At 35.4% G+C, this 144179-nt stretch overlaps 1 protein-coding gene, 1 long non-coding RNA gene, 2 other non-coding genes and 2 pseudogenes across 5 annotated transcripts; 2 read left to right on the forward strand and 4 right to left on the reverse strand.

Moving 5' to 3' along the window:
* Nucleotides 1–13775: 13775 nt before the first annotated feature.
* Nucleotides 13776–56217, reverse strand: ITPRID2 (ITPR interacting domain containing 2). Of its 2 annotated transcripts, XM_049773558.1 has the most exons (18): nucleotides 55933–56217; nucleotides 55543–55588; nucleotides 51872–51921; nucleotides 51026–51082; nucleotides 49009–49048; nucleotides 48826–48924; nucleotides 47072–47280; nucleotides 45309–46012; nucleotides 36460–36532; nucleotides 32048–32136; nucleotides 29197–30387; nucleotides 26911–26988; nucleotides 26703–26830; nucleotides 25658–25805; nucleotides 23483–23548; nucleotides 21827–22288; nucleotides 15595–15729; nucleotides 13776–14864 (listed from the first exon to the last, which is right to left on the reverse strand). In XM_049773558.1, the coding sequence occupies exons 1-17, from the start codon at nucleotides 56177–56179 to the stop codon at nucleotides 15625–15627; spliced, it is 3792 nt and encodes a 1263-aa protein (XP_049629515.1). In that variant the 5' UTR covers nucleotides 56180–56217; the 3' UTR covers nucleotides 13776–14864; nucleotides 15595–15624. The 2 variants fall into 2 exon arrangements, with proteins under 2 accessions (XP_049629515.1, XP_049629516.1); XM_049773559.1 differs by lacking the exon at nucleotides 15595–15729 and having other exon boundaries at nucleotides 13776–14858; nucleotides 21796–22288.
* Nucleotides 39495–39553, forward strand: LOC126009928 (U7 small nuclear RNA). The gene has a single exon (XR_007496091.1). It is a non-coding gene; the product is annotated as a U7 small nuclear RNA (small nuclear RNA).
* A 634-nt stretch (nucleotides 56218–56851) lies between the features above and the next one.
* On the reverse strand, nucleotides 56852–114331 carry LOC126009197 (uncharacterized). Its single transcript, XR_007495891.1, has 3 exons — nucleotides 114254–114331; nucleotides 76742–76806; nucleotides 56852–56879 (listed from the first exon to the last, which is right to left on the reverse strand). It is a non-coding gene; the product is annotated as an uncharacterized LOC126009197 (long non-coding RNA).
* Nucleotides 65095–65193, reverse strand: LOC126010657 (uncharacterized; annotated as a pseudogene).
* On the reverse strand, nucleotides 112124–112226 carry LOC126010590 (U6 spliceosomal RNA). The gene has a single exon (XR_007496611.1). It is a non-coding gene; the product is annotated as a U6 spliceosomal RNA (small nuclear RNA).
* Nucleotides 114332–129252: 14921 nt separating the features above from the next.
* Nucleotides 129253–131975, forward strand: LOC126008618 (T-complex protein 1 subunit zeta-like; annotated as a pseudogene).
* Nucleotides 131976–144179: the final 12204 nt, after the last annotated feature.

A 144179-nucleotide genomic window follows, 5' to 3' on the forward strand; every position in this document is an offset into this window, starting at 1 on the left:
GGCTTTGGCAGAGTAGATACTTGGTCTGTCTCTCCTCCTGAAACTGCCAGCTTTCACTGCATGGCCTGTGCATTCATAATTTTTAACAGCTTGGTTTATAAATCTCTTTCAAGAGTAAATTGAATCTATGGAGCTGGCAAGATATAGACATGGCAACTACATTCACGGGAGAGAGGGGGCATGTTTTCAGCTGCCAGGGCCTTCTGGAAATAGGAGACAGTATGGTGTGGTAGGGTGTGTGTGTATGTAGGGGAAGGGAGGGTGACACACTCTCCCAAAAAAGTCCTGATGATGTCAGCCTAATTACTGGCATACTTGGAGTTTTGGTCAGATTGGTGTCTCTATCATAGATGAGTGGTAAAGCTGGACCATTTTACTTTGTGATATAAAAAATTAACTCAATATTTGTAAAGATCTAAATGTAGAAAAATTATTTGAAGAGTCAAAAGTGAATACCTTCACCATCTTGAATTAGGCAAAGGTTTCATATGACATTCAAAAGCAAGAAACAAAAGAAAAATAGATAAATTTGGAAAAATTCAAACTTTTGCAATTGTGGAGAATATTAAGAAAGAAAAAACTTAGCATACAAAACAGTTATAAAAATTATATCAATGATGAAGGAATCATGTTTAGAATATAAGGACTCATACAACTTAATATAGAAAGACAAAAATCTCAATGCTATGGAGGAAGCAAATGAAGTTAGTGGTTGAGAGCCTGAGGCAATCTCTGAATTGAAGGCAGCCACATCCATATGGCAATGCTTCCAGGTCACCAGGAGGGACAATGTAGTACAAGAGATCAAACACAAGACTTCAAGACATGAAAGGCATGCACCTCAATAATTTTAAATGTCTCCCAAACCTTAAACAACTCAAGTTTTATATGATCAAATATTTGAAGAGATACTTTTCCTAGAAGATAATACAAACGCTCAACCAGCAACTGAAAAAATCTTTAATATTTTCCAAAGAAGTAACCTTCAAGTATCATGACAAGACACTATGGTACATCTATAAAAAGGGTAAATTTTTAAAAAGTTAGTTATAAATTTGTCTAATTGTGGAAATTTCCCTAATAGACAGCTGGTAAGGATATTAAATAGCTCATATAGTAATTATTTCATCTATGGTAACTTTTGAATCAGTTACCTTGGAAAACCATCTAACAAATCTTCAGAAGTTGAACATGTTAACTACCAACTACCCTCAAAATTCTACTTCTTGACAACTGCCCAAGATAAATAAAAATAGATATGCATATGAAAAATTGTACTTGAAAGTTGTACTTAAAGTTAGATGTACTTCAGCAGCATTATTCATAATAGAAAAAAATTTAAATGTAAATATCCATCAAATGAATGGAATTATAAACTTTATGTTAATTTAATGAAGCATCATTTAGTAATAAAAATAGTGATATGAGCTACAACATTGACAAACATTGAAAATATTACATTAAGTCAAAGAAGTCACACAACCTTCTTTTGTTGTTGTTGTTGTTGTTTTTGGTTTTGGGGCCATACCTAGTGGCGCTCAGGGGGTACTTTTGGCTTTGTGCTCAGAAATTGCTCCTGGTATGGGGCCGGAGCGGTGGCGCAAGCGGTAAGGCAGACGTCTTCCGGCGCTAGCCTAGGACGAACCTTGGTTTGCTCCCCGGCATCCCATATGGTCTCCGAAACACTACCAGGAATGAACCCTGATCATAGCCAGATGTGGCTTAAAAATTGAAAGAGATATCGAACAGAAGAGAGGAATATAAACTAAATACATCTTCACTAATAGAAGAGCCTGAATGAGAGAGAAAGAGAGAGAAAGATAGAGCACATCAATTCAGACAACAAAGCTAAGACAAAATACTATAGAGAAATCGTTGGATATTAGAAAATAAAGTTTTTAGGAGTTGGTGTAAGTATGGAGAATAAATAAATAAATATATTTATTCCCTAGAACCTAATGAAACTTTCATACAACTATTTTCAGGGGAAAGAATATAAAAAACCTGAAATAGCTAGTTTAAATCACAATTTATGTTGATATTACCTTGCAAGGAAAACACATGTCTATAAATGTATTTCTTTTGGTTTTTGGGTCACACCTGGATGTGTGACCATTCTCAGGGCGTGGTTCTAGTGCTGTCCCCAGGCATCACTCCTGATGTACTCAGGGACCATATGAGATGCCAGAGACAGAAACTGTATCTGGGGCCAGAAAGATAGTATAATGGTAGGGCGTTTGCCTTGCATGTGGCCAACCTGGGAGGGACACAGTTTGGTTCCCAGCATCCCAAATGGTTCCCCACCTTGCCAGGGCAATTTCTGAGTGCAGAAACCAGGAGTGACCCTGAGCGCCCCTAAACCAACCAATCAACCAACCAACCAATCAATCAATAAAGTTAAAAACAAAGTATATAAAAAAAAGAAACTTGTGACTGTTGTCAGCTATTTCTTTCTGTACTATTTCACTGGACCCCTATAAATGTATTTCCATATGCTTAGAATTTGTAAAGGTGGATTCAAACATAATAATCAGTTTACTCCTTCTTTAAGAAGCCCCAAATTATATTTTAATAACTATATAACCACCAAAACAAATTCTTGCTAAGGTCATCATAAAATTATTTATATAGCTGTGTCATCATCATTAACAAAAAGTCCTTAATTTTAAGAGAAACAGCTACAATAGTTTTGCCCTAATAACCACAAAAATAGAATATATGGGAAGAAGCACCAGATGAATATTTTTTTCAACTTTGTGCCAGAATATTTGAGAGGTGTGTAATTGTTTTTTATTTGAATAATAAACCAGGAAGCTGGAAGTGACTAGCACATTTCAAAAATGGCTTGTCTTTCCCTTTCTTGTCTGCAGTAAGATGCCAAGGTCATGAAAGCCTGCTTTCCATACTTCCCTGATTCTTAAAACATATCAGATACAAGTCATGGTCAAGTATCACTCCATTATGCACCTTTAGCAATATTTATGACCAGAGTTGTGAATTCTATACTTCAGAGAGAAGGTGCTGATTGAAGGCATTCAAATGCCTTCAAATATACAGTCAAAATTACTTGCAATTTTTACAATTTGATTATAAATTCACCTATGCAATGTATTTCTTTCAGAATCATACTAACTTGGAAAATCACTTAATTGTTATGTAACAATTAAAATTCCAATATTCTGAATGGTAGAAAGGAAGTGGAATGCACTATGTTGAGAGTAGATTTTATTTGTAATATTTCTTTTATTTCTTTTTTTGTTTGTTTTTGTTTTTTGGGCCACACCGTTTGATGCTCAGGGGTTACTCCTGGCTAAGCACTCAGAAATGTCCCCTGGCTTGGGGGGACCATATGGGACGCCGGGATTGAACTGTGGTCCTTCCTTGGCTAGCGCTTGCAAGTCTGACACCTTACCTCTAGCGCCACCTCACAGGCCCCTATTTGCAATATTTCTATTTTGGTACTGAAATAATTGATATATATCTTTTCATCTTTCTTCAATCCAATTTTTAGTTAGAGAGATTTGGAAATAATTTGCTGTTTTTATTTTGTATTTCAGAGAAATATTTTTCAAATATAAAATCATAAAACTGAAGTAAAAGCCCATAAAAATGTACACAATCAAATATATACAAAAATATGTTCGTGAACACAATTTATATTTTGTTTTTTTGGGGGGGTTTGGGCCACACCCAGTGACACTCAGGGGTTACTCCTGGCTATGTGCTCAGAAATTGCTCCTGGCTTTGGGGGCCATATGGGACGCCAGGGTATCGAACTGTGGTCCGTCCTAGGCTAGCACAGGCAAGGCAGACGACTTACCGCTTTGCACCACCGCTCCGGCCCCATAATTTATATTTTAAGATATAAACTTGCCCTAGTAAGTAATGCTATGCTGAGGGCTTTTTTTTTTTTTTACATATAAAGATGTTATTTATTGAGATCTATATGTGCAAATTCATTACAAAACACAACTTAATTTAGAGTAGCTTTCTGCCATAGTTTTTTTTTTTTCAGTTACTGGATATTAAATTTGTAAGTAAGTAACTTGGATTTATTGTATGTGACTGAGGAGTCATCGCTATTCATACTTTCACCTATGTAACCCATATATTTCCAGAACACCTCTCTAGCTTTTTATTTCCTTACTCAGTTCCTGTCACTAAAGGAATTCTCCTACATTTTAAAACTTCACCATTAATTACAAAGCTAGTTATGACTGAGTTTCAAGAACACAATATTTACACACCAATCCACTCACCAGTATCTACTTCCCTCTACCAGTGCCCTCCACTCCCCCACTTAATCTCCCATCTACTCACCCACCTCACCAGAGGACTTTTTAAAACATAACTTTGTATACTGATTTACAATATTGTTGCCAATGGGATTTCATACATAACACTTTTCTTCTCTCTTCCTCCAAGTTGAATACTTCCCTCCTCCATTGTCTCAGTGTTTGTTCCCTTTCCTGTCCACTTTGCACCTCACCCCAAGTGGTGTGCTACTTTCTGAAGACCAGTTCTCATGCTCCTCATATTTGTTACCTTTGGGCATCATTGTATAATCCATTTAAGGAAGATCATTCTGTGTCATTCTCTCCATCTGACTAGCTTAATCAGCATGAGAGTCTCCATACCTTTCCATGTACATAGCAAATTGTGTGATTTTAGTGATTTTTTAATTTAAATATTTATTTTTTATTTAAGCAGGATAGTTACTATGGCTGTTCATAATAGCTTTTTCAAAGATAAAATTGTTCATGATTGAGTTAGTCACACAATGTACAACCACTTCACCAGTGCACATTTTATGCCAACAGTGCCAACAGCTTCCTTCTCACCCTCCCTAATACCCTCTTCTCTCCCACCCACCTACCCACCTGCGTTTGGGGCAGGCATTTTACTTCACTCACTTTTTCCATCTTTTCACTCTCTCTCTCTCTCTCTCTCTCTCTCTCTCTCTCTCTCTCTCTCTCTCTCTCTCTCACCCTCCCCACTGTGATTTGTACTACTGTTAATGAAGGGTGCCATGCATGTCACTCTATCCCCCCTTTTAACACCCAGTTCTTGTCCAGAGTGGTCAGTTCCAACTGTCATTTTCATATTAGACCCTTCTCCACTCTTACTGTATTCTCCATTCTTTATGGCAAGCTTCCTGCCATAAACTGGTCCTCCTAATCTCTAAGATGGCTCTTGAAAGTTGAATTCAGTTTGTTGACTCTTGTAAATATAAGGATTATGTTAACTGAAAATCATGTTAAATTCTTATTTAAAATAAAAATGACTATTAAGGGTTAAAAAAGGCAAAAGAAGTGTATAGCTTGATAACAACATTTACTGAGCTATTATATGCTCAGCAATACAGTAAGCATCCCAGTGTTATTATGGTATCAATATTTGCTAATAGCCAATTATTATGTGCTACTAGCCTGTCTACTTCTACTTTGGTGCTTACGTAAAATTACATTCTTCCACTCCCTTTGCTGTTTTTTCTTTTTTTTCTATTTTTGATTTTTTGGCCACTCCCAGTGACACTCAGGGATTACTCCCAGCTATGTGCTAAGAAATCACTCCTGGCTTGGAGGACCATATGGGATGCTGGGGTCAGTCCTAGGCTAGCACTGGCAAGACAGGTGCCTTACTGCTCCACGCCACTGCTCCGGTCCTCTTTTAAAAAATTTTTTTTAGCAATATTTACTTGTTAAAAAAAAGTGAACATACATACAACCTTTTGTTTTTAGCAAACTTAGTTCACACCAAATAGATTTGACCACACAAAGAACTAAATGGTTTAACAAGACCTAAAGTATCAAATTCAATACTCAGATGAGACACCATAAGAGACATTTATTGGCAAAATGTGATGATTTATTAATCTAGCCCAACAGGTATACTTAAGGAGATTTGAGGGAAAAACAATATTCTCTTCGCAGAAGCCTTCAAGAAATTCTCCTGTAAGGAAATAATTCTTAGGTCTTAAAGGAAAATAAGTAAAAAGAAAAGGTGGGCCAGGGACTGGAGCTATATTAGTATAGCCAGTAGGGTATTCTCTTTGCACCAAGTTTAATCCCTGAAAACCCATATTATCTCCCAAACTACACCAGGGTAATACCTGAACATTAGAATCAGAGAGCCAGGGATAATCCCTGAAAACAGATGGAAGGAAATGGAAAGAAAAAGAGGACAGGGAAAATGGAAAGAGAGGAGCTGGAGAGGAGAGAGAAGGGAAAGCGGGAAAGTGGGAAAATGGGGAGGGAAGGGAAAGGGAAGGAAGAAAAGATAGGAATAAAAAAGAAATGCTGATGCAAGACAAATGCCTTACCACTGTGCTATCTCTCCTGAAAATGTTTTTAATGGAAATAAAGTTGAGAAAATAAAATTCAATCAGTAAAAAAAAAAAAAAAGAAAAGAAAAAAAGAAATGCTGAAATTGAAAGCACACAATAAGAAATTGTGGCAAAAATCTTTCCACTATATAATTATTTATTAGTCAATATACATTCAAGCTGTTACTGATTCCTTCATCCTTCTGTTTACTTAATTTTGGAATTAATCAAAAAGTATAAAGTGCTTTAGAAATATGCACTTTGGGGGCCGGAGAGATAAAACAGCATTAGGGCGTTTGCCTTGCATGCAACCGACCCAGGAGGGACCTGATTCAATTCCTGGCATCCTATATGGCCCCCAGCCTGCCAGAGGTGATTTCTGAGTAGAGAAACCAGGAGTGACTCCTGAGTGCAGCTGGATGTGGCCCCAAACCCAACCAATCAATCTATAAATAAAGTTTTAAAAAAACTTCACTTTGCTATCATTTAGCTACACTACAAACCATAATATTACTAACTTTGTGTGGCACTGTGAATGGGACTGCCTTTTTTTTTGGGGGGGGGGTGATTTTTTAATGTCCATTTCTTCTCTATCATTTGTGTATAAGAAGGCCATTGAATTTTGCATGTTAATTTTGTAGCCTGCCACTTTGCTATATGAATCTATTGTTTCTAGAAGTTTCTTTTTTGTAGAATCTTTAAGGTTTTCTTTTTTTTTTAATTTTTAATTTTTAATTATGAGAACAAAGATGCAAAGAAAGAGGACAAGGTAAAGTTACAGTGGAAGGACAATCACCCACCCATAAACAGAATTCTCAGAAGTCCCCTTGCTGATATCTTAATTTTGAACTTTCAGCCAAAGAACATTAAGAAAAATAAAGCAGAACCCATGCACAATTACTTTGTCCCTCAAGTTCCCAGATTATAATATATAATATTTCTTAGCAGCACACAAAGCAATCTAAAGCCATAAAACTTATGTAACTCCTTATGTAACATTGAAGGCATAGTACTTTTTTACATTTCCATGCACATGCATATTAGTTTAAGTTAATCTCAAAAGTTGAAGTGGGTTGTTTTCCTTAAGAATCAGAGTCAAAGGAGCACAGTAAAACCGGTGTTAGAGTGGCAATATTGTTTGCATAAGCCCAGCAAAATATGAGGGACATGGAAAGGAAAAGCCTTGGTCTAAATACAAGGAGACCCTACCCTTGAAGTTTCCTGGCATAAGACCAACTCAAGGCTCCAGGCAAACTAGTTACTGTATTTTCCAGCGTATAAGACGACCCCCTAATTTTGCAGTTAAAACATAGGTTTAGGCCTATATTCGCTGTATCAGACAGAACCTTCCTGTGCTGCAACTGTATATACCACAGTGAGCCAATCACAACAAGCAAATGTTCAAAGGTTATACTGTAATAGACTTTCTCTCTGACTCTGGCCAATCTGAGCAGGCTTTTTACAGTGTAGGTTCGGGTCCAGAATATTGTCTAATTTGCATGCATAAAAAGCCTGCTTGGATTAGTTGAGTTAGAGAGGTGGTCCGAGCAGCCTTGCAGTGATTGGTGCAGGATCAAGTTGGAAAACTCGTTCTGTGGCAGTATTCAGACAATTTTCATTTAGTGGCATATTGAAACATTTTTCGGAATATACTCGGCATATAAGACGACCCCCTATTTTCGGTTGACTTTTTTTGTTTCAAAAGTCGTCTTATACGCCGGAAAATACGGCAGTCCAATCCAAGTCATAGTCTGTAGTGCCAATAGAATCTTTATGGTTTTCTAAATATAGCATCATGTCATCTGCAAACAGTGAGAGTCTGATTCTTCCTTTCCTATTTAAATGCCCTTGACAAAATTTTTTCTTGCCCAATTACTATTGCAATTGGTACTTCCAGTACCAATTCTAGTACTTCCAGTACCATGTTGAATAGGAGTGATGAGAGGGGGCAATCTTGTCATGTACCATATTTTAGAGAAAAGGCTTTTAGTTAATCTCCATTGACAATAATATTTGCCATTGGCTTGTGGTGGATGGCAAATCTGGAATTAGCCCAGCTGCCCAACAATGGCTAAAAAAACTATGGTACATATTCACAATGCATAAAATTTTCCTATACATGGATAAACATGGAAACTATTATATTGAGTGAAATAAGTCAGAGGGAGAGAGATAGACACAAAATAGTCTCACTCTTCTATGGAATTTAAGAAAAAAAAGACATTATTATAATAACACCCAGAGAAAATAAAGATGAGGGCTAGAAGGACTGGCCACAATATGAACTTACCACTAAGAGTGGTGAGGGCAGTTAGATAGATAACTACACTAACAACTATCATGAAAATGGTAGTGAGAGTAGTATGTCTGTCTGAAATACAGGCGGGGGAGGAGGAGGGAGATGAGGGACATTGGTGCTGGGAAGGTTGCACTGGTGAAGGAGGGGTGTTCTTTTCTTATAATTGAAACCCAACTACAAATATGTTTGTAATCATGGTGCTTAAATAAAGATATTACTAAAAATATTAGACTGATCATTTTTATTAATATTCCAGTGTTTTTATATAAAGCTAAGTATTCTGCCACTTGATTTGTTTTGAAAAATGAAATAAAATCTATCAAGAGGTAGGCATAAATCTAAATCTCTAGTCAGTTAAGCTTATTTTGTAAAAGTTTCTCTGAAATAATGAGGCAATTATTCAATATTCTATAACCCATAAATTTCTGACAAGGGATGCTTTTCTTTACTACTTATTGTGCATCTCCAAATACAGAAAAGGCATCTGACAGAGGGATGGGTCTGGGGAGCACTTTGCCTCTCAGCAGAAAAAAATAACCTGAAACTTGTAGAAAAGAACTGCTATGTATGTATGATATGTAAAAAATTCTTGGGGATCCTTAATCTATATTATTACAATTTGGGAAAGTTATGCCTCAGAAGATAATGGAAAAAGATTTTAGAAGCAGTAGTACAGTGGGTAGGGTGCTTGCCTTAAATATGGCTAAGCATCCCATATGGCTCCCCATAGCAAACTTATTAAAAATAAAACAAACAAAACCCCAAAACTAGAGCTTACAACAGTGTTGTTGATTCTTATGGTTTTGATATAGACACATCGTTTTAAGGGTACATCATCTATTCTGAGTGAGACTTGGGTAAAGGATATTTTTCAAGTCCATGAAGCTGTAAAGATTAGAATACAGTTTAAAGAGCCCCGATAGTAATAAACAGTAATTTTAAATTGTATAGGACAGAAACTTTTATAGAACAAGTTTCTAAATGGTAAAGGACAGATCTATCTGTACATAGTTTAGAATAGTCATAATCATGCTAATTAAACATGTCTATTCATCAATTATTCTGATGCTGGTGAGAATATCTAGGTAAGTTAATGTGAAGTGTCCTCACTATCTCCATCTCTGGCAGCCCAGGAACAGATGTGGAAATCTAAGATGTGAGAAGAAAGGAGGGGAAAGGAGAAAAGAGGAGGTAATTGGATGGGAGAAGGAGAGGAAAGGAAGGGGAAGAGTGGGGAGGGGAGGAGAGGAGATGGAAGGAAAAATGAAGGGAGAACAGAAGGGAGGAGAGGAGAGGAGAGCAGAGGAAAAGATAAGGGAGGAGAGGAGAGAAGGGTGGAGGGGAGAAGGGAAGAGAAGAGAGAAGAGGGGAGGAGAGAAGGGAAGAGAAGAGAGAAGAGGGGAGGGGAGGAAAAGAGAGGGGAGGGGAGGGGAGGGGAGGAAAAGAGGGGAGGGGAGGAGAGAAGAGAAAGGAGATGAGGAGAGGAGAAGAGAGGAAAAGCAAAAGGAGAGGAGAGAGGAAGAAGGGGAGGAGAGGGGAGAGGGGAGGAGAGAAGAGGAGGGGAGGAAAAGAGAGGGGAGGAAAGAAGAGGGGAAGAGAAGGTAGATGAGGACAGGGGAGGAGAGATGAGAAGAGGGGAGGGGAAGAGAGGGGAGGAGAGGGGAAGAGTGGGAGGAGAGGAGAGGGGAAGGCAGGGAAGGGGAGAAGAGGAGATAGGAGCAGGAGGGGAGGGGAGGGGAAGAGAAGAGAGGAAAGAAGGAAGAGAGAGGTGAAAGAGAGAAGGGAGGGAAGGAGGAGAGGGGAGGGGAGAAGTGAAGGGAAGAGAGAAAGGAAGGAAGGGGAGGAGAGGGGAGAAGAGTGAGAAGAGAGAAGGGGAGGGACTGGAGGAGGAGAGAAGAGGGGAGAAGAGGAAAGGATGGGAGGAGAGGAGAGGGGAGATTAGATGGAGAGGGGAGGGGGAGAGGAAAGGAAGAGGGGAGGGGAGGGGAGGGGAGGAGAAGAGAGAGGGGAGGAGAGGGGAGGGGAGGAGAAGAAAAGGGAGGGGAGGAGAGAGGAGGGGAGGAGAGGAAAGGAGAAAAGAGAGGAGGGGAGGGGAGAGGAGGGGAAGAGAGATAGGAGGGGAGGGGAAGCACCTGGCACCCAGGAAACACATGTATACAGGGAACATATATGCTATGTCAGTACTTACATATGCTTCTTTGTTCATCAAAATTTGCTTTTGTAGGTTTTCTTTCTGATCTGCCTGCCTGAGGCTTTTGCCTAGGAAAGTCCATCTCTAGGGTGTTTCCAAGGGAGCAGTGGTTGTTTTCCTTTGACTTTCCTGGCTTTTGTTCTAGCTAGAATTTATCTTGGGGGGATGGGGGGGGGGGGTTCTGCATTCTCTAGGACTGTTAAGGTACCAACTAAAAGTCTTATTGGGCTGTAGTTCCTGTGTCCACAAAATTGGACCTGGCAACTTCTGGGCTTTTTGGTTTTTTTAGTTCCCAAGAATTTACTGCCCTGTGCAGTCCTACTCTTTATCTGCCCGCCTGCTTAGATTCTAATAGTCACATATACTATGAAACTTGATTCTGTTTTAATTATTCAAATGATTCTTCACATCTCTAAGAACTGCTATACAATTTCAGGCATATATAAGTCAAAATTTTCAGTTTTCTCTATCCACTAGGACTATTCTCCTATTTGGACAGGTGAAGAACATAAAACACAGAATCTCTTCAGAAATCCTCCATGCATTTTCTTTATATTTTACACACTCCTGTGTATTATTTTCCTATAAAACTATGAAGTATGTTATAAACTTAACTGATATATATATATATATATATTTTTTGTTGTTGTTGTTGTTGTTTTTGGGTCACACCTGGCAGCACTTAGGGGTTACTCCTGGCAGGCTCAGGGGACCATATGGGATGCGGGATTCGAAACACTGTCCTTACCAAACGCCTTACCTCCATGCTATCTCTCTGGCCCCTATAAATTATTTTTAAGATAAAGCTGAAAAGTTGATGACCAACTGATGTGATAAATCTTTAAGCATTCCAAAAATTCAACTGAACACTCTTAGAGAAACAAGTCTGAGTACTCTCCTTTTCCATGAATGCAGATTTTTGTATTTCTATCATCTATCACTAAACCCAATTTCCAAATCATTATTTCTATCTTTTTCTATATTTTAATTTAGACTCAAAGAATATGTGGAAACAAAATAATCTTTAAAAAGATCTTAAAAACTTTCATTTTGAATGGCTGAAATATCATGGGTAGGGTACTTGATTTGTATGTGGCCAACTAAGTTTCAACACCCTGCACTCCATTTGGTGCTCGGAGGACCTCCAGAGTTAAGAGTAATCCCTGAGCACCATTGTATATGCCTTAAAAGCAAACAAAGAAAAATTTCCTTTTGGTTGGAGATATAGTACAGGGTCATTAAGGTGTTTGCCTTTAACATGACCATACTGGTTCATACCCAGCACTGAATCTGGGTCTCCAACCACCACCATGAGTGACTTCTGAGTGCAAAGCAGGAGCAGAGTGAGCCCTGAGCACTGCCAGGTGTGGTGCCAAAATGAAAATCCCAAAACCATGCCTTTCACAGTCAAGTATCTTAGGGAGTGGTCTTTGATCATCTGGAATTGCTAATAGGTGCCTCTCTCCAATCACTTTCATCACACACATAATTCAAGCCTAACTGATAATCTATCATAATCATTCTGAATAATTTTGGCAACTACTTTTTATTTGCTGTTTTTTGGGTCACACACCTGGTAGTGTTTGGGGAATGATTACCAAGTGACAAGATTGAACCCAGATTAGCCACATACAAGGCAAACCGCACTACCTGCTATGTTATCTCTCCAGGCCCTTGCTGAGTACTCAGACTACTAATCCTATGCCACTTACTTGCCATTTTGACATTACCCAAAATACATTTCCCTAGTTAATACTTCTTTGCTCAGCCCAGTTTCACCAGTCTCTGAATATAAAATTTTTTCTTTCTTTCTTTCTTTTTTTTTTTTTTTGGTGGGCTGTGACCGGAGATTTTCAGAGCTCAACTCCTTAAACGGCCTGGGTGACCTTAGAGGGTACAGTTAACTGCATGAAAGGCAGGTCTACTACTCACTTTATTTTCTTTATAGTCCCCCTCAGCTTAATTTTCTATTGCTAAACTTAATTAGAAACAAAAAGATTTCTTGTTATATCAGTTGTTTGTAGAAACTTTCATTTCTACATAATACGGTAGTTTGTCAACAGTAGCTTTCAGATGTTCAAATAAAGAAAGATTTTAAATAAGAAGGTTAAAATTGAAACTTTAGTAATGATGAAGTACATTTTAGTTGTGTTCTATTTAAGTAATCCATTCATTGTTTTAACCTATTTAGGTTAAAACTTATTTTGATTATCAAATTAACCTATTTAGGTGATCCAACTCTGGGTACATTATATTTTCAGAAATAAATTTAAAAGATGTAGGAAAAAAGTAGTTAAACATATGCAGGCTAATATTACTATTAACTATACCAATTACCATTATCCATGGTAGATACCATCTATCCATGGTAGAATAACTATTTTTTTTTTTTTTTGGTTTTTGGGCCACACCCGGTAACACTCAGGGGTTACTCCTGGCTATGTGCTCAGAAGTTGCTCCTGGCTTGGGGGACCATATGGGACACCGGGGGATCGAACTGCGGTCTATCCAAGGCTAGCGCAGGCAAGGCAGGCACCTTACCTTTAGTGCCACCGCCCGGCCCAGAATAACTATTTTCCATGTATGAATAACTATTATTAGATTCAACTAGTAAAACTGCCAAATGGTTTTACTGAAGAGTTAGATAATATTTTAAGGTTTGTTCTGTATAGCTTAAATGTATACTTTAAAGAAGTTTTACTTAGACTCAAATGGTAACCATTAGGAGCACAGAACTGATATGCTTCTCCAAAGTGGTCTAATCTCAATTGTATTCTTGAAAGTATCATAAAACAGTCTTTTCATATAAAGAGAATAAATAAAAAGAAAATAAAGAGTCCTTCATAAAAAGGAACTTTTAGGTTTTAAGTTCCAATTCTTTTGGATCTTATTTGCTTCTCATCAAATCTAACTTAAGTTCTTCAAGTTATAGTTTAAGAAAATAAATCACTAAAAACATATTAGGCAAAATAAATACTTTATTGTTTTTATTATTCTTTTAGAAATCAGCCCTTGTGTGATAATTTAAGCATTTATAAACCTTTTGCATATTCTTTCAAAGAATATTACTGACATTGCATCTACTTTTCATTAAAATTTCACACAAAGAAATAAGAATTGAAGATTATAAATGCTAAAAAGTATAATTCCAATAAAATTTAGTTGTTACTTTATGCATTTATTTAACATGTTTACATTGGAAACATCTTTCTTTTATAAAAACATTGTTACTGGTTGGAATTAGATTAAAACCATCTCTTAAGAGGAAAACAAATCTAAGTTACTTCCATTTTGTAAAAATTAAACCAATTTAAATTTGCATCCATTCAAGTCAAAGGCCCATTGTATTGGCAAATTCAACTATAGAGTCTGAAGGACAAAAGAAACATTTCCTTATTATGGAAGAAATCTAGAATATGCATAAAGTACATAGTGTTTAAATATAAGCAAAGGCATGTTTCCAAAAGAAAAATACTATATAAGCTATAATAAAATTACATTTATCTTGGGTAAAGTAACAATGCTTACAGTGTAAGAACATAAAGTAGTTGGAAATAACCTCATATAATTCTATCCTACTGTTATTAGTAACCTCCACAAGAATTAAGAGCGATTTTTACAACATTACAATTTTCTTCTTGGAAGTGACACTAATCAACAGCAGTGGAGGGAAAATCATTGGTTGTTTCAAGCTCAAAAAAAGGTATCAGTTATTGCACAGTAAATACCTCATAGAGGTCAGTGTTTTAAGAAGCTAGTTAAAAGAAAAGCTATTTATAAAGTTGGTTATGTTTGGAAGGTTTCAAGTTTGACAATTAATTTTCTACAGAGGAAATCAATAGGAAAATACAAATAAATATTAGGTATCTCAAACCACTATAATCTCAAAAACTTAGAAAAGAAAGTCGGCAAGATGCCTAATTTTTATGTTCTTCTAAGATATGCATAAAATAAACATTGTACACTGTACAGTAGCCCAGCTCAGCAGCAAATATCTTCTGAAGCACAAATACCTCCACCAGTGTATATCATTGTAAGTTGATTATCATGTCAACAAGAGCATCCATGGCAACCTTACAAAAGGAAGAGAAGTATATATTAAAATTGTTCAAATATCACATTAAAAATTCTGTAAAATGAGAATAAAAATGTTCTTTAAATATGTTTATATGCATGCAGTAGGTATATGTCATACTTTTCAAGTTATATTTTTCTCATTTGTTGAATATGATTTTTAATACTATTAAAAGTATTATTCTATTTAAGTCTTACTCCTTTTGTCCAACCAAATATCATTAATATCTATTTTATAAAATGAAACTAAAGCTATGAGATAAAATTCAATTCACTCAAATAAAACACTTAAAATGGGTCTTTATCAGTAAGATAATTAGATATTTGAAGACAAAATATTAAGATACTAAGAGTCTGCGATTAATTCTTAAAATTGTAGTTTCATAAATTATTTAATGGAAAGACCGTTCTAACTAATGCTTCCTAATGACAGGTTTGAAGGTTCTGATCTCTCCAAATCTAGAATTTATTTATTGTAACATATCATGAGGAAAAAAAACACAACACAGATAATCCCTTTGAGGGTAGGATTATATCTGACATATTTACATTTCAAATAGAGTAATGTTTTTGATGTATATTATATATTCAAGAATTTAGTAATTAGCTACAGAAGCATATCTGTCTACTAGAAAAGCATAAAAATTTAATTAAAAAAATAAAATGAAATAAAATAAATTTAATTTATACCTATTTAAGCAAAAGAATTCAGAAAAAATTACCAATTAATTCTAATTAATGACTATCTTGCTTTGAATTAGATGCTTTGTTTGAAGATACTGCTGCCCAAAGTCCACTTAAAATTTCCCGCCTAATTTCACCAACAATGGACTCTTTAATCTAAAAAAAAGAAGAAGAAACAATAAGAATTAACAATAAATACTTTACATTTTATTCTAGCTTCTTACAACTGGGGACTGAACCTGGGTTGGTTATGTGCATTACAAGCGCCTTACCTGCTGTACTAGAGCTTGGGTGCTATGTTTATTATTAATATGTTGGGAATACTGCACCCAGTGTAACTAAAGATTTACTTCTGGAAGTGGGGTGGGTGTGGGTGTGCAGAACCCTATGTAAGGCTGGAGTCAGCTTCATGTACCGACACGTCGCACTGCCACTCCAGCCCCTTGTTCTCTTCCTACTACTAGCAAAATAATATCCAGGTATAGTTCCTCTCAATATCAAATAAATCCAAGAAGGATACATATTATTATAACCACACAAAGTACAAGATTAAATCATTTACTACATTTAATTTTGTTTTGGAGCTATACTCTGCAGTGCTCAGGGCTCTATGCTTAAAGGTGACTTTTAACAGTGCACAGGGGAATCCTAAATAGTGCAGTGACTGAACAGGGGTTGACCATAAGCAGAGTATGCTTACTTTTTGTTCTTTCTCTCCCTACCCCTACTATTTGTTTTAAAATATGTGAAACATCCTCTTAACAACTATGAACTCTAATAACTTGTTCTTTAGTTGTCTGATATATCAGCTATGTATCTGAAATTCCTGTATATGTTTCATTTTTGGAAAAGATAAACAGATTTCTGAACTTTAGCAATAGTAATGATTCTCTTCTCCAGATGCCTGAGCTCATGTCTAGCCACACCTCCAAATAGCCTTTTGTGATGGCTTTAAATGTGTATTTCCTAAAATAAACTGATAATGCCTTCCCAAATTAGCACAAGACACTCTCAACCAGCTTTTAAAAAAACTCTACATTTCCAGAGTTTCCTGTCAGCCTAATCTATTTCCTAAAATGGCCTTAAGTACATCCTGAACACATCGCAGCTGAAGTCTTCCCAAAAAGATCATGTATTAATCTGCCATGCAAAATTGGTACAAAGTACATAAACACATAAATAGAAGCATTTGTTTCAGATGGTGGAAACATCATCTGAAACCAAACCCAAGAATTTTAATTAAAAAAACCCTCTAAACACGAAACAATATAAATGTCATCACCTATCTAACTTCCCCCACGACATCCAACAGTGAGACTGCCTAGAGGAGGGCCGTGTCTATGCACCAGTCCTCCTTCCAGTTCCAGGGACACCCAGATGAATGGTACTATCATGAAGGGCAACTGGCAACACCCAAACAGAGCAATTTACTATTTACTACACTGTGCTCACGATGACAAAGGCATCAAGAAGCTGTTCTAGAAGCTGAGGCTGGAAACCTACCTAAAGCTTTCCATCCCCCAAAGAAATGTCAATGTTTACTTTTGAAGCTTATTTCTGATGAAATTGTTTTCATGAGCACATATTCTCATTCATTCTGTTTGGCCAATATTTTTATTTACATTTTTCTTTTTGGTTTTTGGGTCACACCTGGTGACACACAGAGGTTACTCCTGGCTATGCACTCAGAAATCACTCCTGGCTTGGGGGGAGCATATGAAATACCGGGGGATCTAACCATGGTCTATCCTAGGCTAGTGCATGTGCAAGAGTGACGTCTTATCGCTTCTGACACAGCTCCGGCCCCTTTATTTACCTTTTTTAAAAAAGTAAGTATAAATATTTTCGGACAACTGATTATCTGCGCACAGGTCATTGAGAAAATTCCAAGAGCTTATACCTTTCCCAACCCTAACATACACAATCTGCACAGAAAAGGGGTATCTTTAATCTGAAATGATTTTTGTTACTGAGTTTATTAAACATCTGTCTGAAAGAACTTGCTCTTGCCTTCAAAAGAATTCTACCGTATTAGCACATTACAAATAATGAAAACATTCTTTTGAAAAACTTAACATATGGTGAAATGACAGAAACAAAAGCCTTACAGATATCCCAATATCCGAGCATCCACGACTACAAGAAGCAAACTTCCCTCAAGAGTGTTTGCCAAACACGCTTAATCTTCCCTAGAAAACTGTGGAACCCAAGATTGAATCTTGCCATCCTGAATAGTGGCTTTGTTAAGAGGGGCTAGGTTCTACAATTTATTGGAAAGATAGAATCTAATTTTCTTGGTAGTTGACACAATAAGCTTTAAGAAAAAAGAAGCACTATGGTGTTAAGAAGATTGTGAAATGGAGATAAATAAAATCCAGGTTAATGTGAATTTTAAGTATTTCATCAATTTTAATAGATCAACACTGTAATTAAGGAGTTAAGATACTAACACTTAAAATAAAAAATATACAAATTGGGCCCGGAGAGATAGCACAGCGGCGTTTGCCTTGAAAGCAGCCGATCCAGGACCAAAGGTGGTTGGTTCGAATCCCGGTGTCCCATATGGTCCCCCGTGCCTGCCAGGAGCTATTTCTGAGCAGACAGCCAGGAGTAACCCCTGAGCACTGCTGGGTGTGACCCCCCCCCAAAAAAAACAAAAACAAACAAAAAAAATATACAAATTAACTTCTACACTAGCCCAGCTGATGAAAAATTCACTGGGAGTGGACCCCTGAACTCTGAGTAAACTCAAAAGACTTCTCCACCAAAAAATTAAAACTAGTATGGTATAATTTTTCTATTAATATATGTTTCTAGGCATCAGAGTAAGAGTACAGCAGAAAGGACTATTTGCTATGCACATGGATAACCGAGGTTCAAACTCCAACACTCCATATGGTTCCCAAGACACAATAGTAATGATCCCTGAGTACAGAGCCAGAAGTAAGCCCTAAACACCACTGGTGTGACACAAAAAAATTATATTTTATATATATATTCATATATATATATATACACACACACACATATATATTAAAGTAATGCAGAATAATTTAACTTTTAAAAGTGCAACAATATTCTTCTTTTACTTTAATTATATAAATTGAATTTGGGTGAAAATTCCTCTTTGTTAGTAATTCCTCTTTGATAGAAAAATAAAGAATTTGAAGGACAAGTGCCTTCAAACTATTACAGATTCTAAAATAGGAAGCTCCTAATTAATGTGTTTAACAAATTCTGGAAAGATTGGATTTATATTCTGATTTAAATATCTTCAAATTCTTATTTTGCTACTGAATGAGTATTTATTATAAATGTTTTAAGTAATTCTCCAGGATTAACAGAATATAATAGGAATAATTACTTCAATGGCTATATTCTACCAGCCAAGCTATTAAACAGCCTAGTCAAGAAATGTTTTATCCTTAAGAAATTTTATATATAATACATATAATAATATATAAACATGTATATAAATATAAATAGTAAATATACAGTCACTAACAACATTGAAAATGAACACTCAAGTATTCATTAGGGAAATCCTTGTGCCAGATAAACAGCTACACATTTAAAATTTCCAGAAAAACAATAAAACCAAAGAAAGTGAAAAGGAACAAAAATATGGCATGGTGGGAGGGGGAGGGGTGCACCTACTTCTTCAGTGAAATATAGCAAGAAGAAAATCATGTAATTTCAAATAAAACTGGTCTTTGATCAAAAAAATAAAAAAGGATTATAATCACAGTCATACCAAAAAGCACAAAATAAAGGCACATGGGTTTGATAAATGCTGACCATCCCTATCAATTTATAAAATAATTACCTCTATAGGGAAAGAATTAAGCCTTTTAAAATTACATCTAAGATATGGCCTATAAATCAGTGATCTAAGAGTCCTGACGTGGAGGAGGGGACATTGGGAAATGATGAAGTGAGTGAGGCATTCTTGTGGGGGGAATGATGGAGCAGCATCACAAGTATAAAATTTCCTACTACTGTATTATTGTAAAACATATGTAGTAAAATTAAACAAATTAAAAATCAAACTAGCAACTCATATATTTTGTCAAGAAATGACATGCATTCAATTTCTTATCCTAAATGTGTTTCCAATGTGTGGAAAGGTATTTCTCCATATGATAGAATATTAGCAAACAACCTGAATATAAATTCTGGATTTTCTTATGTACAATTTCATCTGCAAGAAACAGTAGGTGAAAGCAGATAATTGCTTTAGAAACTTTTGAACTCAGGAACACAGTAAAAAAAAAAAGTACAGGCATTCAATATTGGCCAACTTTCTCAGCTCAGGTGTTATGAACCACACCTGACACTTAGGTCAGTAGTACTGAACCGTCAGACAATGGCCTGATATGTGGGACAAGTGCTGACAGTATAAAATAAAGGCTGAGGAAAGCTACTGTATGGAGTATTCTGCTGGGTTTCAAATCACTCTCCATGACCACCTCACAGTAACTCATGATTTCATGCAGTCTTCCAAAGATCAATTCCCAATTCTACAAGTAAATGTTAGGATTTTTTCAAGGTCTAATTGATTAAATATTTAGGTATTAACCACTTCTATAAAAAGTATAACACTATAATTATTTTAAGTTTGGAGTGTTACACTTTTAATCCTATCCATAAACTAGTGGTTTTTATCATACAACCTGGTGATTGGTTAGGAAAACACAGCTTACTGTAGTAAAATTAACTTTGTATGTTCTATTAATTATAAATGAATTCTAAGAATTATAATTCATTCATTACGGGTTCACACTACTAAATTTACTGAAAACACTAGATTAAACACAAGGGGTCACTGATGATAACTCTATTTGGACATTTCCTACTTCTAAATACTTATTTCTTAATGCTTTTCTGTGTGATTTAAAATCTATTCTGAGCTACTTTTCTTTACCTTCTTACAATACTTTAAATAAGTTTTATTTTCTTTTGTGGTCATACTCCTGAAGAGGATTTGTGGACCAGATGGGGTACAGTGATTAAACCTGGGTCAGCTGTGTGCAAGTCAAATGTTCTAACCTTCATACAGTATCTTCAGCACTAAACATACAATGTTTTATCTTGTATATACATTTTTAATCTTTATGGATAAGATATTAACTAAAACTTAAAGAAAAAGATGTCTTTCTTTCATGTAGAGGAAACTCCTCTTTATATAAGGAGTCTAAAAAAAACTATAGGTTTTGGTATCTCAGTTGAAAGACAGTAAATAATTGTGGTTCTTCATCATAATTTCCTTTAAGAATTCTTAGGGAAGGTCCAAGGAGGTAGTGCAGAGTTTATTCTTGCACATGGTCAACCTGGGCTTGATACTAAGCACCACATATGATCCCTAGACCACCACATGTGATGTCCTTCCAGGAGTTATCTCTGAGCACTGTCAGGTATGGCTCCAATACAAAATAAAAACCAGAGAAAATTATTGAACTTGAGATAATGTTGAATTAAAAAGGAGAGGAAAAAGGACCACAAAAATCTTTTTTTTTTGAGGAGGGGAAAAAAAAAATCTTTTTTTTTTTGGTTTTCGGGCCATACCTGGTGGCACTCAGGGTTACTTCTGGCTCAGAAATGACTCCTGACAGGTTCAGGGGACCATATGGGATGCCAGGAATCGAACTGGGGTCTATCCTGGGTGAGCACATGCAAGGCACATGCCCTACCACTGTGCTATCACTCCAGCCCCTCTAAAATTTTTCTTAAAAAAAAAATTCCTTCTCATAACATGATCTTAAAACTAAAAACAAATATCATACCAATTTCCTCAAATAATCTAGACCTCTTACCACTATAGCTGTCTTAAACTTTGCAGCATTTGATAACATAACTAAAGTTACTGCTTCAGATTTACACACTGCTCTCATTCAAAATAAAATTCTGTACTTCATTTTAAATAACTCCTATGATTTCCACATTTCTAGAAATCCAAATTACTCCATCATTTCTCAAATGTGAAAACAAAGTTAAAGAGTTGTTACCTGATCATCTATTTTGAACCTTACTTATAGAAAGTACTAATTATTTCACATTAAAAAATAAAATTTACAGAAATGCCACCACAAATGTATCTAACAGACTGGAGCTTGGACTGGAACTTGATTTAAAATCTTTTAAGGCTGTTTAACATATTTTAAAAATCTGACAAAGCTCAAATATAAATCTCATCAAACATTAACACACTGCCACATAAAATACATAAAATACATAAAATACAAAAAATACTCACCTCCCGTATGACTTGTTGCAATTCTTCTTGTTCTACATTTTTAGGCATTTCCTCAGCATCTGGCACTAATGGGGTTTTTCCATACTCTTCATCCACTTCAGACTTTCGTCCTCTAGTTTCTGTGGCTTCTTCAGCTGCTCCAGCTTCTTCAGAACTTTCCACATTTGGAGGTGTCTGTATAGAGCCTGTTCTAGAAGGAGCAGTTGGTGTGAGGGCCACTGATGCTCGGAATACCTTCTTCCGTGGTACCAGGCAGGTCTTAGATTTGACAAGAGAGTCAGAAGGTATTCCAGTTCTTCTATTAGCACGAGAAGGACTAGAACAGACAGAAGATGACTCAGATGTAGCTTGTGAGAAAACAGATTCTGAGCTTTCTCCAGGAGGAATGTCAAATCCCATTTCTCCGAGTCCTAAGCCCAATTCAGACTTCAAATATGATTGTTCTCGCATCAATTCAGTGACCTAGATGGAGAGAAAAAAGATATTTTTTCTATCTTTTGAAATTAAGACCAATAAATAAAAAGATTAAAATCCTAGTTATTACTTTTGCCCAAGTAATACAATTTATAGTAGTATTATTCTAATTTATTCATTTAGTAACTACTCAGCTTTATTCCAAAAACAGCAATGAGAATTTAAATTCGTAGAGAGGCATAAAATTTTAACTAGAGCACATAATTAGATAAACTATATATCCTAGTATAATTACTACCACAGGGGCAACCAAATTACTTTAAGAGTAAATACTGAAAAACTACCTATTCATAATGCTTTTACCCCAAATAAATTAACTTGTCTAAATTACAATAAAGTGTGGCCTGAAAAAAAAAACCATACTTTTGAAAGTCACCTTATATATTCAACTAATAAAGAATCTGGACCTGACTGTGAAATTACATTTATCCTTATCTAGAGATTAAATACTTTTTAAGAAGCACTATTTCTTTCCAGGACAAAAATAAATCATACTGCTATAATGCAGCTGGATTCCTGGTTGTATAAGACTTTCAGAAGTACCACAAATTACTTTTAATCAATTCAACTCAGTGAATTCTGCATTTAAATTTTTTTTTTCAATTTCACTACAAAATTTGTGTTTACAACATGTTTTCCTAAAGTATTCCTCTTACATGCAGTTTTGCTTTCTGTGGTTTTAGTTATTCAGTCAGTCATGGCATGAAAAATTAATTACAGTAAGATAATTTGAGACATCAGGCACATAATTTTTAATATAGTACATATTGTTATAATTATTCAACTTTATTAGTTATTTTTCTTAGTTACTTATAATCCCTAATATTTTGTTTGTTTTTGGCCCACACACGGTGATGCTCAAGGGTTACTCCTGGCTGTGCGCTCAGAAATGACTCCTGGTTAGGGGACCATATAGAAAGCCAGGGATCGAACTCAGGCTTGTCCTGGGTCAGCTGCATGCAAGGCAAATGCCCTATCGCTCTGGCCCCTATAATCCCTAATTTTATGAATTTTTTCATAGGTCTGTATATACAGGAAAAAAATGGTACATATAAAGTTTTTCCATGAGAAACAGTACATGTAGGCTTTTCCATTCAGTGTCTTGGACTATATTATTAATTAATAAGAGGGCATTATTGTGTATCACTCCCTTCCCCATGATTTAAAAGGAGAGACACTTACTGGTTCCATTACATTCAATGGAGAAGGGCATGACAAGTTATCAGCACTTCTACTGCCACACATTCCCTGAAAAAGAACAATATACAACATAAGTGTATGTATATATGTTTATAATTTATGTCACTGAGGTACCAAGCAACTAGTCTGACTCTCAACTGTCATGAACACACATTTTCCAAGAGGAATCAAAACATTTGGAGAGTTAGATTTTGAAACCCAACCAGTGATGTTCAGGGTTTACTCCTGGCTCTCTGCTTAGGGATCACTCCTGGTGGTGCGTAAGGGACCTTATGTGGTGTTGGGGATCAAATGGGAGTTAGCCACCAATAGGACAAATGCCTTAATCCCTCCCTGCACTCTTTCCAGCCTGATGAATCAAAACTTTAATAGAAAAATATTCAGAAATGATACAGAACTTTTTATTCTATCCTATATATGTTCACACATATCAATGATTCTACTACTACATATATGCATACAGAAATGTGTTTGTATTCACTCATGTTGAACAAAATCAAGATTCAAGTAACAGAAAAAAGTTCACTATTTCAACATTTAAAAAACTTATCAAGGGTCCAAAGTGAAAGCACAGTGGTAGGGCGTTTGCCTTGCACGTGGCTGACCCGAAATGTTCCCGGGATTGATCCCTGGGATTCCATATGGTTGTGCAAGCCTGCAAGGAGCGATTTCTGAGCTCAGAGCCAGGAGTAACCCCTGAGTGCCGCTGGGTATGGCCCCAAAACAAAAAACAAACAAGAAATTATTGGTTCCATCACTAGTATCACCTATAGTCCCCTGAGTACCACCAGGAGTGATCTCTGAGTGATCTTAGGAGTCAATCTTGAGATACTTGAGTGTGACCCCCCGAAATAGCAAAAAGTTGTTTTGAAATCAACCTACTTAGTAAATTATATGCATAGGGGGGTCTCAGGTCACACATGGCAATGCTAGGCCTGGCAGGTGAATGTGGTGATCTGGTCAAGGAAACATGAATGTCACACCCAACAGAGCTCAGAGGACCATTAAGAGCAGCCAGGATCTGAATTCAGGGCTCTGAATATGCTAAGCATGTGCTCTATTATTCGCAACATTTTAAAATAATATACTATACAATTCAAACATTGGCATAAGGATATACATTTAAAATTCATGGAAAGGAATATGTTAGGTATAAAAGATAATACAAAATGAAAGTGATTTTTTTCATTCTCTTTATACATTTGGTTTTCTTAAAGATCTCATAGAATACTTAAAAAACATTACTAAGAGAATGCAAAATAAGGAAACATTTAAAGGAAAATTATTCACAATTAAAAAGGGGGGATAAAGTAAATAAAAGATATATTTATGTTCTTGCAATCACAAGTTATTATATGCAGTGACATATCTAAATTAGTCTTGTTAACCCATTATCACTTGTCCCATTATATGGTTCCTTATTCTCTACTCAAAATTATGATTAAGAAGCTGGAGGATAGTAAAGCAGTAGGGTGCTTGCCTTTAAGAAGCTGTTAGGGTTCAATATTCCATATCCCATATGGTCCTCCAAGAACCACTGGGAGTAATTCCTGAATGCAGACCTAGGAGTAACCCCTGAGCTAGGCTGGGTGTGGTCCAGAAACCATAAAAATTTAAAATTAGATTTGGGCCAAGGATGTGGTTCGGGAATTGGAGCACAGCCCTGAATGTGCAAAGACCTAGGTTCCAAATTTAAGCCCATGTGGAAGCCCACTGCATCCTAGGAAGATCCTAAGGCCCCTGAATACCAGTAAGAGTAGTCCACACAACAATTTAAAGAACTATAACTTAAAAATATCACTTCATTTATAAGTATAGTAAACATTTCCTTACATAGTCCATTAACGTGGGGAGGTTTAACATTCTGCATATCTATATTAAAGTTTCTTTTTGTTTGTTTTTGTTTTTGGGTCACACCAGCAGCGCTCAGGGGTTACTTCTGGCTCTATACTCAGAAATCGCTCCTGGCAGGCTTAGGGGACCATATGGGATGCCAATATTCGAATCACCAATCTTCTGCATGAAAGGCAAACGCCTTACCTCCGTGCTATCTCTCTAGCCCCTAAAGTTTCTTTTTTAATTAAAGCTTATGTCCTGAATTATGTGGAATACTGAAAGTCTTTAATGAAAACAGCTGACAACCCTCTAGGACCATACCATGATGGTCGAGGACTGGAAAGGAGAAGGCGTGCGCACCCGCAGCTGCTCCTCCAGCCCCATCAGGCGCTCTTCCAGCTGCAGCTCCAGCTCCTGAAGCTCCATTCGAACTGAATTTCTCAGACTCTGGAGCTGATCAACTTCATACCTAGGTAGGGGACAACTCAGTGTTTGAAACCAAAGGTAAACAGTTTGGGAATCCTTATTCCTAACTCTCTTGTTATTAAAGCTAACATTCCCAGTTCTATAAATGAGCCCCAACAGCAGCTGAAAAACCCACAAGGATTTCTTCCTCTACCCTCTCTCACAAAGATACCATCCATTAAAAAAGATTTCAAGCACCATTTTCCTTAATACAATAAAGAAAAAACTTACTCAGAAAAATACTCACTACATCTCAAGGTATTTTTTATTGTTTATTTGTTTCTAATTAGGGGCTCTCCTGGCTCTGCTCTCAGGGATCGATTCTGGTAGGTCATGGAGCCAGGAGGCAAACCCAGATGAGCTACATGCAAAGCATGAAAAGTATCCACTATACCACTGCCCTGCCCCACCGTTTTAAAGTAATCGAAACTAGATTGAGTAGACACTCAGTTTCACAGATACAAGATACACAGCAGTTGGAGTACAACCTAGTTTAAATGAAAGCTGGCTACGCTTTTAAGGATGAAAATGACTGACTGAGACTGACCCAAGACCAAATGGACTTTTACCTTTCCTCACTACATCTCAAGGTATTTTTTATTGTTTATTTGTTTCTAATTAGGGGCTCTCCTGGCTCTGCTCTCAGGGATCGATTCTGGTAGGTCATGGAGCCAGGAGGCAAACCCAGATGAGCTACATGCAAAGCATGAAAAGTATCCACTATACCACTGCCCTGCCCCACCGTTTTAAAGTAATCGAAACTAGATTGAGTAGACACTCAGTTTCACAGATACAAGATACACAGCAGTTGGAGTACAACCTAGTTTAAATGAAAGCTGGCTACGCTTTTAAGGATGAAAATGACTGACTGAGACTGACCCAAGACCAAATGGACTTTTACCTTTCCTCTTCAGTCATATGATGATAGACCATTGTTTGCTGTCGCAGCATTGCTAACTCTAAATCCATCATCTGTGTCCTAAATAAGTTTAGGCTTCGCCTCATTACCTGAAGCTCCTGAAAAGTATTCTAAAACAGAGTAAAATAAAATTAGGCTTCTACTTCATAGGAATGTTCCTTGAACTTGGTAGTTTTAAATCAGAACTTACTTCATACAGAGGTAGAACAGATGATTTCTGAGTACTATAAGAAGCAGCAGCAAGATCAGCTCCTCTCATCATAGGGTACTTCAAAAGAACACAAGTACAATTAAAAATTAATATTTAAGTAACTATATCTCAAATTCTCTATGTTATTAAAATGTATATTGGGACCTACATCTTTTTAAAAAAAAAATAAAACACTTTATAATGCAAACAGGAATCAAAGAAATCATTAATTCCTTCATTAGTCCTATTTGTTCTAAATATAACCAAAAAAGCCACACATATAGAGTTTCAGGAAAGCAGGAAAACAAAAGTCACATTAAAATCTATACAAGTAATAGCAAAGAGTATTCTAAGACAACACAACTACTCACTTGGATGAAGAGAATAGCAAATAATCATTACACTCAGTTTTAAATATCTACTACAGGCAATTAAAAAAAAAGTAAAAACTACTACAAACTTTTATTTTTTTTCTCACCATGTATGAAAAAGGAAAAAAAAAGGAAAAAATGTTGGAAGGCAAGTGGAGAAAGCTATAAATACTAAAATTCCTGATTAGATGAGCCAGTGTTCTCAACACTGACACTTTAGTTGAGCTTTAACAGTAAACAGGACTTGGTATGGCAAAGACAAAAAGTGAGCATTCAAAGTTTAAAAACAAAAACGTGTCATTTGTAAAAGAGTTTGGAATGCTCAACTATTTAAAAGCCTATATGTTCAAAAGAACTAAACACAAAGAAGGAATAAGACTAGAGATATGCAGAGAGCAGATCATGGAAACATGCTGTGTGCTGGGGTTGTATGATGGTGGGGAAATTAATTTGCTGCTTCACTGATAGAACATGTAAGAGAAGGCTACATCTAGAACAAGAAAAACTGAAAAGAGAAGAAAGGGAACAGGAAAGGGAAAGGGAGTTTGCAGTAGACGAGGGGAAGGATAGGCTGGGAGAGAAAAGAGGAGGGAGACAAAGAGGAGAAGGGAGGCAATAAAAGGCTATAAGTGAAAAGGGCCCTGGGAGTTCCACCTTCATGTTAATTATGGCTGAAAGGTTAAATACCTGACTCATAGAAGTAAACTTTGTAAGGAGGAAGATACACCACATTCCAGTTAAACTGAAATCATTAAAAGACAACTAACATGAGACTCAGTTATGTATTTTGATTTTTAATATATAACTTAAAAAGGTACAACTTTGATTTTCACTGTCAACGTAGACTCTAGTCCACTATTTCATAGGGTAAGAAATCTATTATAAGGGCTGGAGTAATAGTGCAGTGGGTAGGGTGTTTGCCTTGCACATAGCCTACCAGAGTTTGATACCTGGTATTCTATTTGGTTCCTTGAGCCTTCCAGAAATAATTGTTGAGTGCAAAGCCAGGAATAACCCTAAGCACCAGATGGTGTGACACTCAAACCAAAACCCGAAAAGCAAAAACCAAATCTATTATATATAGTCTAGGCCTCTTGACTCCTAACTGAACATTCTGATCATCATACTACATTGTCATTTTTTCATTTTCTCTGTTGCCTAAAATATAAGAATTTCAAGAAAAAAATCTGCAAAGAAATTATGCAATTTGAAAGTCAAATCTATGAACAGCTTGTTTGTTTTCATTATTTTGGGGAAAATATTTAGAATAATATATTATTTCTAAAAATCTTAGTGTGTTGACTATAAGAAATGAAATGTATAAACTAATTTTTTTTTCAAATTGACACTTTACCTGATCTCTGGTTCTGCTCTGGAGTTGTCCAGTCTTTGAACCCAGTGTTAGCAGATTTTTTTCTGTGCCAGGAAACCAGCAACAAGAGCCAGTGCATGAAGGGAAAGCTTTGTCAGAAGTGCAACAGGAGTAGAATCAGGAAAATATGGTGCCACAGAAGCCAAAGAGAGGAAACTTAGAAAACAAATGGTAAGCACTGTCAAAGAGCAGAGAAAAGCAAAGAGTTAGTACATTAAGATGATTTGTAACAAAGACAACTTGGCTAAGATAAATGAGGAGAAACTAAAGGAAGAGTATTCAATGGCCTATATTTCTTTGAAGGAAGGGAGATGATAAGCATTAATTAATAAAGACTATGAGCAGAAATTAATTGTTTGGGACAAGTGACAATGTTACCCTTAAGAAAGAAGACAGATAGAAATAAGTTTCTAGGCATGTACAAAACAAACAAACAAAAAACTGAAATGATTCATGACCAATAGGTCTCAGTTTATCTGTAAAATCAAAGATGTACTCGACTTGTGAAATGAAGTTAATAAAGACCCTTTTTTTCTCTCATACCTGTGACAGATTCTGCAGTGAGTTTCTAATATCATGCAATACTCTTCGCAGCTGCATCTCAATGGCAGAAGGAGGGTTGGCAGGGCAGGGTCGGTAGGGAGCATGGCGATGAGAGTAAGGGCATCCAAAAGGGGAAAAGGCATTACAGGTGGAGCCTGATATGTTGGGGACACTGTGAGTGCTCAGAGTTCTTGTGTGCTCACAGAAGGGCCTTTCCTGCCACTCCGAGTGGAGAGAGTGAAGGGAGCAGGTGGACTGAGAGATAGGTGCTGGAGTATAGAGGGAGCATGTAGGAGTCCTTGAGTGACGGCATTCCTCCATCTGGCGGGCCTCACTCTGAGAGACTTCTTTCCTCACAGATGATGATGAAGAGATAAAAATTGAGGATTTAACTACAGGTTGACCATCATGCTCTGTCACTTCCTGTGCCAGTTGCTGTTCCTCTTCCGGCGTGTACTTGTAAGTGAAGGAAGGTGGACTACATCGGGTCTCCTTTCCAGGGGACAACCGAACATTGACTGCAGACACGACCCTCACTGGGCTCAATAAGGTGGTTGGTAAAGACTGAGACCTTCTTAGAGGATACCCAGCTTTTGCTAAGTACCTGCGTTTTAACAAATCTTTTGATTTTATGAGGCTACGCCCTACTCTTTGATTAGACAGACTGCAAACCTTCATTTGAGCTCTTTGCAAAGCTGTGTTAACTCTGTCCACGGAAGAAGGAACGCCAGTGCTAGTTTTAAAGCTCTTCTCACTGCACTCAATAGAAGCCAACGATGTAAGAATATGGTGTGTGGTGTACTGAGCAAATTCACATTCGCTGCCCTTATCCATGTCACTTTCAGCACTAGCTTCTCTCTGCAGCTCCTCAGGCTGTGGTGGAGATAAAGGCTCTTTTGTTTCAGTGACTTCAGTAACGTGATCCTCTGCACTACAGGTGGACTGTTTATTTCCTGTATTCTCAACAGTTTCGCACTGGGAGATATCCTGGCTATGTGACCTTTTGTCAGTAACTTTGGCTGCCTTCTCTCTTCCTTTCTGAAAAGGGGTAGGAGATTCTTCCTCTGACTCATTAAAGTAAGGCTGTTCTTGGACTGTTGGTGTGACAAGGTCTTGACCGAATGAGGTGACTGTTGTCTCACTGTCACAACTATCAGCACTACTACCCATGGCTTGCAAGGACTCATGAACCTGTGGAAGAGACACAGGGAGAATTTAAATCGTCCAAGAAACAGGAGCAGATACCAAAATTTTTAAAACACCTCTTTATTCTTCTGATCTCCCACCTGTTTTGACCCTGGCTAGTCAAAACTGCTTTTAATAATCGACAGGAATCCCTCCGCTTTCTCACAAAGTAGAAAATGAGATTTCTAAACCATGTACTATTTTCTTGACATCTTTTTTGTGGGGGAGGGGTCACACCCAGCAGTGCTCAGAGGTTACTCCTGGCTCCATGCTCAGAAATCGCTCCTGGCAGGCTCAGGGGACCTTATGGAATGCCGGGATTTGAACCAATGACCTTCTGCATGAAAGGCAAACACTTTACATCCATGCTATCTCTCTGGCCGTTTCTTGACATCTTTTACCATTACCCATATCCTCCTTCCTGAACAAGATTCATGGGCATAGGGCCGGAGAGATAGCACAGCAGTAGGGCATTTGCTTTCCACACAGCCGACCCAGGACGAACCTGGGTTCGATTCCCAGCATCCCATATGGTTCCCCGATCCTGCCAGGAATGATTTCTGAGTGCAGAGCCAGGAGTAACCTAAGTGCCACTGGGTGTGGCCCAAAAACCAAATAATAATAATAATAATAAAGATTCACAAGTAAACACAAAAACTGCATTTCTTTTTTTCCCCCAACAAGAAGCTTTATCTCTCTCCCAATATTGCCCTACTGAAATAGTGTCCTTTTGGTCAAAAATAATTTCTTCAACCTGAACAACCAATCACATTCTCTCCATATTAGAGTAAGTATACCTCCAATTCTAACCCAGATATTTCCACATCAAATACTCCTCTTAGACAAACAATACTACCCATTTATGTCCATATAAAAAAAGAAAAGATTTGTCACCCTATGCAATAATCTGTATTTAAAAACAGGTTTTGTTTCATTTTTAAACTACAGTCCAGCCTCACTGCACATGTACATGTCTCACTGTACATGAGAACCACTCAAGCAATCATTTCCAAATAACCAAATTCTCATCCTTTCATTGATAGCTAGTTTTGCAATTGAAAGTCTCTCTTCCATATCCCACTCTGTTCTATGTGCAGGATTTGTGTTTATAAGTCTTCTCAGAAACTTTTTCTGTCCTAAATAATATTTGAGAGGCTCTTTTGTGGGAGTGATCTGATCTTCTCTTCCAACTTTCTTTAAAATTTACTTATATATTCATTTAAACTTTCTCATGAACATTCTATACACTCCACACATAACTAGTAGCCTCTTAAAGATAAAGATATAACTATCCCTTGAATAAACTAATACCCTATCATTGAATTAGTATAAATATTCAGCAGCTATATCCACATTTAATGCTAATTATCAAACAAAAGTTAGTGTCAGATAATAAAAAGGGTAAAATAAAAAGGGTGAAAATAAAGAAAAAATCAGACTAGGTTATTAATGAATATGTTTTACTATTTGTTTACTAGTGGCTAACAAATGAAGAAAGCGTGTTTTGCTTTATTTATGAAATCTAAAAATTTGTGGTGATATTTATGTAACATTTCATCCATAAAATTTTGAAAAAAAGTTTATACAGATTTCGTCTCAAAGCATAGGTACTGAAAAACCACCTAGATATGAGGTATATCATGTTTACTACAGTAGAAAATGTTACCTGCAGATGATTGAGGGAGAGACAGTCTGTTGAATCTTCTGCAAAACCACTGCTATCAGAATGCTGACTTGCTGTACGTAACAAATGATCTACCAAAAGAAATGTAGTTTTATAAACATGCGCAGTATAGCTCCAATGAGTACAATATTACTACAGATATGATTCCCAACAGTTACATGATCAGCAAAATTGACTCCTTCTTAGAAAAATATGCATTACTTAACATAAAATAGAGTTTCAAAATACAGGAGTAAAATGAATTCTGCAAAAAAACTGAATCACATATTAGAAAAACTGTAGCTAATTAATTAAATCTGTTGCTAATTTTGCAATTAGAAAATCTTTGTTGTTAATTTAGTTCTAATTATATGGATTAGATGAATCCAATTCATGTCTTGGAGGACAATTGGCTAAACAAAAAAAGCTCATAAAAATCAAAGCCCCAAAGTAAAATCATTTCGATTATGAAAATATATAAGGGTACTTTAGTATGAAAAATAAAATTAAAATAGAAAGTAAAAAAACACATTATTTTTCTAGTAAGAATACAATTAAAACCAACAGTAGATAATTTGTATGCAGGTTACTTAAGATCTCTAATGTTTAAAAATGATGCCAACAAAATTATAAGACAATTATTTCTTAAAAATGACAAGAAATTCCAACAGGTTCAACTAACAAGATAAATGTACATAAATTCTACATTTTCTGCTTCCAAACTTTTAATTCCTAATTAATGTAACTTTTTTATAAGTATAAAGCCAAGTCAAGGGCCAAGGCAATCATGCAAATTTGTTTGCCTTGCACAGATAACCCAGTTTCTATCCTTGATACCCCATACTGTCTCTCATTTAGCCAGGAGTGAGTTTTAAGCACAGATCCAAAAATAAGCCCTCAGAACCACTGAGCCTGGCCAAGAAAAAAGCCAATTCTGACAAGCATATCTACATGACTAAGAGGGAAGATTTTGTAACTATTACAGTTACTAAAAAGAGGCTCCATGAAAAATCAAATTCTGCAGAACACTAAAATTCCACATTCCTTTAAGCTTTTGATGAAATATAGATCTTATTACGTTTGAAAACCAAGTATCAATTAAAGCCTGCCTGAATTTGAAACATGGTCCACTACAATCTCAACTTAGAGAAATATAGAATATAATACTGTTTTCTCATTAAGTTTATAATAATTCTGTAATTATCCTGTAACATTTTAAGTTAAAGTTATGTACAACGAAATATAAGGAATTATTCTATATTCTTTTGTAACTTTATGTATGCCAAAATAACAGAATTGCAATTGAAACAACTGAAAAAAAATTTGCCATTGTATCAATTAAACATTATACACACTGAGAGAAATAGAATGCCTGTGTCAAAGACAGGCAGGGGGTTGGGGAGGAGAGAGATGGGGGGCAATGGTGGTGGGAAGGTTGCACTGATGAAGGAGGTTGCACTTTTTATGACTGAACACAACTACAAACATGTTTGTAATCATGGTGCTTAAATAAAGATATTATAAAATAAAACACCATTATACACACTGAGAAAATGATTAATATCTTATCCCATAGCAATTATCACCATAATTACAGGATTTGCAGGTTTTAAAAACAAAGAATCAATTATGAGTCTCCTGAAAGCAGAGGATCTTATTTATTCTTCTTTGTTTCCATTACGTAGAACAAGCTAACAATTAAAAAAATGTTTGCAGAATGAATCAAGTATAATTATTCTCTTAAGGCAACAAAAGTAAGTGCTCATTAAAAGGATGAAATGACAATGCCTTTATGGTTGGGCAAAGGGCAGTTTAGTTGTCAGAGCACAGGAAAGCCAGAGTGTCCAGCCCCACTCAGCTTCTCTCTGTTAAGAACAACAACATCTGTAGTGGGATCCATCTTTCCATGGTCAGCCCAGTCTCAGTTCACTCAGATCAGGTAACAGTAAACTGAGTGAGGAGTCCACCAGAAGAGAACAGGGAGGTCTAGGTTCAAGATTTGGCTTCAGCACTAGAAGCAATAATTTTACTCCACAAAAATGAATATTCCTATCTTACAGGAACTAAGTAGAATGAAGGTGTGACTATTCTTTGAATGATAAAACTGTTTAAATTTATAGAGATATTTCAATCTCACCAAAGCATATAAACATCCACATAAAATATTGAATAAATATTAGATCTCAATATAACTGAGAAGTTAAACATTATTTCTAATAACCACACAAGAAAAAACATATATAAGAAGTTAACATTAAGTGAGAACTAAGTAAAATATGAAAATTTTATATGTCCTATATTGCTAAAATAAAATAAAATTTAAAAATAAGGTGCTCTTTCTCTGTTAAACATTTTTCTATGTACAGAAAAAAAATTGCACAAAATCATGTTGAATTAATCTCAACATGAGATGCCAAATGTTACTATGTGACACAAGTTGAGACACCTTTTTGGTTTTCATATGTCAATCCAATATTAAAACCTATTATAGATTTTTTGTGAAGTATTTTTTAGAAAATGCACTAAATGCATTTTTACTAAACTAGTGAAAGAAATACAATCCAAGTGATTCCAATCTTGCAACTATAAGTACTAACATACTTGCATATCACATTATCAAAATTTGTAAATATTGTGAATATTTCAAAAATACCAAAAAAATAAGCTATTCTTTCTTATGTACACAAAATTATTCATTTTTAATAAAAGTAATTCATAAAATGTTAACATCTTTACTTATGCCTTATAAAATAATGGACAAGATATGATTAGCCCCCACCCGAATACATACACTTCAAGATCTTCAAGTGATATTGCTTTTACCTCTTTGGACACAGAACAAGGTTTTTTCTCAATATCTCCCTTATTTGTTTATCTATAGCAAACAGTCCTTCATGACTATTAACTTTACCTTATAGTTCAAAAACACATGCAAGTATTTATAAATACTAACAGGAAAGTTAAATAAGAAAGTTCATTTTATGGGCCCGGAGAGATAGCACAGCGGCGTTTGCCTTGCAAGCAGCCGATCCAGGACCAAAGGTGGTTGGTTCGAATCCAGGTGTCCCATATGGTCCCCCGTGCCTGCCAGGAGCTATTTCTGAGCATACAGCCAGGAGTAACCCTTGAGCACCGCTGGGTGTGGCCCAAAAACCAAAAAAAAAAGAAAGTTCATTTTATGTCCTAGTAAGAGTATCTCTTGTTTGTAAGTGCCATATTGCAATAAAGGAAGCACTATATGCAAGTAACTTCACATTAAGTCAGAGACAGAAGATAAAATATAACTTCCTACTCTAAAATATATGTATGTGAACATTTTGTTTAAAAAACATGCTGGGGCCGGAACAGTGGTGCAACTGGTAGGGTTTGCCTTGCAAGCGCTAACTGAGCACAGACCCCAGTTCGATCGCCTGGTGTCCCATATGGTCCCCCAAGCCAAGAGCAATTTCTGAGCACATAGCCAGGAGTAATCCCCGAGCATTACCGGGTGTGGCTCAAAAAGCCAAAAACAAACAAACAAACAAAAAAACAAAACAGAAACAAAAACAAAACCAGGAACAAAAACAAAAACAGCTGTGTGGTTTAGAATGTGTAAAGTTTTAAAAATAAGTTAAAGGCCTACCTTGAATGATTTGAACTTCTTTCTCATTATATTTCAAGCATTTTGTGAAATTAAGAAAGACCAGACATGTTTTTCTCATTACAAGTTACAAGTGAAAGAAATGGATTCAAAGGTTCTTGGTCAATAATTAATAATTCAAGACTAGGATATTATGTTCAACCACTCACCTTTGAGCCATAGTTTGAGTTTAACTAGTTTTAACTATTGCTAAGACATTTGTAATTTCTTGCATTTTTGTATATTATAATTAGGAGCATATTTAATAAAAAATCAGAGGTGAGGGGCCGGCGAGGTGGAGCTAGAGGTAAGGTGTCTGCCTTGCAAGCGCTAGCCAAGGATCGCGAACGCAGTTCAATACCCCCGCATCCCATATGGTTCCCCCAAGCCAGGGGCAATTTCTGAGCGCTTAGCCAGGAGTAACCCCTGAGCATCAAACAGGTGTGGCCCAAAAAAAAAATTCAGAGGTGAATGAATAACAAGTATAAATTTCAATCTTAATAGTTAAAAATAAGCACTATGCTGTTCTTCCTATGACTTCTTACCTAGGCCTTAAGTAGGATATGCAGGGCTGTATGAAAAGGTCTTTAGAGAATAATCAAGTTATTATTTTATGACACAGAAGCCTTCAAGCAAATACCAACCTATAATCAACCATAAACAAGTATGCATACCCTCCTTACACTTACACATGCATGTACTAAAAGTACTGACAGATTATCCCCCTTTTCAAAATCAACTGAACACACTTTAAGCAATAATTTGCTCAGGAACTAGAGGATACTGATGTGCTTACCTCTCTTGGATTTGTTAAGACCTAGCTGATAAGTGGCTGGAACATGAGGAACTTCTCCCTCTGTACTTTGAACCTAGAAAAGAATTTAAATGAGTTAAAAGAATCAATAATAAAGAATAATAGCACTTGACAATCATTTACTAAATACATATAAAAGTCTACCAAAGCTTTACATTTAAAAAAGAAAAGTGAGATATCTCAACTAATGTCCCCTTTGTAAATCTTGAGTTGTCAGGAGTTGAATGCATGAAGTGGAGCAGAGAAACCGTCTTCCACAAATGGTGCTGTGAAAACTGAGCAGTACATGCAAAAAACTAAAACCATTAATTTCAAGTGGATTAAAAAACTTGAAATTTGACCAGAATCCATAAAATAGACCCAAGAAACATAGGATATGGTCCTCCATGTTGTCGTCAATGATTTTACTCCACTGATAATTATGAAAAATAAAAAATAAACAAATGAAACTACCTTAAAAGGTTTTGGCAAAAGAAACAGGTTAAAATTTAAAAAAAAATCAGTAATAAATGAGGGGGAAAAGTCACACTATACATCAGTTAAAGGGTTAATATCCAAAATAAAGCCCACATAAAGGTCACAACAAAATTAAATAAGGGCTGGAGCTAAAGCACTTAATTGCCTTGTATGTACCTGACCAGAACTCGATCCTTGGTACCACATATGGTTTTCTGACACCCACAAGGAGTAACCCCTGAGCATAGCTAGGAGTAAGCCCTTTGTCCTGCAAGCTATGATCCAAAAATGAAAACAACAAGTAAATTAAAAATGTGAAATAAACAATAATCTCATCAGAAAAAGGTGATACTGCCTGAAAAAGGACATAGGAAAGGATAGTGAGCAAATGAAAAAGTATTTGTTATTATCAGTGTAATGCAAATCAAAAAGTCAATTAGGTATCATCTCATACCCTTGAGTATGGCATATATCAGAAAGACTGGAAATAATCAGTGTTGACAGGGATGTGGTGAAAAAGGAACCCTCCTCATTAACTGATGGGAATGTCTGGTTCAGTCTTTGTGAAAACAGTGTACAGAGTTCTCAGAAGTAAAAATAGAGCTTTCATATGAACATGCAGTAATATTCCTTGGCATCTACTCCAGACAAAAAATTAAATCAACAATAGATGTACACTTATATTCATTACAGTATAAATACAGACACTGGAGTATTATGCCGCTTTAAGAAAAAATTTAATCTTGCATTTTGCAGCAAGTTGAAAGAAACTAAAGGTTATCATATTAAGCAAAATAAATCAAAGAAGGACAAATACATGATTTCACTTATTTGTATTAGGGAACAGATAGTATAGAAAAGTTATTAAACCCTTGTCCTTGGATTATACAGTTTGGATTACCAAGTAATGATGGAGAAGAGATTGGAGGGGAGGTAACAAAGGGACAGTAGTGGAAGGTCCTGGGCACTTTGGTGGTGATAAGGTATTGTTAAGTACATCAAACTATAAGTATTAACACTATAGTAACCTAAAGCATGTTATTTAAATAAAGCATGATAATAAAGAATATTTTTAAAGTTGTCATTAACTGAATCTACAGCTAAAAAATAATTCTCTAGATAGAAAATTTGTAAGGTCATTCCCAGGAGAACTATTAATTTATTTACCACAAATATGACATACAGGTCAGATAATTACAAGTCATATTTTTGAAAAATGTCACATCATGTCTCCATTATAAAATTTATAAAATACAACCAGTTTTCAGCCACCAGAAACCAGTCATGTGTAGAACAGTGATACTCATAGGAGTAGTACATAGATAAGCAGAGTTCATTATAGAACTAAAATGTTTGAAGATCTTAACCTTACATTCTCTCCTAAATCTGTTTTAAGATAGTATACACAAAACTCTCTTGTGTCCTTTTTCCCTATCTGCACACACTACATGATCTAGGAAACTTCAGATTCTTTATTTCACATCTAGCCTTCAAAACTAAATATTCTCTTTTTTTCTTTTGGGGCACAGGCCCTGTTGTGCTTAAAAATTATTCCTTGCTCTGCCTTAGGGATCATTCTTGGGTGGTATCATATGGTGTGTCTGGGATCAAATGAGGAAAGACCCTGTGTAAGACAAACACCCTGCCCACTGTACTAGCCATAGGTCCCATTACTCTATCTGTTCCAACATCTAAAATAAGATTAAGCTTTTGGGCAGGGATATTGTTAATTCCCACATTTATCCTTCAATAATGATTGGTAACATCCTGCTTATGTAGTCAAAGGAAGATCTTTAACCTTGAACAAATCAAAAAAGAAATGAGCTTTAGATAGATTTCTGATAGTTTAGAGCTACGAGTTCAATCAAGAACAGGAAAACATTTACAGAAATGAAAATGAAATGACCAAAAAGTTCAAAGGATAAAAGCATATATTGCAATTCAAGTAAAAAAATTGATTCAATTTGTGATCACTTTGTTCTAAACAGTTCCATGAATTCAGGTTTAAGCATCTTTTGCAAACTCAAAGCACCTATAAATCATATGTAGAATAATTTTTATATTCAATATTAATACCTAACATCATAATATAGTATTTAAAACTGGAAAAACAAGTTCAACAGGAAAACCATTGTTTTGTATATAAAGAAACAAAATGCATTTTCTTTTTATATTCAACAAAAGACTATTATTAGACTATTATTAACTCAGCCTAGTTTGTTTCAAAGACTTCGTCAAGTAATTATCAAACAGATCAAAACATATAATAAAAAGCTAAGTGTCAGGGCCGGAGAGATAGCATGGAGGTAATGTGTTTGCCTTGCATGAAGAAGGTCAGTGGTTCAAATCCTGGCATCCCATATGGTCCCCCAAGCCTGCCAGGTGTGATTTCTGAGCCTAGAGCCAGGATTAACCCAAGCGTTGCCGCGTGTTACCCAAAAACAAACAAAAAATAAAAAATAAAATCTAAGTGTCTCTTCAATTATAGTCTATAAATCTCAGCTTTGACATAGCAACATAGTAAACAAATTATTAATCCCTAATTAAAAATAAGAATTATATAGTGTTACAGCTCTTTTAGAATTTGTTCAGCAGGCCTGGTCTCCACCGGAAGGCCCCCCAAAAAAGAATTATATATTCTATTCTTCAAATTTATAAAATCAGTAACAAAATAGCATAATTTTATTGACTATTCTCAATACCTTCAAGAGGTATGTCAAAAATAAAACAAAGTCAATATGAACTGCAATAAATTTAAAGTAGAGGGTACTTAAGGGAAACGAAAAAGAAATGTTGACATATTGACATATCTTACTAAAACTACTAAACTCAGAATTCATCTTCCTACTTAGCAAAATCATCAATCATCAGTTGAAAACAGAAACATCTGCCAGTGATAAGTGGTTGGATTTCTTAGCTTACTATATTTTATTCTTACAGTTGTACAAAGGAAGTAATTCAAATTCAAGATGGAGTATACCACAGAAAATTATAAAACAAACACAGGATTAAGAATTTTTTTAGCATGATTTCCCTATTCATTGGTTTCAAATTCTCATTGAGAACTCTGGTCATTTGCTAGAAAGTATCTTCTTTAACAGTAAATAAAAAATTAATAATTGAAGGGAGTGGGGATAAAAAAATAATCGAAAACAACAGCTAGTTATCCTATTTTCTCTAATCTTTGGCTAAGATTAAAACTTTTCAAAATAAAAATGATTATAAAAAAGCTCCAGTACACCTAAACAACAAAACTCCTTGGTCTTGTGTTTGTAAAGATAACACTTTATGAAAACATTAATCTATACATTGGAGTTATATCAGTTAAGCCTTAATAAAGACCATATGTTTTAAAATTAGTGATCTGTGGTAGGGCAGGCAGCAATAGTTTTTAACTATTTTAACACTTATTCTACTAAAATAAAAATCTAGATACAATACTGTGTCCTACCAGCAGCAATGTGTGCCATGGCTTCAATGTTTGGTTAACGTGCGTTAATATTCTCTGCAGCTTAAAAATATTCTCTTTTTTAAAAAAGAAAAACCAAAGTAAGAGTCATTTCAGTAAGTCTAACTTAAAAAACTCAAGGAAAAAAACATTAAAATAATCGTATAAGGCTATCTATGTATCGATTTGAATTTGTGTTCAATGCATGGCTCTCTGACCTTCGGCAAGTACAGTATAGTCAAAAGTAGGTTTGAACCAGGAATGTGGCTTATGGTAGAATACTTGAATAGTATGTGTGAGGTCCTGGGTTCAATTCCTGACAAAACCCTGAGCAAGCCTTAGCCAGTGAGTTAATAGTAACCCTTGATGCATCTAGATGTGTCTCCAAAACAAAACAAAACAAAGACAAAAAACATTTAAGGTTTGTATAAAGACCTGAATATAATAAGTCTTATTAGTCTAAAGGTATTATCTGAATTATTGTAATAATTATCTTTTCTAAACTGCAGATAATGATTTAAAGTCCTATCTCTCGTTTCTTTAGTAAGATAAAATATGATTTTATGTACTTAAAGTTGTAAAGAGTTACCATACATTTTTCTCTGACATCCTAAACTCCCTACACTAACATCCATCCACTATGCTGACAACCCCCCATCCCTCTCCCAAACGAGGTACTACATCAGAGTACATTAAAGTTCTCAAAAAGATTGCTTCAGGGCAGCAAGTTTCTTGCTCATCATAAAGAAAGAAAACTGATAATGATTTCGAAGTTCTTTTTCTGTGCTAGTTTATGATTCTATTAATATAATTATAAAATCCAGTTAGAAAAACTCAAATTTCAAGATTTTTCTCTTACACATACACACGGCTTCCTTTTCACGCCAGGTAAACAATTTTTTAAAAGGTAAACTTTAATGATTTTTAATTAATAACAATAACAAAACAGTAATAAATTGGGTTGTGGAGTAACTAGCTTAGTCGCATCAGAATTCATATTCTACTACAGACATAATACTTGCCAATGTCCAAAAGCATACATTTAAATTTGAAAGAATAAAGTAGGCACTTCACTATGAAATATCATAGATTTGGGATTATTTTAACTCTTACTCAAGGGAATAAATAAAAGAGAATCCTGGAACTTAATAACTAAAAACTACAAGTTACATTAGTTATATCAATAATCATTATGAAGACAGGCTTAGAAAGTGTCAGCCATAGAGGTAAGCTGGGGACACGGTGGAAGGGTAACTGGGAAAATAAGTTGTGGAAATGAATAATGACTGGTGAAGGGATTGGAATATTGTATGACTGAAACTCAATAATCAACTTTTTAACTCTAGCTCACTGCGATTTAATAATTTGTTAAAGTTACTTAAAAGACCAGTAATTTAAAGAAATCAGGTACACATTCAATAAAGTCTATAACTAAGTATAAATTTAGAGTAAGAAGACATAGAACAGACTATGTAAATATACAAAAAAGTTCTTTGAACATTTAAGTATAAAAAGGATTTCCCAAAACCTATGAGATGGATAACTGCTTACTTATGGGAATACAGGTTGACCTGTGAATTACTCAGACTACTAATCTATGGATTCAGAGATTTACCATGGCATATGCATTCCAAATAAATTGTTTTAAGAAAATAAAATATCAACCAGGTAAGTCAAATATAGTTTCTCCCCCAAAATTAGACCTATTAAAACAATCTACATTTTTATAGAGCAAAGTTTAAAATAATTTTGATATGGTTTAGTATTCCTATTTTTGCTTTAAGCATACAACATTTCTGTACCACATCCATCACCAGTAGTACTGCTGCCCCTTTAACAAAAAATCATAAATGATAGATTCGTTGATCTTTAATATTCTTTCTCCTCTATTTCTCTCCTCTCTTTCTCTTCTTTCTTTGTTCCTCCTCCTCCCCTCCCCTTCCTCCTTCCCTTCCCTCCTCCTCCTTCTCCTCTTTCTCTCCTCTCCCCATCCCCTCTTCTTCTCTCTCTCTCTCTCTCTCTCTCTCTCTCTCTCTCTCTCTCTCTCTCTCTCTCTCTCTCTCTCTCTCCCTCCCCCAAGATCTAGATCAGTCTGTCATTTGATTAACTCTCAATTTATTTCACTGCTTCACCACTATGCTCTTCTGCTCACTATCATATCTTACCTCCTGCCTTGGAGGAATCAAGCAGCAGCATCCACAAAGTCACCTCTGCAGCATTTTCCCAATTAGTTACCCAAAGCAGCTGGCTATCAGATCACCTACTTAAGAACTGGCTTACTGAAAGCATGTGTGAGCACAATCATATTTCTTTGCTATTTTTATACAAAGAAAGGTCCTGTCAGGAATGAAACCTCAAGGGAGAGGTGTGCAAAGAGAAACAGCAACAATCTTAAGTTTGCTCCAATAAGATTGTTCTCTTAGTATGTCAATATGATTCAAATCATGCTTCAGAGAAGAGGAAATTAAAGAAACACACAATTTCCCTTCTTTATCCATTGTTCTACATGTTCTCCTTAAAGTTCCCAAAGGAATAAAAACACCATTGAAAAATGGTTTATATTCATGTTTTAAGTATATTTGAAAAACAGTAACTTATTATACTTAAAATTCCTCATAATTAACTATGTAACTACAGTTAGCCATATAATCTATTTTAAAAACAAAAGTCTTCCACTACTTTTCGACCATTGAAGCATGTACTCTTGCAGCTGAAAAAAGGTAACTTGAATGCATCAATATGGCCTTACTTTAACAGCTACTGCCAGTAGAGGGAGCAAGAAAAGGAGCAGTTTTGTCAGTTTACTAAGTTGCCAGAGGTATTCTATCTAGCCCTGTAACATTTTGAACTATTGTTAAATTAAAGAATTCTAGGGGCCCAAGAGATAGCATGGAGGTAAGGCGTTTGCCTTGCATGCAGAAGGACAGTGGTTCGAATCCCCAGCATCCCATATGGTTCCCTTGAGCCTGCCAGGGGCTGATTTCTGAGCCTAGAGCCAGGAGTAATCCCTGAGCACTACCGGGTGTGAACTAAAAAAAAAAAAAAAAAAAAAAAAAAAATTCAAGCAACTAAAAGGAACATTTAAGAGTTTCTTCTCATTGGTCACTGACATCAGATTTGCCAAACATATACAAACATAATTTTAGACTTTTTTTTTATACTTTTACTGTACTCAAACAAGTAAACTTGAGCCAGAGATGTGCCTCAATGGGCTGGAGAGCATGCTATCCACCTGGGAGCCCCAACTTCAATAACAGCACCACAAGGTTATTCCTCCTTGGAGCACTGGCCCAAAACTAGATTCACCAATATTCTAGCACTGACCTGTGTTGCCCAAATATTAAAAAAAGAAAAAGAAAACTGGAGGTCAGAGATATATTGCTGTTATAATAGACACGCATATGGTCAACTGAGGTTCCCAGCATTCCTGAGCACCAAGTTAGGAGTAAGCTCTGAGAATGTCCAGATATGTGCCCTTACCCCTGCCAAGGGCAAGAAAGGTAACTCTTATCTGACTGGAATTAGAGAGGAACCCTAATTAAAGTCAAGGACTTATACCTTCATTATGAATTGTGAAATGTTTAAAAGAAAACAAAATTAAAAGGAAATAAAAGTGAAATGGAATCAAATGGAAAATAGTTATATTAATCTCTGAATTCATTATGAAATAAATTATACTAAGAATTAAAGGAAAACCTTAAAAATATGAAATATTTCAAAAGGCTACTCCTACTATACTTTTAGCCAACCTTTTTTTTTTTTTTTTTTTTTTGATTTTTGGCCACACCCAGTGGTGCTCAGAGTAACTCTTGGCTCTGTGCTCAGAAATCAATCTGGCAGGCTTGGGGAACTATATGAGATGGTGTAGATTGAACCCAGGTTGGCTGCATTGCAAAATAGTCAACCCTAACCACTGTGCTATCTTTTAAAATTAAAGTTTAAGTCTCACATACCAACAAACTTTACAATAAACTAAAAACACATACTCATATAAGATACTTAAAGGTATAAACAGAAGTATTTTCTTCTCAATTCACTAAAATAATGGCATGTAATTCTGAAGCTATTCTACAAACTTCCAAGAACCTGCTCATTTAACATTTATAGTCCCAACACTTTATCAAGTCAATAGAAGTACCTAGCAATCCAGTAGCAGAGACAGATAGAACATTAAACCCATTTGATTTCAGAGTCTGTATTTTTAAGTATTATGGAATACTATTCTGAATTTGAGTATGTTCTCTCAGGGTTTTCTCAGGACATCAAAACCATCCACTGAGAAAAAAGAAGAGGGACAGATCTTTGGAGGACCTAATAAACCACAGACTGCACTTGGCATGATACAGTCCTATGGTCACTTTTTGGATTATGAAGCACGAAATAAAAAAATCTGAAGGTTCTAAACTACAACGGCATTTCTTTTTTTTGTTTGTTTTTTTCGGTCACACCTGTTTGATGCTCAGGGGTTACTCCTGGTAAACACTCAGAAATTGCCCCTGGCTTGGGGGGGACCATATGGGAACCTGGGGGATCAAATCGTGATCCTTCCTTGGCTAGCACTTGCAAAGCAAACACCTTACCTCTAGCGCCACCTCACCGGCCCCAACGGCATTTCTTAATACAAATCTGTTAATCACTTTTCTTTTTCATAAACATTTTTTTGGTTGGTTTTTTTTTTGTTTGTTTGTTTTTTGTTTGTTTTTGGGGGGGTCATACCTGGTGGTGCTCAGGGGTTACTCCTGGCTCTAGGCTCAGAAATCTCTCCTGGCAGGCTCAGGGACCATATGGGATGCTGGGATTCAAACGACTGTCCTTCTACATGCAAGGCAAACACACCTTACCTCCATGCCATCTTCCCAGCTTCCATAAACCTTTTTAATCACTTTTCCCAACTCATTATTTGCAACATGGTGAGAAATTGACCTACCTCTTCCATTTCAAAGGAGTCCTTCTGCTGTACCATTATATTTCTTATGGATGGGTTAGTCAGTGGTCCACAGGGTTCTTTTTCAAGCATAGATATATGAACCATTTTCAAGTCACTGCCATTTCCCAGCTCATTGTGACTGGATATCTTGAAACCTCTGCCTAGGTCAGATTCTATAATAGCAGATTCCTCCTCCAGTTTATTTTTATGACTTTGAGTTGCTTTACTTTGTTCACTTTCAGTTCCTTGATTCAAATTACTATTTGCTTCATCAGAAACTATATTAATGTCAACATTGTCCATAACAGATGCTGAGCTACCTGATACTTCTTCTGTAACTGTAGCCAATACAGAGGCTGAGTCTTTCTTCTTCATAATTTTTTGAGTCTTTGGATCATTTTTATTGCCACTGTCTTCAATCACTGACACATTCACAATCTTTCCTTTCTCAGCTGCTGGGGAAGGGCTAGTAGTATCTCCTTTCTCTATTTTATCAACACATAAATTTAGTTTTGATAATGTTTTCATTAACCGATTTGCCGTGTTACTTCGGGTTAAAGGTGGAGGAGATTCTGTTGTCTCCTTAGTGGAGGTCACTGAGGACACGCTTCCAATTCTCTGCAAAGGAGTCCCAGAGACTTGGGAATATAAAGAAGAAAAGGCATTGGCCACAGTAGTGAGTACTTCAATTTGGCGAAAACGACCTACAGAAAGAAAAGGAAAATCATTTATATATTTACAAATATACATATTTAATCATTACTACAAAATACCAGTAAGATAAATATGAACACACATATATATACTTGCTCATTTACTGTTGTTAATAATTCCAAATCATAAAAATTATAAAACCAGATATTTTCCCCTTATCTAACATTTAAAACTTCTTTCCACAGTGAAGATTTTTCACTCTCATTAAGAGAATTCATGTTTTAAAAAATCAGAAGGGTGGGGCCTGAAAGATAGCACAGTGGTAAGACATTTGTCTTGCATGCAGCTGATCTAGGACAGTGGTTCAAATCCTGGCATCCCATATGGTCCCCTGAGCCTGCCAGGGGCAATTTCTGAGCACAGAGCCAGAGTAACCCCTGAGCACCACTGGGTGTGACCCAAATAAAACAGAAAAATCAGAAGGGACAAACTACAACGATGACACTGAACTCAAACTATAAAATTAAATTATTTTCAGGCCTTAGACTTCAAAGACTTCCAAATACTCCTACGTACATATTATTCAAATAAAGTATACATAAGTAGATATATTGTACCAAATTGAGAGGGATCTAGGGTTTATATATGTTTAATATATATATATATACATATATACATACATATATAAATTTCTATATGTAAATCGATTAAAACTAATGATACCACTTTTAAAACTTCTGCTCAACAGTGAAATATAACTAAAGATATAAAAAGAGGTATAGTTATTCATGCTATTTTAGATTTATAGAAAAGCACTAAAATTGACTGATTTTATTTAATCCTAACAAGATTATTCCTATTCCTTTTAAGCAATTTAGAAAAGCATAAGTTTCTATAAGTATATGATGGTAACACATAAAGCCATGAACTGGAGAGGAAAGAAAGTGTATGCAAGTTAACTTCTATCAAGTAAACAACTCAGAATAAGTAAATGTTTTGGTATTAGCCTCAGTAGTTAAATTTCCAACACCAATTCTAGAAATTAAAATAAGACCATGTTCATATAGTTATAATTTTTAAAATCATGTGCTGATATTTTAGAACCTTACTTGTTAAAGCATAATTTGGATTCTCTACTTCCATTCGTTGCATTTGAGCACTTAAAAATACTTTAATATCTATCCCTCTGGCAAATGAGGATGAATTAAAAAATCTGGAAGGAATTTTAGAAGCAATATCTGGCTCATCTCGTCCAAATCCAAGATTATAAAGAATTTCTTCAGGATCTTCCTCATAAAGTTCCAATAATTCTGAAACACTACAAAAAAAATACATCAAGATATAAAATAAGTTCATCATGCATGATATCAATATAAATTCATGTTCTTTTTTTCCTATGATAACCATGATTTATTTAAGATGCTACAAAAAGTGATAAACAATCCTTAAAAGAAATATCCAGACTCTCAAACTGTGTATATTGGAGTTAATCCCTAACTACATACTCAATAAAAGTTCTAATTTCTCACCTTATTTTTTTTTATCATTTTTAAAAGATTCTCAAGAAGCACCTTAATAAACAAACATATTTGAAAAAAAATAGGAAGCTGACAGAAATTTGTTACTCAGGTATATTCTGTGATCTTGAACTTTTCTTTTGGCTACCCTGATAATAACCTAATCTGTCAAGTGAGGAGTTTATTTCTTTCTAACTCCCTAAACTCTTCTAATCAAGAGGGAGGAGTAAGGTGAAGAAGGTCAAAGAAAGGCAAAAGCTGGTCTTAATCCTACAGAGAATTAAACATACATTAGTTTGTCTTTCTCATATAAGTGATAATCCTTGCTTCCTAAAATGAATTGAGGAAAATAAGAATGTTAAAGATAAAATTTGAATAGAGATAAATGTCTACTTAAAAGAATGTGATCAGATCCCATATTAATTTGGATCACAGTTTTAGTCTGCTTCACAGTTAGAAGACTTTGCTTATTTAATTTATATTTTACAGATCTTGGCTTAATACAGGGGTCTCAAACTCATGGCTCGCAGGCCGTTTGCGGTCCTCCGTACAACATTTTGTGGCCCATGGCACATCGCAGTTTTTGCAATTATTCGCTTACCGAATAATCGCAATAAAAATCACATTAGTAAGAAAAAAATCGCATTAAACATCCGCATTATGCGATTTTATTTTTTACTAATTCGATTTTTTATTGCGAATATTCGGTAAGTGAAATCACTTATGTGGCCCTGCCTCACCCTGACTTTGCCTCCTGCGGCCCCCAGGTAAATTGAGTTTGAGACCCCTGGCTTAATAGGTTAAAATGAATCTGAATGAAGTACTCAGTTTATTGATTTTATTGCTTTAAGTGCTAAAATATCAAGCCTTAAACTAGAAATGTTTATTCTTATTTTTATGTCACAGTAAAAGAATGGAGAATTTGGGGGCTGAAGCAGTGGTACAGGGCATAAGGCATCTGCCTTGTGCAGGCTAGCCTAGGACAGACCACGGTTCGTTCAATCCTCCGGCATCTCCCAAGCCAGGGGCAATTTCTGAGTGTATAGCCAGGAGTAACCCCTAAGCATCACTGGGTATGGCCCAAAATAAAAAAAAAAGAATGGAGAATTTTGAAAGCAGAACTTACTGTTCTATAGAGTCACCCTTTTCAAGTTGCTGATTGTGCTCAAAATACTCATTGAGTCCAGCAACATTACAAAATATTTGTTAATTTCAACCTTCTTTTTTTAAAAAGTTCATAAAATGTTTGACTTATACTTGCTGCTAAATCCATGATTGCAAATGTGACCTGAATTGATCACCCAAAGCACAAGGTAAACTACACCACAAATTTCAAGATCTGTTACCTTGAGACTGTACCACTACTTTTCCCAGATCCAGTGGAATTCATACTTCTCCCTTTCTGATGAAACTGTAGTCTTCTTTCTTTGGCCAAGATATTACTGCTGTACACAAAATATGAATTATATTAAAATCTTGTCATGTATGTTCATTTTTAAAAAATAATGAGAGCAAGCATAGCTACATACCAGTTCTCAATTCGAGCATCAGATTCATGGAGTTGATTGGCTACAAGAAGAATAAATGCACATCACAACCGTTACTAAGACGATAACTACTATGATATAATTATCAAGTAGCAAATTAGTCATAGTATTCTATAGATAATTGCTTAATTCGCTAAACGCTAATCTTGGTTCATTAAATTTGCATAGTTAAAATTAATATACTACATACAATTGATAAGAACAAAATCAATGGGCTTTGTAGTATTTTTCTTTCTTTGAAAGATAATACTAGTTACTTTACCTGAATAAAATAAAAAGACATAACTACTCAATAAAATGTCTTTGTATCTTAAAAATATGCAGAGGAAATTGCATATAATAATATACATTATTATTAAATTTAAAACTGCTATAAAATATTTCAAAAGTGAATCAATTTGGAATTACTCAAGAGTAAGTATGTTTTGGCATCAATTTCTAACTTTTTAAAACTGAACAGATACAATATTTTCTTATATGCATATTTTGAAAATTTCTACTCACTACAAGTTCTCTCTTTAAAATTGCCTCCCAGTTTTATTCTAGGCTGATTACATTCTAAACTGATACAGCTAATGTTATTAATGCACATTTTTTACTACAATTAATCTTCATAGACAAATAAATTACATTTATTCTAGCCCACCCAACTGTTTTACTTATAATTTGATATATAGAACTCTATACAATCTTACTCAGGAAAATAAAATGGAAAGAATTCTTTCAGTGGAAAGAATTTAACAACTTTGCTCTTTACCGTATTCTTTTAGGTTCTGAACCATAAACTTGTTTGATATGAATATACATTAATTATGTTAAAATCAATAAATAAATACTGAGCAGTTAAAACAGACCATAACATAATGATGGATGCATGACTCAAAATCCACAGAAAGCACAAGTTCTAGAACAAAATACAGCTCCACTATGAACTTTGGGTGCTTATGATGCCTTAATGTAGGCTTATCAGTTTTAATTTATGCTCCATTCCAATAATTTGATAATAGAGGGCTGTGATATAGTGGAAGACTATGGGAAATCTCTATCTCTATCCTCCCATTTTTCTTTAATCTATATGTGCTATTAAAAAGTCTAAAACAATTCAGTACTATAAATCTACTAGGCAAACACAAAAAATACTATTCACAGCAATTGAGGTACATTTAAATTACCTGACATTCTGAACTCTGCAAACTTTAGTTTTGAAAAGTACATGAATAGAAATAATAAAAACTATGAAAGTCATACTAATTTTAGCATGTTCAATGTTACTAGGTTCTAAGTAATTTTGTCATACAAAAAAACAAAACCAACAAAACATAAAACAACTAAACAGCAATGATAGTGTAAAAATTCACCAACAATTTTAAAAGGCTTAATATTTAAAATACTAATTAGATAACAGATCTTATTTTTACATTGTTAAAGCTTTATTATGAGTCACTACCAAAGGTTATATAAGCCATGAAAATTTAAATAGCTTAAAACATTCTTAAAATGCTAATGCAATGCATTAATCATTAGATTAAGGCATCAGCATGACTGCTAATTAACTTCCTATAAATTTATCTTAGTCTTCTGGAAATCTAATGAAAGAAGAAAAAAAGACAGAAAACACGTGAATAAAAAGAGAAAGATAAGTTGCAGCTGTGATTCTGACATAAAGCTACCTCACACTAAAAATAAGCTTCAATTTAGTTTTCTCATGTATAAATATTTAAACTTCCTTCCTTCTGCAGGACAATTCTTCCCTCAATTTTATCATCATCGTTTGCCCTCAAACATATCCCTTAAGCATTTAAGTCTAGGAAAGACATGAGCATTTCACAATGGTTTCTGAGAGCAATTCCTACAAATAATCTACAAGTTATATAACTCAATTATCAACCTATAAAAGGTTCTATATAATATGTTGAGACATTCTCAAGACCTTTAAATTTAGCTATGAGACTTTTTTGATCCTATATAAAAATGCCTTTCATTAAAACAAAGCATATACCTTCAGCTCCCAATGACAGATCATCTTCAAAACTTCCTCCATTTCTCACAAGCACACCTGAAAGAAACATTAAAGATTGATCCTGTAAATGTTCTGTTCTTACTGGTTCCCATATAAAATCATAGTTCTAGTTAAAACAACAACCTGACCATACAAAATATTAATATTTTATTCAGCTATTATTTTGTTTATTTAATGTAAGCAAGTATAAGTTCTTACTTGACATAAAAAATACATGATTTGCAACAAACTAAAACTGTTAGAAACAAATCTACAGGCTATTTCATACTTATGCTTTTGAAAATATTCTTTTATAAGCCAAATCCTAACTAAAAAGATTTATGAAAAACAAGATCCTGGAGCAGTATTAATTGCTCTTACCCCTTCCTATTAAGTCGGGAGAACAAACGAGATTTTCCAGATACTGCAAATGTTTTTTATATGCATTGCCACTACCTGCACATTCTTGTTGTACTTTGAACTTTAGAATTCTGTCTTGCACAAGTGGCAAAATTTCAGGTGTGGCAATTTTCATTGAATGTTAAGTAGAAAACTGCTACAAGAAAGTTAACCTAGTTTGCTCAATATATATGTTTCTATGTTTACATATGATATCTCTATAGTCAATCACTCTAATAACCAGTTGGATGACAAATACATAAATTTCACATTGAAGAAAGGTTTGCTAATTTACTCAAACTTATCCATTTATGAGTTTCTCCCTCTTACCTTCTATCTCTGAATACATTTTATAAAGGTGAGCATCACTTTATAATTGATAGACATATGTTTTTTTTTAAAAGAGCCTTCATAAAGAAGAGATTTAGAAAGTCGAGTTTCTCTTACCCTTGAGAGTACTACCACTCTGCTCATCCAGCGAGGCTCCCAAAGGGGTACTGAAACCACATAAACATACAGACTTTAGTCTCGAAAAGCTGTCTGGAGCATTGTCACGCAGAGCCTTCCATTTAAAGAGTTACAGAAGAGCAAGCTTCTAATCATAGTTTAACTCTTCTCCCAAAACACACAAGGAATGCAAGTGGATTACATAAGCAATATCCGACTAACTAAGCAAATACCTATTGTCAAGCCAGTTCCCCAGGAATGATTTAATCACAATTCTGCTCTCCAGCAAAGAGGACCAAGAATGGCAATATTGTAAATCACACACACACACACACACACACACACACACACACACACACACACACACACACACACACGTTTATCTTAGTTATATTAAAAAGTCATTGTCTAAGGAAATAAGGCTAAAAATTAAACCTGATTTCTAAAACTTACCACTAGTATTTTAAGGTACCACTCAGTTTCCCCTAATCCCAATTAAAGCACTTTTTTATATGTAAAATAAAATTTGAGATTTACTTCATGCTTGTAAACTGAAAATTGATGTACAAATCTGATAAATTTTACCGTAAAATCAGCTTGAGAACTAATACTAAGAATTAACTCTTGCTAAAACTCTTCCTTTAAGCTCATCAGAGATATTTTTAAATATAAAATGTTTTCCATTTCCTTCTCCTAAGTGACCTACAATGTTTTATTTTAAAAATTCTATTTTGTACCATAAATCCTGTCAGTAGAAACTTAAATCTGTTAAAAATTCACATCAATCTCAGGTCAATCATAAAAAATATTAGTTTCAAATAACTGCTGAACTAAATATTAAAATTGTCTTCAAGTAAAATAGAAGCAAATGGAAATTCTTTAAAAATTTGCATTTTAGAAATGTAGAATAATCAAAAGTACCATAGCAAAAAAGTAAGCTAAATTTCTATATAAAACTTCAATAAAACTGTAATGCCTTGATATTTTTTTTCATCCCTGGTGGTTACCCTTTTTGGATAAAACATTATATTATTACTTCTTCATTCTAACAAAAAACAGTAAAAACCACAGAATGTAACTGTCTATCACAAAGTTTCTCATATCATAACTGCTCTTTTACAAATTCTATCAAACTATCTCTTCTTGAGATGCTAATTCATATTTGTTTCCAATTAGCAAAAAAATAAAAAGACATCATTAAAACTAAAATTCCTTCTGAGGAAAGACAACATGGATATTATTTTTTAATTAAAAGCTATAAGAAAAGAACATTTCAAAACTTGAGGTAAAATATGTTGTGTTCAGATTATTTGCACAAAATAAAGGAAAATAATAGATACCCAAAATTTGAAAAGTAATCTAAACTGCAGAAAATACAGATATGTCAATCATGGCAGCCAAGTATGTGATAAGAGCATCAACATTAAAGACTATTTGTTCTAGCTTTCCCTGGTACTAATGAATAGCTCTTTTGTACAGAATAAGTCCAAGTATAGGGAACAGGGAGGAAACGTATGAAGGAAGCTGTACAGAGGACAGACTATGCCTGCATAAACCAAGATTAGCCACTATATATCAGGAATTTTCATAGATGATGTGCCCTGATGAATGCTAACAAGTCTCTTGAATTTGTCTTTAAAGATGCACTTATCATTTCATTGATATTTTCTTTTACATAATATTCATTCTTATACATCATAAAATAAACATGTGATTCTCCATTTTTTAAAACATTTTTGAATTCTCCAAAACATGCATGTGGATTTAGACAATAATATACTACAAATCTGTCTTGAATGGTAAAACTTTTTGAAGATGCTTAAGCCAATCAATATTCTACTTAGTAGAGCCAAGCACCAGGAAGACAAACTTTTAAAAGACCTAGGTTGGACAGGAGAGATGGATCTTTGGATTGAGCACAGTTTTGCCAGCAGAAGACCTAAATTTGATCTTTAGCTCCAACTCAGTGGGCCAGCTACATACCAAGCAGGCCTCCCCCACACTTCACATCCAAGCACAGGGCAAGGAGTAGCCCTCAGCACTACTGGGTGTGGCCCTCCAAATAAATAAAAAACCTGGGTAAAAGTAACAAAGTCTTCTTCTGACATTTTTTTAAAGGAAAGATAAAAGATAACTGATCATACGAGCTCTCTAAAAGGTCCTAGATATTCTTACTTGAAATTTTTATTAACAAGGGAGAACACAGAAGGTAGGGCACTTGCCCTGCATGAGGCCAACCCAGGCTTGATACCTGGCACCCAATAAGGTCCCTTATGTCCACCAGGAGTGATCCCTGTTCTAAGTACTGTCTAGCACCGCCTACCCCCCCCAAAAAAATAAAAAACAAAATAAAATGTCTATTAATCTTTACAACCATTTTAGTATGTAACAATTAAATAAAGAAAAAGTACACCATAGTGATTTCTTAAACTCAGTTCTTGAAGGAAGCCACCTAAGAACTAAGATCATAAAGGTCTCTAATCAGAAAATCAGAACTTGTTTGTATTAGCTAAATGGTTAATCTGCAGTTCAAAGACTTCAAGTGGTCTATTTGTTTCTGTGCCTTTTTGACTTCTTTTTTTGAGACAATTTCTACGTATTTTGTCAAGTCTCCAAAGGCTCTCTTATGCTCTTATGCTCCTCACCACCCCCCAAGAAGGTTAAAGAGCTTGTAGTGAAGAGTGTTGAGTAAAGTTCATAAAAACAGGCCATAAACAGTAGTACTCAATATCGCCTTTTTAAGGAAGACTATATAAATTGGCATATATTGAGAATCACATACGCCTGCTCCCCACAAAAAAGGAATTCTGAACTCTGACAGTAAACAAGAGATTATGAAAAGCCTAAAATGAAAAGGAAAAATATACGTGCAGAAAAACCATCACAAAAGTTAAAATGCAACATTCCTCATAGATTTTACAAGTAGCAAATAAGTTAAAAAAAAATAGAAACAAGCACCTCTTACTGTAAAAAACGATCTATGTGCAATATGATTCACTGCCTCTGTACTTTATCAAACATTTTTGTGCCAGTTGCCAAAAAGAAAAAAAAAAAAAAAGAGGTAATCAGATTTAGGCTGACTGAATACCTCCAAAGTTCTATTCCGAAAGTCGTTAAATTCCAGTGCCACTTGACGAATAAAAGTCAGGAGACCAAGTTAGCTAGTTTTAGCAGTTCTCCAATGAAAAGGGCACAGGCATGAAGAAACTAAAGATCCGTTAGTAAAAGTAAGTCAAAAACTCTTGCAACGAAAGGGGAAACGAGCAGATACCAGACGCACAGCTGTCGAGAAAGCAAAGCAAAACCGAGCACTCGATTTGGGTCAAGAGGGAAAAATCCTTTCGATTAAAACAAAAAAGGTAAGCAAAGAAAGTACCACCAGGGCATGCTTTTTGTGGGCTTCAGACTCGGACCCTTGGATGCCAGCATCCTTGACCAGGATCTTAAGTGCTAACAACTGCCAAGTCCACAAGACCACCAAGAAACCATGATCGCTGTCCTTGCAACTTGCACAGCTAGCTGCTGCCAGAAGCAGCCATCCCCGGGGGGCCACTGGCTGGGCTTGGGGCTTCCAAAGGCAAAGGCCCCGGGGGAGCCACAAGGCCAGGACGGCGGCCAGGGTCACACTCTGCTCCCTGGGGGCCCCGAGCGAGCGAGCGAGGACGACTCACCGACAGTCCTTGAGCCATGTCGCGATCTTCTCATTGGGCACGTTTCCTGCCAAGGCAAAAGGCAAGGGGACAGACAGACAGACAGACAGACAGACAGACAGACAGACAGACAGACAGACAGACAGGACAGGTCGTTAGCCACCGGCCAGTCGCCCTCGCCCGGTCGGGTCGGTGTGGCAACCTCGGGCGAAAGCGGCAAGCCCGACTGGGGGCGGGGGGGGGGGGAACCCCGAGGCAGCCGGTGCAGCAGGTCCCAGCGTCCCTCGGGCCGCGCGCCCAGATGGCACCCGAGCGCGCGATTTAAAGGTCGGTCTCAAGCGCCCGGGACCCCAGTCCGCCCGCCCGCCCGCCCGCCCGCCCGGGGCCCCGCGGGCTGCCCGTCAGACGGACCTCGCTCGGCGGCGGCCGGCGGCGGCAGCTTGGCGTCGGGGAGGCCCTCGGGGGCGCGGCGGGGGTCGAGGTCGTCGTCGTCGTCCTCGTCCTCGTCCTGCGTGGTGGCCTCGGTGGACAGGTCCTCGGCCTCCGACGCCTGCCAGGACCCGCGGCTCTGGGCCCAGGCCTTCCTCCGGCGGCTGGCCGCCACTTGCCACTCGAGTTCCTCCTCCGCCTCCGCCGAGCTCGTCAGGGGCCGCTCCATGGCCAGCCCGGTGGCGCCGCGGGCCCAGCCGCAGCAGCCTGCACGGGAGCCGGCGGCGCGGCGGCGCGGGGACCCCCGAGCCCAGCTGTCAGCGCCCGGCCGGGCAGGGGGCCCCGGGGGAGGAGGAGGAGGAGGAGGAGGAGGAGAGGGAGGAGGGGGCGGGAGGAGGGAGGGGGAGGGAGGGGCGGCCGGCCGAGCCTCACATGGAGCCGGCCCGGGCGCGCGTGGCGGCGGCGCGGGAGCGCGAGTGGCCCGAGCTCGAGCCGCGGGGAGACGGACGCCCCCCGACCCCGCTCCGCGTCCCGCCTCCCGCCTCCCGCCTCCTCACGACGCGCCCGGGCCCGGCCCGCCGCCCTGAAACTGCGCGCGGCTTCCCGGGCGGCGACACGCCCACTTCCGGCCAGGGCGCGGGGGGGCGGGGCAAGGGGCAAGGGGCGTGGCCACGGGCCCGGGACGCTTGGAGGGGCGGGGCTAGTCCGCCTTCCTTCCCCGGGCCTCTGGGATTGGATGGGGATGGGTTTGTTTGCTTGCTTGTTTGTTTGTTTCAATTTGCTTTCTGCCTTCCCTCCCGCCTCCCCGTTTCTCCCGCACCCCAGTGGACAGGCCGAAACTCACTCATCATTGGGTGCGCTCCCGGCGTCCAACCCACTGGCAGCTTTGGCCCCGACTTCCCGAAACTTTCTTTCTTGGCGCTGTCTTCCTGCATGGAGGGTATTTAGTTATAATCAAAGGATCGTGGAGAAAGATGCAGAGAGAGAGAGAAAAAGAGAAATGCAAGATTTAGATTTCTTTTTTTCTTGTCCACAAGCAATCGATCCGAATTGCAGATCCAGCGTTCGTGTAGTGAGTGGCATGGAATGTTTGAGAAGTTACTGTTTTTGTGATGGTGTTTTCTAAAGATAGATTCTGGAGAGAGGGCTGCAAATTTGGGGGAGGGGGGTTCATCTGGAACTTCCAAGCTGCATTTGGGGCATGGGCAAAGGATAATCTGAGAAATAGCTGGGAAAAGATAGAAATATTTGCTTGGGTCTAAGTGTTGCAAAATGCTACTAAAACAGGATCAAGGTTCACAATTATTTTAAAATTCTTGTTAGATTTTCAAATCTCATCCACAGAAAGAGAATCAAATCCTATTCTGACACATTTACCAATAGCCTGAAAGTCATATCTTAATCCTGACTTTTCTAGTTGTTGACATAATATGACTCTGAGTCATATATGCCTTGAATCTACTAGCTTAAAAACTGGAGCAATTAGACTAATCTGTTAGCTTCACCCTTCATTCTAAATCTTAAAGAACGCCTATCCTTCTGAAGCCTATAGCAAAATATAGGTGTTTAATGGTCCTAAGAAATAGGCCAATGTCTAATTAGCAATTGGAAAAATGAACTAGGTGGATTGATCAAAAGTATGGAGAATGAATCTTCACAGTTTATTCTGGGCCCTGCTATATCCCTTCCTAAAGATCTGTTCTTCCCAGATTCAATTCTGTCATCTCTAAGTGCTAGTGCTGACTCCACATGCCTTGGCCCTCAGTCTTTCTTTCCAATTCTTTTGTGATCTTCATGAAAGAAGCCCAACCAGTATTTTTCCTGGAGTACACCTTTCCATTATCTTTTCTGGTTTTATCTTCCCCGTAATTTCTTGATATAACTCAACATTTAAGTAATCATGTATTTGAACACAGTTCAGTAAATAACATGACTGGCCTTTTTTTGGGTATATTTATCTACCCAGCCAGACTGTAAATTTTGGGTTGCAAAGAATATTTCTAAAGGTGCAGAAATAGCACGGGGAATAAGGTGCTTGCCTTGTGCCCAGCTAACCAGTTAATCTTTGTGTCGCTCTTTTTGTTTCTTTGTGTGGGGGCCACACTCAGTGTTGCTCCTGATAGGCTTAAGGGACTAGATGGTATTCACACAGATCCACAGAAATTAGGTTGGCCATGTCTAAAGCAAGTGCCCTACCCACTGTACTATCTTAAATTTGAGACTTAAGAGCCTGCCATAGAATCTGATGGCCCCAAGAATCACAATGGGTGGCCCTTGAGCACACCAGGTGTGCATCACCAATAACATTAAAGCAATATGTCTTGATAATATTTTTCTACAGACACAACTTTTTAGAACAGAGGGAATCCTAGAAGGAACAAGGAGTTTTCTTGAAGCAAATTTTCTATTCTTTTGTTGTTCAGAGTGCTAAGTAAAAATATTTGCTCCGAGTCACTTTAAGGCCTTTATATTTTATTTAATTTGCTGTTTAAATACACTTTAAGACAGCAAAGGATTTTTCAAAAGGCAATACTTGAACCATGTTTTATATTTAAGAGCTTAAAATTATGAAACTATTAGAATCAAAAATATAAAAATGCCAAACTACAAGAAAATAATGGAGACAAGGGAAGTATCAGCAGTAACTTTAGAACAGAGTATGGCAATAGTTAAATCTCGAAGAGCAGGGTCATATGAGTTCTTTTTTATTATAATTTTATGTGCAATATGAAGAGTCCAGAAACTAGAGAAGGAAATCCTTGAAACAATGGGCCATTGCCTTGAAAATTATAAGTATTTAAATTGTATTTCCAACAAAAATTTTTCTAAAATGTGCATGCTGTTTCACTTAATCTTATAATGACTACCATACCTTAATAAGAGGACAACTTGTTTGGTTCTTCAAGATATTTTCCCCAAACAAGTTCTTTGTAATAAACCAATTGCAAATTCATTTGAACAATACTTTCTGAGTCACTGATACAAGGTACAAAATGAAACAAATTTAGATAGATTTAGATACTCTGTAATATACTATATATTATATTAATATATATTATATAATATATTACTCTGTAATATAAAGAGTAGTTTGGTGTTAGGCTGAAGTTTGAATTCTTTACCTTCATCTTTTTAATTTTTATGTTGCATGAACAAGACAGTTAATTTTTCTTACCTTTACCGTCTTCATTTATGAAATATTTACCCTCTGGAAGTGATGTGAGAATTGAATGGCAGCAGGTGCTTGTAATGGTGTAATAGTGTAATAGGTGCTTGTAATAGCTGAAATTATTATATATTATAGAAGATAAAAATAATTAATTTTTGTGGGAAATTATTCTTATGCTAGCAAAGTATTTTCTACATGCTAAACTGTAGTTTAATGACAAAAATTCAAATTAGGCTTGAGAAATTAACTGAACTGAGCTACTTAAAAGGAAGGCTAATATCAAAAGTGAAACACTCTAAATTATTTTAGTTTTATTTTTTATTTGCTTTGACAGACTTCAACACATGCCTCAAAATTGCAAAACTGGGTTTACTATTGAGCAAGCTAAGGTATTTTGGTTTCAATTATGGCAGTATTTCTTTTGTAATATTTATATAATCAAAAATTTTATGCATCAAAAATGACAATAATAGTTGAAAATGATCATTCTGGACAAGAACTTGGTGTTGAAAGGAGGTAAAGTGATATGCATAACACCCTTTTAGTAACAGTCGTGCAAACCACAGGGTTTAAAAGGCAAAAAAGGGGAAGAGAGAGAAGAAATAGTGTATGCCATATAGCAGGCTGGGGATAGATAGGTTGGAGGGAAACTGGGGACATTGTGGCACTGGTGAACATTGTATGACTGAAACACAGCCATCAACAACTTTATAACTGTATATTTCACAGTGATTAAATTAATTTTATAATAAATAATAAAAACATTCACAAAGCTCTTGATTGTAACACATAAAAACTATAATTCAAAAGCTTACAAAATGGTAGAAATTCAGTTTTAAATTTGACCCATTATTAAAAAAGGGGAGATGTGAGTTAAGATAAAACATATAATAACAGTTTAATTTCAGATTGAATAAAGCAGAGCTATATTTCAGTAGAATTCTATATTCCAGCAGAATTACTAGAGAAGAATTCTATATAAAACAGATTATGTGTCATATATCTTGCTCTCTCCCCATCACAAAGACTATTATATGCCTAAGTTCTCCAGATTTATTTAAAAAATATACATATGTCTATATAAACCATTGAACTTTATTTAACACAGTATTCTAAAGTTAATGAATCTTTTGGGCCTTATCAATAAATTTATTTATAAATTTATCTTAAGATTTGTAAATTATCGATTTATATACATTCTAGATTTTTGCATGTTGAAGACTTGCCATTTTATCATTTATTTAATTATGCTTAAATTACAGTTTGTCACAAGATACTCAATATCCCCTCTCCATGGCAAAACCTTGTAAACTGTTTTTTTTCCAGTGCCACATTTCTCTGGTGTTTCTGAGCAACAGGTAAGAATGGCTCATCTATTCCTCAAGGGACCAGATGGGGTGCCGAGGATCAAATCTGGGTCAGCTATGTACAAGGCAAACACCCTACCCACTGAACTCTTGCTATGGCCCTATAATTCTTTCAACCGGGCAGTAGTCACATATGGGAATGTCAGTATGTGTTTGATCTGAGAAGCCTTAATATTCAAGTTTGCATTCTTTTTATTTATTTTCAGTAGAACTCTACCATATTGCTTTGAAAGATATCTGACATTTTGAATTTTATAAGCTTTTAAAGAAACATATCTATTATAGCAAATGCTCCCTCTGTGCCATTTGCTATCCAACTTTTTTCTACTATCAATGCTCAAAAGGAGGATATCATTGCCTTTCCCAATTTTTGAAAATAATTTTATTGAGACCAATGTGAATCAGAAGTCTTTCACAGTTGTATTTCAGTCACAGTCACAGTGAATTAGGGCCATTCCCACCACCAATGTTCTCCCTCCACAATAGTTCCCAGCATGCATCCAATACTTCCACCCTTTGTCCCTGTGGACTGCTAGTATAACCTGTCCATTTTGTGTATAGATTGTTATAGTTTAGGTCTCTTCACTCTATTGTCGTTGACATTTGCTTTGTTATTATTATGTGACTTATTTATTGATCAATAAATCATTCATTCCATCAGGTTTCACTTCTAGTTTTTAGGTATATAATTTTTCATTTTAAGATGTTTAGAATTTTAAAACCATACATCATTTCACTATTCACATACCTGGAATAGGTAATTACTTATAAATAACCCCTTCCACATTAAATAAGGGTTAGGGAAAAGATTGGTAAATAGATAACCCTTGTATTTGATACTTATGTTTCCTTAAAAAAATATTTAAAAGCTCATAAACACACACACACACACACACACACACACACAGAGTCTTCTTTTTAAAAGTAATTCTAGTGTGTGTGCCTGAGCCTGAATAAATACAAACTACACTGGCCTCTCCCACTACACTTCCCTTCTCTAATCTCCCTTCTGCAGCTCCTTCATGCCCATCTCAGAACAAACACAATCTGCATTCATAGCAGGCCCTTAACAAGTTGAATGGAGTTATTTTGGGTGAGTCATTGAAAACGCAGCACAAAACCTTTTCTCACTCACTAGAAATGCCTTTTTAAAATAAAGCCATAAGGAGCAAAATTTGGCAAGTTTGAGAGTAGACAAAATGGGGAGAACACCAGGTTTCTGCCAGACTCAATATTCTAATGAACCAATTTTGGCTAATTCTTTACATTAAATCACAAACTTCCCTTACAATCACTAGTCAAGTTATTGAGATTGAACAGGTAAGATAAGATTAAAATAAGGACAAAACAAGAACATTACATTTCAATTAGCACCATGAAGGTGAACTATAAAAAGTTAGCAAACATTTAAATTCTATTTGGTACTATTGAATATAGAAGCATTGAGAATATATGTGTTTATACATAAAAATCTTTATTACTAAGTTCATTTTGAAGAGTTAATGATAAATATAGTCAATATTTTAAAAATGACAGTTGAGGCCCATGTATTACCTAGGTAACTGGTTCTCAGCTATACATTGCCTGACTATATCTCTCTCTGGAGATGTATGTTTTTATGTTTTAATGCTGGATTGTGTGGTGTGCCTGGGCAGGCTCGCCTTTGGAGAAGTCTATGCTCTCTTTCTTATTCTCTCCCTCCCCTTCTCAGCACCTCCAAATAAAACCTGGTTTTTACTTAAAAAAATTATGTTTCATTTTAGTATGTAGTCATTTAAAATTGCCTTTAAGATAACTGAAGTCTCATAGCATGCAAGATAAAACATTAAAGGAAATAGTGCATCTAGGAAATACTAAATACCTTCTAAGAAACTTACATTTATAAAATTTTATGTAATGACTGTAAATTATGGTTACTTAACATGCCAGAAATACAAGATTTGTGAATCAGCATATATTTATCTTTAACAAATCACATTAGTCATCTTCTATCCTGGAGTAAACTTTACAAAAGAAATACAAGGAATTATTATCTTCTATAACTTTCTACAGATCACTTGAGCCCCATATCTCATAAGAAACTGTATCAAAAAGGAGACTTCTTAAATACATAATGATAACTCAGAACTCTTTGAAAGTCACAAAATTTGATAGTACCCCCCCCAAAAATATTTTTTGTCACACCCGGTGGTGCTCAGGAGTTACTCCTGGCTCTGTGTTCAGGTGTGTGTGGTGTGTGTGTGTGGGGGGGGAACACCATATGGGATGCCAGGATTCAAACACCATCTGTCCTGGGTCAGTTGCATGCAAGGCAAACACCGGACCGCTGTGCTATCTCTCTGCCCCCGCCAAAATCATTTTTTCCCAAATCATGTTTTTTTTTTTTTTTGGTTTTTGGGCCACACCCGTTTGACGCTCAGGGGTTACTCCTGGCTATGTGCTCAGAAATCGCCCCTGGCTTGGGGGGACCATATGGGACGCCGGGGGATCGAACCGCGGTCCTTCCTTGGCTAGCGCTTGCAAGGCAGACACCTTACTTCCAGCGCCACCTACCCGGCCCCCCAAATCATGTTTTAACACAGCTTTACAGAACATTTTGTTCTTTGCTTAATAACATAGGCAATATGGTGCCCTTCACTTAAAGTGTTGGCTGTTCACAAAAGGGTCTATCCCCAAGCAGTGGGTCAGTCTAACACGATTTCAAGTAATTCTACAAATATTCATCTTGGACTCCCTGTGAATCAGATTTCCATAAGGCAGGGTGACAATTGTTGCTTAGAGAGAATGAAAACTGTGCTTGAAAGTTAATCTGGCTATGGAAGCAGCAGGGTCATAATAAACAAACACATATTTCCTGCTGTAGTTAAGAAAAAAGCAAATCTGGTTTCCCAGATTTGAGGGAACTTTCTTCCTTCTCTCTAATGATTAAGTATTGTTTTCAAGTTATAAAATAAGTGCTTATATAGCATTCAAATCTTACCTCACCCCTCAAAGATTTTATCTCAGTGAGTCTTACTTAAATATAATCTACATATGACCAAATGTAAATTAAATATGTATTCAGATAAATCCCAAACTACGAACTTTCCCACAATCTTGTTTTAATATAAACAGAAAAGTGAAACAAACCTCCATTATAATCTTTAGGGCAAGAAAGTTTAGTACAGTTACTCTGTAATGTTTCTGGCCAGGGTTACATTAGCACTAATTAAATCAGCTTAAATTATGTTTATTAATAGATTTTTATTAAATAAAAGAGCTACAGGGTAAACGTTAGCACTCAGGTTGTTTTTCTTAATTTTTTAAAATCCCCTGAGCTCATGTACTTCCAGTATTTTTTTTTTGCTAAAAAAACAAATCAGCTCAGTGCTTTCAACCCTTTAGATAGTGTAATTATAATAATGCTGATATTTCAAGAAAAGTGCTAGAAGACTAATTATGTCAGTAAACTCAAAGAAATAACTTTTAAAATGTATGTATTATTTTAAATTTTTGTACTTGGTTTTTCTATTTAATAATATATCATGACCACTTTCTCAGGTCTTAAGTCATCCTTTATGAATATGATTTTTTTTTTGGTTTTTGGTTTTTCGGGCCACACCTGTTTGATGCTCAGGGGTTACTCCTGGCTAAGCACTCAGAAATTGCCCCTGGCTTGGGGGAGCATATGGGACGCCGGGGGATAGAACTGCGGTCCTTCCCTGGCTAGCGCTTACAAGGCAGATACCTTACCTCTAGCGCCACCTCGCTGGCCCCATGAATATGATTTTTTACTTTTGTTTTGAGTCACACCCAGCAGAGCTCAGGGGTTACTCCTGGCTCTGTGCTCAGGAATCATTCCTGGCAATGCTCAGGACACCATATAGAATGTCCGGGATCGAACCTGGGTTGGCCGTATAGAAGGCAAACGGCTCATCTTTTGTGCTATCACTCAGGCCCCATGAATGTTATTTTTTAAAAATAGTTTACTATAAAATAGTTTGTAAAATAGTTTACTATAGGAATATACCATAATTCATTTAAGCCAATTTTCTGTTATTGAATATTGAGATTGTTTCCAATTATTCATGATTAAAAATAACATTATAATAAATATTTTGGATCATAAATTTTAGTACCTGCTTCTGGTTAATTCTGTAAGATAAGTTTTGTTAAGTGCAATAGGCATTTTAAATAACATTTTTAAGTGTTTCCTTTTTTAATTTAAACACCATGTTTACAAGGTTGTTCATACTACAGGTTTTATTCTGCAGATACTGAAGTTGTTCATGATTAAATTACAGTCATACAATGTACAACAACCTTCACCTGTGTGCATTTCCCATCACAATGTCAATAGTTTCCTTCTCACCCTCCCTGATGCCCTCTTCCCTTCTACCTACCCTCCCTCGCCTGCTTCTAGGGTAGATAAAAATGGATACTTTTGATTAAGTACTTGCTTTGTGCCAGACAGTATTTTGGACTAAATTTACAGCTTATTTCGTACAATAACACTGTTATTTTCACTTTATGAATAGAAAAACAAAGCTTTAAAAGTTAATAATTTAACCAGGCTACAGAATAGTAGAACAGAACCAGTACTTTTAACTAACTTTTAACTTTTAAAAAAAAAATATGGAACGCTTCACGAATTTGCATGTCATCCTTGCGCAGGGGCCATGCTAATCTTCTCTGTATCCAATTTTAGTATATGTGCTGCCAAAGCAAGCATGTAAGCCCATATTTTTTAACTAAGATATGTGATTGGCCCATAGTAATCAAGTTGGCTGTTTTAGAAATATTAACAGATATTGGGGCTGGAGCGATAGCACAGCGGTAGGGAATTTGCCTTGCACGCAGCTGACTCAAAACGAACCTGGGTTTTGTCTCCCAGCATCCCATATAGCCCTCTGAGCCAGGGCTATTGGCTCGAAGTAACCCCGAGCATCACTGAGTGTGGTCCAAAAACAAAAACAAAAACAAAAAAAAAAAAACAACCATATATATTAACAGATACTTACTCATCAAACTAAGGAATGTTTCAATAATAATTAATAGCAACTTTGACCCCCAAATGGAAGGTGTCTTAAGGAGGTTATTACCAATTACAACTCCATTATTTTCCAAGGAAGAAAAACTAAAGGATATCTCTTTAGTGACCGAATTTATTAGGATAAGATCCTAGCTCAGTAGTCTGACAAACACTAATCAAAGCAAATGTTGAAAGCTTTGTTCTTATGTGACTTTCTGAAAAATTCAGAAAATGTGTGATTAAAAGAAAAAAATTTATATCCAGGCTTATCATCACTCCTGACCTAAAATTATAGCTTCACCTTCTGTTTCTATAGAAGGCGAATCAATATTGAAGAGAGAATTTTGCGAACTTTAGTAGGTTATTCTACTTGTGTTTGAGTTCTGGGATTACATCTCAGTCTATCATTGATAGAAAACCTTACGACTATAACATCTATGGTTACAACTCATTCAATAATTGATATAAAAGCTTAAGATTATAACATCTATGCCATAGCCATTTTCTTGTATTCATAGGATTTCTCAAGGCAAACTATGTTTCTGAAAAAAGTTTTTGTATTTTTGCCCCTCAATCTAAATTCTAGTTTTTTATGCAAACTGAAGTGCTCAACATAAGATCAAAGATTTTAAGATTTCATCCCTCAAGACTCTAAAACTCTAACTTGAGAGAAACAATCTTAAACAGTTTTTATAAAGAATAAAAATTCAACAACTACTGTGACGATTTAATCTCTATATGCATTACAACATATTAATATTTATTCACAATTGTAAGGAAAATGGTCAATGAGTAGGCTTCTTGATAGTAGTCAATGATTTTTAAATACTGTAATTTGTGTAAAAGTATCTTCCTATATTGATTCTCAGTATTAGCAATGACATGAAATGAGATGTGACATTTCTAGTCAGAAATGTTCTCAAGGTTGCTCAAATATTGCTCTGTGTGGAACATATCAGAAAAAATATATATCTTTTTAACATATTTGTTACCAGAAAAGTTGAAGTAACCATGACATTTTAAACAAATCTCTTGTGTCCTGGGATTTGAATAATTAATAATGTTTTTAATCTACATACCAGTTATTAGAAAATTGAGAACCAGATATTGGATTTACAAGGTAACTGACTAATCTTCATGGAATACTTATTAAATGCTACTTATAGTTATGATTCTTTGTCTTGATCCTGGTTTTCTTTATATTAGTCCTTTTTTTATTTCTTTAAAAGTGATATTTTTGTCATCTTATTAAAAAGTCCTTTTCAGTAGCATGGCAAGGGAATATCAAAAAAATTAGAAAATTATGCAAAGTTATATATGTTCTGTACTATTAAATCTGTTTATAAAGAAACATTGGGAAAGAAATAAAGATCTTTATAAAAGTGAAATTATTAGGAGTTATTTTCTTTTCAAACTTTTGGAAATTATAACCAGTATTTAGAGAGCAAAGATATTTAAATTTTAAAATCTCTATTTGAGATATAGATGTATAAATAAGATTTCACATTATATACTACATTTTAGTTATGTTAAGGCAAATGAAAAACTTTAATGGACGGAGATTTAACTAGTAGCTAAGAATTAAGTTTTAAAGACCTTGATAACCTATTCTGTGGGGTTGCACCATTACTAGTGGAAGTTGAAAGCAACTTTCACTTTATAACTAAAATGCTTTACTGAAACTATGTAGTTGGCAAAGTGGGACATAGAAAGTCCTCAGGCAAGGTTTATGAATATCCTGAGTTGGTATGGAAGATTGATAAATTCCAAGATAAAGCAGTCCAAAGTAGCTGCAGTGAGATTTGACATACTAAAAATGGGTAGCAAAGAAAAAAAATTAGAATCATTTCCACAGTTTGTTTTCTACTTTAGTAAATAAGTAGGTAATGGTATCATTCAGTATGATAGAAAGTTTAAGAGAGGGGCCTGAGAGATAGCATGGAGGTAAGGCATTTGCCTTGCATGCAGAAGATTGGTAGTTTGAATCCCAGCATCCCATATGGTTCCCAAGCCTGCCAGGAGCAATTTCTGAGCATAGAGCCAGGAGTAACCCCTGAGCGCTGCCGTGTGTGACCCCCCCCCTAAGAAAAAAAGCTAAGAGAATTGGCTACTTAAGAAAAAAATAAATAAGTGAATTCATTATTGAATATTATATAAGTATATAGTGATATAATTCATGGTAGAGAAATATCTTCAGGGCCAGCATAAAGGGAGGGTACTTGCCTTGTACATTGGCAAGTACTGGAAACAGAGCCAGAAATAAACCCTATATGTTACTGGGTATGTCTAAGAAAAAGGAGATTTAGTTTCAAGCATTCAAAAATGCATTAAGCATACCCAAGTGTAAGCACTGAGCTCTGGTAGGTGTGACCTAAAAAACAATAATAAAGATTTATTAGATATTTAAGTGGATGGCATTTGCATGTAAAACTAAATAATTCAGAGAAACAGTACAGACAAAAGTATACATTGAGGAGTAACCAGCATGGAGATAGTATCTAAAGTAATTAAACTAGTTAGTATCATCAAGGGAAAGTGAAGAAGAACAAAGAAAGATCACAGAGTGTTCTAGAATAAATACACTGGAAACACAGCATAGAAGATGGAAAACAATCAACTAGTAAGGTAAGAAAAGAACTGAGAAAGACAATGGTGCCCAGGTGCAGAAAGCAACAGATAGAAAGGTTTTAAAGAGAAGACAATGGGAGCCATTCTGGGGAGATACCTAGAGGGGTGTCATGTATGAGTCTTTCCCTTGTGCTGGGTCATTGCTTAGTCTCAAGCAGCAGAATGTCACAGAACCACAAGGCTCAAACCTACTACAAAATATCACTAAGTGAGGTCCTAAAGCCTAGAACTCTGCTAGAAAGGGCCCTAAAACAAGTGAAAATAAAGAGGAGTAAATGGTTAACTCCACAGACTTTCTGGAAAGTAGTTTAAGATAGAATGAGTATTGATTTCTTTATTTGGCATTATAAATGTTATTGTTAATGTTATGTTATTGACCATAGTAATTGATGAAAAGAAGAATCAAGATAGCTGTTCAAACTAGCTGAAAAGGGAAAATGGACTTCAAAAATTTTTAGTTATGGAGAGATGAATAGGAATGAAAGTTGATATAATGATAAAGAGATAAGGAGAAGAAAAGTAAATTACACACTAAATAGTTTAGGTAATGTAAATAATATGATCTTGAGAAAAGATAATTTTTTCAGAGGTCATTTCTGTCTCTTAGAGGGAATAGAGATCAATAGTGTTGTCTTCAAGGAGATATAATTTAAAGGAGTTCAAACCTAATATCATGTACCTACTCTATAAACTAGGTCAAACTATCCACTATAGTGATAATATCTGAATGGTTTGAATACTTAAGTAAATAAGTATTTGTAATAGGATAAAAATGGGGAAAATAGCACAAGAGCAATGAATAATAATTGTCATTACAATTTTAATATAATAATGAAAAAATATATACCCTGTTAAATCATTTAAATAAATACCTCATTTACTTATAATAGTATAACTGTAATATAGTTTGACCTTCTATTATTGTTTCTCTTTGTTTCAGCTAAATAAATTAGACACACTGTAGTCAAACTATTTTCTTCCACCCAGCTAGTGAAGGGTCCAGGAAATGAACTTCAGCAATCTGACTAAAGAGTTCATTCCTTTAAACCCTGCACAATCCCAAAGCAATAATGTGACTTTATTGGCTTAGTATATCAAAAGACAAGCTTTTAGATTCATTCAGGAGAGGGGATTGACTCATGGAATTTTGAGAGATCTAGAAAGAAGAGGTAATAGTTGATGAGATTAACCCATAGATTTTTTTATAATAGAAAAGGTATGGCAGGAAAAAGAAAATGAAAGCTTGTAAAGGGGTGAATCTTTATTATTTTCTTAAAGTTTTAGATGCATATGAAGTCAGAGTTAGAAAGAAGTAAAGATAGTTAGTTGAGTGGAGTAGGATTCCATGTTAAGACACTCTGAATTTGAAGTGCAATTATGACAGGTGAGAAGTTGCTGGAATGACTAGGTAGCCCTGGGGTGTGGCACTGGTAGTATATCACCAAAGACCAAAGGAATTAAAGGCCTATATACCAGAAGTGGTCATGGAATTATGAGTCTAGAGTGTAGGGTGGGGCATCTCTATAAATAATGAAGTCACATATGAATCACTCAAGATGAGACAGGAAATGGGGTGGAGAAAATGGCTTCAGAGACCAGTGAATTGCCATGTGAGTTTGATGAAGGAGAGAAAGATGGCATAATGTGAAAGACAGGGCTGAGAACATGGAAAGACTGTAGTCAGTGGAGTCTTATCTTATCATCATCTGCTTCCAAGAGTATGAGAGGGAAGTCTATAGTGCCATTTAGTGAAAATGTCTAAACTGGCAACATTCCTGAAGTGCTTTTTAAAGGGGTGGAACTTTCTATATTATTAGAGACTTAAATTACCTCAGAGATCCAACACATTAGCAAAGTAAATATTCACACAGATTAGTTTATCTATCCCAGTTCAACATATTATCACTTAAGTATAAATAGGATCCTATGTACACAGAGAACTTTTAAAAGGTGGGAAAGTAGATGGAGAAAGGTACATTAGAAATTTGAGCCATTTTAGCCAAATGGTAAAGTTTGGCCATTGGTAATTAGAATAATAAATAAAGGAGAAAAGAACTGATAACAATTAACATGAAAGACTTTCCTTAAACTACCCTAAAAATAAGTGGCAAAGAAGAAATATAAAAATTAGAAAAATTAAGGAGCCAGAGAGATAGCATGGAGGTAAGGCATAATCCTGGTATCCCATATGGTCCCCCGAGCCTGCCAGGAGCAATTTCTGAACATAAAGCCAGGAGTAACCCCTGAGCGCTGCTGGGTGTGACCCAAAAACCAAAAATTTTTTTATAAAAATCATAAAAATTATATTTATAAAAATATAATATAAATATAACATAATATATTTATAAAAATATACAAGTATGCTTAGTTGAATACTCAATCAAAATTCATTTAGTTATTTCAGATACAGTCAACTATCCTTGTAATCTCAATTCTAATAAGACTTAAGGTCTTCAGAGGCTGTAGAGCATTTGCCTTGCACGCGACCGAGCCAGGATGGATCTGGTTTGATCCCAGCATCTCATATGGTCCCCCAAGCCAGGAGCGATTTCTGAGCGCACAGCTAGAAGTAACTCCCAAGCATCACCAGGTGTGGCCCAAAAACAAAAACAAACAAGCAAACAAACTAAAAGGGCTTCAGAAACAAAATATATAAAATAATTTTCAGCAGAAAGTAAGTCCTATCCTTGAGTAAGGAGACAAGTTCATTACATATTATTAAAAAACTAAATATATTATATTAAAATGAATTACTTTTTATTGATTAAAGGTTCATATTTTCTTTGGTTATAGTAACTCATAGTTACCGGTGAAGTTCAAAGGGCTAGGGCACATGCATTGCAAGTGAGAGGCCATAAATTTATCTATGGCATGACATGGTTCCCCTAGAGCACAGCTGGGAGAAACCTCTGTGTATCAAACAAAATAGACTCTGAGCAACACTGTTTGATCAGAAAAAAAAAAGAAGAAGATTAAAATAGTAAAAAGCAAACAATAATCTAACAATGTCAATGTAGTATCTCTTGAGTTATAAATAAAAATTAGAATAAAGTCCTTTATTTAAATGTGATTTTGATTCTTAATGTCCCCACAGTACAAAGTAACATATGGCAAAAAAAAAAAATAAGATGAATAATGGAAAAAGTTAAAATGCTATATTAATTATTTGTGCTGCCCTAGAAACACTAGAAATTGCCATTTTTCTATCCTTTTAAAAGTTTAGCATAGGACCAAATCACACTTGCTTCTCTAATTTTCCAGTATATCTACCATGAAGATAATCATAAAAAGTTCCAGGTAGGAAATTTTTCATGATACATGTGTCTGCGTGAGTGTGTGCAGAGGTTTGAGATACAGGTGTGTATGGGTGCACGTGACCATGAATGTTAGCATACATTTAGATTTATGAGTAATCCAGGTTACTAGATGAAGAAATCTTCACTCTTTTCTCCACACCTGTCCTCAAGGCATAACCAATGCACAATGCATAATGCAGAGCAATGAAAATCATTTATATAAAGACTTCCAACGTTGGCAAATAAAATTTAAATTATCAAGAATTTTATAAAAATTGTGATTTCACATATCAGATTCTTCAAAGTTATGCTGCATTCATGGTGGGGATGTGTATGTGTCATAGTAGCAACAAATGTGTCTTATGTTCAGGAGACCTAGATTTATCTCCTGGATCTAAAAATATTTAAATATTTTTTAATTTAAAAAAATTCTTTTTATTCTTTAAAAAAATTAAGTTATTCTATATTCATAAATAAGCCATCTCAACATTCTTTTTATCTTACTTTCCCAAATTGCAATCTTTGATGCCATATCTAATACAGCTGCCTTTTCAATCTGAATTCTAAAATCTATTTATTGTGGAATACTGTCCAATTACCATTATTTTCATTTAAACATTTTGCCAATCTTCCTGTGCATATCCTTTAATAAGCATTTTATCACAGCTTTTATGCAGAAAAACCAGATAACTAACTACCTTAAAGGAAAACTTTTGCTCCAGAGAAATGTAACTATCTCATCAGATTTCCAAGAAAACTAAGGCCTGACTGATCATGTATGTTTCACCAAGAACTTAAGAAATTTTTAAAATTATGTATGCAATATAAATACATATAATATATATTATATTATATATAATATAAATATTAATGAGATAGTCACTGTACTGTGCTTTTTAAGCCATATTCTTAGCACAATCATGAATAAGAACTGTATAAAATGTCCTGTGAATCTGCAATTGGATATGACATTTTAAATTTATGAAGTACTATACATTATTTGAAATGTATCATACACTTATACTATATTTGAAACACTAGAGCAGGTCTTTTGAATATTCAGAACTTACTGCCAACTTCTAGTACTAAAGCACTGATTTTCCTCTGTACAAAAGATCATACTATACCATCATATATACTTATATAAATGTCCTCTGTTGCCTTTAAAGTGCTTCTTCAGCTAAATCTCACTGTACCAAGCCAAGATTATTTCTCACTGACAATCACTTCCCTCTATTTGGATCTACCTTACATGGCTGTACCCCTCAATTTCTGCTATTATTCTATCTCAGAATGTAATCTCCTTTCCTTTCTACTCTTTCATGAGCACCTCCCATTTTAGTAAACTTCTCTAGTATCTTTTAGCCTCTATGGTTCTCTGTCAATGTGTCCATTTAACATCCTATTATTCTACTTCTGTTATCTAGTTTATTAATATCTTTTTCATATTTTCTACCACCACTGATTTCTGAAACATATTTGAAAATTCTCTATTAGATATTTTTATTCAACCTTATTCAAGTCAGAAGTACAGGAACACCAAATCAGAAACCAAAGTACAAAATTGAGGGGAATGGGCAATGAATAAGGCTTTATTATAGAAAACATTACACTGAGAATTCTCTTCTGTGTTTTTTTGTAATGCCATTTCTATGTTTATCATGATAATTACTTATAGTGACTTTAATTTAAATTTAAGAATAAGATTCCTTGTAAAATTACTCCATGAAATTCCCTTATTCTGGAGAGTTTGAGAGAAGGGAGAAAGGCTTAGGAGAATATCCATTGGTGCTCAGGATTACTCCTGGTTCACTATCATGCTGACTTGAAGCCAGTGCTTGAAGTATCATGTGTGCTGGAATGAACCAGAGTAAGCCAGGTAAAGGAAAGATCCTTAACCCCTGTTCTCTCTTTCTAATCCCTCTTTTTCTTATATATACAAGATCATAGAGTTATTTTCAAAATTGTTTGAGTCATTTATTGCAAATTCTATTGAAGCAAAATTTCAAAAAGTGAAATAGATGCATGCAAAGCAAAATTTTATGGAAATAGAACATAGGATGTAAGGGCAATTTAAAAGATCCTTGGACCTTTCACAACCCTATCGGTAATTCATGTGGCACTCTGAAGGAATTCTAGAAGCAGAAGAAAAAGTAAAAACCTTGGCCTTTACTCTGTTTGCCTTTTCTTTAGTTAGGTTTGAAAAGGTCTTTTTCTTCAGCATTGGAAACAATGAATTTGTTCACTAGAGACAATTTATATAATCCTCAAATCTTCAAGTAGAAGTAGTACAAAAACAAATGAAGAAAATAGTCATGCCTGGGAGTTTTGTTTTTCTTTTGTTGTGTTAGATACACTCTTAGAATAATTAGTTTCCATGGCTTATTAAAGATTTAAATTATTAATTTATTTATTTAGATTCTACCTTTTGTAACCTATAAATTTCACTTTTGAAAATTCTACTTTGAATTAGTCATGAAAAGATATAGAAGAAAACCAATTCCTTAATTCTAGTCTTCTGTATTTTTTCAAGGAAACAAATGATTAGACGTAATGTATCTACATTGAAATAATATGCTATGAGTATCATCCAGATATTTGCCTTTAATAGTATATATGTGAAAAAATACAAAAAAAGGTCATTTGTCTATTATCAGACAATACCATTACAAATATCACAAAAATACTAAAATACTAAATAATATCAATATACAATATACAAAAATACTAAATAATATCAATACCAAACAAATATCACAAAAATACCAAAAATACTAGGGCATTTTAATGTTACTTCTATGAGGCATTGGTTCAGTGGTAAAAAGACAAAACAAAAAATCAGGCATAATACAAAAACAGCAGGTTCCATTCAATTCTGAAAAAAACAATCATTAAATCATTGTGACTTTTAACTGCAGAGTACTTGGATATAATCATCAATGTTTATCTGTTAGCATTTTTAGAATTTCTGGTTTCCTGTCAGAGAATCTTGATTCAGTTATCAATGTCAAAACATTTTAGCTGTCAATTTGACTTGGTCAAAATGACTTTCACACTACTTATCTTTTGGCCAAAAGTTTGCATGTTAAAAACTACATTTATAACATGGAAAATAAAATACTAAACATAATATATATGCATGTGGTTATATAGTTGTACAAATATTAAAGTTACTTCTGGTAAATAAAATTTGGAGGATAGGGGCTGGAGCTGTGGTGCAAGCAGTAGGGTGTCTGCCTTGTGCAGACTTGCGTGTCCTGGGGCTAGCCTAGGACAGACCGCAGTTCTTTCTCCCCAGTGACCCATATGGTCCCCCAAGCCAGAGCAATTTCTGAAAGCATAGCCAGGAGTAACCCCTGAGCATCATTGGGTGTGGCCAAAAACAAACAAAAAAAAAAGAAAAAATTTTGGAGGATAAAAGCAATATTAATTTACTGAAAATAATATTGCCTCACACTGTGCCCTGATTACCAAGAGGCTGTGCAAAATTTAAATGGCTTATGATTAAATTAAATTTATTTTGTTCAGTTCTGGGGCCAGAGTCATAGAAGAGCGGATAGGGCACATGCCTTGCACATGACCAATCTGAGTTCCATTCCCAATAACCCATATGCTCCCCCAAGTCTCCCAGGAGTAATTGATTTCTGAACACAGAGCCAGGAGTAGACCCTGAGCACCATCAAGTGTGCCAGACACCAAAAAAATGTTTTTATTCAGTTCGTGTATATTTTATTCAGAGGAATATTTTACAGCATTAGCCACAGGGATTAAACCAAGAGCTTCTCACATTAATGGCAAGTTTGTGCCACTGAGCTACAGTGCTAATCCCTGTAAAGCCTTTTTACACTGAGATATATTTGTCCTAAATAGGAATTAAGCACTAAGATTAAGGCTCTGATATCTTCAAATTTGTGAGAAACTTCATGAGATAAGAATCTTGACTTTAGTAGCCACAAGTGCTTTAAAAATATCCCTGCCTTAGGGTTAAACACATTTTATACTTTCATAGGCCTATTCAGAATTTTCCCTTTAAATCTTCTTAATTCTCTTCCCTCTTACTAAATTTATATATGTAGGATTTACCTACTTCATGTAAACTTTAAAATGTATTATCACACAATTATTTATAGTATTATATTTGAACTCTTTAAGTTTATATGCCTCTTCAAAAATATTTATACTTTGAAAATATTTGCTTTGTCATCTATTATTAATTTATAGTTTTGTGGAGACTAGTGTTATTCCTCTATATGTATGTGGGTAATACCTACACACAAACACACACACACACACACACACACACACACATACAGTCACACAGATCGTTCCAATTTAAAAAGAGAGAGATTATAGGCAAATAGCAAATACCCAAATTTTTCCCTACTGAATATTATGACCATAAAGTTGAGTTTAAATGGACATCATTGGGAGTGGAGAATATAAAAAATTATTGGGACACTGCTGGAGGAAAGTAGGGTCCTGTAATGGGTGTGTTATTGCAAAAGTGTATGTGTGAAATGTAAGATTAACAATATTGTAAGTCTTGGTCCCACAATAATCTCAATAGCTCAATAAAAATGGTCTAAAAATATCAGTCCTGGCTCTACGCGATAGGACAGCAGGTAGGGCGCTTGCCTTATACAAGGACAATCCAAGTTCGATCTCCAGTACCTGGTTTTGCACTCAGAAATAGCTCCTGGCTTGGGGACCATATGGAACGCCGGGCATCGAACTAAGGTCTGTCCTGGGTCAGCAGCGTGCAAGGCAAACAAACGACCTACCACTGCGCCATTGCTCGGACCCCAATAGCATTGAGTTCTGAATGCAAAGCCAGGAATAAGCCGTAAGTACCAGTGGATATGATCTGCTCTCAAAAAAAAAGTGGTTACAACTATAACAAAAAACATAAATAAAATAAACTGTAAGAATAGAAAAAAATAAGTTTCAATATGGTCAAAATGTGAATGACATTTGAAATATATCAAAGGGTAAATTTTCTTTCTGCCCAGAGATACATTGAGACTCTTGCTCTTTTTTTTCTCTCCCTCCTCCCATAGAATCATCCAGTACCTTCAAAAACCGGTTTTAAAAATGCAAGTTTTGATATGAATGAGAAGTCATTTTTAACTTGGAAAAGTTTTAAAAAGAGGAAAGATGCAGAATTAAAATAGAAAAAAACATTTATAGAGTGCTTAACAATTGAGATTTTATGTTTATAATAACATTTTTTTTTCTTAGAAGGAACCCAGCTAGAAAAATAGCAAAACTGCTGAAGTATTGATAGAAGTAGAAACGCAAAAAACAGAATAAAATGTTTTACCTGTTTGGCTCTGTGCAGTTTTACACCAACGGAGCAGTCCTTCGGGAAGAAAGAGCTAGCATCAACTGCAAGAAAAATGTCAAATAAGGTTTTCTTTTAAACAGCTGGGACCTTGAATTTGTAAGTGTAACAATGTTTTTATTTGGCTTGCTTATGCTTTCAGTTACCAAGAAAAATGCAGTGCTCTGAAGATATTATAGAATGACTTTTTAAACCCATTCCCACAAGAAATAGAAGAAATGGTGTAAGAAATAGAAATCGTAAGAAAGAGTTCCGCAGGAAATAAAGTAAGACTTTATAAAGACACTTGATTTTTGGTCACCTATTTCCTTTTTTTAAGATATTGAGGTTTATTCATAGCATCTGTTTTTTATTTTTCTCTACTTTATGGTTTGTTTTTGATATTTCCTTCCCTTTGTGGTGGTGGTTGTTACTGTGATGGCCAGGGTCACATACCTTTCTTGTAGATTTTGCACACAGTTATAATGGACCAGAGATTGTTTACTTCATTTTAGTACTGAGTATACCACTGAGAAGGTTCACAAGATTACACTTAGCAGGGTGACATCAGGGATCAACATCAAAGCCTCATGCATAAAACCAAGTACTGTACCAATGCCCCATCCTCAGGAACTAAAAGTTTAAAGTCTTAAAGTTTTATATCTTAAATTGATAGAAGCCAAAATCAGCATATTTTGATAAACAATTGGGATTTTGTTTTTTGTTTGTTTGAGGGCCACACGTGGCAATGCTTAAGGCTTACTCCTGGCTCTCTACTCTATACTTCATATGGAACCATATGGGATGATGGAGATGAAACCCAAATCAACCTCATGTGAAACAAATGCCCTACCCATAGTACTATCTCTGTGGTCCCTGATAAAAAATAATGTTATTTTATTTTAAAATAACAATCTCAAGTTTTACTATATATCTGTGTTTTTAAACAACATCAATCTTTATGTTATCTTCCAAATTAATTTCCCTCCAATTTCTAGCAAAAATAAAGGACACTGGTTTTTCCATTTTTTTCAGAGTGAAATCTTTTAGAAAGGGAAAGGCAATAATTTGAAGTTGTGTATGCCTCCCAGAAACTTATTTTTAGTTCACTTGTGAGTTAACTGTTGAGAAGTTATTGTTATCAATATTTATTTTACTTATGCTAAAATTATAATAGATCTTGTATGAGAAAGTATATTAAAAAAGTCAGGGGTAGAGAGATAGAGTGTAGAAGTTTGCATGTGGCTGACCTAGATTCAATCTCAGTCATCCCATGTAGTTCACTGAACCTACCAGGATTCCTGAGCACAAAGCCAGAAGTAACTCCTGAGCACCATCAGGTGTGCCCCCACACAAAAGCCAGATATTTGTGTTCAAGTATAAACTTAGTACAAGTACACATTCTTAGTTCACTTTTTATGTCAGCAAAATTTGGAAACTATTTCTATTAAGGGCTAGAAACTAAATGCAAAGCAAAGCTGAAATGTTGATAGGGATGGAATTACTTGCAAAACTAACATAGACCTAGTTTCACTTTAGCAGAGACTTATTTCATACTTCTGAGCATATTCCAGTCATATAATTATAAATTAATAAAGTTTTCCTTAATTGTTTTATTGTCAAATATATATTTAGATATAGAGGTTGTACTTTCTATATTACAGACTAAAATAGCGACAGTACCTCTTGTGAATTCTATTTTCTACTAATAGATTTCTCATAGAAAATGTATATCTAATAAATCACATTTTAAATTTGGATATCCTATAATAAGTAGTTTTAAATTGTTTATTTAAATGTATTTTTTTAGGGACAATCTGATGTAGAACAAGGTCAATAATGTGTTTTTGTAAAGACACCAGATAGTAAATGTTTTAGTTTTTTTGAGTATGAGATCATAGAAAATAAATATCTTGGTCTCTGCCTGCATTCCTAGACAGAGCTCCTAAATCCCTTGTAAATTCCTAAAAGATAAAAAAATATTAGAATATTGGGGCCACAGCAAAAGTACAGCAAACAGGGTATTTGCTTTACTTGTAGCCTACCCAGGTTCCATATCTCTCACTCTATATTGTCAAGCTCTGCCAGGAGTGAGTCCTGAGCACTACCAACCCCTAAAGAAAAAGACCACTAGGAGGATCTTTTCCTTCTGTTGATGAAACTCTTGGCTGTCTCCTAATTGGAGACCTGAGGACCAAAAGACAAAGTCATGATTAGAAGACTAAATTGTTTTGCTTCCCCACTCTGTCCCTCATCTTCCAAAGTGGATTTCAATAGTTGATCATACCTCTGCAGGGAATCCTCCATAACATCATAACAATATGATACTTGGTCAGTGTTTTCAGGTTAGTATACATATTTAACTTATAGGGAGAGAGATGTGCCCCAACTGTGGGAAGATGGGAGCTTCTAACCTTGCTACTTTTCCAAATCTCACCCTATTTCTCTTTTAATCTACCTATTAGATTTTTAGGTAATTTTCCCTTTACAATCTCCTTTAATAAAGTGTTAAAAATAAGTAACGGCTTCCCTGAGCTCTGTGAATTGCTTCAGCAAATTAACTTAAGCCAAGAACTTTCTGGAACTTGTAATCTATAAACAGTTGCTCAGAAGCACCATGATAACCTGGACTTCCAGTGAATGTGTGAAAAGGGGTAAAAGGTTGTCTTATAGCACCAAGACCTTGACCTGTGGGATCTGTTCCTTGTGGAAGTAATTTTTTAGTTTAGTTTCACTGTATGATACTCAAATGACATGGAGATAATTGCTTATTGGAGAAAGAAAGATAAACTACCCACACATTTGGTGATCAGAAGAAAAATGTTTATTGGAGACACAGTGGGAAGAAAGACTTAGTGTTAAGGACTTATTCTATGCATACACAAATAGAAAACTGAGCTTTCTCCATCCAATGAGTCTAATAGATTCAATCAATCACAACTACTCTGCCCATATAGCATAAAAGCAGAAACAGGCAGTAAGTCAAATTGTCTTCCAATACAAAATTATTTTCAAATTAGGTGATTATACTGAGTAATAGTTGCTGGCTACTATTACCAAATGAATAAACTTTTCGTTATATGTTTATCAAAGTGAATAAACCACACTGCTCATTCTTGAGAGTTATGATCAAGTTTGTAAACACCAAACACACAGTAAAACATTTGAAAACTAGAAGTGTTATTCAAAGGATTTAAACTACCAGATGAGAAATTCAAGGGCTCCATGGTACGGCATAGTGAGTCTGTATTATAGAATTTCAAGTTACTAAGTGAAAAAATATCCAACACTAAAATTAACTCAATGTCACTACTATATGATTATTGGAAATTAGAGGCTAGAAAAAACGGAAATGAGCTCAATAAGTGACAGTAACACATATTTTTTTTCTCCCATGGTTGATAATGAAGACTGATGTCACCTTCACATAGAAAATTAGAGAAAAAACTAAACCTATGTTCTTCATTTAAGTTGTGAAATATAAATTCTGAATCAGGCCAGGTCAATGATATCTGAATTATTTTAATATAATGTTCAGTTTTAAATTTGTGATTTATTCATAATAATTAATCCTTAAAGAAGAAAAAAACTAATGCTTTGGTGACATATAATTCATAGATTCAAATTACAATTTTTCTGCTTCAAAGGCAATGCTTGGTTCACAGTTAAAAAATAATTTAGTGCACAAAGTCTCAAAATAGGACTGAAGTGACAGCACAGAATAGAGAGCAGTTGCCTTGCATGCATCCTACCCAGGTTCAAACCCCAGCATCCCATCCCCTGAACCCACCAATAGTAATTCCTGAATGCATCCAGGTGTGTCCCCAAAACAAATTTAAAAAATCTCAAAGTCTTATTTATATAAATTATGATCTCTAGATGAAATGTATTAGGATATTATCATACCTTATTGACTTGACTTTAACTATTTTATTATTTATTACATAATCTAAGGAAAGATTTCTTTTTAAGCAGGCGTGAGTTATATAATAGACATTTTTTAGATCATTTACAAGGGAGACTTGGGCATTTTAAAAGATAAGGGACCTAACGATTCCAGTAATATTCATTTGAATTACAATCAAACACTAGGCCAAGTTAGTGCTAATTAGATGTTTTTCTGGCCTATATAAAATGATTCATCCCTCCCACATCCAGTTACTAGAGAATAGAGAAAAGAAATATTATCAAATTCCTTTATTATCATTTATTTTCTCTCAAGGATTTCTTTGCTTGAGTCTCAAGTCTGACATAATTGGGTGATTGATTTTAGATTAGCAATTATATCACAAATATTTTAGTTTTTAGATAGATAAGATTTTTAAGGATTGAGCACTACCTTACAGTATCCCTGGTGCTCTTAACCCAGTATATGGCACTTCATCACTTTTTAATAGCTACACTGAAATTAAAGACTAGCAAATAAAGTTTCACTGTCACTGATACCGACATTGTTAAGACAAATGACACAGGGTTTCACAACATGATGACATCATGATAATCTGCATGGGAAATTTTGTCTTCCAGATTAAGTACTGTGCTGAACTTTTTCAAGGCGCCCAGCTTGCATGCATTTAAATACTTCTTAATAGGTGTTTTATAATAAATTTAAAAAATGAAAAGTCAATATATCTTTTTGTTGTTGTTGTTGTTGTTTTTGGTTTTTGGTTCACACCGGTGGTGCTCAGGGGTTACTTCTGGCTCTGTACTCAGAAATTGCTCCTGGCAGGCACAGGGGTTTATATGGGATGCCGAAATTTGAACCACCATCCATCCTGGATCGGCTACCTGCAAGGCTAAAGCCTTTACAATGTGCTATTTCTTCAGCCCCGAAAGTCACCATATCTAAAAGTAATCATTAGGAATAGAGTTTAAAGAAACCTTGCTTTACTTTTTTTTTTTTACTGTTATACGCCTTGTTTTCATTACTGAAAATATATTTAATAGTATTATATCAATGCATAATGATTCTTTTTTCTTTCTTTTTTTTTTTTGTTTTTGTTTTTGTTTTTTTGGGCCACACCCAGCAACACTCAGGGGTTAATCCTGGCTCTACACTCAGAAATCACTCCTTGCAGGCTTATATGGGATGCTGGGATTCGAACCGCTGTCCTTACCTCCATGCTATCTCTCTGGCTCCCATAATGATTATTTTTATTTCACAATAATATACAAGTGTGTATTTATTTAACTCATGGATGGTATCTAATAACATTTTGCACTAAAATACTAATATGATAAATAACACAATATATATTTTATTTTGCACATTTCAGGACATATAGGCTTAGAGTTCATCCTAAATTGTTCTACCTATCTGTTGTTCCAATGAATGTTCTCACTAGTGAGATATGAAAGAAACAGTTTTAGTGCCACAGAGAGAGCACAGTGGGCAGGGTGTTTACCTTCCCTGTGCCCAACCTGGGTTGGGTATTACCTATGATTTTGGAACCAGCCAGGAATGATCACTGAACACAGAGCCAGGAGTAAGTTGTGAGCATTGATGACTAGGGTTGGAAAACAAACAAACAAACAAACAAAGCATTTTAGACTTTTCAGAAATCAATACAGTATGCCATCCATCAAACTTGTGAATCTTTGGTCGTGAGCATTGAAATCTTACCTGTGATTTTAATTAAAATTTCTTTTTAAATTTTTTTGCTTTTACAAATATTAACTTGAATGTTATTCTTTCTTATAAAGGGCCACATTTGGGTAGTATTCAGGGGTACCTGATAGCATCACTCTCTTGAGCACTATCTATTGCTCCTGATAAATCTTACTTTAACCACACTTCTCGTGCACATTTGCAGGGCTTTCGAGTATAATTTGTATTATAATAAACTGCCATGAGAACTATAAAATTAAAATATTAAAAGAGATAGCACAGAGGTAGGGAATAAATATAATGTTCTTTTGCCAGTGTTCATGGAACACCTAGGGATAATTTTTCATTTAATTATTGCTTTTTGGCATTTAAAAAAATTCTCATTAAAATGGACATGTTTGGGCCAAAGCAATAATACAATAGGTAGTGAGTTTGCCTTGCATGTGGCCAACCGATATTCAATATCTGGTACCTTGAATATGGTCCTTTGAACCTCACCAAGAGTGATTCCTGAGCACAGAGCCAGGAGAAATCCCTGAGCAGTACAGTGTATGACCTCAAAACAAAAACAACCAAAAAATTTCAACAGGGCATCCATTTTTCTATCTCCCACAGTACAAAATGAAAGATGGAAGAATAAAATTTGTGTAGTTTGCTAAGAATTAGTAACTGTGTTACTTTAGGCCGATGTCAATCTTGCCTCAGGTTTGATTTCTTCAATCATAAGAATATATATACTATGCTCTACATGCTTGATAACAAGTACTAAAATATATTCTTACTAACTTCCAAGTGCCTTGCATGGACTATCTTTTATGACTTATTTACATTAGTAGTAGTCAAAACACAACCATATTAGGTGGCCAGTGTTATATTTTCTTTTTAAGATAAGTAAAACATGAAAAGATCGCGTAACTTGTCCACAGATAATTAGTTAATAAGGACATAATTATGATTTGAATCTAAATGTCTGATTCCAGAGAATTCATAAGTTATATTGTGTTCCACTTAGTTTTTTTTTTTTTTTTTTTTGGTTTTTGGGCCACACCCGGTAACACTCAGGGGTTACTCCTGGCTATGCGCTCAGAAGTCGCTCCTGGCTTGGGGGACCATATGGGACACCGGGGGATCGAACCGCGGTCCGTCCAAGGCTAGCGCAGGCAAGGCAGGCACCTTACCTCTTGCGCCACCGCCCGGCCCCGAGTTTTAAGATAATGTTCAAATAATTCAGTTGCTAGTTATACTCTCTCTCTACTGCCTAACATAGGAATATTGTATTTGAGGAACTTAATCTTTAATATTTTCATATATTTGAGGAACTTAATTTTCAGTATTTTTGGCTTTCAGAAATTCTTACCAAACAGCAATTTTCTAGAACAAATATATTAGTAAGTGTTTTATAGATTCAAAAAAGAATGTTAATAAGGATGATACTTTGAAGTGTGGTTTTAAGGTATCTTGTTCCAAATTAAGAGCAATATCAAATATCTAAAATAATTGGTATTTTTACTTTAACACAAGTCTTATAGGTTTTAATATGCAATACATTATTTTTTTGCTTCTCCTTAGTATAGTCTGAGCTTGATATTAAATATGCTTTTTAAGATCTTCTGGTGCTCTCTGGAGTACCTTGGTGTGTTCTAGAGTCTCCAATCTCAGTCAAATAAAAAGTTAAATCATATGTTTTTTTCTTATTATTTATTTGTCAATATGAAACAATTTATTTCCACAATTTTGATTATTTCTTCTATTTTCAGATAAAGATGATCTCCAACATACTGGCAAATATGACATTTAAAAATGTATACTGAGGGGGCTGGAGAGATAGCACAGTGGTAAGGCGTCTGCCTTAGATGCAGAAGGACGGTGGCTCGAATCCCGGCATCCCATATGGTTCCCCAGGCCTGCCAGGAGTGATTTCTGGGCATAGAGCCAGGAGTAACCCCTGAGCGCTGCAGGGTGTGACCCAAAAATTAAAAAAAAAAAGTGAATACTGAGAGGTCTTGGAGACAGCTCAAAAAGTTGGTGCATATGCTTTGCATGTAGGAAGTCCGGGTTCTATCTAGAGCACTGTATGGTCCCCTGAACATTGCTGGGAGTGACTCCTGAGATTGCAGTGAAAGTAGCTTCTGAGTGTTGCTACCTATAGCCCACAAACAAACAAACAAAAACTGTGCTGATAATCACAATTCTTAATCTTTAAATTTTTAGCTATAATTAAAAATATTTCCCTCTACTTCAAAATTTTACAATGTAATTAAAAAATAGACCAAGTGGGCTATGAATTTGAAGAGTTCAAACTTTATTATTAGTCACTAAATGAGAGGCTAAATGAAGAGTAAGTAAATTGCAAAATGCTTGACAGAGATTCAATGGGTAGGTGTCAGAAGATATTTAGAACAGATCAGAAACTGAGCTGCATCTAATAGTGCGATGTTAAGAAGTTACGACATTCTATATACAGGGTGGTTGCGCTTAGGGAGGGGCAAATAGAAGGCAAAGGATGCTTTTCTTGCTGTGAAGCAAGAGTCTATGCAATGTCTGCCAGGATCCAGGAGTCCAACAGGAGCAGGATATGGAAGAACCATTGATTTTTCTGTTTCAAGGCTGGGTTACCAAGAAAAGATGGTGTAAATATGAAGAGCACAGTTGTGTAGCAGAGCTTCTTTATGTAAATAGGCTTGAAAACATTAAAAGACAATTTACTTTCTTTAACATAAATTGCTTGTTCCACTAGAAGATGTACATTCTAAGAAAATTTTTCAGGGCCTCCACCTCCTACATATTTAACTGTATTTGTGACTAGTCTATTTGTGATTCTTTCTGTTCTCTTATCTGAGATAGTACTTTCTACCTTAAATCTCTCTCATTCTCATATAATATAATAAATAATATAATGTAATACAACATAACATAATATGTATAAGATAACATTTGACTCATATTTATAGTACAAGATATATAACTGGACATTTTCCCTTTTATATTGAATTATACTACCTTTGAGGAATTTTTGTTTGTTTGGTTGGTTTTGAACTTTGGTATACTTATGTCCATCTGTGCTTAAGGCTTACTCCTGGTTCTATGCTCAGGTATCATGTCTGTTTTTGTAGAGGCAATCATATGTGACAATGGGGATCAACACAAGTCAGCCATCTGCAAGGCAAGCATCCTACCACTGTACTATCTTCCTCTCCCCCTGCTTTTGCATTTTCTTATCTCTAATTCATGGTAGCTTTACAATTGTTTCTTTAATTTCAAACTGATTTCTCATTGGCCATATTCTTACTCATTCATCTCTTCAGTTCATACTCACAAATTACAGAGCTAGTTTGCTTCACAAATGCAGGTAAGTTCCCCCTTTATTCTGCAAACTGGCAGTGTGTATATATATATACATATGTATATATATTGTTTTAATTCTCATGTGCAGCTGGCCATGTTTCATTGTGCCAATCACAATTCAGGAACCTTAACTTGCCAGGTATTGTTGGAGCATGAAAAAATAAAATCAAGTGACGCAAGTAGCTTTTCAGTGGCTGTATTGTTTGCCATAGCTATGATTGGATAAGATCCAGTAACACATTTAGGATAGGCCTAGACAGAAATAAAAAGTAAAGTGATTTGAAGGAGATTTCTAAAAAAGCATCATTTTACAGCTTTAATTGACCTTAGAAATCAAAGCCTCATCTCTCATTTAAAGAAGGAAAAAAAATTAAAGACCAATGTAGGCCAAATAGCTGACCCAAGTTCACTAAACTTATTATTGGCAAAGATAGAGCTAGATTAAGTCTAGTTCTCATTCCCTACACTGCTTTTTATAAGATAAACTCCCTCCGTGTGAATTTACAACCTCCAGAGGCCAATAATTTTAGCTCTGATATAGTCTAAAAATGTATTTTCTCTCTGAACTAGTCTCATTACAACTTGCAAGTATCTTTAGTGTCAGAAATTCTGAAGTAAACTTTTCTACTATTCTAAATTGAATATTGGGAAGCAAAATTTTAACCAATTATTTAATATCAGATATTTAAAGCAAATTAGTTCAGTTGTGTAACTTCCCAGATTTATCTGCCTGTTGTTTAGTTTCTCAGTGTAGATACTATAAAATACCCTTCTTTCACATGATGACCTTGAAGTGGTTTTTATGATTAACAAAATACATATTTAGAATGAATATGTTCTTGAATATGTAATATTTATAATGGGACTTCTTGGTAATATTAACTCACTCAAAATTCTCAGAGCATCATCCAGTGATGCTTTGGAGTTAACCTTGGCTCTGTGCTCAGGAATCACTTCTGGAGGTGCTGTGAGACCCATACAGAATGCTGAAGATTGACCACATGCAAGGCAAACACCCTATTTACTGGACTATCTTTAAGGCTCCTCACTCAAATTTTTGATAGGAAAATCTAGTCAACATTTCCCATTTCCCTTTCTCTCTCTGTCTGTCCTTTATAGGAACAAATTTTGAACTCATTGAAACTCTGGAAATTTCTTTTGTTATCCTTTCTAAATCATGAAAATCGGTGGTTTAGACTGATGACACTGTCATCTCATGTAAAAATACTTGCTGCTGTATTCGACATACAGCATCCTTTTAAATTGTTGGTTCCCAGCAGATAAAAAAAAAATGGTAATCAGCTAGTAATTGTATTCTTAAAGTCTTATCTCCTAAGCCTAACTAATCAGTAAGTTTCATAATAAGGTCCAGAGAGAACAGATTTGTATAAGAGCTAACTTATTTTCCAGATATGCTTAAGAATCCCTAACACTGTCTTCAGTTCATTGCTTAGGCAGTTGATTATGAGATTGCCTGGTCTGAGAGAGCTTTAGAGAAGTATAACTAGCCAGGTAGCTTCTGACAGATATCTGACTGAGTGTTTCTGGAAGGCCATGGGAGGAAGAGAAAAGGCTGGGAGGGGCTCAAGTTGTTATCCTTTAGGCCTAATTCCAGGGAAGTCAGGTAAGGCCAAGTCTAGCTGGCAAGAGTCATTGTTCTAGGTAACCAAGGCCCAGAGTCCAGGAAATGAGAGGAGTTGGAAAGAAAGATTCTGGAGAACAGGTGACACTTTGTTCTTTATGTTATGTTGGGCGAGGACAGGTCCATGATTGTTGAATGCTATCAGGAAAAGGTCAGAAGTCTTCCCAGAAATTACCTTTCACAAAGGCAGAGGATCCAGGACAACACGGTGCACAAAGTTTTGCTATTTTATGATTACTTTTAAAATTCAGCAAAGGGAAGTTTCCCCAGAAGAACTTGCTGTCTGATAAATTGGCTTATCAAAACAAGCATGACAATTAAGTACTTGTGTCTTTGATGTGGTGTGGCTCCATCCCAGTCTGTCCAAGGACCACAAGAGCTACAACAACAAGAGCTGAAAGTAGAGGTTGCAGCACAAAGAGCTTGGTGCCAGGGACTGAACTTGGGGCCTTATGCATGCACTATATGCATTTTTCTTTTTTGAGCCATCTTTCAGAAACTGTTTAGTCTTTTTGCATCTCATTACTGACTTCCCTATTCCAAACTGTGCTGCAAGTTTTGATAGAAAGTGTCTGATTATGGAGAAATTGTGAGTGCTGCCTGTGTGTGTTTGTCTCATGTCCTGTCGCATGTACCTTTTGGGAGTGGGCCGAAAAGAGGCTCCAGCAGAGCACTGCAGCTCTGCTTCGCTATGCAGCTATGTGCTCTTTCTAAGGAAAGAACGCCATTGCAACAAGTAGAAAAAATCACACTAAGAACTGTGCTGGATTACTGAAGCCCAGCATTTCTCCTGAGACGGTCTTCTCTGCTGCCTACTTGGGCCTAAGATTTGATCCTGTGTGAGGCTTCATCAACGAAGAATACCCCTTCCTTGGAGGCAAGTCAACCCACCCATAAAGTGCGGAGCCAGAGTAGCGTGTCTGCCTACATCATTTAGCCAATGAAAACCACCACAACACATAGAAAAACCCACAATACAAGTGTGACAATGGGGAAACAACACAGGCCAGCATCAGACATAGAGAATGAAGATGATAATTCTGATGACCAGAAAACGACCGACCAACTAATCAATCTCTCAGATTAGGAGTTTAGACAAGCAATATGGAAGATGTTCAAAAAACTCAAAGAAACCATGGATCGAGTTGAAAATAACACTAATAAGAACCAAGAAAATATGAAGACAGAAATGACAAAACTCCAAACTGAAATAACAGGTCAAATAACAAGCCTAAAAAACTCAGTAAATGAATTGAATGACAACATGGATAAGCTCTACACCAGGGTAACAGAAGCTGATAATAGAATTGGTACTGTGGAAGATGAGATAAACAACAACTCCATACAGTGGGAGAGATTGGAAAAAAAAACTTAATGCAAATGAACAAACAATGGAAAAATTAGTCAAAGAATGGAAACAGATGAAAATAGAAGTTTGTGATAAGCTCAACAGAAACAACTTAAGAATCATTGGAGTCCCAGAAACCCAGGAAGAAAATTTCCAGGAAGAATCAATGGTCAAGAACATCATTAAAGAGAAACTTCCAGAGCTAAAGAAATATGCAATCAAATCCCTGCATGCCTGAAGAGTACTGACCAAAAGAGACCCCAGAAAAAATACCCCAAGACACATCCTAGTCACAATGACAAATCCCACAGACAAAGACAGAATACTGAAAACAGAAAGATCAAAAACGAAAATTACATTCAAGGGAGCATCCTTGAGATTTACAGCAGACCTGTCACCAGAAAGACTCAATGCAAGAAAGCAGTGGTGGAACATAGTGACAAAACTCAAAGAAATGAATGCTTCACCTAGAATACTTTACCCAGCAAAACTCACTTTCCTGTTTGATGGAAGAATACATGGTTTCACAGACAAAAAACAGCTCAGAAACTTTACAGACTCAAAACCAGTCTTAAGAGAAAAACTGAAAGACCTAGTATAAGACAAGACTGACCAAAAGAGACACCAAATTTTGATATAAAGATAGCACTAGGGGCCGGTGCGGTGGCACTAGAGGTAAGGTGTCTGCCTTGCCAGCGCTAGCCTAGGACGGACCACGGTTTGGTCCCCCAGCGTCCCAAGCCAGGAGTGACTTCTGAGCACATAGCCAGGAGTAACCCCTGAGCGTCACCGGGTGTGGCCCAAAAACAAAAACAAAAACAAAAAAAAAAGATGGCACTAAATCCCAGGACAATTCTTTCTCTCAATGTCAATGGACTAAATGCACCAGTTAAGAGACACAGAGTGGTTAAATGGATCAAAAACTTAATCCAACCTTCTGCTGCCTACAAGAAACGCACCTGAATAGTCAGAACAGAACAAACATAGACTCAAAATAAAAAGCTGGAGGAAAATTATCAAAGCAAACAACACCCATCAAAAGCTGGAGAGGCCACACTAATATCAGATAATGTAAACTTTATACTCAGGAAGGTTGTAAGGGAGAAAGATGGACATTTTATATTAATCAAGGGGTATGTAGAGCAGAAAGAAATCACTCTCCTAAACATATATGCACCAGATGAGGGGCCAGCAAAATATTTAATACAACTGTTGACAAATCTGAAAAATAATATCAATAACAACACAATAATTGTGGGGGACCACAATACAGCTTTGTCAACATTGGATAGGTCAACCAGACTGAAACCCAACAAGAATATACTAGACCTGAAAAGAGAAATGGAAGAAAGAGGATAGTGGATATATATAGGACACTCCATCCCCAGAAACCTGGATACACATTCTTCTCCAATGTACATGGGACATTTTCCAGGATAGACTACATGCTGGCACATAAAACATACCTCCATAATATCAAGAGGATAGAAATCTTGCAGGCTACCTTCACTGACCACAAGGCTCTGAAATTATATGTGAATTCTAAAGGGACACAGAAGAAAAACATTAACACCTGAAAGTTAAACAGCCTAATACTAAATAACCAGTGGGTCCAAGATGAAATCAAAGAGGAAATCAAAACTTTCCTGGAAACAAATAATAATAAAGACACAAACTATCAGAACTTATGGGACACAGCAAAAGCAGTACTGAGAGGAAAATTTATAGCTTTGCAAGCACACATCAGGAAGAAAGAAGGGGCTTACCTGAGTAGCTTAATGACGCAGCTCATAGAACTAGAAAGTGCTCAACAAAAGGATCCAAAAATAGGGAGACAGAAGGAAATAACAAAGCTGAGAGCAGAAATCAACAAAGTGGAAACCCAAAAAACAATCTGAAAGATTAACAAAAGCAGAAGTTGGTTCTTTGAAAAAAAAATAAATAAACAAGATTGTTAGACCACTGGCAAAACTAACAAAGAAAGAGAGAGAGAGAACTTGATAACTCGTATTAGGAATGAAAAAGGAGAGATCACTACTGATATGGCAGAGATTCAAAGGGTAATCAGAAACTACTTTGGGAAACTCTATGCCACTAACAATGAGAACCTGGAAGAAATGGTTAAATTCTTGGACTCTTATAATCTTCCACGGTTGAATGAAGAGGATATAGCATATCTAAACACCCACATCACTATTAATGAAATTCAAACAGTAATCAAAAGTCTGCCCAAAAACAAAAGCCTAGGCCCAGATGAATTCACTAATGAATTCTTTCAAACTTTCCAAGAGGAACTACTACCAATCCTGGCAAGACTCTTTCATGAAATTGAACAAATGGAAACACTTCCAAATAGCTTTTATGAAGCCAACATCACCTTGATACCTAAACCAGACAGAGATGTTATGAAAAAAGAAAATTACAGACCAATATCTCTGGTGAATGCAGGTGCAAAGATACTCAACAAAATCCTGGCAAATTGGATTCAACTCAATGCCTCATTAAGAAGATCATCCACTATGATCAATTATGTTTCATCCCAGGAATGCAAGGATGGTTTAACATCCGTAATTCTATCAACATAATACACAATATCAACAACAAGAAAAATAAAAAACCACATGTTCATATCAATAGATGCAGAGAAAGCATTTGATAAGGTCCAACAGCCATTCTTCATCAAATCTCTCAGTAAGATGGGAATGAAAGGAACCTTTCTCAATATAGTTAAGGCCATCTACCACAAGCCAGTGGAAAATATTATCCTCAATGGAGAAAAACTAAAAGCCTTCCCTCTTAATTCTGGCACAAGACAAGGCTTTCTTCTCTCACCACTCCTATTCAACATAGCACTGGAAGTACTTGCTATAGTGATTAGACAAGTAAAAGATATTAAAGGAATCCAGATAGGAAAGGAAGAAGTCAAGTTCTCGCTGTTTGCAGATGACATGATACTCTACTTAGAAAACCCTTAAAGACTCTACTAAACAGCTTCTAGAAACAATAGACTCATATAGCAAGTTGGCAGGCTACAAATTTAATACACAAAAATCAATGGCCTTTCTATACACCAATAGTACTAAGGAAAAAATGGACATTAAGAAAACAACCCCATTCAAAATAGTGCCACACAAACTCAAATATCTTGGAATCAACTTGACTAAAAATGTGAAGGACCTATACAAAGAAAACTATAAAACTCTGCTCCAAGAAATAAGAGAGGACACACGGAAATGGAAACACATACCATGCTCATGGATTGGCAGGATTAACATCATCAAAATGGCATTATACAGATTTCATGTGATCCCTCTAAAGATACCCATGACATTCTTCAAAGAAGTGGATCAGGCACTTTTGCAATTTGTTTGGAACAATAAACACCCTAAAATAGCTAAAGCAATCATTGGGAAAAAGAATATGGGAGGCATTACTTTCCCCAACTTTAAACTGTACTACAAAGCAATATTTATCAAAACAGCATGGTATTGGAATAAAGACATGCCCTCAGATCAGTGGAATAGGCTTGAATACTCAGAGAATGTTCCCCAGACATACAATCACCTAATTTTTGATAAAGGAGCAAGAAATCCTAAATGGAGCAAAGAAAGCCTCTTCAACAAGTGGTGTTGGCACAATTGGCTAGCCACTTGCAAAAAATTGAACTTAGACCCCCAGCTAACATCATGTACGAAGGTAAAATTCAAATGGATTAAAAACCTCGATATCAGACCCGAAACCATATAGAACAACATGGAGGCATAACACTTCAGGACATTGAGACTACAGGCATATTCAAGGAGGAAACTGCACTCTCCAAGCAAGTGAAAGCAGAGATTAACAGATGGGAATATATTAAGCTGAGAAGCTTTTGCACCTCAAAGGAAATAGCGCCCAGGATACAAGAGCCCCCACTGAGTGGAAGAAACTATTCACCCAATACCCATCAGATAAGTGGCTAATCTCCAAAATATACAAGGCACAGACAGAACTTTACAAGAAAAAAACATCTAATCCCATTAAAAAATGGGGAGAAGAAATGGACAGACACTTTGACAAAGAAGAAATACAAATGGCCAAAAGACACGTGAAAAATGCTCCACATCACTAATCATCAGGGAGATGCAAATCAAAACAACTATGAGGTACCACCTCACACCACAGAGAATGGCACACATCACAAAGAATGAGAACAAACAGTGTTGGCAGGGATGTGGAGAGAAATGAACTCTTATCCACTGCTGGTGGGAATGCCGTCTAGTTCAACCTTTATGTAAAGCGATACGGAGATTCCTCCAAAAACTGGAAATTAAGCTCCCATACGATCCAGCTATACCACTCCTAGGAATATACCCTAGGAACACAAAAATAGAACACAAAAATCCCTTCCTTACACCTCTATTCATCGCAGCACTATTTACCATAGCAAGACTCTGGAAACAACCAAGATGCCCTTCAACAGACGAATGGCTAAAGAAACTAGTACATATACACAATGGGATATTATGCAGCTGTCAGGAGAGATGAAGTCATGAAATTTTCCTATACATGGATGTACATTGAATCTATTATGCTGAGTGAAATAAGTCAGAGAGAGAGAAAAATGCAGAATGGTCTCACTCATCTATGGGTTTTAAGAAAAATGAAAGATACTTGCAATAATAATTTTCAGACACAAAAGAAAAAAAGAGCTGGAAGTTCTAGCTCACCTCATGAAGCTCACCACAAAGAGTGATGTGTTTAGTTAGAGAAATAACTACATTCTGAACTGTCTTAATAATGAGAATGTATGAGGGAAATGGAAAGCCTTTCTAGAGTACAGGTGGGAGTCGGGTGGGGAGGAGGGAGATTTGGGACATTGGTGATGGGAATGTTGCACTGGTGATGGATGGTGTTCTTTACATGACTGAAACCCAAACACAATTATGTATGTAATCAAAATGTTTAAATAAAATAAAATATATTAAAAAAAAGAAAGTGATTATATAAACCTTTTATATTCTTAGCATGGTAATTAAAATTTACAAGATTTATATCTGTAAAACATAAAAATATTATGAGGTAGCAGAAATCATCATATCATGATAGTAGTGGACAGATGGCAGGTGAGTGCCTCATTTTACAGGCTATGCTATCTTGGGAAGTTATGATCTTTGAAGACCTTTGTTTTGTCTATGTCCTCTCTGACAGAAGGCTTAGTGCTGTACACTAGGAAACACTGATTAAACTAAACACAAATTCCTGGTCCAAAGTCTGAACTTCTTGCATAATAAACTTGACTTGCATTATGTTCATTCACTTTTTTTAAGCTCAAAAATACTGAAGACACAATGATGAGCCATTTTCAGTTCTAATTTCTGAAAAAAGGATGTCTAGCCAGCAAGATATCTTTGACCCCATAAAATTTACGTTCTTGATCACTTCCTCCATTTTTGTAGGACAATTATGACTTTCTTCTTTACAAAATAATAAAAATATTTAAAAACATGTTTATGAAATAAGGAAATCACAGGAAGTTAATATCTAGAGCGGGGGTCTCAAATTCTTGGTCCGCAGGCCATTTGTGGCCCTCCGTACATTTTGTGACCCAAGGCTGGCCTTCAAATATCGCAGTATTCATGATTGTTCGCTTACTGAATAATCACAATAAAAATCGCATTAGTAAGGAAAATATTGCATTAAACATTTGCATACCCCGAGCAGTTCCATATGCAAAAGTTTAATGCGATTTTTTGCTTACTAATGCGATTTTTTATTGCAAATATTCGGTAAGCGAAATCCCTTATGCGTCCCTGCCTCACCCTGACTTTGCCTCCTGCGGCCCCCAGGTAAATTGAGTTTGAGACCTCTGATCTAGAGTATATGCCACTTAAGGTATGGTAAAATACCTTATCTCACTTTAAATTATGGCAAATCATAGCACAATAAATTAATTTCATAGTTTCAATTATCCAAGTTGAATAGAAGAAATATTAAATCTGAGTAGGTGTCAAGCATGTTTCTCTAATGTCCACTCAAATATATTTACTTTTACTAAGAATTATTTTTGCTGCACCCTAGATACCTCAATGGTTTATTTCATTTCTAGGGCTCACATCTTTTACTATTCTACATCTAAAATACACCACCTAAAACTTTACCTCTTAAAAAGTTAAAAATATGCATTACTGGGGCTGGAATGATAGTACAATAGGTAGGGTGTTTTCCTACTGGTTTATTTTCCTACTGCTGATTTGATTACCAGCATTCCATATGGTCCCCCAAGCATTGCTAGGAGTAATTCCTGAGTGTAGAGTCAGCAGTAACCCCTGAACACCACTGAATATGGCCCAAAAGCCTAAAACTAATATATCTATATCTATACATATACACACAAAAGCTAAAAAGTAATATTTATATATATACACACACACATATATATATATATATTACACAAAATGAAAAGTATTTTCTCTTATGCATAAGCTTCACTTTGTTACTTCTTTTCTTTATATATCACCCTATCAAAAAAAGTAAAAATTAGTTAGGGCTTTAATATTTATAATTTGAATAACTGAAGACTGAATGTCAACTCTCAACATTGCCAAATATGGCTGACAGCCTGGTTACAGGGTAATGAAGCTTTCACTCCCTTCTAAAGTTCATGAAAGAAGAGCAGGGGATGAGAGTGTGAAGGCACTAATGAGAAGAGAAACACACTGAACCTGTGTCAAGCACCTACTGAACTCTGCTCAGCAGGAGCTAATGCTCCTCATTCCTATAGCACAGAACAAGAACAGTGCCTTCAGTTCTGAGCTGAAGTCAATCCTCTAGATGAGAGAAACTTGACAGTGCCCCAGACATTTTTGAGAGGAGCTTCAGTCTTTATTTTATAATCTGACATTCTTTGTTTGAAGTATTTCAATAACCTTGGCTGGCTAATCATTATAGTGCAATCAGTAATAAATGTCTTGCTGACTCTTTCAGACAATTCAAAGGTTTTTTTCACTCACTCCTTTAGGTAAGGTAATAACTGCATGTTTATACACTGAGTTTTCAATATCTTTAAAAGATGAAAAGTAACTATGTTTGGTATGTCATAATTATGGACATGTTTAAACATTTCCTTTTATATCTTTCAAATATATGTAAGCAACAGTGATTGACATATCACACACATGCATGCACACACAATTATACTTTGCATGGTTCTCTACCAAGACAAGAGGGCCTCTGTCCTATGCTTTAGGCTTCAGAGCAAATCTTTGCGTTGCACAAAGAATTTAGGAACCAAATAATTACACCCACACAGTCCTGTTTCAGATCCTCTCAGCTTTCTCTGATTGTCTGAATCCAAGAATCTCCCACTATGAGCTAGCCTTTCCTCAGGTCTCTTAAGCTGACTCGTTTTAGCATAAATATCTCTTGATCTGAAGGATGTTCAAGTGGCAGCTGATCTCAGGGCTGTGACGTGGTGTAAGGGTAGCTCTGGAACTCAAATCTTCCTATGTAGGAAAGGGCTGGAATGATGAAGAGAGTTTGGGGCTGTGGGCATTGGAGCCAGCTCTCTCAGGATCATTCACTTTTAAATGTGAAACTTTAAAATATTAAATAATTCTAAATTTGACCATTTGTCTGAAGGTAATTTTAAGGTCAGCAGAGAATATACATTTTTTTAAAAACCATGATGTATAGCTTGACATGTAGTGGGTCTCTATTAGTACTGTTCTCTGAAAATCTTTAAAATACTGCAAATGTAAGGAAAGGAATTGTATGTTTACATAAAGTGAGACTTAATTTTCTCTGACATTTCTGTTGTATAAATTTCTAAAAGAATGGCCAAAAAATCTAAATTTTATAAGGCACTTAAGAGTGTAATTCTCACCCCCTCCTTTTTTTTTTTTCTTACTGACTCCATGTTACTTTGGATTACTTTTCCTAACATGTCTCAGCAAAACATTATACAACCTGATTAAACAAAGTCTCATTCCCACACAGCTCCACCTTCCTTCCTTGGCAAAGCTTTCATCTGGTAACACCCTTTAAAGACCATCATTTCAGCCACATTCAAGGAAATAACCATTAGAATACAATTCAAAGCTTTCTTTTAAAAGTTGAATTCTATTTCTGCCCACAGAACAGGTAAGACCAAAGAAAGAATGTTCCTAAAAGAATAACACACTTTAAATTTTTCTTCCTTTTCTATTTTTTAAACAAAGCCATATTATTTTAATAAACAGAGCTGAAAAATGAAAACAAAAACAAGTCAAACCTGAGGGAATCATTGAGATGTTTACTCCCAAGTAATATTAAACAAGATAAAACAGTTTTAATGTGAGTTCAGAGTTAGGAAAGATGATTTTATCTTTGACAAGCAGATAGGAGTTCAATTCATTTTTTTGTAAGAACCAGAAGGGATTCTATAACTGTATTTTAATTTGTTTAAATTTCTTCTTTTTCAATGTCAAAAAAAAAAGTATTTTGACATTCTCAAGCAGTTCTGAGACATCCCAGAGCCCTCTCCTGAACTCGGCTAACCAGATCAGCAGTTCAACATAAGCGACTGTGGATGTGGTGATTCAAGGGCACTGCAGAGCTGTGCTAACCAGGCTGCCCCCTCCAGAGTTCAAATTCATATAGGATGCTCTCAGTGGTGCTCAGTGATAAGGGAATATATGGTGCTAGGGCTAGAACAGGGGTGGGCCACATGTAAGACATGCTCCTTAATCCCTATTTTTATCTCTCCAGCCCCTTAATTTTCACTTTTTACCATGTTTATACCTTAAGTCACTGGCCAACTTGCCTAAATTTCCTACTTGGAAATATCTAAATTAGTGAGTCCTTGCTGTAGTTGCCCTAATACAAAGAGCAAGTCTAAATACATCTCAGTGTGAGTGCATCTGTGTAAGTATCCTGTAATTGTGAAGATTTAGACCACTCTCCAATAATCACACTTCAATACTAAGCATTTATCATCCTGCCTTCACAGATTCAGGTCACTAAAGATTTGCTAGCTGCTAGACATATAAAATAAAGATCACAAACATTTTCAAGAAATAAATGAAGAAATATTGGACACTGATGTTTAAGATATTCTGAAAAGTAATTATTTGCTAAAATAATTATAAAGGTAATAACTACAAAATGTGCTCAGATTTTTATAGAAAATAGATCCTCCTTTGGATATTGATTTTCAATGGAAACCCAGCACATGGACAATGGCTGATTTCCCAACCTTAACTCCAATGAGTCACTGTATTACACTAACCATATATGGCATAGTTGAATCAGTGATGAGCTGATTCCATGATACATACCAAGTGTGTCATAGCTGAAGGCACTCAAAGTAGACTATTGAAAAACCACCTATTTTCCTTAACATCAAACTTATTGAAATTGTGTTCTTAATAGTAATCACCATATTCTGTATTTTCAGCATATAAATGTAATTAGGAATCACTTAGACCTGACTATTGTGGGGCCATTCTCAATTTCCCAGTTAAGGCTCTGAACCACAAATATGGCCCACAAATTATAGTTTGGAAAACATCATGGGCTTTCAGCTTTACTGAATTGTATTAAAGTTGTGCCATAAGTGGCACTACAGAGAAGATACAGAATATAGTGAAGAGCAATATCTTATTTTGTTTACTATTTGGTTTAGTTTTAATTTAATCTAATTTTGAAACACCTCAACTGACTCTTCTTAAGTGTGATACAATGTAGTATCTATTATAAAAAATTTAAAAAGAAAATAATAAAAATGGGATGTATAAAGAATTGTTACTGTTTGCAATAAATGACAGGTAAAGGGGGACATTTCTAGCTGAGCTATACATGGTTTCCCACAGACTACTTCTCTTGCTAGTCCCATTACTTGAAACATTTTTCTTTAGTATATCTATATACAGTTCCCTTCAACTTCCAGTTTCTGGCTGTAGCTTGGCTTATTAAAAGAGACATACTCTTATCACTCTAAATAAACTAATATCCTCTTTCTTCATGGCACTCTTAGGCTGCCTTAATTCTCTTTATAAGAGACATCAACATTTGAAATATGCATCTATTGGGGTATTTTTTTTCTTTTTCTAAACATGTTCCTTGACAACAGAATTAAAAACACATAGTAGATTCTCAGTATATTTTTCTTAGGGAAATAAATTAATTGCTAGCTTTTTTTTTTTTTTTTTTTTTTGGTTTTTGGCTTTTGGGCCACACCCGGTGACACTCAGGGGGTTACTACTGGCTTGGAGGACCATACGGGATGTGGGGGGATCGAAGCGTGGTCTGTCCAAGGCTAGTGCAGGCAAGGCAGGCACCTCAGGCACCTTACCTCTAGCACAACCGCCTAGCCCCTAATTGCTGGCTTTTTTAGGTCCGATTTAATATTAGAATAGGTATCAATATTTATCTTAAGTATTGTAAATGTCATTTACTTTATAAAAGGAGATAAATATATTCAAATACTTGACTATTGAACAAAACAAACAAAATACTCAGAGATAAAAGTTATATATGAACAGTGTATATAAATAAGAATCAAAGTCTAATACCTGTGGCCTCTTAAATTGACTTTTGTTTCTAGGATATTTAGAGACATGCAGTTAACATTATTGCTGGCAATATCTTCCTAGAATATTTTTAGTAGCATATGAAAAACAACAAATTGTGTTGGAATAACTGAGCATCTGTATTAAAAAGTAGGAATCTAGATATCTATACCTCACACCATACAAAGAAGTTAGCATAAAATAAATCATACACCTAAGCATATAAATTATAAAAATTTTAGAAGGAAGCTTAAGAATAAATTTTTATGACTTTGGGTGAGGCAGTGGTTTCTGGATCTGACCCTAAAGGACTGAGTAATAGAAGAAAGAGGCATTTTACCTCAAAATTTAAAATCATGTACTTAAAAAAAACACTGTAATGAAGATACATACAAAAAGGAAAAATATTTTCAAATTTTCTTTCTAGAAAACGTATCCAGAATATATAAAGAAATCAGACAACTCAATAATATAAAAACAGATAACATGGTTTAAAATGGGCAAAGATGTGACTATTATTTCTCAAAGAAAGTTTACAAATAATCAATAATCTCATTGCATGATAATCAACAAATGAGAGTGATTAGTTATTAGGTTAATCAAAACTGTAATACGACATCTCACACCCACTAGGAAGACAAATCACATATTGTGGAATAATTGAACTCCCATATGTTGCTGTTAGGGATATGAACTGGTGTAGCTATTTTGAAAACAGTTGTCAGTTTCTGAGAATGTTAAACATATAATTATCATATGACCCAGAGATTCTACAATAAGATATATATCCTAGCGAATTGAAAGCCAAACAAAAATGTACATCCTAATGTCCATAGTCATGTGCTGGGTGAGGTACAAGAGAAAGCAGAAAGCAGTGAGTAAAGGAAAGTAGTAGAGAATGAAAGAGGGAGAGGAGACTAAGGGGGAGAAATAAAAGAAGGGAGGGAGGAGAGAGAGAGAGAGAAGAGAAAAAGGAGAGAAGAGAGATAAGGGAGACAGAATGCTAGTACCATGCTGCTTGGCCTGGCCCAGTCCAGCCCATGTTGGTGAGGATATAGCCAGGAAGCCTTTCCTGAGGCTGCATAAACTCCCACAAAATTCAGGGTTCTCTTCTTTTGCCATTCCCACTAAGAAGCTTCTAGGCTGCACCAGAGACCCACTTGTTCTGCACAATGTGGGAACCAGTTCCTGCTTGGGGATCCATAGCTCTTAAGTTAAGGATAGATTATACCCTTTAGTTTTCTGTTATCACAGAGAAGTATTTCAAAAGACAATAAAGTCAAACCATTTTCTATATAGGGAATATGAGAGAAGAAATCCATGAAAGAAAAAAAAGAAACTATGCACTCCAAGTTGGGATGTGGGAATCCCCAAATAAAGACTTTAGTACATTTCTTTTATAAAGCTGGGTTCATGGCTTTATGTCCCAACTGCCCTGACTTGTATAGATCAGAATGTGTCCCTAGTTCCTTGTCAAATGAGATGTTGAGTTCAGGTAGTCTCCTTCATTCAGCTTTATTAGAGCCTTCTGTTCTCTCAAGAGATCCAGTCTGCACAATGTCCACAGAAGATACAGGGACCCATTAGATCTTTGTTTCTGAAAAATGGTTCATTGATGGGTATTGGTGAATCCTAGATTTAGGCTTTGAGCTGGTATTACTAGTCTGGAACTGGGAAGCTGGTGGTGGGAACTCCTTTTCAAATCACATATTGTTTTTATGACTTAAAAAAAAAACACCTTGCTATGGGAAGCCCTATCACCTATTACAGTAGCATTATTTGTATTAGACAAAAGGTGGGAGCAATCCAAATGCCATATAAGCCAATGAATAAACAATGGAGTCAGTCATACATGTAATGACATATATTTTTTCATAAGAAAAGCAACAAAGTATTGATTTAGATTATAATTTGGATAAACTTTGAAGACAGCAAGATGAAGAAAACTGGTCACAAAAATTTATATATCATTTGATTCCACTCATGAAAAGCCTAGAGAAATCTAAAATAGGTACTATCAATGCTAGCATGGGAATGATAACTGACTGCTGAAGTGTTCAGGGCTGTTTTGGGAAAAAGGTGATTTAGACAGGCTGGCAGGCAAACATGCATCAAGTTAGGCAGGGGAGGTCCTTGGCAATGAATTTTGGGAAGTAATAAAACCAAGATAGAATCTAAAATAAAAGTTACTTTGTCACTAGCCCTTTTGCATCCCCAAAGCTAGAAGGCAGGTTCCCATTTGAAGATGCAGAAACTGAGGTCTAATAAGACTGAATGTCAGGGGACTAGAGGAATAGCTTGACAGAATGGAGTGCTTGGGTTCAATCTCTGACAAGGTTTGCAATCTCTGTACTATTGAGAGTGACACTACTGTCTTAGCAATGAGCCAGGAGTAGCCTCTAGCAACCATTGGATATGGCTCCAAATCAAAAAATGGGGGGGGGGATTAACTAAATTAGATAGCTCAATGGACTGAATGCATGCTTTGCATGTGGGAGACCTGTTTCCATCCCAGGCACCATATAGTCTCCCACATGCCGTTGAATCCCTGACCTCTGTCACATGTGACCCCAAAGCAAACTACCATCACATACACACCACAATTTACTTAATTTCTGATTTTGAAAATTATTTTATTTATTGTGGACAGTAGTTTTTTTTCCAGTCACAAGGTTGTTCATGATTGAGTTTCAATCATCCAATATATAATACCTTTCATCAGTGTACATTTCCTGCCATCAATATTCCCATTTTCCCACCCTCCTCAATGCCCTCCCTCTGTGGCAGACATTTTTCTCATCTCTCTCCCTCTCTCTCCCTCTCTCTCCCTCCCTCCCTCCCTCTCTCCCTTTCTCCCTTTCTTCCTTTCTCTCTCTCTCTCTCTCTCTCTCTCTCTCTCTCTCTCAAACACATACACATTCTTTCTCTTCTTTTTTTTTCTTTTAGATACTGCAAAAACACACTTTAAATAAGTAGAATTCACAGCCAGGTAAAAAATATCACCATTGATACTCTAAAATTACTACCAAATGAATAGACAAAGTAGTATTAGCTTCCCTCCTGAAAGGCAGAGATCATGCAAAGGAAAAAAGAATCTTTCCTAAAAGTCCTGTTTTAGTTAAGGACAGCATAAGAGACTGGGTTTAAAAAGTATTAAAAAGTGAATTTGCTAAAATTTTCTATTTAACTTATAGTTTTAGGACTTAAAATGCATTCTAGAGTTCATCTAATTTGTGGACTAGTTAATGAAAGACCATTTCAAAACAGCTTTGTAGTAGAAATTCATAGAAATTAATTTATTAACACTCATAATAATTAGCTTATAAACTTACTTAAACATTTAAATTAGATCATAGAGGATCAAAATGTTGATTAAAATTTAAGAAAAATAAAGGAGATTTGATACTGCCCCAAATGATGCTTTTAAAACTTTAAGTAATGCATATGACATTATATAGTTTAATTTTGAGTATTTATGAATTAGCCTTTGTATAAAATATATTAAACTGACCACTAAGCCTTGACTTAGATGTAAAATCTGAGAAAAAATAGACACAAAATTAGGCACTAAGGAATAATTTTTATTTGTTTTTGGTCCAAGCCCAGTGTTCAGGGTTTACTCCTGGCTCTGTGCTCAGAGATCACTGTTGATCAGTGATCTGTGCTTAGGAAATCACATGGTGTTCCAGGGATCAAACTTGGATAGGCTGTGTGAAACACAAGTGCCATACTGCTGTACTATCTGTATAGTATAATATACTGTACATATACAATATGTATTGTATATATACTAAATATAATATATACAATTGTAAATAAATATAAATATAATATAGACATACAATAAAATATACTAATATGTTAGTATATTTTTGCATCATTATAATTCATCATTTGCTTTTCTGGTCAGTAAATATATTCTGGTCATATAGGCTATGTTTATACTATTTCACTCATTTATTCATTAAATTTTAGTAGACCATGGTAAAGCTTGGGTGATAGTTTATAATCTTAGTAAAAAGCCACTAAATTGTTTTGAAGAAAAGGAACAGTGTTTTAGAAATATTCTGGCAACAGCCAAAAAATAAATTTTCAGAAACGAGAATGAAAATAGGGAGATATGGTAGAACCTAATAACCCAGTAAAATTGTATGAAATATCAAATCAAAGTGAAACTATCTAAACTATGATGGCTGCAGAAAGCAGAACTTCCCTTATCTAACTAAAACAGTTTTGTGTCAGTGACCACAAATAATCTCTCTATAAATTCTCTAGACAGAAAATGCTGGGAATGGGGCACTGCAAAAAATATATGTTTTTGCCCCCCTCTGAAACCCTAAACTCACAGCCTTATTCATGAGGCTGAATAGCACTGAGTACTCCCAACTATCTAGCTATGAGTGCTTGCAATATCCAAGATTCATTTCATGCTTTTTGCCATGCTGGGTTCTGATATGATGGCCTCACATCCTAAGATATGTACACATATGTGAATATGTTTTAGGGAACTAAGTAACATGAAAACACAAAAGTTTCACATTTGGGTTCATACAGAATGGATAGAAGAGGAGAGTTACAAGAGGAAGGATGTGAAAGAGAATAGTAGGAACTGAAAACACAGACAGTGGGAAGGACAAATCCAATATTCACCACAACTACTAGGAAGTAGGTAGGGACCAGAAGTGGTAGCAAGGGAGAATAAAAATTATATTTCATGCCATATGTAAAGCTAATAAGAGTAGGGAGAACGTCGGGTCGATGTCACTCTCTTATTGTGGGACAAGACAACTTCTGAGTTTACTGGCCACCGAGGCAACTGATCTATGAGTAAATAGTAAAAAAGTGAGAATAATTTAGGATATATTTTTAGAGGCCCAATTCTTGAATTTTCTCATTAGTTATCACTATGCAAATGTGACAGTGCTCTATTTTTGAATGTAGGTTTATTTTGTTTTTGTTTTTTTAAATTTTATTTATTGATTGACTGATTTGTTTTTAGGCCACACCCAGAGGCACTCAGGGCTCACTCCTGGCTCTGCTCTCAGAAATTACCCCTGGCAGTCTGGGGAACATATGGGATGCTGGGAATTGAACGGGTCCCTCCGGGGTCGGCCACATGCAAAGCAAATGCCCTACTACTGTGCTATCTCTCCAGCCCCAGAGAATGTAGGTTTATTTTGGACATATAAATAATGGGTTATAGTATTTACAAAGTTACTATATGCATTGTGCATAAAATGACCACATTAAGTGAGAGCTCAGTGCTAGAATACAAGGTTATATTGGATATGATAATAATATTGGACTTTTTTATATTGGCAGGATCCCTCTTGCCCCCCAGAATCATTATCAGCAAGTTTGGCCTAGCAATGTCAGGGTCACCACAGCATACCCAATATACTGAGGAAAACCATCCTGGGTCAAGGATCAAGCATAAGATTTCATGCCTGCTAAGCTGATACTGAACCATTTCACCTCCAAGCTATTAACATATATTACAGCAAATATTTCCTGGCCCTGTACATGCTTTATTAATCTTATAACACATGATTTCAGAAAGATACATGTTTTTCTTAATTAGGACATCTGAACTATAAAAAACCTGAAGTAAAAATAGAACTAGTCTTCTCTCCTGTAATAACTGGTAATGTTTTAATAAAATATATATTAGAATGTCTTATGTAATTTTTAAGTCTATTTTCCTGTTGTTCAAATTGTTCTCCAGAGAAGATTTTATTGAAACAGGGAAATTTAGAAAAGGGTAATATAGCTAAAAATTATCCTCATGAGTTCATATTTTAAAAAATGATGCCCTTCCTTTGTGAATATCATAGGCCCACAGAGACATTATTAAAGCAATTTCCTGGCTCTGTTTGTAGTTACCATAGAATGGTTAATTAAAAATTAAAATGTTTTCTCTGTGAAGATTAATTCAATTTGCATATGCTGATAATTTTAAAATAATATCTAATAAAATATACCATGAAAAAATTGTAAAAAGAAATTTTTTGTTGTTGTTAGTTAAATACTGTGGATTCTTCATTTGAATGTTCTCTGAATTTATATATTTTATCAATAATACATTACTATTATTATATGATAATATTACAATATTGTGTTTTAATGCTCAGCTCTTAACTAATTTGTACATTTTATACTTAATGAACATAGTAGTTCTTTAAATACTATTATACTATTTTGGTGAATAATTTGGGTATTTTAATGTTGTATACATTAGTTTTTGCAAATTCCATGGGTAATTTTAAATTACTTTTGTTTTCCTAATAGTGATGGAGAAATCTAAGCATGAGTTCAATAATTGAAAACATTCTTTTAATATTATCAGTCTATACACAAATTATTTCCAGTGAATAATAATGTCAATGGTATTGCTGTGACAATGTAATCTTCTACAGTCTGACATTCTAAGCAGATTTCAATTAAAGTGTTAATTTTATTATAAAGAATTTAACTTTTCATGATGGCTAGTTCCTAACATCTTTAAACAGAAGATATATGCTTCTAATACTGGATTTGAAAGTACTTTGTAATAATTTAGTCAGGTTTCCCTTTATGGTTTTTTTTCTTTGTTTGTTTGTTTGGGCCACACCTGGTGGCACTGAAGGTTTACGCCTGGCTCTACGCTCAGAAATCATCCTTTATAGGTTTGTCAGACCATATGGGATGCTGGGGATTGAACCCAAGTCCTTCCTGGGTAGGCAGAGTGCAAGGCAAAGCCCTAATGTGCTATCACTCCAGCCCACCCTTTATGTTTTTAAGTAAAAATCACTATTTCTAGGATTTTTGATAACAGAATATACGTGTAAATAGCAGCACTGAATAAGAAATATACAAAATGCTTTATTTTCAGACATAAAGATCCAAGAAATAAATATAGTATATGAGTTCCTTTTCCTATTCTCAGTTATTAATTACACTTATAAAAATTAGAAATTGTATTTTACTGTTATTGGCTATTTATGATAGTTTTTAGTATCCCCAAGTTCTTCTGCCTTTTGAGGAAGTCTCCAGAATCACAGCAGAATGTTTAACAATATCTTCCCCATCTTCTTATTCTTATGGCACAGAAAAGTATTGGTTGGTTATCTGTTGTATGAAATAAAACCACAAAAAGTAAACCTTTATGGCCAAAGGATTATTACAGGAAGTAAATTGGCCTTAGTTCAATAGTTGACACAGCTTATGGTCCCCAGAATTAAAATTTGAGCACTACGGAGTATAGCCCAAACCCTCCACCCACTCACCTTTCAATTCATTGATTTTCAACAAATTTAAATGCAAAGAGTGCCCCCACCTTTTAGAATTATTTCCTCCCCTGCTAAAAACCAACTTTTATTTATGTAACAATTAACTTTCATTATTCTAACCAAAAAGTTTCTAACCAAAATCAGAATGAGGTTCCTCCTTTAAAAAAACAAAACAAAACAAACAAATAAAAAACTACCCTGAAGCTGATCATTAGAACAATAAAAGATTTTAGCTTAAAATTATTTGCTTTAAATGTATATATTTTATATAAATTTTTCCAAATAATTAACATATATAATAAACCTTTCCATCACAATCAAATGTTTTCAGAATTTCTGGGAGTGGGAGATTTGAGAAAAAATTCCTTTCATTTTTACCCTCCCACTGTCTTTTCTTCCAGACAAAAGTCACAGAATTGTTTTAATTTTGCTTTATGATAGATTGTTTTATAGATTGTTAGAGCTAACAGAGATTCCAAAATCTATGTCCAAGTCACTTTTTTATTTCATGCAGAAATCCAAATTAAGGCTCAGAGAATTTAACTAACTTGTTCAAATTTACAATGTTACAAGTTTACAATTCATGAGACTAGAGTTAGAAATAGAGAGCAGTGAAATGTTTTCTCTAGTATTTTTGTTGTTGTTAGTAGATATTATATATGTGCTATCTATCTATCTATCTATCTATCTATCTATCTATCTATCTATCTATCTATCTATCTATCTAATTTATCTATTCCTGATAAGAATGTGGTTCAGTTAAGCCAGCCCAAAATACTTGTACTCATATTTCTAGAATAGTGTAACAGGATAGAAAAAAAAATCTACAAAACAGCTATGAAAACAGTGGCCCACATTGCTAGCAAGACACAGTATATGTGCTTTGCTTTCTAAGCCTCTCGAGTCATACAATGATCTCGTAACAAAAAATAAAATAAAATAAAATAAAAATCTTGTTCCTGGAATGTTTGTAGAGACCTGAATTAGTCATAAACTTCTTAGGAAAGAATTCATCCTTTGATATTGCAATGATTCTTGATCAGAGAGGCAAGCAAGCCTCTTGTATTGTTATGGGACTCATCATACTGCAATCACTAATGTAACAAATCCCTTGGAAACCTTTGATTAAAAACCCTTCTATTTTAAATGATTTTGGTGTGGATTAGATGATCTCATGGTCTCTCCTTGTGCTATCATTCTTTTTCTATAGATACCAATCTTATGTCTTTTTAAGGGAATTAAAGAAATCAGCTATGATAGAATTTCTAATGTAGAGTTCTTAACTGTGAAATCACTATAGAGTTTATTCCAATATATTACCAGAACTGTACTTCAAAAGTTTTAAAGGTGAATACAAATACCATTATCCAGGAACAATAACTCTAATGTAACCATTAGCTTTAGAGCAAGAATTTGAACCACTTACTAAGTAGAAATCCTATCTTCTAAATTTCCTTATACTTGATTTATTTCTCTTTTTATTGCCTCCATGTCCCTAAGTAAATCAGTGTTCCTATAGCCAAGGGATAAAAATTACTTTCAAATTTACTTGCACAGGTACAGACAAATTTTTTTTTATTTCTTAAGAGGTTTTCACTTTGCTAAAAACAACAAACAAAACTCGAAGAAATAAACTCCACTACTTTTATTTTAGTAGTCTCTAGGATATTATTTTGTATTTTTTATTTTAATTTTATAGCATACTAAAATAAACATTCAATATAATAATTGGCATCTTCTTGACATTCCTGAAGCAAACTTGAAATAAAATATTCCAAAAAGGAGCTAAAAATAATGAAGGAAATTACAGAACTCTTTGACTATTATCCAAAAGATTCTAACAGTTTACTCAGGAATATTCCATTCCACGCCAAGAAGTAGCTTAAGGTTTTATGCCCCTAAATTACAAAATATTTTAACTGAATGGCAAGATACCTAGCAAGTGGCAAATAATTTTTACTTAAAAATCTGTATTTAAAAAAAAATTTTATATACTTATTTACTGAAAATATAATTAGAAAAAATACATCAGAAATCTTTTTTGGTTTTTTTTTGGGGGGGCCACACCCATTTGATGCTCAGGGGTTACTCCTGGCTAAGCACTCAGAAATTGCCCCTGGCTTGGGGGGACCATATGGGACGCCGGGGGATTGAACCGCGGTCCTTCCTTGGCTAGCGCTTGCAAGGCAGACACCTTACCTCTAGCGCCACCTCACCGGCCCCAGAAATCTTTCTATGGGTAGAATCCATTCTTTTTGAAACTTTGGTTTTCTGGCCTCTGACAGCAAATAGAAACTCTCTGATTGCTCAAATTCTTTATTGTCCGGCCTCTCTGTAAGCTTCCCTGCTCCCATTGAAATACTATGAACAACCCTTAGGCCTATTCTTATTAATCAACATGATATTTGATAGCACTTTCTCTTCCTCTTTTTAGATATGACTCATCACTCTTGGCGTAATCCCTTAAAAACCAGAAGCTCTACTTTAAAGTAAGGAAACAAAAGAAGCACCTTTAATTCAAGCTGGTTTACCTAGAGAATTCTAATAGTTATTATTCACTGACTTCTTAAGTCAAGCATTATAAACTGACTGTTACAAGTGTCTTCTCTTCAACATTCCCTGGGGAGACTAATGTAGAAAAAGTGGAGAGGTAATCTGTCAGGTAAGTCTTAGGCTTGAAGTTTATCAAAAGTTCTACTTAACTATATCTCTAGGATACTATTGGATTTTAGCTTTGGGAGCACTAAACATCTCTTTATTCAGGATTTTGGATATCTTTTCTCCAGATCCTTCTGATTTTGCATACAAAAAGTAACAGAGCTGAGCTATTTCTCAAGCCTTTCTAATTTAAAACATGACCCCTTTTCTGCTGTGTGATACCATTACCCCAGTTTCCAGTCTCCTTGAGACTTAAAACGTTTTGTGGAGCTCAATTCAATACAACCATCTTAAATCTAGAAACCCTGGATTTTTTTCAATAAATAATAGTCAAATAAGGAGGAAAAATATGTGACAGAAAGTAAAATTTTATTTACTTTTACACAAAAAATCCTGAGAAAATTAAAGTTCAGATCCCTTTATATTTCCAAATGCTACAAATATCTAGTCTCAAGAGAAATTGTGTCTTCATTTAGAAGAGATAAAAAGTGGAAGTTAATCAATGATCCCTTTTCAATTACTTTAAAAAGTTTTTATTTTAATGATCCAAGAAAGGTGAATGCTCTGTTGCACAGATTGTTTCAGCAGATGTTTATTATCCCAAGAAGTAAACAGCTCCTTGTCTGCAACCTAGAATTTTTAAACTCAGAAGCTCAAATATTTTTAACTTGAAGAGATCCGTATGTTATGAATGTGATAAAAATAGTAAAACGTTTCTATGAGTAAAGTGGTTATATTTGTACTATTCCTTGCTGATGACAATTATCATGATATGAAGGTGCAATAGTTATAGCCTATCTAAGCTTCTCAAGCTCTTAGTTTTGTTCTTTGAATCATTGCCAAAGGCAGCCTAAAAGAATATTAATAATTATTATTTTAACAGTTACAGAGTACTTATGAAATAGAAGGCATTCACAATTATCCTATGAAGTGAGGACTCTTAGTATGTGCACTGTAAAAATGACTCAGAACAGTTAACTAACTTGCTTAAGTTACAAACCAAAAAAAAAAAAATAGCCAGGTTATACATACTATAGGCTTTACTGTTCATAAATTGTGTAGAAGCTACTTTACAATTCTGTGCAGTGCAGAGCACTGTAATGTAATAACTAAATGCATGTTTATGGTTTGATTTGTTCCCCTGAAATCTTTATGGGATCTGAAATTTGAATTTTGTATCACTTTCCTCTATCACAAAGTATTGTTCTTTGATTTTCTTCAAATGTTTAAAAATGTGGAAACGAGCCGGAGAGATAGCATGGAGGTAAGGCATTTTCCTTGCATGCAGAACGACTGTGGTTGGAATCCGGGCATCCCATATGGTTCCCCTAGCCTGCCAGGTCAATATCTGCACGTAGAGCAGGAGTAACCCCTGAGAGCTGCCAGTTGTAACCCAAAAACAAAACAAAACAAAACAAACAAAAAATGTGAAAACAATTCATTATAGTCTACACAAAAACATGTATCAGACTGGACATGGCCTACAGACTAGTTTGTTGATCCCTATTTAGGCTCCTAATGTAATTTTTCTAGCAGTGTCTTTTTATAATACTTTTAAAGAGCTCTTGGAGGTATACTGCTTCCTAGTACTTTTTACTAAACTATGTCAAATATTTGCCATATAAAATTTTATTTGGGGAAATATAATAGTTCTATACGTATTAAGTCATTTAAAACTTCCAATATTAGGCTCTTTGACAAATAAAATTGGCAATTTTATATGTATCAACATAATATTTTTAAATATCTTTTGTATAGTGCAGTAACATCTTAGTCAAGCTATTAATGATATTTAGATTCAGGAGAACATTAGGGAATATTATATAAACAATTCAAGCATCAGATGATTTTTTGAGATTTTTTAGAATATTTTATATGAATAAAATTATTATAGTCTATGATTATAACTACATAGAAAGGAAATAAATATATCATTGCTTAAATTTTCCATGACACACACTAAACTCCAATATTGTATTTGCTCCATGATGGCATGAAGAGGCAAGTATTTTTATCCAAGTCTAGGGTCTTAGATTGTAACCAACCAAAATTCAGAGCAAAGAAGAAACAGGAAGAATCAAGGAAAAACTTTTGTTTTACTTCTACATCAAGGCAACTAACATCTACTATAACCTATCAGCATCACTAAACTTTAACCATAACTGATGTAGACCTTTGTATTATATGATTTTTCAGAACTCCAGAAATTTAAAATTGTAAATCTCTCATTATTTTCAAACATTTGTATAGCCACCATTTTATTGTTTCTTTGAAAGTTTTTATATTGATAAATCTTTACCTTATTCAGAGCACTGTAAGTAGAAGCAGAGAGGAATGTAGGAATCATAGGTTTTGCAAAAAACCGGGTACTTCTTGGGTTGGCCACATGCAAGCAAACGCCGTACTGATGACTTCAAAAAGTTTAGCGATAATACAGCGGTAGGGTGTTTGCCTTGCACGTGACTGACTCAGGACAGCCCTAGTTCGATTGCAGAGTCCCATAAGGTCCCCCATCCAGGGGCGATTTCTGAGCACATAGCCAGGAGTAACCCCTGAGCGTCACAGGATGTGGCCGAAAAACAAAAAAAAAAAAAAAGAAAAGAAAAAGAAAAAAAAGAAAAAGTTAAAAAAATTTATACTATTAAACTCTTCATCAACCCCTATATGCACTTATTAGTAGAGCATTTAACTTTACATGTCCCAAGAAAAAAAATTTTTATATATAAAGGTAATAAACATTTGGAAAGAAAAGAGACTACAAAAATAAAATAAAAAGAAATATTTAACTCAGAATATAGTTTGCTTCCAATTTTTACTCAAAGAATAAATTAATAAGCTCATCAATGACTATCATGAAAAATATTATACAATATATGATTATAACAAATTCACCAGCTACAGAGATATCTACAGTGGAAAAGAATCAATCATGAACAACTTTGTATCTATGTATATCTCATAGTGATTCAATTAAAATTTATTTAAAAAATATGGAATGCTTCACAAAATTGTGTATCATCCTTGCGCAGGGGCCATGCTAATCTTCTCTGTATCATTCCAATTTTAGTATATGTGCTGCCAAAATAAAAATTTTATTTTTAAAAAGGAAATTACTATTTTAAAGTTACCCTAGAAAGAATGATTGCTTTTCAATATATTTTCTTTTTATTTTTTCCTCTTTTGTGTACCTTTATGCTCTTATATCTTACAATAGCAAATAAAATAGATATCAGGCAAGATTAGACTCTTTCCTCTCACAATTTTCTGTTTACTTTTATGTCTTTTTTCCTTAAATACCATATTAGCTATTTTTATTAACAGCCTAACTGACCTTTCAGATTAGGACAAATGGAAAATCCAGTTAGATCATGATTACAATACTTTAAATATTTTCCAAAAAGTTCAATGAAAATTAAATATTTGCTATAGTCCAATAATTAAAATAAAAAATATATATTGAAAACAAAAATGTTAACAGGTAACCATATAGTCAGCAACAGTGAATTGCATGACACTTGTAAGTCAATAGTTATTCTCAGCTTTGTTGACATTTGGAACTCAACATTTCCTGCTTTATTGAGTGAGTATTTGGTGTGCCTTGTGGGATATTTAGTAGCATGATATGTGGTACTCACTAGATGTCAAGATTATCTCCATCTGCTCTTTTTGTATCAATCCCAAAATATTTTTCTGACAGTCAAATTGAGAGCAATTACTCTAAGGAAGAAAACAGAGACAGCATCCTCAGGTGTTAGAGAAATGCTTTAAGGTTGCAAATAAACAAATGTGAATAAAAGGAATTTGAGTAGTTCAAAAATCATGATACTACAGTTGAAGAATTAAAAATACTAGCTAATTTAAAATGTATAGCAATTTAAGAATAAAAAATCATTTGCCATGTTAAAAGTAAATGTATGAGTACAGTACATCCTATTCAATAATCACTTCACCAACAGTATCCCACACAATGATTTTCTTACCAGAATATTGGTTCACTCATGGAATACCTAAATCATTTGATCAGGTAAAGACATGTTACAAGTGATTCCCCCCCCCCCAGCATCAACTAGGGTTCATATTACAAGGTCTTATTTATACTCAAGTATCTTCTAGCTGAATAAATGGAAACTTGCCTAATGAGACAACAAATATTTGATCTGACTTGTATCTATCTTGATGATCCTACCTTTAAAGGAAATATATTTGTAGAAAGAACCAGAGCTATGGAGAAGAGGTAAACTATATTGAAAGAAAAGAATCAATAACAACACTAACTAGTTTCCTCTGCAAAGTTGGCAACATATGTTTTCAATAGATGAATGTAAACTGTATGACCTTGTAAGTGTGGATTCACTGGACCACAGTGTGCAACCTGAACCTGTGAAAGCATAAACTCCTTAAAGCGTAGGAAAATGATTGATATAAGCAGCATCTCAGTTTCCTTTCAAGCACTTTAACAGCAACAGTGAGCACTGTAATGGAGAACCTGAAAACGACCAACTTTGAATCGAGCAATGCTAGTTTTCTTCTTCAACCAGAAGGACAACTTTGTCTCACACCTGTTAATAAGTTGCATTGAATACAAAAGCCTGGTTTGACCTTTATCATTCAAACAAACCTCTAAAAAAATATGACAGGAAAATATAAAAATAATGAAGAGGTTCACTTTAAGAAACAAACAACCAAGTTATACATAAGATAAACAAATCTTCCTTTTGAAATTAACAAATAAATATAAAGGTGATTTCTTTGTTGGAACCTGTCAAACAAGATCTGAAATCTTTTCTCCAAATAGAAATGATGATATTTGCTTCCATAGCAATGTTTTTGGTATTTAGACCTCAAACACCTTGATATGCATGTATTTAGTTACATGATTACTCAGAAATCAAGAAGCAACAATATCAAGAGCCTGACTCGCAGACACCAATTATTTTCTTGCTCTGCTCACAGAACTTTCAACTGGAAACAATCAGCTTTGCATGATTTTACATGAAATTACCCAAATAAAATCATCACTTTAGATCCACTCACTCATTCAACACAAAAGCACTGATGATTTAAGAAAAGTTTTTCAGAAGAAGAAAGAAGGCATTTTCAAATCCAGATCTTACCTGGAAAATTAAAATGGAACAGCTCTCCTAAAAGCTTTTCTGAGGAACACTCCTGTTCTCAAGGGAGAAGAAAATCACAGCAGCCTATACTCTTAAACTCTAAAAGAAAAATCAGGAAGCTTGATCTGTGCACATAATGACCTGCATAATGTAAGAAAGCGCTGTTTCTTGGCAACAAGAAAACAATCCTTTTCAATTAACTCACAGCAATTGGCCCACATTTGTTCTTACACACTGAGCAAAGACATGTTTTAAGATCCCAAAGAGCTTGAAAGTTAAGGAAGTTAAATCAGTTCATTCATTTTGAAAACATTTAATTAATAGGCTGTCTATTCCAACTCGCTAACCTTTTTTTTTTTAAGTAGTTTTATTGACATAGCTGTCTTTCTTCCTTAGATGTTATTTACTGATGCTCCCTCCCACTTGTTGCATCTGCTGTTGCAGAAACATAGTGAAACAGTGAAAGGTGATTGAGAACCGACAATTTTAATTATCCTAGTTTTGGTAATTTTGCATTCCATATATTCCTTTCTAATATGCAGATGTGAATTTTAACTCTGGATGCTCATTAGGCTACAATATTCAAAGCATTTGCTTGTTATAGACTCTTAACAGTTAAGGATCATCTCCAGCAGACACTAGTTTTAGTTGATATCTACATAAAGACGGACAGCTGTACTGAGTTGATTTTATGCTTGCTTTGCGTGGGATTAATACTATTGTGATGAAATCTTAGGATATTTAAGGTATCGTGTGTTTTCTTTCTTTTCTTTTTTTCTTAGAGGCCACGCACAGCAGTACTCAGACTTTACTTCTGGCTATGTGCTTGGGAATCATTCCTGGCAGAGCTGAAGGGACCATGTTTGATGCTGGGGATCAAACGAATCAGCTGCATGCAAGGCAAGTGCCTTAACCTCTGGAACCACAGATGTCATGTATTTTCACACACAAGTTAGACATTACATAGCCAACCATAGCCTAATTAGAAAATTTTTGTCACCATCATTCAATCATTATTTACCAGAATTGGTCAAATATGCATATTATGTGTTTACATTTAACAGCTCAAATCCCCCCAAAATGCATAGATCTTGTCTTGCAATCACTAATAGACAACCTTTCTTAAAGACTATTTTAAAATATAGCTTTGGTGGGGGTGGGGTATTTATCTTCACACAAATTTTTTTGGGGGGTGGGGATTTGAGGCAGTGTGGAAACTGTGGAAAGAAGTATATTTGGGAAAACCTTTCTCACCATCAAGTCATACTCTTGATGATTATAAACACTTTCCATGGATAGAGCTGGCAGAAATAATTTTGTAATTATTTTGTAATTATTTGTTTCTTCAGCTTTAGTTTTAACTCTCCTAATTGCAAAGTCTGCGACTTAAGGCAGACTTGTTACTTTTTTTCCTCTGGTCTCAATTCCTTTATTAATCAACTAAAGCTAATAATGTTTACATCATATGGTTTGTGAGGAGTCATAAATGTTATATATGTAAAATCCTTAAAACAGTGTCCAGAAGATTATCAACACTCAAAGTTTAGAGCTATGTTGTCAGCATCTTTGCTATTATTATTTCTACACTAAACTTTTATTAGTTTAGATAATAGAATTTCAAATAATATTGAATTTTATAGTATTTAATGTAACAAGTTACTGCATACAAGTACTACTAAAGCATCTAAAAACCAAGTAATTTCCAACATTATTTCCAAAATCATATGTATCTTGTGAATAACATTTTAATTAATGTAGGGGCCAGCGTGGTGGCACTAGAGGTAAGGTGTCTGCCTTGCCCGTGCTAGCCTAGGACAGACCGCAGATCGATCCCCAGTGTCCCATATAGTCCCCCCAAGCCAGGAGCGACTTCTGAGCACATAGCCAGGAGTAACCCCTGAGTGTCACCAGGTGTGGCCCAAAAACAAAAAACAAAAACAAAAACAAAATATAAATTAATGTAGACACTTTTTTTTGTTTGTCTTTGTTTTGGGGTCACACCAGTCATTGCCCAAGGGTCACTCCTGGCTCTACACTCAGAAATGGCTCCTGGCAGGCTCGGGGGTCCATATGGGATGTCAGGATTCGAACCACCGTCCTTCTGCACAGAAGACAAACACCTTACCTCCATGCTATCTTTCCAGCCCCAGACAAACACTTTTGAAGCATATAGAATAAATATATTTTATATGTTATAAATTAATTCTCATTTAACTTGGTATTTAAATCTTTTATTTGTCTTTTGCTAAAATAAAATGCAATTCTTTTAAGAAGTGGAAGGTTTCTTTATTGTTCTGAAAACTACTCGTATTAAACACATTGACTTAATGTAAGCAAAGGTATTAAGGGTATTGATACATTTAACAATTATCTTTCTTATATATAAATTATATTATTCAAAGACCATGACTCACATAATTGACATAGTTGATCATAACACATTTGTTTCTAAGTAAGTGGGAGTGAAACTATTAAAAAGTGTAAATTATTGTATCTCACAATGAGGTCTTAAGTTATTGTCAGAAGTTTTATTAAGCACTTGATGCTAGTTGATCATTCTGTTACTTCTTTTGTTTCTTAACATTAGGTAGCTTCAAGTACACAATTATGTCTAAATTGAGGTGTTCCTAAGAAGATGACAGTATTGAAAAAATTGGAGTTATCACATGGCTGCAAATGCAGCCATGTGGTCCAGGAATTCCAAACACAAGGCTGATACTGAGACTTTTGTGGGGTGTGTTTTTAGCTGCCAGAATTTTTGAAAGTACAAGAAGGCAGAGAGAGGATAACTGCATTTAATACAAAAAAAAGTCCTGATGTTGTTATCCCAAATACATACATGGAGTTTTGGTTGATTGATGCGTTTTGATTGATGGAGTTTGATAGATGGAGTTTTGGTTGATGGTTGATTGTGGAGATTGATATCTCCACAGAGAGCCAGAGAGGAGTGGTGAAGTTGGGCCAACGGCAAAACAGTGATCTCGGGTGATGGATGAAGCAGGTGTGGCTTTGGCAGGGTGGGAACTTGACCTGTCATCTCCTCCTAAAACTGCCAGCTTTCAGCTGCCTTACCAGAGTACCCATAATTTTTCATGGCTTGGTTTACATCTCTTTTGAGAATAGAGTTTATGAGTCTATGGAGTGGGCTGAATGCATACATGATAACTTCAATTATTTTTCTTAATAAACAAATTATTATTTATGAAGTACTGACTGAAAGATTCGTAATTTTTCTGCTCATGTTCTTAAAATGGTCAAATTCTTAAAAGTATTAGTTTCCTTGAATTTTGGTATTTCTTTAAATGAATTTTTAACTAGCAGCTGCAAATCATAATATTTGCAAGGAAATACATCTTTTTGACTATTCAGCATAAACACTGTCTAGACAGAGTAGGCTCTAAAAACTCCATTTATCCTCTACAGTTTAAAAGGCAGGTATAGCTATAGATGTTGGCCAGGTCTATTTAACAGCACCCTCAATTAAAATGCCACCCCTCTCTGATAAAATAATCTTTCTCATTCTTTCCATATAGATATAGTTATATAAATATAAATGAATCAATCTTTTTTAGAAGAATTATATTTACTGGACAAGTAAATAATTCTTATTACCCATTATTGTACATGTCCTATACTTATGACAATCTTGTTTGCCTCCATATTGCCTCAATAGCTGGTAAAATTGGGTGCAGGGAAGATGGTGATGCAATTTCGAATGATCTGAAAGGATAATACCTTATATTGTCAAACTCTGGAAGTAGTAACAGAAATACTCTAGAGAACATCAGTGAAGTGTTTCTTTTCACAGTATATTATATGTATATGAGTAATAATACATACACTACTGGGAAATGAGAATTTCTCTATTCTGTTGCCCTCCTCTAACCCTGAGAAGGTCCTTTAAGTTCAGAGTGTCCAACTTGAACAGAACAAGGACACTGCATGACAGAAGAAATTGATTAGCATCTTTGGGATGCTTTTATTTAGTAAAGTTGTAATTTTAGTAAAGGTATGATTTTCCATGGTATATAGTGGCATGTAAATAAAAATAAAATCAGTTTTGCACTCATGAAAAGTCATAATCTACAACTTATAAGTTTGTAAACAGGTCATAAAATCTCAAATGATATGACTCATATGCAAAATATTTCACAAAATAAGATGTATCACTAGTGGTAGAACAGATAATAGAATGCATTACCTGCTCTGAATTGATATGCAATTAAACAGGTAAATATTAAAGAATAGCATGGAAATGGTAACTTCTACATAGCTTATGTCCACAAAGGCATGAAAAGGTATAAGATATCACAGAAAATTTCCTGGTCTCTTGAGAGTAGATTTATAAATTCATAAAGCTTTTTCTACAGATTAGCTTACAGAAAAAAACATCATTAAGGAACATGGAGAAGACACTTTGTTTCTTCTAACAAGGCTATTTCCTGTAGCTGATATAAAGCCAGGGCAGAAATAATGCTAAATCTGCAAAGTCATTTGGAGCTGTGAGCACTGATAGTTGAGTTACCTGCAAAGGAGGTTCACAAAATGCTTTGTCCGCAAATATTTCTCCCAGCCCTGATTGGATTTCCGGTATCCCATATGGTTGCCCAAGAACCGCTGGCAATTATTCCTGAGTATAAAGTGAGGTATAACCCCTGAGCATTGTAAAGTATAGCCTCAAAACCAAAAGAAAAAAAAAGATTCTGAAAACAACTCTGGGGACCTAATTTACAAACCTTTGTCTAAATGGATTTTTTGACCCTTGTCTCCAGTCTGGATAGATACCTTAACAATTAGCAGTGGCTGAAAAATGAAAATAAAATAGAAATAATCATTTAGCATATTTCAATTCTGTCAAAATATAATAGATGCAACCCAATTATTTTTGACTTCTCATTTTTGAAGCCAGATCTCAGAGATAGTGTTTGTGGTAAGTGTGGCTAAGAAATTTCACTCTAGTAGGTTTCTCACACTGGCACAGGAACTCCTAGGACTTTGTTCAGAAATTCTTACCCTGACAAACCTAGGCTATTGAGTATCTGCTTATCTAACAAAGCAAACACTTGGATAATTAAAAAAGGAGGAAGGTTGCTAAAATGAACAAATTTGAGTAATTATCACAGCTGGAAATATATAACTCGCCTCCCTAGAATGGTGAAAATGATGATGGGTGAGCAATGAGCCTTACACAGCAAATAGAAGCTAGAGCCATACCTCTATGTTGGCTTCCTCTTTCCAATGTGCAGAACCATGTACTATAAACACTTTCAAGTCAAAGTTTTTCTGTTAGTCTATCAGGCTGGCCCCTTTCAGCACTCTTTTCCCTTTAGCTACTTGGCCTGCTAACTGTTCCTTAAAACATGGCTTCTTCCTCTACTTCTGTCACATGTTCCCTTAAATCTTATCTTTTGAAGTGTTCTGCTCTATGGTTTCAGATAAATAATACAGTCATAAGGCTTTTGCCTTGCAAGGGGCCCACTCAGGTTTGATCCCCAACACTACATATGCCAGACATAGCACTTCAGGGGCCTGCTATCTCCCAGATCTACCCCCAGACAAGAAAAATGTTCTACTCTGACTATCCTGTGTACGACTTCTATGCCTGCCAAACCTATTGATAACTTTCTATTCTTCCCCTATTTTAATTTTTTCTGTATCATTTTTACCATATTCACAATATTAACACTGTTCATTTTCTGTCTCTTCCTCAGATATACCTCTCTCCACCCCAGAATATAAACTCTAGTGATGGCAGGGAATTTTTATCTATTATGTTTAGTACAGTATCCCCAGAGCCTAGAATTACTCCTGGTACATTGTAACTACTACTACTACTACTACTACTACTACCAACACCACCACCACCACCACCACCACCACCACCACCACCACCACCACCACCACCACCACCACCACCACCACCACTACCACTACTATTGTTACTACTGCTGCTGCTACCACTACTACTACCACTACTGCTGTTACTACTACTGCTACTACTACTACTGCTGCAGCTGATACTACTACTACTAACACTACTGCTGTTACTCCTCCTCCTACTGCTGCTGCTGCTGCTGCTACTACTACTACTACTACTACTACTACTACTACTACTACACAAAATTTAAAAGGACCCTGTTTTTAAAAATATGATATAGTTTACATTTAGATACAGAAAAGATATATTTGGCACTAGAGGTAAATCAAAAGTATTTAAAACGCTCCTTTAATTCTTTTGTGCTCTTCTACCAAAAACTGAATTAAAAAACAATTGAATTATGGGAATCTTTTCAAGTGTTACAATGCTTCAAGGTATATTTGTTTTCCATTCTTTTGCAAAGTTAAGCTGGGTAGTTATTGTTTAACCCTATCAAAAGCTAATAATTGTGTCACTTTGCCTTGGGGAAATGAAAAACAGGAAACATTTTATCCAGGTGCATAGATTCATAAGTAATATTTCAAAGGTTATTTGAAGGGTGTTAACAGAATTGTTTTTAAAAAGACCTCAGTTAAAGTATTTGGTCTTTGAAAATGCATATGGAAAAAAGGAAATTATTGCAGCTATTCTATTTTTTACACAAATGGCTAAATCTGAGTATTATTTTTAACAAAACCAAAAGTAAGCCTTAAGTAAAATGGAGATTATTATTTTAATGTACAGTAACAATATTACAGAGTGTATTTCTTTTCAGTGGTCTAATATGTAAAAATTGAAGACATAAGTGTTTACCAGTTGATTGAAAAGGGAGGAAAATTTCTTTCTTCCTTCAAATCTTTCACTTCATCCCTATTTTGTTCTTTAGGAAAGTCCCCTATTATCTCAATTCACACTGCATTTCCTCTGGAGCATTACAAAAATAGCTCTAATTTGTTTGTACTGATCTGGTTGCTTTCCAAATGTTTCACTTTCACCTATAGGACAGGGCAGCCCTTTTCACAAGATCCACAGATGGTCTTAGATGCAAAGAAGTGCTAACAAGAGCACAAGTGTAACACTGAGGAGGGAACAGGAAGCTAAGAAAGGAATAGGAAAAGTTACCGACTTTCTGCTCTGTCCTACCTACTGGAAACAAATTATCCTCACAAAATAATATAAATGTCTGTATCCATCCTGACATTCTGCTCCTGCTTCATTCCAATATTCAGGTAATTCAAAATCCTATCAACCACAATTTAACACTCAAAAAAACCATCATATCTGTACTATGCCTCTAACCATGTTTTTATTATGCTCAAATAGTTTCTCTTCTAGGCTATTATTCTCTAGTCTCCTCCTCCTCATGTTTCCCTTTCTCTTGATCTCTTCCCACACATCTCTCTCCTCTCCCTCCTCCTCTATTCCCCTGTTCTCAAATATATACTACTTGTAGAAAATATATGCTCATTCTTCTCTGATTTATTAACTGTTTCTTTAATTATAACAAGCATTGGTAGGTAAATTAGATATGTTATATCATCTAACACTTACACCACCCCTAGAAAAGAATGTTTTTATCTCCATATTTCAAATAAGGAATATGAGTCTAATGTAGTACCCAGAAGGTTTAAACCACATCTGGAAGACTCCAAAAATGCTTTTAACCATCACAATATATAGCCTTCCTTAATCATTATACATAAAAAGTTCTTTTATTTTTGTCTGCTCTCCAAAAAATTCACAAAAGTTAAATGACTTTCAAGTATATTGTTTGTGACCTTCAGAGTGAATTTGTTGTGTCAGGTTAATATTATTTTTTATTATTAAAAATGATAAAGTACTACTTTTAAGGACAAGAAAAGCATCTGCAATGGTATGAAACTTAAAACTTAATTCTTTTAGCCTAACATTAGAAGACTGACACTCTAAACAAGATCATTGTATTCTTTGATGCTTCCATAACAAGGCATTTAATGGATGAAATTCTAGTTGGCAGATGGATTCATTGGCATCATTGTGTGTGCATCACAGAAATGGTCTTATTTCAAGATGCCTGGCATTTCTCAGAAGATAATTATACTTATAAATATGGTAACCTGCTAACTGGGGTGGTAAGGGATAAAATAATAATAATAAAGATAACTTTGTACTATTTTGTTTTGGGGCTCTACCCAGTCCTGTTCATGTGCTCTGGGCACATGAGTGATTCTTGGCAGTGCTCAGGGAACCATTTGGGTACTGAGAATCCAACTAGAATCAGATGTATGTAAGGCAAGTAAACAAGTACTTTAACCTCTGTATTATCTGTCTGGCTCCCCTAAGTTTTATAAAAGCTTTCTTTGCCTAGCATCTCATATGGTTCCCTGAGCCTGTCAGGAGTGACTTCTGAGTGCAGAGTCAGGAGTAACCCCTGAGTGCTGTCAGATGTCACCTAAAAAAAAAAAAAAAAAAAGTAAAAAAGAACAAGAGGAGATACAAGGGTGCCAGTCTTTTGCTATTGTGTCAAAGGGTGCATAAAGCATTCATAGTAGCCAACACTAGCATCTCTTCTTAAAAATTCTGCATGTAGAGAACTATGTGATGTTTCATTTATTTTAACATTATACATAGAATTTTTAAATTTTCTCTATACCATCCCATATTTTTAATAAACACATATAGAGTATTTTCTATATGTCAGGTATTATCATAAGATGTAGTAAAGCAAGAAAAAACAAGATAGCAAAGTGTCTGGTAGTGGGTTCTAAATAATGTCAAATTCAAAGTTATATCTCACATTGCGCGAAGAAAATATACCCTTTCACTTTGAATTTGGGTGGATTTTTAACTATCTTAAGTTACTTCAGGAGAAATGACACTGTGTGTACCGATGTGTATTTTTTAAAACAAGCTCATAAACAATGATACAAATGTCACTCTGCTTTAAAACATAAATCTTTGGAGTCATAAATTACTTTTCAGATATACAACTATTGGAAACTGCCAAGATGTATAGAAGCTAAATCTTATATAGAACCACTTTGAGGTACTTTGATAACAGCCAATCTGAGCTCTCAATCAATAGCTAAAGTCCACAGCCAGCCATGAGAGGCAGCTTTATGGAAAACGAGAAGCTTCTGATGTGTGCAGTCTTGGACAATTGATGAGAATTGTCTGAAAGACTTCAGGTAAAATCTGCCCTATTTATAATTTGGTAATTATTGTCTGACAGTAATTATCAAAGTGATTGTAACACAATATCCTGAGTAAAAGACAACAAATGCATATTAAATCATTAGATTTTGGGCAGATTTGCTCTGAGGCAATAATGAGAGATTTTGTTACCTGAGAACAGTATATTACCAAGAACTGATCTTAAAAAGTGACTGTCAGCAAATGTTTTAAAAAAGAATGAAATGTTATTGTGGGCTAGAAGAGAGACATGAAAGTTAATGAAAATGTTTAGGAATACTGTCACTGAAGAAAATAAATATGTACCGAGGGATCTAACTGATTTAGCTAAGGATATTTCCACATAAAAGTTTATTTCCTTTGAATATCATAAGATGAAGATAATAAAAAACAAAAGCTAGCAAAAATCATTTTCAAGAATATGAAACAAGTAAAAATGGGTCATTCTTTTGAGAAGGAAACTATGTGGCAATCTTGATTTTTGCCAGATCCAAGGACTATATTAGGCTCTATTTGTTGAGATGCAGGGAGTCTACTGCTCCAATGAGTGTTATTTAAGGTTTGAAACTCCCAAGAGAGGCATTCAAACTGTTAACCATACAGTAGATCCAGTCTTGGGCAATTCAGTTTCAGGGAACAAGCAAGAAATTGAATTGGAAGAAAACTGGCTGTAGAGCAGTAGTGGCAGGTTTTAAAGGCAGGGCTAAAAAGAGATTAAAGAAAGTTTACAAGGCTTGGCATTGAAAGGGATACATGATTTCAGGCCTGCCAGAGCTTTACCTCTATGACGAAAGATTCTGACAGCATCAAATAGGGCACTAGATAATGTGGAGAGTTGCTGGGACTCGCATATCCCTTCCCCCACCATGCACCAGCAGGAAGGAGAAAGGTTCTCTGGAAATGTGCTAATAATACTGGAGAGCCTTTTGCAATGAACCACATGACAAGGTGCTATTGAACAGTCTGGAAAATTAGATTCAGTTAAAGCATGTTATTACAGGAGCAATACATAGTAAGGCATTATTCTCGAAACTTTTCAAGTTTTCCTGATAACTGAACTTGAGTCAAGAAGAATAAAAAAGGGGTGACAGATGCTGTCCTTATAAAATCCAACCAAATAATAGAATTGAGCTGCATAAGATGTGGAGAGTTGCAGTTGCTGACACAGACACAGGCTTAACAACCTTTCAAGTAAATCAACTTCCCTGCAAGTCATGTCTTGGAGAGTGCTTTCCAACCTCTAGCTCTGCTTTAAAATCAGAACAAGTGGGAACCCGAGGAGAAACTGTACCAATTAATTCATTTTAATGCATGAGATCTCATCTCAGAAAGAAGAGCTGGAATATCCCAAACATGTTTAGGAAGTACAATTTAGTGTGTAGATGGTAACTGAATAAAATGAACGTATTTCCTACCCTCTCCCATTTGAAAAATGAATACAGAGAAGATAAATATTTTTAAGAAAACTGTACTTCCTGTGAAAAATTTTACTAGCAAATTAAGAACAGGAAATAAGGAAAAACTAAGGAGACAAATTGATCCCTGCAAGCCAAGTTGCCCAATAGATACTGCAAAAATTCTTTGTAGTAGGCAGAGATCCTACAAAGAGGAGCTGTAAAGAAATTGATGTTCTTTCCCTGAATAAAGGAAAAGTAACCAAGATGAAAGTTTTAATTTGGAGAGTGGAAAGCATATGAAAAACTGGTGATAATTTCTTTTTTTTAAGCTCATACTATCTAGTAGTGCAATCTGCCATTACATAAGTTATAGAAATTCACATATCACAGGGATGTTTATGGATGCTAAGTGACTCTCTGTGATTGGATTGGGAAAGTTGTGCAGATATTAGAATTGGTGACCAGGTCTATATAGCTAAATTTAAGAAACTTTCTCAGGATCCAAGTGATGGACAGAAGTAAAAAATAAATTTATCAATTGCCAACTCAAATCCTCAAAGAAGGTAAGTTGTTTAGACTTAGAGAGGGAGTTTGAGTTTTGGGTGCTAAAAGTAAATGATCCTATTGTTTCCCCCTTGTTTCAAGAAAGAAAGATTTGATTATTATGATCCAGCAATATCACTTCTAGGGATATATTTAGGAACACAAATATACAATATAAAAATGCCCTCTTCACTCCTATGTTCATTGTAGCACTATTTGCAATAGTCAGAATCTAAAAGCAACCCAGGTAGGTACTGACAACAGATAGCTAGCTAAAGAAACTGTAATATAGAGCTTTTATTTAGAGGTACTGAAGAAGAGGATAGAGAGGATGAAAAAGAGAGGGTCGATGCCGGAGCTGTGGTGCAAGGGATGAGGCATTTGCCTTGCTTGCGCTAGCCTAGGACGGACCACAGTTTGATCCCCGGCATCCCATATGGTCCCCCAAGCCAAGAACAATTTCTGTGCACATAGCCGGGAGTAATCCCTGAGTGTCACTGGGTGTGCCACCCTTCCAAAGAAAAAGGAAGGAAGGAAGGAAGGAAGTAAGGAAGGAAGGATGGAAGGAAGGAAGGAAGGAAGGAAGGAAGGAAGGAAGGAAGGAAGGAAGGAAGGAAGGAAGGAAGAAAAAGGAAGGAAGGAAGAAAAAGGAAGGAAGGAATGAAGGAAGAGAAAGAAAGGAAGGAAGAAAGGAAGAAAGAAAGAAGGAAGGAAGGAAGGAAAGAAAGAAAGAAAGAAAGAAAGAAAGAAAGAAAGAAAGAAAGAAAGAAAGAAAGAAAGAAAGAAAGAAAGAAAGAAAGAAGAAAGAAAGAAAGAAAGAAAGAAAGAAGAAAGAAAGAAAGAAAGAAAGAAAGAAAGAAAGAAAGAAAGAAAGAAAGAAAGAAAGAAAGAAAGAAAGAAAGAAAGAAAGAAAGAAAGAAAGAAAGAAACTGATATATCTACACAATAGAATACAGCCATTAGGTAAAATGAAGTTATAAAGTTTGCTTATAAATGGATGGGCATGGACTCTTACACTGAATAAAATGAGTCAAAGGGAGAGGGATAAACAAAATAATCTTATTCATTTGTGGGATGTAAGGAAAATAAAAGACAGTGTGGAGAAGATACCCAGAGACAATAAAGATGAGGATTAGGAGGACTGGTTCATGATAGGAAGCTTGTCACAAAGAGTGGAGAGTGCAGTTAGTGTAGAAAAGGGTCTACTATGAAAGTGATCTACTATGGAACTGATCACTCTGGACAAGAACTGGATTTGGAAAGGGGATAAAGTGACACACATGGCACCCCTTCATTAACAGTAGTGCAAACCACAGTGTCAAAAAAGAAAATAAAGTGTGTGTGTGTGTGTGTGTGTGTGTGTGTGTGTGTGTGTGTGTGTGTGTGAGAGAGAGAGAGAGAGAGAGAGAGAGAGAGAGAGAGAGAGAGAGAAATAAGCTGTCTGCCCCAGAAGCAAGTGGGGAAGAGTGGGTGGGAGAAAAGAGGGCATCAGGGAGGGTGAGAAGGAAACTGGAGACATTAGTGGCGGGAAATGTACACTGGTGAAGGTTGTTGTATATTGTATGGCTATAACCCAATCATGAACACTTTTATCTGTAAAAAATAAACTTTATTATGAATAACCTTGTAATCACGTTGTTTAAAATATCAAAAAAAAGAGATATTTATGAAAAATTTACAAGAGGTTGCCAATCATATATATTCAATTGTGTTGTCATGACCCCTATTTACTTATGCATTTATTTTAGTAGTATTATTATTTTAGTATTTTCCATTTATCATTATTATTTTAATTGTTAAGGATCAAACAGTCTATTTTTATTTATATAAAAGTAATACTCTGAGTATAATGTGAGTATTTAGTAATAATATTATCATAATATAACAGTAACTCCATTTTCAGCTTATGACTTGAACCATTTACTCTTGTTGGAATTTCTTGAAGTAAAGAACCTAAAATAAACAATAATACTTGAATTGTAATGTAGCTCTTTTGATGACTAAAAGGAATCTAGATGATGAAGTACTTGGTTCTTTCCTGATATTTTTAAATTTTTATTGCAAGTTTGTTCATTTTATTTCTTTTTTTTAATTTATTCAAAGAAAATATATTGCATAGTTGACATAATTGATCTTAATACATTTGTTTCAGAAAGAACAAAGGCAAAGTTATTTAAAAATAGAAAAATTAAAGAGATGAAAGAAAAAAAGTTCAGTAGCAAGTATATTTTTGAAAATCACTGAATCACCAATTAACTCATTAAAGGCCTAGCAGAAGGTTTAGTAAGCTGTTCTTCTTTCTTCTTTCTTCTTTCTTCTTCTTCTTCTTCTTCTTCTTCTTCTTCTTCTTCTTCTTCTTCTTCTTCTTCTTCTTCTTCTTCTTCTCTTCTTCTTCTTCTTCTTCTTCTCCTCTCCTCCTCCTCCTCCTCCTCCTCCTCCTCCTCTTCTTCTTCTTCTTCTTCTTCTTCTTCTTCTTCTTCTTCTTCTTCTTCTTCTTCTTCTCTTCTTTTTCTTCTTTCTTCTCTTTCTTTTCTTCTTCTTTCTTATTTTCTTCTTCTCCTTCCTTCTTTTTCTTTCTTTCTTTCTTTCTTTCTTTCTTTCTTTCTTTCTTTCTTTCTTTCTTTCTTTCTTTCTTTCTTTCTTTCTTTCTTTCTTTCTTTCTTTCTTTCTTTCTTCCTTCCTTCCTTCCTTCCTTCCTTCCTTCCTTCCTTCCTTCCTTCCTTTCTTCTTCCTTCCTTCCTTCCTTCCTTCCTTCCTTCCTTCCTTCCTTCCTTCCTTCCTTCCTTCCTTCCTTCCTTTCTTTCTTTCTTTCTTTCTTTCTTTCTTTCTTTCTTTCTTTCTTTCTTTCTTTCTTTCTTTCTTTCTTTCTTTCTTTCTTTCTTTCTTTCTTTCTTTCTTTCCTTCTTTTTAAAGAATAAGAGTTAAAAAAAAACAGTGTTAAAGTGGCAATTGTTGTTTGCATAGGCCCAGCAAAATATGGGGGATGTGGAAAGGAAAAGCCTTGGCCTAAATACAAGGAGACCTTACCCCTGAAGTTTTCTGCCATTAAACCAACTCTGGGCTTCAGGCATACTAGATTGTCCAACCCAAGTCATTGTCTCTGTTACCAGTAAACTTTTTTTTTTTGCACAGTCACTGTTGTTGGTGTCAGGTTTCTGTAGTTAAAGATCCTGGATTCTGTGTATATTCTACATCAAAGTCAGGATGATGTGGAGTGTCCTCTAGTTACACCTCATAATTTGAGGGCAATGTAAAGAGCCCTTTCCTGAAAGCAGGTTGTTGTCGTTGTTGTTGTTGTTGTTAAGTCTTCTGGGTGTCAAGGGAACCCTCTTTGGAGTAAGTTGATGTCAAGGCAGTAGTAGGGTCTTCCCTGGTATAGGATTGCTTACAGGTGATGTTATAGACAACCGTGGTTGTTTCGTAGATGGCATCCCTGGTTCAGGGGTGAATGGACAATGCCCATTCTTCTGAGGCCTGAGCCAGGTCATTATGACAATGTTAAGGGTTTAAGGTCCCACTGCATTACAGAATTTGTGTGTTTCTATCTCTATTAGATAAGAACTTGTTTGTATTTTCCCATTTTAATGTGCCTATGCAGAAGAGGAACAATGCCACGTGGTATTATTGGTGCATACGGGGACCACTAGAACAAGTCTAACAATCCTGGTTATAACATAAGCTCTAAATCGAGGGACTCTTCTACCAGAATTCCTTATTGAACAGATCACAAAGAAAAAAAACAGAACAAAACTGTGGGGGAAATTGTTACTGTATAAGATAATATTCAGTAAGGTTATAACTGTTAAGGGAATACATCTAAGATATTCAAAGGATACCTATATGTCCCTTTTATGTCTTTTGAAATATTTGGGGCTGTGTGAAATTCAGTGCACCACTTTGGTCTGTGATTTGGCCTGTGCGGCCTGATAACCAGCTGACGATAGTCCCATATAAGGAAAAATTCTTGAGCCATGACTTCTCAGGAACCAAGTCTTTTTAGCAAGCAAAGGTCCACAACGAAGGAAGGAGAAGGAAAGGAGGTCTCTGAGAGTAGATCAACAGCAACAGTGTATGGGAATCTTCTCAGGCTGAGAGTCTATCTTATCACTTAGGGTGCTGTTTGGCAGCTGGCTTTGTGTGGCGATAATGATCTGCCTCTTGAGGAGCTAAGAACTGAAGGTGAAATGGGTTAAATGTGGAATAACGATAGTTGGGGTGAGGGAGTGAAGGACTAGAAATGAGCTTGTAGGATGGTGGGCAAGGGCAGAATACAAGATGGACATTCTGCATATGCAAAACATACATTAATCATAAGAACTCCTATTAAACTATGTATACTATATGCCTCTGTGAGGTTTTGAAAATGGAGCCTGGTGAGAAAAAAATAATTGCCAGCGACTGCCCCCAATTCACCCCTCTTGTGCTGGGTGGGAATTGGGGAAGGCTAGCACCCACCTCTCTGCCCCCCTGGGCAGGCAACCAGGGATGACCCTGGAGTCTGGGAGAAAGCAGAAAGGAGACAGCTGGGAGCATCCCTGGCTTCCCAGCACCCCTTAAGCTAGGGAAATGGCCTTCGGCCTGGGGTTTCCCCATACCCCATGTCAGCAAAAGCTAGCCTCCAGAACAGAAAAGCAATTCTTTTCTGATTTTTAAATACATACAGTTTTATCCCCAGTGCAGGGAATCAAATGGAGTGCATGTAAGTACTCTAGTACTGAACCACATCCCTAGCCCACAGTTTGGTTCTTGAAACTCCTCTGCAGTATAAATAATAGTCTTTCTCAAGACTCAAATGGTCTAGCTATGAAACCTACAAAAAAAAATAAAATAAAATAAAAAGATTGACTCTGAGAAAAGATTACATTTTGATTTCTTTTAAAGACCAAATTGGCCACAATTTTTAAAATTGGAATCACTTTCCAGACAATAATAACCTAACATGCTATTTAAGTCTGCTTCAAAATTGAAATGCCATATACAAGTATGTTTTTATCAGTGTGGGAAGGATTTTTGTTTATTCTGACAGTCTAGAACCAGATGTAACTATACTAGAATACAGCGGAGATACCCACCAGCATTTCATAACCTCTTGCTTTTCCTGTATTTTTCTTTCTAAAGCAGCTTCTATTTTATTTCAGATTTTGAAATTTTAATTTGGAATTTCTCCACTGGCTCTATGAAGTTTAACAAAGCCATCATCAATGTTTCATTCACTTTCAATTAATTGTGATCCTCAGAACACTTTAGAGATGAGTGCTTAAACTGTCATATTTGCCTTCTGGGACATTTTTGTTCACAAATTAATCTTTCTCAAAAAGCGTTCCATAAAAATAACTACACTGACATGCTAGACAAACAAAGCAGCGTCTTTTCATTTGACAGTTCTCCTTGAACTACGAACACAATTTTACATCTATAATTACATCACATATTGCACTTCAAAAACACTTTTAAAAACTGTCACTCCGCTAGAACATCTCTACATACTAAAGTTCATGCTGAACTTGCTGACGTCTTAACAGAGGCTGTAGTGGACTCTGTTTTTGGCCATTAAAAAACAAGATGAACCTATTGACCACTTCATGGTTGAGATAATGGAAATGAAACATAAATCTGAAACTGATAAAAGCTTAATCAGAGGCCTTATTTTGGACCATGGAGCACGACATCCTGATATGAAAAAAAAGAGTAGAAAATGCATACATTCTCACCTGCAATGTTTCGTTAGAATATGAAGAAACAGAAGTGAATTCTGGCTTTTTTTACAAGAGTGCAGAAGAGAGAAAAATTAGTAAAAGCTGAAAGAAAAGTCATTGAAGATAGAGTTAAAAAAATAATAGAATTGAAAAAGAAAGTCTGTGGTGATTCCAATAAAGGGAAATGATCCCTTTTCCGTAGATGCTCTTGCTAAAGAAGGCATAGTAGCTCTGCGCAGAACTAAGAGGAGAAATATGGAAAGGCTGACGCTTGCGGTGGGATAGCTCTAAATTCTTTAGACAACCTAAATCCTGACTGTTTGGGGCATGCGGGACTTGTCTATGAATATACGTTAGGAGAAGAGAAATTAACCTTTATTGAAAAACGTAATAATCCTCGTTCTGTGACATTATTGGTCAAAGGACCAAATAAGCACACACCCAAATCAAATATGCAATAAGAGATGGCTTGAGAGCTGTTAAAAATGCTATTGATGATGGATGTGTAGTTCCTGGTGGGGGTATAGTGGAAGTGGCAATTGCAGAAGCTCTGATAAAATATAAGCCTAGTATAAAGGGCAGGTATCAGCTTGGAGTTCAGGCATTTGTTGATGCATTACTCATTATTCCCAAGGTTCTTGCTCAGAACTCTGGTTTTGACCTTCAGGAAACACTAGTTAAAGTTCAAGCAGAACATTCAGAATCTGGTCAGCTTGTGGGCGTGGACTTGAGCTCAGGTGAACCAATGGTAGCAGCAGAAGTGGGTATATGGGATAATTACTGTGTAAAGAAACAATTTCTTCATTCTTGCACTGTGATTGCCACAAACATTCTCCTGGTTGATGAAATTATGAGAGCTGGAATGTCTTCTCTTAAAGGTTGTATTGAAGTTTTATCTTTATAATGAAGACTACAGAATTCTAAGAAAATTATGGAGTTAAAATCCAAGCTTAAGTGATTATCAAAGGAATTTTCCCAAGTGAAAAAAGGAACACTTGGCCCCTATCATACTGAAGTTTTGTGATTATAATTACAGTATTTTTATTGTACTGCTATATTCATAAAACAAGCCCTTTTACTTATTGACCCTGAATGTTTTGTTCTACCTTCAATGATTAAAATATACATGTCAGATGAGCATGTTACCTTGGTACTAAATATTCTAAATTTTTGGTTTATATAAATGCACTCAGATTAGGTTTTGGAAGAATTCCTGTTTCTTGGTATAAATTCTATAAATAAACCTTCAGGCTCAATTGAAATTTGTCTTGTTGAAATAGCTGTGCTAAAATTCTCCCCAGTGAAGTTGAGTTGTAATGGGTAGAAAAAAAATGGATGGACTAGGAAGAGGCAAGGGTAATAAAAGTTGCAAATATCTACATAGTGGCAGAGCTAAAAATTACTGTTGAAGGCATGATGATGGAGTACAGAAGTTCAAGTGAAATTTACTTTTCATATCTTCAAACTTTACTTATGCTGAAGTGGCAAGTCACAACCCTCTTTTCCTCTATCCTTCATATTTTTCTCACTCAAGATCCTACATATTTCAACAGATTTGTTTTCATTTCCTTGTACTCCTTGAAAGTGAAATGTTGCTAAGTTTTGTTATTTTAAGAATGTGGTGGTTGCGTGAGTGTGCAATAAATGTTAATTGAAAACAAAAACTGCCACTCTGTGTTCCACAAATGATGAGCTGAGGTTTTGTTATTAATACACTGGTACTTTCTGAAAAATTTCAAAAATTCACAGAGACTTGGTTGATGAACAGAAATAAATGATTAAATTTTAGGAAGTCATTACATTCACTACATTTACATTTATAATCACTAGAACCTTTCAAAATACTTATTTCAGAATGAAAGCCATACTCCCTTTAACCTACACTAACCCTCTGAACCTTTTAGTATCTGCTGGCAGGTATATTTTTAACATATGAATAGTGTTATCTCTGTGCATCAGCTGGAAAACCAGCAGTCAGTCCCTCACCATGTATATATTGACTCTGATAGCAAAGCTCAGTGTTGATTCATGTATGGTTAGAAAAAGAGACATGATTTCTGTTCGTCAAGCGAATTATACATAACCAAGATTATAAGATATTGATTAAATAACTTTTATTGTAAAAAAATAGAAATGCTATCTGAGATAATGTTTAAGAGACTCAAGAAGAATCTTTGATCTTCACTATTCATTTTTCTTAGTTCATTTCCAATTTTCTCTACACTTACCCCCACCCAACTTCTCTGCACCTGACCACACAGATATAAAACCTTAAACTTAAGTCTCATGTCTTATTCTTTTAGAGTTATATTCATTTTGTTTCACTTCATGGTAAGAATAATACATATCTAGGAATTGATACCAGTTATTAACCACGACCAGACAGTATACATCTTGGGACCAATAAAAAAAGCCCTAATTTAGGGTTTGAACTATGACTTGTACAATAATCATGATCCCCAGTCCCAAAGGTCTGACAGAGACAACTGCAACAGAATGGGGCTTCTGGAAGCACAAAGAAAGATGCTATCCTAGATGCCATCCTAGGTTCAGTGCAAAGATCAAGATCACCAACCACAGAAGATGGATTAAAATGACACTGAGGTAACAGAACCTCTAGAACCACAAAGACTGACTTAATCATAAGTCCCACCTCAGGATCTGTGCAGATACTGAGACCTCTAAACACAGAGCTCTGATTGGATCACCGTGGACAGAGCAGTAGTCTTCCACACACCAAAAAAAAACACCACCGGGAGAATAAATGATCCTGAGCAAAGTCTAGAGCTGATCCCATGACAGTATTCTCCAAGGACGGAGAAACCCCATATTTCTTAGGCCAAGTGAATTCCTTTTCGAATGACCCCAATATTTACTGTGCCAGGGCAGGAGGGGAAAAAAACAAAAATACAAAAAGCACAAAACCTTGGTTATTTTATATATATATACATATATATTTTTTTACCTTCATTTATTATTGTTATTATTATTTTTATTTACCTATCTATTTTGGTCGATTTCTCTGTTTGGGTGTGATTATTGAAATCGTTGTCCCCAAATATACTTATTTTTTTCTCTTCTTTTCTCTTTTTTCGCTATGTGCTATGCCATGTTTCTTATTTCAAGACCATGGCGTGTTTTTGGTTTGTTTGTTTTTGTTTCTTTCTTTTTTTTTTTTTCATCTATTTTTTTGTGGTGCTTATCGATATAGATGGAGTCCTCACTGGATAATTGACACTTTTTTTTTTTTTTGGTACTGGTGGAGTGTTTCACCTTCTTTTTCTCCTTCATCTCCCAAATCGATGATGAGAGCCTCTAGAAGGATTCCACCCATTTTTGGAGTATTAGACTCTTACCCCAGTTTATATATCTTCTCTTTTTCCGGCAAAACCATGCAACTTGAACTAGCTAGTCCTGCCTACAGTTAGAGGGGGAGATAAAGGAGGCATCAAGACCAAACAGGTGCAAGACTACTAGGTAGTGGGTTGGATACAAAGGGGACCACATATTCTAGCCGCCCTGGGGGTGAGGGAAGAGGAAATGGGAGGTAGGACAAAAACGGAGGTGTAGGGAGGACAATTTGGTGATGGGAATCCCCCCTGATTTTATGTAAATATGTACCTAAAATGTTATTGTCAACAATATGTAAGACACTATGATCAAAATAAAAATTATATTAAAAGAAAAAAAAATTTCAATGAGCAAAAAAGTAAAAAAAAAAAAAGAGACAATTGAGACACACAGGCTGTTCATTAACATTCACACTATTACTTATGAGATTTGTGTAAGAATATAAGAATTAGAGGTTGGAGTGATAGCATGGCAGTTGGGCATTTGTCTTGAACATGTCCTACCCAGGATGGACCCAGGTACAGTCCCTGGTATCCCATATGGTCCTCCGAGCATGCCAGGAGCAAGTTCTTAGTGCATAGCCAGGAGTAATCTCTAAATGCCACTGGGTGGGGCACACAACACACACACAAACACACACACACACACACACACACAGAGAATTTGACATTCAAAAATCTCTGACTAAATGAATTTCTTTTGTTTTGAATTTGTTTTTGAGCCACAATCAGCAGTGCTCAAGGGTTACTTCTGGCTCTGCACTCAGAGGTCATTCCTGGCATTGCTTAGAGGACCATATGGGATGCCGGGGTTGCCTTGCAAATGAATTTTTTATTAGGTTTTATAATTTGTAACAGTAATTGGCAAATTTTAGTTTTCTTCAAATGGTTAACCTCAAAACAAAACGTTTTCATCTTCTAGGGAACAGGAAAAAAAGTCATCAGAACTTTGAAGGTTATACAGTTTCTTAATGTCAGGGATATAATCTGAGAAATACATCATCAGACAGTTTCAATATTCTCTGTAGGTCACAATGAGTCATTTTGCAAACATAGATGAAATCTAAGCAACATGCTTCAATCTGTTGGGACCATCAATCTACGAAAGTCATGGGCCTGAATGCCATAAAAATACACGTGACTGGACAATTTCAGAAATCAGCCATTGTTTTCTTCCCGGGAGCTTCAGTAGCCTTCAGTGAACAAGTCATGACTGGATGTTGTCAGATTCTACTGCGTCATAAACTCAGAACACAGAGCTGATGTTTAAGAAACAAGTTTAGACCCTATTTTAAACTCCAGATTTCAGTTTTGTCTTTTTATTTTTTATTTTTTTTATTGTTTCATAAATGATAGCACTTCTCCCCAGTGGACTGACAATGTTCGCTATATCTTCCAACTCTGACCCCTACCCTCATTCCTAATATCACTTTATTTTTATTTCTCTCTTATCATGTTGACTCTCCATTATTTCCACCTGCACAGGGTCTTTATAGAACAAGGCAAAGGGAAGTGCTAACAAAGAAAGAATATTAATGTTAAAGCATAGCCTTCCCTCTAATACTTTGTTTTCTTTCTTCACATTTTATGCTCACTGCTGACTAAAAGAAAAAAAACTTTTCTTAGTATATCAGTCAAACAAGAATAATACATCAAATCTCCAAATCTCCAGTCACTTTCTAGAAATTTTCTAGTAGATTATCTCCTCATTGTCTAGAGAAAATATCTCCTGAATCTCTTCTTATCCTTCAGGTCAGACATCCTTCTCACATTCTCTAATCTCTCTGGTCTTATTTTTTGCAATACAGAAATCTCACTTAAGAAGATAAAATGGAAAAACAATTTTAAACAGGTTTTTCTATTTGTAAAATTTAATAATCATAAAACATAAGTATTCACTAAAATCCAACATAATAGCTATGATAATAGCTTTTTATTTATTTGGCAACTTTCCTTCAAATTTTCCTCAAGAACAAGAGCAAACAAGATTCCACATTCTCTTGGAAGTATAAAATGAATGCGCATAATCAAAAAAAGAACTGGTGACAGAATATTTATTTACTTTTGCAAAATTTCAAGTTCTAGTAAAGTATATTAATAATTTCAAGTTTTCATTATACATTCTTATACAACATTAGTTTTAGCTAATACCCCCCAGATAACAAATAAAATAAGTAAAAACATCATATCTTTACCTTCAAGGTTAAGAAGTTATAGGTGACTCCCCATAAATCACTAAGAGATTTTCAAGTGATGACAGTTATTGTTGAAGACTTTGCTGGGTCAAGTGATTTTTCATTGACTTGTATGCAGAGAAGACTTCCAAAGTACAATATTAAACAAAAAATATAAGAGAAGAAACAGCTGTGGTTCTTATAATTTCTACTCTGTAACTTCAAGCCAAATTTTAAAAATTAAGTTGGATCCTCAGATTAGAGCAATTGTATAGTGGTTAGAGTGCTTTGTCTTGCAGGCTGCTAACCCTGGTTTAAGTGTAGCATCATGTATGAACACCACCAGGAATGAACATTGAGTGCAGAGCCAAAATCTTGAACACCACAGGTGTGACTCCCCCCTCCCAGAACCCCCAAAAAGAAAAAGAAAAATATAAGAAAATAGTTGGTTCTTCTGTCTGCCACTATGAACAGTGGTTTTTCCGAGTGAGAAATGAAGCTATTTGAAATTTTGGAAATAGGTTTAAATTGCTGAATGTTTAGCTGTTATTGTGTTGAAATATTCCTTCTAACTTTTCCTCACAATGAAAATTTCTGTCCTTTTGTTATAAATAAGATTGGCAGTTATCTGTAAAATGCTTTATAAAAAATAGTTTGTCCACTGAATTTAAAAGAAAGACTGGAGAGAGGAGAGAGGAGAGAGAGAGAGAGAGAGAGAGAGAGAGAGAGAGAGAGAGAGAGAGAGAGAGAGAGAGAGAGAGAGAGAGAGAGAGAAGAAAAATGTTTGCCATTGAGAAAGGTGGGATGACAGAAGGGCAGGGAGTGCTTCTAGGGACATTGGTGAAAGAAAAGTGCATGAGTGAAGGAATGGTTGTTGGATATCTTATATAGCTAAAACTCACTTATGAAAAACTTTGTAATTATGTCTAAAAATGCTAAATTGAAAACAAGTCCAAGAATTTTTACAGAATAAGCCATTTAGGTTCAGCTTGCTCAGCTTTCTGAGAAGACTCAATCAAAAATTTTTAAAAGAAACAAAAACTTTGAGAAGGGACAAAACAAAACACTGAGAACATAAGTGTTTTAGAGTAATCATTCATTTATTCATGTTATAATGAATGGGCTCATTATATTTAAGTATCGGTGTTTCCTTAGGTTACAATTTTATAATCACATATAGGGCATAAAATTGTTTTTATGGATTTTTATTCCTTCATTTCTTATTATGATGCTGAAATAGACACTTTATAGATGCATTTTAGCTAATAACTTCTTTGATTTAGTAGTATCAAACACATCCTGATTTTGGAGGATTGCACATCTAATTTGCTTTTACAAATGTGTATGAAGTATGAATTTCACATATTTAAGTATGGATTTTTTCATGAATGGTGACTATACATGGTCTTCAAGTCTCTTCCCTAAAATGTCTCTAATTCAGAAAAATATTTTGTCTAACTTTTAAGTAATCACATCCACACTACCCTTCTTTTGGTAGTATGCACTTTAAACAAATGAAAATTTTACTTTGTGATTTATTATTTCTTCTTACTCTTTAGTTTTATTCTTTTGAATTCTATTTAATTTATGTGTAGTTTAGATAAGATGTCAACATTGTTTAGATAATAGGATTACAAACTTGAACTACACATTCCCACCACAAGAGACCATGACCCTCTCCCTTTCCCTATATCACACCCAGCCCAATGTTTCTTCCCTCCCACCTCCACTCCCATCATTTGTTTACCAATAGTTATGGTTTTAGAGCAAAGTGTTTCTTCCCTTCGCAATACCCAGTTGCTCTAGATCCTCCACTAATGTTTCCATGTTACTTTCAGTCAACCAATTTATTCACCTTTCCCAAAACCCAAAACCTGCCATTTGCAGATTTGAATTCCTGTTGATGTTGTCCATACCCTTGATTTTTTTCTATATATCACATAGATGTGTGTTTGTTCTGTATTCATTTTGTTCAACATGATGCTCTTCCCAGATCCAACCAATTTGTATGAACTGCATGACAATTTTTTCTTAGTGGTTGCATAATATAACATGACTGCTTTATTCATTTATCTGTTATTGAATGTTTGCTTCCATATCTTGACACTAGTACTAAGACCTGCAACAAACATATACTCAACTTAAAACTGTTCAAATAATGTTTTTGTGTTTTGGTGTAGATGTCAAAAAATGGGACAGCTTGAAGGAGAGCTCAATTATTTTTGGGGGGAAATCCTTATATCAATTATCATGGAGACTGAACAAGATAACACTTGTTTTATATATATATATATATATATAAGTATATATATACTGTTCTTACTGATGTGTGTTTGTCATTTTGATTTGTTTTTCTGGTATCACATAATAATTAGTACTTTTTCATATGCTTACTGGCCATGTGTATGTATTTTTCATGGAAATGTCTATTCATCTCTTCCCATTTTTGACAAGGTAATTGGTATTTTGGTTGCTGAATTTAGTGTGCGCTTCATAGAATATGAATGTCAGTCCTTTATCTGAAGTATTGTGTGTTAAAATCTTCTCTAAGTCAATTGATATCGCTTTGTTTTAGCCTGAGTTTCTTTAACCATGCAGAAACTTTTCTACTTACAATGATTTTGTTGTTGTTGTTGTTGTTGTTGTTAACTTTGCCTATAGAATTAGGACATTGATGACTCTTTTGATGACCAAATCCTGAGAGTCCAGCCGATGCTTTTCTTCAATGTATTTTATGGTTGTGATTTACTATCTAAGTATTGATCAACTTTTAATTTATTTTTGTACATGGTATGAGATATGGATCCTGTTCCATTTTTTTACTTGTGGTTATCCAGTCTTCCCAAAATCATATGTTGAAGATGTTCTCCTTGCTAATAAGCTTTAAACATCCTACTCCTTTGTCAAAGATAAACTTTCCTAGGGACAGTATCTAAGAATTTATCACTGGAGTGATATTTCTGATCTATGTTTTTAATACGTTTTTGTCATCTACAAAGGATTGGTTTAGTAATCAAAACATACTTGATGTTTTCTTTCATTAAATTTTTAACAATCCTTTCCACACAACATACTAAAATAATTTTGTATACATTTTTTTTTTGTTTTCATTTTTCAGCCACACCAGGTGGTGCTCAGGGGTTACTCCTGGCTATGTGCTCAGAAATCGCTTGCGGCTTGAGGGACTGTATGGGATACCAGGAGATCAAATCACAGTTCGTCCTAGGCTAGTGCATGCAAGGCAAATGCCTTATGCCCTGTGCCATAGCTCTAGCCCCAATTATGTATAAATTATGTATAAATTTATGTATAAATTTCTGGATAGGTCATAAGTGGTTAGTCTCAACTATATTAAGAGTAAATATCTTTATAATCCTTCAATAGTTGCTCATTGATGATCACATAGGAAGACAAATATTTTCTTTCTAAATTCTATATATCAGATTCTACTAGAGGTTACCAAATACATTTGGCCTACCTCTTCCTTTTTAGAAAAAATAATAATTCAATATCCCCAGGATTCTATGTTCTTTGAGCAAAAAAGAAGCACTCCCCTAGTCACACCTAATGATATCATTAATCCTAGATCCTTCCTGTACTGTCACTTTGGGAAATCAAGCAAATCTGAAGACTTCCTGTGTTCTATCATTGTTGAGATATCATTAATGCCATGTTTTGTCTTTCAGTCCATTTTCTTTCTGCATATTGAAATAAATGTGTCCTTAAAGCCCAAGTTAGTAAGTAGTGATTCTGTCAGTAATAATCTATTTTTATGATTTTTTGGTTTGTTTGTTTGTTTTTTTGGATCACACCGGGCTGCACTCAGGGGTTACTCCTGGCTCTACGCTCAGAAATTGCTCCTGGCAGGTTCAGGGGACCATATGGGATGCTGGGATTTGAACCACCATCCTTCTGCATGCAGGGCAAATGTACTACCTCCATGCTATCTCTCTGGCCCCATTTTTATGATTTTTTAATAACAGACAACTAACTATAAACCTGTCTCTTTAAACTGATTCAACACTAGATGAAGAGAAAGTACAGGCATTAAGACATTTGCTTTCAAAGGCTAGAGTGATAGTAAAGCAGGTAAGGCATTTTCCTTGCAGTAAGATGAATTTGTTTGATCCCTGGAATTGGATATGGTCCTGAGCTCTCTAGAAGTGACTCCAGAGTGCAGAACCAGAGTAACCTTTAAATACCACAGGTGTGGCACCAAAACAGTAAAAACAACAACAATAACGAAAACAACAACAAACACTTGCCTGTATCTCTAATACTCTGGCAGAATCCCCAGTATAGTACACTTTCACTCAATAAACTGATAAGTGTGTGTGGATATACACAGATTGTGTAAATGATGATCAAATATCATGGAAAACCAATATTAAAGGTCTGGAGAAACTGTGAAAGAGGGATTTGGCACTTGTATGGTTGATGTTGTGTGATATCATTGTATCCCTAAGACATCGAAACATTTACATTCTTGAAAATCCTAATAAAAATACTTCAATAAAATACATTTGAAATATATATATTTCAATACAAATAAAATTTTGAAGTCCACAAAATATTATATAACATAGGTAGCCAAAAACTGAACATAAATCCAGATCCCCACATCCTGATCATTGAGCATGTTTCCTGAATTTGGTACTTCATTTTGCTTCAAGGGAAGCTATTATGAAGTGTCAATCAAGAATTAACAATGTCAGGCTCAGAGCCCAAGATATAGTACAATGGGTAGGGTGTTTGCATGCAGCCTATTCAGATCTGATTCTCAGCATTTTATATGGCCTCTGAGCCCACCAGGAGTGTGATTCCTGAGTGCAGAGCCAGGAGGAACCTCTAAGCAACACAGGCCCCCAAACCAAAAAATAAAAAATAAATAGATAGATCAGCTGATTTTCAAAACCATAAAGTATACTATACCAAGATAAAAAAAAAAACAGGTGAAATTTATTTTAAAATATTGAAGTACTTGGGTGCTAAAAGGGAATAAAATGACACGCATAACACCCCTTCATTGACATTAGTGCAAACCACTAAAAAACAGGAAAGAGAGAGAGAGAAAGAGGTAAAATACCTGCCCCAGAAGAAGGTGGGGGAAAGTGGATGAGAGGGAAGAGGGCATCAGGAAGGATGAGAGGGAAACTGTTGACACTGGTGATGGGGAATGCACACTGGTGAAAGTTGCTATACATTGTATGATTGTCACTCAATCATAAACAACTTTATCAGTGGGGAGGGAATTGTAGTATGAACAACCTTTTATCCATGGTGTTTAAATAAAAATAAATTTAAGTACTATGTTTGACAGTTTAAATATGCACCTAGCTCAACATCATAGTCAAATTCAGGTCTTGGATGTGGGTCCTATGTTACAAACAGTCTCTTATAGCTTCATCCTGTTTGACTCTTTCCCTGACATTTCTGATTTTGTTTTTGGCTTTCGGGCCTGTACCTCACAGTTCTCAGGGATAACTTTTGGCTGAGTGCTATGGGATCACTCCTGGCAGTGCTCTGTGTTTATATAAGATCGAACCCAGGTTGACAGCATGAAAACAAGCACCCTATTTACTGCATTATAACCTCCAGCCCTTCCCTAAAATTTTCATTTCTGTAACCCAAGGGCCTAGATTTTGATATTATCTATTCTTCTTTTTTTTTTTGCAAATTTTTTTTAAATTTATTTAAACACCTTAATTACATACATGATTGTGTTTGGGTTTCAGTCATGTAAAGAACACCACACATCACCAGTGCAACATTCCCACCACCAATGTCCCAAGTCTCCTTCCTCCCCACCCGACCCCCGCCTGTACTCTAGACAGGCTCTCCATTTTCCTCATACATTCTCATTATTAGGACAGTTCAAAATGTAGTTATTTCTCTAACTAAACTCATCACTCTTTGTGGTGAGCTTCCTGAGGTGAGCTGGAACTTCCAGCTCTTTTCTCTATTGTGTCTGAAAATTATTATTACAAGGGTGTCTTTCATTTTTCTTAAAACCCATAGATGAGTGAGACCATTCTGCGTTTTTCTCTCTCTCTCTGACTTATTTCACTCAGCATAATAGATTCCGTGTACATCCATGTATAGGAAAATTTCATGACTTCATCTTTCCTGACAGCTGCATAATATTCCATTGTGTATATGTACCACAGTTTCTTTAGCCATTCGTCTGTTGAAGGGCATCTTGGTTGTTTCTGGAGTCTTGCTATGGTAAATAGTGCTGCAATGAATATAGGTGTAAGGAAGGGGTTTTTGTATTGTATTTTTGTGTTCCTAGGGTATATTCCTAGGAGTGGTATAGCTGGATCGTATGGGAGCTCGATTTCCATTTTTTGGAGGAATCTCCATATCGCTTTCCATAAAGGTTGAACTAGATGGCATTCCCACCAGCAGTGGATAAGAGTTCCTTTCTCTCCACATCCCCGCCAACACTGTTTATTCTCATTCTTTGTGATGTGTGCCATTCTCTGGGGTGTGAGGTGGTATCTCATCGTTGTTTTGATTTGCATCTCCCTGATGATTAGTGATGTGGAACATTTTTTCATGTGTCTTTTGGCCATGTGTATTTCTTCTTTATCAAAGTGTCTGTTCATTTCTTCTCCCCATTTTTTGATGGGGTTAGATGTTTTTTTCTTGTAAAGTTCTGTCAGTGCCTTGTATATTTTGGAGATTAGCCCCTTATCTGATGGGTATTGGGTGAATAGTTTCTCCCACTCAGTGGGTGGCTCTTGTATCCTGGGCACTATTTCCTTTGAGGTGCAGAAGCTTCTCAGCTTAATATATTCCCATCTGTTAATCTCTGCTTTCACTTGCTAGGAGAGTGCAGTTTCCTCCTTGAAGATGCCTGTAATGTCCTGGAGTGTTTTGCCTATGTGCTGTTCTATATATCTTATGGTTTTGGGGCTGATATCGAGGTCTTTAATCCATTTGGATTTTACCTTCGTACATGATGTTAGCTGGGGGTCTAAGTTCAATTTTTTGCAAGTGGCCATCCAATTGTGCCAACACCACTTGTTGAAGAGGCTTTCACTGCTCCATTTAGGATTTCCTGCTCCTTTATCAAAAATTAGGTGGTTGTATGTCTGGGGAACATTTTCTGAGTATTCAAGCCTATTCCACTGATCTGAGGACCTATCCTTATTCTAATACCATGCTGTTTTGATAACTGTTGCTTTGTAGTACAGTTTAAAGTTGGGGAAAGTAATTCCTCCCATATTATTTTTCCCAATGATTGCTTTAGCTATTCGAGGGTGTTTATTGTTCCAAATGAATTTCAAAAGTGTCTGATCCACTTCTTTGAAGAATGTCATGGGTATCTTTAGAGGGATGGCATTAAATCTGTATAATGCCTTGGGGAGTATTGCCATTTTGATGATGTTAATCCTGCCAATCCATGAGCAGGGTATGTGTTTCCATTTCCGTGTGTCCTCTCTTATTTCTTGAAGCGGAGTTTTATAGTTTTCTTTGTATAGGTCCTTCACATATTTAGTCAAGTTGATTCCAAGATATTTGAGTTTGTGTGGCACTATTGTGAATGGGGTTGTTTTCTTAATGTCCATTTCATCCTTATTACTATTGGTGTATAGAAAGGCCATTAATTTTTGTGTGTTAATTTTGTAGCCTGCCACCTTGCTATATGAGTCTATTGTTTCTAGAAGCTTTT

Source organism: Suncus etruscus, chromosome 5 (assembly GCF_024139225.1).
Source record: "Suncus etruscus isolate mSunEtr1 chromosome 5, mSunEtr1.pri.cur, whole genome shotgun sequence".
NCBI classification, from domain to species: domain Eukaryota; kingdom Metazoa; phylum Chordata; class Mammalia; order Eulipotyphla; family Soricidae; genus Suncus; species Suncus etruscus.

Excerpts from the sequence above, each read along its gene's own strand:
- ITPRID2 (XM_049773558.1), bottom strand. The coding sequence starts at position 56,179 with ATGGAGCGGCCCCTGACGAGCTCGGCGGAGGCGGAGGAGGAACTCGAG. Across the intron at positions 46,013-47,071 it reads TCCAAATTATGCTTTAACAA|GTCGTTTTCGCCAAATTGAA; the intron begins GTAAGGTTCTAA and ends TTCTTTCTGTAG. Across the intron at positions 26,989-29,196 it reads CACTGCAGAATCTGTCACAG|TACCCTATGATGAGAGGAGC; the intron begins GTATGAGAGAAA and ends GTTCTTTTGAAG.